This window comes from Ailuropoda melanoleuca, chromosome 8 (genome assembly GCF_002007445.2).
Source record: "Ailuropoda melanoleuca isolate Jingjing chromosome 8, ASM200744v2, whole genome shotgun sequence".
Taxonomy (NCBI): Eukaryota; Metazoa; Chordata; class Mammalia; order Carnivora; family Ursidae; genus Ailuropoda; species Ailuropoda melanoleuca.
Window position 1 is genome coordinate 102,676,432 of NC_048225.1, and position 139,195 is coordinate 102,815,626.

Sequence of the window (139,195 nt, forward strand, 5' to 3'; positions counted from 1 at the left end):
AGCCCAATGTGGGGCCCAAACTTACAGCCCTGAGATCAAGACCTGAGCCAAAATCAAGAGTTAGATGGTTAACCAACTGAGCCACCCAGGTGCCCTCTTAGAGATTTCAAAAATCCTTTCTCAGTAATTCACAGAACAAGTAGGTAAAATTAATATGGAAATAGAGGACTTCACTCATTCCATCAATTTACCAACTGACGTTTGTATCAATAAGTGGCACATGAAACACTGACCAAGGCAGGTCATATGCTGGGCCACTGAAAGTTGCAATAGTTTTAAAAATACTGATAACAAAGAGCATGTGCTCTGAGTGCAATGGAATTCAATTGGAAACCACTTCTAGAAATTTCTAGAAAATCCCCCAAATATTTGGAAATTAAACTTTTAAATAACCCACAGGTCATTCCTTATTGAGCCCTTTCTGCCAAGCCCTATGCTAAGTGCTAGATAAGCTGTGTCTCACTTAATCCGCACAATAATCCCCATAAGACAATCACTATTATCACCATTTTGCAGATCGAGGATCCAGAGCCCAGAGAGGGTAGGCAGCTGGTAAATTGTAAAGCCGGGACCACAAACTCAGATCCATCTCATGCCAAAGCCCAGCTCATGATCAGTTACGTTGTTCAACAGTCAACTAGTTCGAGCATTTAAGATGGGTGCCCCAAAGAGCGCCGGGCCGGGAGAGCCCCGTTGGGCCTGGGGTGGGGGAGTGCGGGGCTGAGCTGTTGACAGGCTGCTTGCCTCCTCTCCAACTCCCCATCCTCAGCCTTACCCCCAGGCTTGGTGCTCAAGAACCTTCCCTATGGACAGTCTCACACTGGATGTTTCCTGGTGCACTTCCCCACCCAGATTCCTCTCAGCTCCAGGGCTCCCCTGTCCCCAGCCAGCTCTCTCCATGGCAGCCTCACTGGCTTTCTGCAGGTGCTCCATGCAACTCTCTCCAAGTGCTCCTGCTCTTCCTCCTCCTGGGTTCCTACTTCTACTGCCCCCGACTTGGCTCCCCCATCCTGATCTCAGTGAGCCTGCTCTCTGCTTTAGGCCTTTCTGGAACCTTATCCCTGGGCCCTCAGTTCCAAGCAAGACCTGAGACTCTTATTCTCCTCAGACAGCCTTCTCAGACCACACCCACGGACGCCCATCTCCTGGAATCCACGGTAATCAAAGCATCCCCAGACTGTCCAGTGCTGCTCAGGGGCTTGCTTTTTCTTGGTCTTTTACTTGAGAGACCCTTGAGGCAGACAGCCTGGCTTGTAGTCCTGGCATTGTCACTTTTGAGCTTTGTGACCTTATATAAGTGACTTGACCTCTCTGTGCCTCTACTTTTTCATTTAATAAGGATAAATATAGGACCTGTCTCATGGAATTGTTGTATAGATGAAATGGGTTCGTATGTATAAAGCGCTTGGCACTCAGTGTCTACTCAATTAACTTAGCTCTGTTATTATTATTGAATCTGCTTTCTGTCCTTGTCCCCTCCATCAGACTGGGAGCTCCCTGAGAGCAGCAGTAGTGTTTTTTTCCATCACTATATCATCCTGGGAGCTCTCTGGGGAGAAGGGCTGCATCTTCCCTAATGAGGGGGGGGGCTCCCAGAGAGCACAAAATGTGTCTCTACCATTAGACAGGGACTGGGTCTGCGTTGTCAGGCTCTGAATTTCCTTCGTTGCCTGCCCCTCTGTTCTCAGGACAGGGACGAGAATGTGGCAGGCACCTCCCGGGAGGTGAGCATGTTGCAGGGAGGGGCCCTGTTGAGGGAGCCATGTAGATAGATTCCTACCCAGGGCAGGGTGGCCCCCAGAGAGAGTTGGGCGGCTCTTAGAATGACATCACAAGAGAGCCTCCAAGGGCTACTTCTGTCTTCAGGCAGGAGCCAGGCGGGAGTTGTCCCAAGACTCCCGTCCATGTCCACCACTGAGGTCATCAGCCCTCGGCACAATCTCATTCCTTTCTCTCCGTCAGAAGACAGGAGATGCAGATGGCATGGGGTGACATTGAATCTGGCTCTGCCACTTGCTAGTTGTGTGACCTCTTATTCATTTACTATCTTGAAAACTTTTTTTCGCAGACAAAACGCTAATTAGAAAACCTGTTTCTCCAGGCATATCATATATTCAATAAATGTTCATTGAATGAATGAATGAGTATTTATTTCCTTTTTTGGGGGGCAAGCGTTAGGGAGTGGTACAACCGGTCATGCTTCTGGTAAGTTGAATTCTAGCATCTGTGGGCTGAACAGGTCATTGAGATGACATTTGGTTCACTCCCAGTCTTTAATCCATTCCAGGCACACACTTAAATAAGCTTCCAAAATGGAACCCTTGGTAATGCATTCCCATGTTTTGGCCATGAGAAAATCCCTTCTAACATCACTTCACCCCTTCCCTACCCCACCCTAAAGGGCACATCATAGGCATGTCTTGTCTTTGACTCTTTTCTGTAGCTGGGATGAGGAATGTGGTGTAACTCATTGAGAGTCAGGACATCTGTATTCTACTCCTAGCTCTGCTGTGGACTCCTGCGCGGCCTTGAGAAATGGAAGCTAGTATTTGCAGAGTCTCTCCTGTATGCTGGCCACAGTGCTACGTGGTCCATGTACATGACCTCACTCATTTCTCACAAGTATGCGGAGTGGAGATGGAGTCCCTGTTTTACAAAGGGGAAACCTGAGGCTCAGAGAAGTTAAGGAACCTGAATCAATCACACAGCTTATAAATGATGAGTTCCTGTCCGTGACTCCATAGTTTCTTTCCATCGTGCTAGGCTGACTTCTCTAGGGGCCTCCCATTCCCTGACCTGTAAAACAAGGGGATTGGATTCAGTGTTCCGGAAGGTCCCTTCCAGCTTTGGCATTTTGTCACCCCCTGCTCAAGGCCTCTGGAGGGATCTTAGGAAATCGGTGCTTAGCTTCCTGGCTTGGCTTGCCTGCCCTTCCCTGCCCTTCTCTTTTGTTTGTCTTATCCCCAGGCCCTCCTCACAATCCTCTTCAGTGAGTTGGTGTGAGACAAGAAACCAAATGTTTCCCGGGAGTTGGGGCAGACCCATCTGCTGCGTTCCCCGAATAGCGGGCTGTGGGAACACTGCGTTCTGCCCTCCGGCCCTGGTGCCCGGAGTGTTTTCCCTGAGCCGTACTGCCTGTCTGCATTCCCCTCTCTGTGGGGGCTTGGGCCAGCCCAAGGCAGGACCCATTTGCTTTTCTGCGCCTGAAAGCAGATGGCCTCCTGGTGGTAGGGTGGGGTGGGGTGGACTTGCTTCCCAGGCCCAGGGATTTTTCCTCTGTAGGCTGTATTCATTCCTAAAGTGCCAAGCCTTGCACCCTCAGACTGTTGGTGGAGTTCACTAACTCGTGTGCTCCATGCCCTCACTCCATCTTGGCTCACCCACAGTAGACACAGAGCCCTGATTTCAGATTTCTAGCCATGGCTCCTCTCAGACTATGGTTTGCTCTCTGCATTTATAGATGGGGAACTTGAGGCCTTGGGAGGTGGGTCAGGGGCTCAGACTGGGACAGGAACTCATGCACCTGCCCTTCCCCAACTGGACTGGATCCCCCACCCCTGTCTTTCAATAAGGCCGCTTTCCCAACACTGTGTCTGGCTTCCCAAGTCTCCAGTTGCCTATTTCTCATCTTTCTTGGCGGTAACCAGACTTTTGAAAGAGACTGTTTCCTTTGTTGCCTAGGGAGCTCTCACACTTCCTGGTCCAGGGGTGAGGAGCAATGTTCTCTTAGTTTCCCGAACCCAGAGGCAGCTGCCTTCACCATCTCATGTCGCCTGGCAGGCATTGGCTGGTCAGGGGAAGTACCCTGGGTCCAGAGCAGGACTGACTCAGGGGGACAATGTGACTGTCATTACGAGGTCATCAACAACAACGACATCACCATTTAGGACTTTCCTGTCTACCAGGCACTGTGATGAATGCTTTATACACACAAACTATTTGGTCCCTACAATAATTCTATGAAGTAAGTATTCTTACCTCAATTTTCAGACTGGGAGTCATGGTTAAGAAATTTGAACAGTATTAATAGAAGGTAGAAGCAGGGTTAGAACCCAGGCTGGCCGACTCCAAAGTTGGTGGACGGTCTCCTCCATGAATGTCTGCCACCTCAGACTCAAGCCTTAGGCAACCTTGGTGAGCAGCTCTTCTTTACAGTGGGTATACAGTAGGTATTCAGCAAGCATACGTGTAGACGTCCACGACATACTTACTGATTAGCTGAGCTGAACGATGGAGCCCATGTCATTAAAGCAAGTCCCTTCTTTGGCACAAGATGAGAGTTCCGGCCATTTTTCCTTCTCTGGGCTGACCTGAACGTCACAGTCTTCACGCTCTGTGACCTGGGGTGAATTCCTGGCTCTTTGGGCGCTGGTGGTACCCACTGGGAAGAGTGAAGATGTCACGCAGAGGGGCATAGAATTGTCAACAGGTTGAGACAGGAGGCTGGACAGCTTGACCTTCAAAAGAGCAGTTGCAGAAAAGGTGAGCTGTACAGCTGCCTGGGGATTTGCTTATTCTGAAACACAGAGCCTGGCTCCTAGAGTCATGAATTTAGGAACATTCCATCCACCCGTTGGCGGGCATGCCTGGCGCCAGTGCCTGTAGTCCTGGGAGTGGGTGTTGGCATGATCAGTGGTGCTCACGGTGCCTTGTGCCCTGCCACATGGAGCCGATGGAGAAAAGCCTCCTGACTTGCTTCCTTTTGCTTTGTTCTTGCTGGCTGTCCTCACCAGAGCTTGGTTCTTGGCTGTGGAGGTTAGTAGCCAAAAGCTTGACTTCGGACCTCTGACCACCCCAACCCCCTCCCCACTCCCCAACACTTGCTAACTCCAGTGAAACCATTGCTGCAGAGATGATCAGAGCTGGGAAGAATCTTAGACCAACTGTCTCGTTTTAAAGAGGAAAAACTGAGAAGTAGAGAGGAGGAAGTGACTTGCCTAAAGTGACAGATGGCAGAGTTGGGTAAGCCATATTGGACTTCAGTAGCCTGCCTGCCTTGTCTTTGAGAGCCAGGAAGTATTCATTTAATATACATGTAATGTCTTCTATGTATAATCGCATTGCCTCCAGCTGAGTGACCACCTGGGTGTATACACACACCACGCACGCATGCCTGTCCACACACACGTACATGCCCTTGGCTCTGCCAGCTCCCTGTCCCCTTCATCAAAGTTCCTGGTCCAGGTTTCTACCCCTTGTGATCGTGCCTCTTTACGGTGGCTAAGGGCTGACATGACAGTGGAAGCTGTCTAGACCCTTGGCCTCTCCCCCTTCCCACACAAGCCAAGTCTCCAGGCAGAAAATTTCGTCGCTTAGAGTTACGAGGCCTTAGGTTCGTGAGCTTTCTCATTTGGAAAATGGGCATAACAATACACTTAGCTTGGTGCCTGGCTCCCAGCCGGCTAATTACGTGTTAGTTACCATGTATTATTGCTAGTGGGAACATTGTTATTCCTGAAAGTAGTGTTTCTCTGGGGGATCTCCCACCTAGCTGGGAGATGGGGCTGGGGTTCCACAAACTTTCCATGATGGTACCCTTCCCCCGCTCCCCGCCACACACACACACACACACACACACACACACACACACACACACACACACACGAGAATAGCATTCTAGGAGCCCTTGGGGAGGTTTCAGTCCCTACCCTGGCCCCATCCATTGTCAAACAAGCCCATGGCATTTCACGGATCTCAGCTCTGCCTGTTGCGAGTTATAAATAACCCCTGGCCATCTGTTCTATGAAACCCCAATACTGAGCCCAAAAGCAGAAGCTTCCTAGATCCCTGTCTCCATCCTTACCCATCTTCTGTTTCTGGCAGGATTTTTATTTTCTCTGCTTCAGAAGTTAAAGCTCTTCCCAAGCCTGTGTGTGGACTCTTCATCATTGCAGATGTCAAGGAAATCTCTGGGGAACGGTTCTTTTGGAAGGAAATGCCCATTTAAAGAAATTGCCCAGAAGAACTGTGCTCCCTCCCTTCACCCATGGCCAGGCAGGGTCAGAGGCTAACACGGCAGATGGAATGTGCACTGAAAACCTGCCAGGCCTGTGAGGTACGTGCCCCCCTACAGCAGAGGGGCTCAGAAGCAGTGGCTCTCGGAGTCTCCAGGGCTAAGCAAACCCCCAACCTTGTTGGGGAGATGAGGTGAGAATCCCTGGGCCCTTCCTTTGTTCTCATTCCTGCTCCCTAAAAACACATAGCAGTCCTGTGGGCCCCGGCCCCTCTCAGCCTGCAATAATTAGCTGGGTATAATATATATTAGCTAAATATAATGACTGGGTAATCAGGTGGCCATGTGCTATGGACTGAATATGTGCATTCCCCGCCCCCACCAAATTCAGATGTTGAAGCCCTAAGACCCAGTGTGATGGTATTTGGAGATGGAGTCTTTAGGAGGCAATTCGGGTTGGATGAGGTCATGAGGGTGAGGCCCTCATAATGGGATTAGTGCCCTTTTAAGAAGAGACAGCAGAGAGCTTGCCCTCTCTCCATATGTTCTCACTGAGGAAAGGCCATGGGAGAAGAGTGAGAAGGTGGCTTTCTGCCAGCCAGGAAGGAGGCCCTCACCAGACCCTGACCATGCCTGCACCCTGACCTTGGACTCCCAGCCTCCAGAACACTGAGAAGATAAATTTCTGTTGTTTAAGCCACCTTGTCTGTGGTATTTTATTATGGCAGCCCGAGCTGACTGACACTGTATGAAAAATTGGTCAGGACACTCCCTTCTTCTCAGGAAGAGCATTTCAACAGGGCCTTCTTGGAGACAACATCAATGGTTGTGGTCTTCTTCTTAGCTGAAACCTGGGGTAGGGGCAGCCATGTTTCTTCCACCATAAACCAACTGATCAGAAATCCATATGGATGTGAGATATATAAAGTGTTAAATGTATCAAATTTTACTAAATAGAAAGTAGTATTTGTAAGTTATAATGTATAACAATAAAAATTCAACAGACATTCACAGTCCCACTACGTATTTTAAGAAACAGGACGTGGCAGCAACGCCTTGGAATGCCTCCCTAATCTTACCCATTCCCTCCTTGAGCTGAGGTAACCCTCATCATTGATTCTGTGTTCATGATTTCCTTGCTTTTCTTCACCGTTTTATCACATTACTTTCTTTTCTTTTAAAGATTTTTATTTGTTTATTTGACAGAGAAAGAGACAGCCAGCAAGAGAGGGAACACAAGCAGGGAGAGTGGGAGAGGGAGAAGCAGGTTTCCGAGTGAAGCAGGGAGCCCAATGCAGGGCTTGATCCCAGGACTCCAGGATCATGCCCTGAGTCGAAGGCAGATGCTTAAGGACTGAGCCACCCAGGCGCCCCAAAGTTTTATCACATTTCTATCCCAAAATGAGATATGGCTTGATTTCATACGTTTTTGAGTATTTTATCAGTGGGATCAAAGTACATGTCTTCTCGAGACTGGTTTCTTTCATCTCTGTTGCTTTGCGTTGCTATTCACTTTAACTTTCATTATAGTGCAGGATTCCCTTGAGCGAATATACCACAACTTACTTCTCAATTCTGCTGATGGAAAGGATTCTCCCCCAGGCTGGGAGTACTGGATGCAACAAATGTTCTTCTTCTACGTGGAAGAGTGGCTCTAGGGTATATACAAAGCAGTGGAATTGTTGCCCCACAGAGTAAAGACATCTTAACTTTGTTAGATAATGTAAGACGTGCTTTCTAAGGTGATTGCCCCAATTAACACTTCCACTAACAGTGATATTGTCAAACTTAAAAATTTTGTTTGTTTATTGGGAGGGATTAAAATGGTATCTCTTGGGGCACGTGGTGGCTCAGTCGGTTAAGCATCTGCCTTTGGCTCAGGTTATGATCCCATCACAATGATCCCAGGGTCCTGAAATTGGCCCTGCTCAGCTGGGAGTCTGCTTATTCCTCTCCCTCTGTCCCTCCACCCACCCACCCCCACCCCGCTGTGCTCTCTCTTTCTCAAATAAATAAATAAAATCTTTAAAAAAATGGCATCTCTTATGGTTAAAATTTGCATATCCCTGATGACTAATAGAGTTGACTACTTTTTCAGATATTTATTGGCCATTCATATTTCTTCATTTGTGAAATTCCTGTTCAAGTGCTTGGCCCATTTTTCTATTAGATTGTTTATCATTTTCTTATTGATTGTAGAGTTCCTCATATTCTTTTTTTTTTTTTCAAGTAGGCTCCATGCCCAACACAGAGCCCAACATGGGGCTTGAACTCGAAACCCTGAGATCGAGATCTGAGCTGAGTTCAAGAGTCAGACACTGAACCGACGGAGCCACCCAGGCCCCCTCATATTCTTGATAGTAGTCATTTGTCAGAGAGAAGTATGACAGATATCTTCTCCCACTCTGGTTTCCTTTTCACTCTTGAGATGCGTTTTTGCTTCTTTTCCTTTAGAGTTAAGGATTTTTGTTCCTGTTTAAGAAATCTCTGTTTTGCAAGGTCATGAAGATACTTTTTTCTATTTTCTTCCAGAAGTGGTCTTTTTTGACCTTTCAAATTTAGTTCTCTGTGTCTGAACCGAGTTTTGTATGTGGTGTGAGGCTGTTGGTGTCCCCAGTGGCAAAAGCTGCTGGTGTCCCCACAGAGCAGGCCACTGGGGACCCTGATGGCACTGCCATGTGGCTGATACTGATAGCCCCCACCCTTCTTCTTTATTCCTAGCCATCTTCAGACATGTCAGGTAAGCCAATGTCCCTAACAATCTTTCTTTGTAGATATTTTCTATTTTTGCTCCATGGTGTTGCTATAGGTCCTTAAATAGACTACTGAGCCCTCCCAGGGCTATTTTTGTTTGTGGATAGCTCTCTGTTGTTTTTGTTGGGGAACAAACCTGCTGTCCCCTACTCTGCCATCTTGCTGATGTCACTCCAAAGTTGTGTTTGCTGTTTATAAATTCTAAATCTGAAGTTACTTGTTTTTAGCACTTTAGAGATGTTACTCCATTGTCTCCTGGCTTTCGTTGTTTCTGTTGAAGAGTTTGCTAACTAAATTAGCTCTTAGCTCCTTCGCAACAATGTGTCTTTTTACTCTGTTTGCTTTTAAGATTTTCTCTTTGTTTTTGTTTTCTCCAGTTTTACTATGATGTATTTTGTTTTGTTTTGTTTTGTTTTCAGGGGAGGGGTACAGATATTCTTGAGTCTATGGCTCCATTTTTGTTGTTGTTTTGTTTTTTTTCTTCATTTCTCTTTTTCCCCCGTGTGTGTGTGTGTGTGTGTGTGTGTGTGTGTGTTTTATTCAAGTATAGTTAACATACAGTGTTATATTAGTTTCAGGTGTATATGGTGATTTGACAATTCTATGTATTACACTGTGCTCCTCATGGTAAGTGTGCTCTTAACCCCCTTCACCTATTTCATGCATCCCCACCCACCTCCTCTACCATTTTGGAATGTTCTAGGATTTAGAATACTTACATTTGTTTTTGTTTTTTAAGATTTTTTAAAAACTTATTTGGTGGGGGGAGAGGAGAGAGAGAGCATGAGCAAGAGGGAGGAGCAGAGGGAGAGGGAGAAATAGACTCCCCACTGAGTGGAGAGCCTGATGTGGGGCTCAATCTCAGGACCTTGAGATCATAGCCTGAGCCGAAGGCAGATGCTTAACCGAGTGAGCCTCCCAGGTGTCCCAGAATGCTTATATTTCAAGTATCTCTTCAAATACCGCATCTGTCTTATCTTTCTTTTCTCTTCTTTTGGCACACCAATTACACATATGTTGGGATTTTAACTACATACTATGCGTCTTACACATTTTCTGCCTTTTTGGGAGAGTGATTTTAATTTTAATCTGATTTTTTTTCTATTGATTCATCTTCCAGTTTACCAATCCTTTCTTTGGCTTCATCTAATCTGCTGTTAGACCCATCAAATGAATTATTTGTTGTTAAATATGCTATTCTATTTTTCAGTCCTAGGATCTCTTCAAGAGAAGAGAATCTTTCAAGATTCTATTCCTCTGCCGAAATATATATCTTTTAATGTATTTTCTTGAATACATTAATCATAGTTATTTTAAAGTCTGTATATGGTAAATAACAAATCTGAATCAACTATGGGTCTGGGTTTTCTTCTTGGGGATAAAGGTCTTTCCACCCCCCCCCTTGGCTCTCAATCTCTTGTGTTGCCAATTTTTGATTGATTGCTAGATATTGTTTCTGATAAATTGTAGAAGCTCTAGATGATGTTAACTTCCTCCAGATAAGGATTTAATTTTCTTCTGGCAGGCAGATAGATTATGATCAAATTAACCTGATTCAATTGAGACTTGTCTGTTTCCATGTTACCCTTACTTCGAGGATGTAGTTCTTCCAGTGGCTTAATTGAAAGCCTGGGGCCCTGAACTCTAATTTGTCTCTCCTGAACCATAGCATTGCCAAAATTTCTACTTGGTTTCCTGAAGCATTGCCTTACATATGCACAATGTAGGCAAATTACTTGATGGAAAATTGTCTTCAGAATGTTGGGATCAGCTGAGTACATTTCCCTTTTCTTTGGACCTTGGCCCTTCATCCAAGATGGCTGCCATAGCTTCATGCCTTCAGCTGATTTTGACTAGATTTTAAAGTCCTCAGTGTGAGGGATAATCATTTTTTTTTAAAGATTTTATTTATTTGACAGAGAGAGACACAGTGAGACAGGGAACACAAGCAGGGAGAGTGGGAGAGGGAGAAGCAGGATTCCCGCTGAGCAGGGAGCCCGATGCGGGGCTCGATCTCAGGACTCTGGGATCATGTCCTAAGCTGAAGGCAGACGCTTAATAACTGAGCCACCCAGGCACCCCAGTGTGAGGGATAATCTGATACCAGTTACTTTTTTATAAGTAAAAGCAAAAGTCCCCCCAGATTAAAAACTGAGTAAAAGCAGGGACCAACTGTGTCTATCTCGTTCTTCACTGTATCCTAGTTTCTAGGGCAGTGACTAGAATACAGTAGGTGCTTAATAAATGGGGCATCCCAGTCTTGGCTTCTACATGGGTCACATTAATGATGTGATTTGCCTCAGGAATTGCAAGTGAACCTCAAAATCTGGGCAGATGCTGCACCTGAACCACTATGGTATCTCCTGTGATTTTAATTGGAATTGCATTGAAACTATCAATTTCACAGGGATTTGACATCTTTATAATTTTGTGTATTCCAAACTATACATAAGATGTCTCTCTCCATTTATTTAATTTACAAAGAAAGGCAACATAATAGATTAAGAGCATGGATTCTATGGCTAAACTGCCTGGGTTCAAGTCCCAGCTCTACCACTCAATAGATTTGTGACTTGGTGATAGTTTCTAGTTTCCTCACCTGTAAATGCAATGATTATAATAATAATGTCTTTCTCATAGGAATGGTTGTGAGGAATTAGTAAGTTAATAATTGAAAAACATTAGAAGCACTTGATGTGTAGTGGGTTTTGCAAAACTGTTATATGAAATAATAATTCCCCTTTAATGTTTTCCAATAAAGTTTTAAATATTTCTTCATAAAAAAACTTGCAATCTTCTGTTAGATATATTCCTGGTTACTTTATATTTAGATGTTATTTTGAATGACCATAGTTTTAAAACTTGTATTCTCTATCTGTTTTTGCTGGTTCATGGAAATAAAATTAAGTGAAATTGATTTTTGTATAGTGATATTTTTTGTCAGTAACCTTGCAAAATGCTTCAATTTGTTCTAATTACTTATCTGTGCATTCTTTAGGATTTGTCTTACAGATAATCTTATCATCTGTGAGAAATAACAATTTTGATGATCCCACATCAATTCTTTAAAATTTCCCCTCTCTTCCTTTTTTCCTTTCCCACCTTCTGTGTCTTGCTTTGACTTTCCAGATCAATGTGGGTGATAATGTATAGTTTCTTCTTGTTCCTGATATTGTAGGAAATATTTCAAAGGATCTGCCGTTATGTATAGTGTTTGCTGTGAGTTTTTAAAGGCTATTTTTTAAAATAAATTTCCTTCTGTTTCTAGTGTGCTAAGAGTTTTCATCATGAACAGATATTTAATCAAAATTTTTTAAAGGAGCAAATGAGATAATTTCTCTCCTTTAGTCTGTTAATGTGGTGAATTACATTAATTGTTTTTTTTAAAAAAATGATAGAACAACTTTCATTCCTTGAATAAACCCTTGGTCAAGATGTTGTATATGTTGCTATTATCTGGTTTGCTAATTTTTTGTTTAGATTTTGCATATATATATTCATGAGAAAAATGGCCTATAAAATTTTGTTCTCATACTTTTTTTGATCTGGTTTTGGTATCAAGGTTATGCTAGGTTTGTAAAATGATTTGGGCAGTTTCCCTTTTTTATATTTCTAGAAGAGTTTTTTAAGATAGCAATTATTTATTTCTTGAATTTTGGTAAAACTACTGACTCAATTTCCTTATTGGTTACAAGACCATTCAGATTTTTTTCCTTGGGTTAGTTTTGGTAAATTATATTTTCCTGGAGATATTTCCATTTCATCTAAAGCTCCAAAATTTTGCACATAAAAATTTTCATAATATCATCTTACTATCTTTTAAAAATCCTTGTAGCCTACATATTTCTGCCCCCTTTTCATTCTTCATTTTTTGTGTCATATCCTCTCTCTTTTACATGATCATTCTTGCCAGGGTTTTATCAATTTTATTAGGCTTTTCAAAAAAGCTAGCTTTTGGCATTATTGATTCTATTTTATTAATTCTGGTTCTTTATTGTTTTCTTCCTTTTACTTTCTTAGAGTTTAATCTATTGTTCTTTATTAAATTTCTGAAGTTGAATAGTTAACACATTAATTTTTAATCTTTTTCTTTAAAGATTTTTAAAGTTATTTTAGAAAGAGAGAATGAGAGCGCAGGGGGAGGGGCAGAGGGAGAGAGAAACTTAAGCAGACTCTGCACTGAGCACAGAGCCCAGTGCAGGGCTCCATCTCACGACCCTGAGATCACCACCTGAGCTGAAACAAAGTTGGATGCTTAACTGACTGTGCCACCCAGGTGCCCGTAATTTTCAATCTTTTTATTTTCTAATATAAGCATTTGAGATTATGATTTCCTTCTGAAGTACCAGTTTAATTGTATTTAACAAATTTGACATGTAGTGTTTTTGTTTTTAAGCTTTTCTAAATATTTAAATTTCCATTATAATTTACTCTTTAATCTATGAATTATTAAATTTTTATATCTCTTTCATGGATGATATTTTCACTAAGAATTATAATTCTATTTTTATATTTTATAAAGTATATTAATGATATAACTCTATTAATGATATGCTATCTTCTGACTTTCACTATTGATGAAAAGCAGTCTAATTGTCCTTTACTTGAAGGTTATAGATCTTTTCTCTCTGACTGGTTTTAATATCTTTTCATTCTTTTGAATTAAAAAAAATTGAGACATTCTGAAAATTTCACTGTGATGTGGTCTAGGTGTGGATTACCTTTTATTTATACTGTTTGTGATTAGCTGGGCTTCCCAATTTAGTGGACGGTTATCAGTTATCTATTTTTCAGTTCTAAGAAAATGTCAGTTATTAACTCTTCAAATATTAAGTCACTCGTTCTCTCTCTCATGTCTTCCAGAATTCCAACTTAATTTTTCTGTCATACTTTCCATCTCTTTGTGTCTCTGAACTGCATTCTGGATAATTTCTTCAGATCTGTCTTCCGGACAATAATTCTCACTTCAGCTTTGTCTAATTTGCTGTTAAGCCTGCCATTTCATTTTTAGAACATTTTTTTTTAATTGGGAAAATGCAACACAATTCAGAAAAATGTGAAAAAAAATAGACACACAGCTTAACAATTAATTATAAAACAAATGCCAAGTAATTGCCCTAGAAATAGAACATTACCAATAGTCCAGAAGCCCCTTGTATGTCCTTTCATGATCTCTAACCCCTTCCTCTGCCAGAGGTAACCACCACTCTAACTTCAATGTAATTAATGTCTTTGCTTCTCCTAACAGTTTTATCAGCTCTGTCCATTTTTGTTTGTCTGTTCTCTTTAATAATCTGTATACATTGGAGTCTTGCTTCTTTCATTCAACATGATATTTGAAAGTTAATCCATGTTCGTTCCAATGGCTCATTTACTTTCATTGCTGTGAGGTAGTCTGTTGTATGAATATATTATGCATTTTCATTCTGTCTTGTTGGGTTAGTTCATCCCCCCTTTTGAAGAGGAACCACTTTCAACAATGCTGCCATGAACATTGGTACATGTATTTGTGTATGTATACACCATTGTGTGTGTATGTTGGCGCACATGTGTAGGAGTTTCTCTAGGCTATATACTAGGAGTGAACTTGTCAGGTCACAGATTATGTATATCTTCAATTTTGCTAGATAATTCAAAGCCATTTTCTAAAATGGTTGTTCCACTAATTTTTAAATTTCAGTTGTTTTACTTAATTCATTTTGAGAATTTTTGGGGTTCGTCTTCAAATCTGCTTGATAATACACTCCCTTTCTCTTTACTCATATGTTAAATGTCTTCAAGTCTGCACCTTTACTTATTTCATATACTATTTTTGATAATTCCAAAACAGAAGCTTTGCAGATTTGATTCTGCTGTCTCAGAGCTTCCCGACCTTGACACTGTTGACATTATGGGCTAGACGAATCTTCATTGTGGGAAGCTGTCCTGGGCATTGTAGAACGTTTAACAGCATCCCTGATCTCTACACACTAGATCCAGTGGCACTCATTTCTCCCCCTTCAGTTGTGACAACCAAAAATATCCCCTGCAGGGCAAAATTGCCCTGGACTGTGAACCACTATGCTTTCTATTTTTTTTTCCCCTCCTGGGACCTCACTTATGGGGTCTTGTTTCCTTGTGTTTTGTGATTTGTCTTTACTGTAAGCTCATGTTTCTTAGAATTGTGCCCGTGGAAATTCTCCGATGCCTGGGTTGAAGGTGTTTTCTTTCAGGACTGTTTTTCATTTGCTACCGCCAGGCACCTGAGGGCATTGGCAGCTCAGGATTACAAAAAAGTAAATTTTTGGTTGTGATTATTTGGGCCACCTAGGTGGTGTGAATTTGGGCAGCAACACTGCACAATGGCTAGCTGGTAGTTACTAATTCTCAAGAAGAGATGTTTTTCTCCCTTCTGTTCATTGCAAGTAGGTAGAGCATGGATTTATTTTGAATTCACCCTTAAAATCAATTGCAGCCTTTGGGTTCCAGGTTTATAGGTTTATGCCGGGAGTGCAGCCTCCTCTAAGACTCCTCACCTTTGACAAGCCCTCCAATGCCTTGTGAGGTTTGTGAAAGTTGAAGCTCGTTGTAAATGCTGACATCAGTGTGAGGATTCTCTCTGAGTCCTGCTTTCATGACTTTAGGTTTCCAAATTCACCTTTCATTCTTCTCCAGTCAATTGCTACATTTAAAAAGAGGTGTTTTTGTTTGTTGGTTTGGTTTGGTTTGCTTGAAGAAAAAGCCCCAAATCAATATGGCTTTTCTTACATCTTTAAAATACCACAAATAACTCTGAAAAGTCATCTGGCCTTTTGCTGTTTCTGTAGCTGGACAACCTAGATCTTATTCATCAGCCTGCTCTGAAAGGTAGATGCCATCCCAGACCGTTCTGATATCCTTATTTTTAACTGTTGTGGCTTGCTGAATCAATATAGCCGAATTTGATACAAGTTCAATGCCATTTCCTTTAAGAATTAACTTATCTTTCTGGGTTTGAGATACTGAAAAAGCAACACCTGGCCTCATACAAACCCTGTGGATATATTTTTTTCATCCACAAAATTTCAGATTTCAACCAGGGAACCATTCTCCTGAATAACAATGTTGATGACAAAGTGAGCATACCCGGACCTCATCTTGTAATGGAAGCCCAGCATAACACCCTTGATCAACTTCTGTACATGACTATAGATAGTGTGAATGGAAGCCAGTTCTTTTCTAGGTCCAACCATTCATCAGCTCGGAGCCTCTTCTTTTTCTTTCCAAGGAGACTGAGTTCTACATCGATGTGATTTAAGTACTTTTGCAGAGTTCCTCTGGGACCCTTCAGAGTAACAGCGCATCAGAGTGATGTCAACATTTTCTGGAATGTCAGCGGTCTATTGCCAAGAATGGTGTTCATTCTCGCAGAAGAGGAGGCAGAGTGAAAAGAGGTTTTCATTTATTTTGTCCAGTATTTCTAGTTGTCTTTAGTGTGAGGATCAATCGGTACACTCCTCTGCTATATTTTAGAACCTGTAGCCCGCCACTTTCAAAAATGAATAACAATGGTGAAGCTAGCTGAACAAATGTATGGATTTTTAACAGCCGCACAAAAGCAGTACAAAACCAAATTAACATAGTTTATACAGAAGTGCACTCCTGTGCACCTATGCTAGACGTGGGTCAGTTTTGAGAGGATCAGTGAAGTACGTGAGGATAGGTGTTTAACAGAGGGAGCAGTGGAGTGTCCTCCGGTCAGGCATGTGTCAACACAGACCCCGGGTATACATCGCTATGACAGTTCTCAGTGTTAGTCTCAGCTGTTCTATGAAAAGAAGGAAATGGACCCAAACATTGCCTAAAGTTAGACCACACAATAGGTGCATTATCCAGTGAATTCTAAAATTCTAGGAAGAATGAGTCTTCTCGGTGAGTGTAATTCACTTTCATTGTAAGAATTCCCTGGAGATGAAGCCCCGTTGATAGTGCTGGTGCTCCATGATTCGGCTCTATCCTCAAGTTTATGAGAAGTGGCCAAGAGCAGAGGTCAGACAGCCAGGGTCAGAGTCCAGGCTCCCGCACTTAAAAGGTTTTGCTTCTGAACCTCTCTGCGTCTCTGTTTTATTATTGGGAAATGAGAATAATGCTAGAAACTACCCCACAGATTTGTTGCGCAGCGTGTATGAATAAGCACACACCAGACACCAAGAATTGTGCCTGGAACATATAAGCACTCAACAGAGGTTAACTTTAAAAATGTAAAAAATACAGAAACTTAAAGCAAAACTCATACTTATCAACATCCAAGGATTTCTCCTAAAATGTGATGTCATGCCCATCAGACAGCACTGCATTTCTTCACCATCGGTGGTTTCACGGTACGCAGAGTAGTCAAGCAGTACGAGAAGAAAGCAGATGCCAGTGGTCAGTCTCTTGGGCTGTGGGGCCAGCGTCAGTTCAGCGTGAGCACTTCCTCCATCAAATGCATCAGCAGTGTTTTACTTTCAAGATGAGAGTGTTTACAAGTCTTGTCACATCAGTAAGACGTGAGCCGCCTGAGCTCTGATGAGTTGGGTCCTTCAAAGCCTTTTAATTCCCTGTGGTGGGAAAGCAGTTCAGTAAATCTTTCCGACAAGTTTCCATGATGTCATCACCCAACAGCATCAACATAAACAATGTCTCCATACTCTGCTTCATCTTCTTCCAAACTTCCAATAAACCAACAAAAGCCCACAAAGAAAGAAAATTCACAGTTTTGGTGCCTTGCTCTGTGGAATCACGCAGTGAGTGTGATTTGCAAAGTGCGTGGTCCATATTCTTCAAACAAATGATGTCAGGCCAACTCCTTTCAGTAGGACGACACTACTGAGACCCTTCTGCCCCCCTCTTTGCCTTTGTTTGTGGGAGCCCCATCCATCTGCGGTGAGCTCGGGTTTTGCATGTTTATAGCCGCACTCTTTTTAACAACCTCTTCTTGGGAGGTGGAAGTCTGGTTTCATCAAAAGCTCTGGTGGACTGCCTTTCAGGACCAGGGGGCTGCAAGTCTCTCCCTGGTCTCATGGAGAAAGCCTAGCCTGGTAAGTGTGAATCTTGCTTTAAGTGTCTGCATTTTTTGCTTGTTTTCTTTAAGTTAGCATTTGTTGGGCACTTACTCTGTGCCAGGAACTATTCTAGGTGCTTTCCATGTGATTCATTCAACAGGGAAGGCAACAGGCAGCCTAAGCCACATTTGGCTCTTCTCAATAGGGTAGGAGCAAAGCAAAAGTGAGAGGTCCAAGTCACAACCATTATCTGCCTCACCCCCCTGCCCTGCACTTCTCGACACAGTTGATGGCTCCCCTATTCACCCTGCGTCTGAAGCAGGGACCTAAAAGGACCTCCCTCACTTCCCACATCCCATCTGCTCCTGGTCCCTCATGGTCTCTCCCTCACTGGCTTACCTCTATTGCAGCACTTTTCACACTGATCTGGAACCATCTGTCTCCCTGTCCATCTTGCCCTCTGAGGACAGGACTGTCTTCCATCTCTGAATGGTCAGTGCCATAGCAGACCCTCAAAAGATGTTCATTGCATAAATAAATAATGTCCTATCATTTCTATGTAAGAATTTCTTGAGTTAATCCCTCTGTCCCCATTCCATTAACTGCCCCAGTTGAGGGTCCTGGTCTTTCCCATCAGAACTCTTGAAGTAACCTCTTAACTGATGTTCCTTCTCTCCACTTTGGCTTACTTCCACTCACTTTCCTCATCCTCTCAAGGGTCATCTCTCCAAGGCACAACTTAGAGTGTGCTGTGGTTCTGATTAAACATTGCAATGCTTCTCTTTATAATTCAAGGTCTCATCACCTGTCTTTGTTTCTCCTGAGCCCTATGTTTAGCCATGCTAAATCGTAGTGTATATGCAGTGTGTGTGTGTGTGTGTGTGTGTAGGTTTCAGTGCCTCGCGCATGTGTCTTCTACTTGGGATGCTACCCCCTTTTCTCTGCCTGCCAATATCCTTCCCATCCCTTGAGACCCAATTTGTGGGGACTCCTGGGACTCTAGAGCCTCCAGCTTCAGGATTAGACCTCTGGGGCAGTGTTTGCTGATTGTCATTGCTTACATATCTATGCCCTCCCACCTGCTAGACTCTGAGTCCCTTAAAGTCCTGAGCTTGGTGTCCCTAACTCCTTGGTAAGCTTTAAAAAATCCTGGAGGGCAGTAGGAAGGAGCTGTACATCTTCTGTGCACAGTGAAAACTGTTTTCAGCCCAAAGACCCTGGAGGAAGAGCCCGGGTCAACACTGTGGCTGCCATGGCTGCTAACAATGGTCCAAACCCCAGAACATTGGCTTTTACTCCAGCCTCCCTGCCTCATCTCTCCGTCTATGCCCTCCTCCCTCCCGCTCGTCTTTCCTTTTATTCATTTTCCTTCCCTTCCTTCTTCCTGTTGCTATTTAGCATTAATCTTATGCTGCACAAAACAATATTACAGCAATGGTAATGGAAATAAGTGATAATAATAGTGTACCCACAATTCTGCTACCACAACAAATCTGATTGTTTTCATTTGTCTAGATTCCCTTCCCATCTTTGTATGCCCACATAATTTTGCAGAGTTGTAATCATAATGCAGTTTTAATTTCATAGTCTACTTTTTAACTTAATATCAGAAGCATTTTCCATGCTCCTACATAGTCTTCATAATTATCATTTTAATGGCTGCATAATATTCCGTAGAATAGATATGCCAAGTTTTACTTAACTGTTGCCTTTCTGCTGGACAGTTCCAGTTTTTCCCTGTTGCAGAGTGTGCTGTAATATACAGCACCGTTTACTTCTCTTTCTTCTTCCTCCCTGTTCACTCTTCCTCACTTTCTCCTCTCTTTGCTGTTTCTCGTGTCTCTTCTACCTCCTTGACCATAACTGTCTTTTAGAACAGTAATTTGCCCCCAAGTGGATGTGGAAATCATCTTAGTGGGGCCCAGGATTTTGGAAAGAAAAATTACTACTAATTGGTTATAAAATGCTCCTATGGTCACTTTTGCTATTTTTGTACACTTAAAACAGTATAAATGGTGAACCTTCTTGCCCACGGGGGGTAGGAACATAGGATTAGGCAGGACTATGAGAGAAGGCTCAAGCCTATGACAGGGACACAACGTTTGTAATGGAAGAAAAAGAGACACGACCTGAATGTCTAGCGATAGGGAAACAGCTAAGAAAACCATGTTATGTCCATGCTCAGAATATAACGTATCATTTCGAGAGATTGTTGTAGGGGCGCCTGGGTGGTTCAGTGGGTGAAGCATCTGCCTTCGGCTCAGGTCATGATCCCAGGGTCCTGGGATCAAGCCCCGCATCCGGCTCCCTGTTCAGTGGGGGTGTCTGCTTCTCCCTCTCCCTCTGCCTGCCACTTACCCTCCTTGCGCTCTCGAGTGCGCTCTCTCTCTCAATAAATAAATAACATCTTAAAAAAAAATAAAGATTTTGTTGTAGATCCGTACGTACCAGCTTAGGGAGATAAGACTTTTTTTTAGTGAATTTAGTTGCAGAATATTCGTAGTAACAATTTACATGAAAAATAACAGCAAAACCCAAGCTCACATGACAGTACCTTATACTTTCTGTGGATCTATACAGACAGGCTGATAACAGTGATCACCTCTCTGTTTGGGAGAAAAGACAAGGATTTGGGGGACCGATCAAAGGGAATCGTAGCCTAAACTGCAGTGGTTTCATTCTTGTTTTAATCAAGGAAAATGTACTCACATATTGCCTGTATAACCAAAAATTAATTAAATGAATGTTGCCGCTGTTGTGTCTTCCTGTTTGCATTGTACACTGACCAACCCGGATTCAGGTGCTGTCTGTGCAGAAATGAACTGTACGTAGTAAGAGAATGCGGCTAAATATGCAAATGTCCTGTTGGGAAGAGTGGGCTTTTGTCCCCCCCCTGCCCCGCTGGTATATAGGTTGTTTCAGACAGTACTGGTGGGCCCCCGGCTGGGGGGAAGCTCTTCCAGAAGATGAGGATGCCCTGCCTCTCAGCCAGTCCTCCCCACCCCCATCCCGGCAGGTGGAAGCTGAGGGTTTTGAAGTGCAGTCTCTTGCCCTGAATCCTGGATGGAGGACAACAGATGGGGCCACACAGCCTTGCTGCTCAGACCGAGGGGAACAGGTGGAGGCTCTGGGGCCAGAGTGTGAATGCTGGCGATTCATGAGTGGTGCAGGCAGGCGGAGTGCCCAGCTCAAAGCTGGGGACAGCTGAGCAGTGCGTGGGCGGGAGAGGGAGCAGGGGCACGGGGGTGGGCTGGGGTGGGTGGGTCCAGCCATGGAGAGGAGGCATGACAAGGCAGAGGATAAGGGAGGGAAAGAGGGAGAATTCCTCCCGCCCACTCCCGCCTGGCCCACACGGGAGACTGGGGCAGGAGGGAGGTCAGAGGTCCCAGGCTGACCTGACAGGCTTAGGGAGCAGGGGGATGAGTGGACACAGTGAGGGAGGACAGCGCGCCCTTTCTGCCCCTCCGCCCTCCTCCCCCATCCCCAGCTGTCCTCTACGTAGCCTTAAACCCGAGGCATTTGGGCCATTCCAGCAGCTGGGCCAGGCCTTTGGCTGGGTCAGGGCCCAGGCAGGGGAGGGAAGCAGCTGCCACCCCTCCCCTTGCAGACAGGGGGTAGGAGCACGAGGAGGTGACCAGGTTGGGAAGTCATGAACACATGACAGGACAGTCCACACTTTTCTGCCCCAAACTCTCACCTGCCTACTGCCCCCCTCACCCCATTTCTCTTTAGTTAAGTGAAAGGGTAGTAGGAAAGGTAAGAGAACTGTGAATATAGTGACGATTATTAGTAGCACTTATAGAACACTTACTGTATGCACAAGGCTACTGATGGTATAATTTATCACTGTATCCTTCCAACAGCCCACTATGAAAGTACTGGAACTTCCATTTTACAGGTGAGAAAACAGGCTTCTTGGTTAAGTAACGCGCTCAAAGTCAGACACTAAGAAGGGACAAAAGTAAGATTTGGTGTCGCATTTGTTTGACACAAGAGACCAAACTCATAACCTTTGAGGAGGACTGAATGAGCAAAACGCTCACCTGAGAGCCAGCCCTTCCCCATTCCCGGAAGGAGCAAGAGGTGGATGGGCCTAAATTAGCTTTTTGCACTGTCCGAATTCAGAGCAGTTAGATGACGTAGGGTGGAAAGTAAAGGAAGCTAGAAAATCCTTTTCTCTGGAGATATTTCCCAATAGGAGCGATCCTATCCCTTTGGGCTGGTTTAGGAGACTTGGCCTGGAGAAAAGGGAACCAAGCACTTTGAGCTGGGCGTCAGGACACCGGAGTCTCTCCATTCGCTCTGGGTGGGCAGGTTTGCTGGCATTCCTAGACCCGAGCCCCCTGGGTCTTACAGCTTTCCATAGGAGCAAGACAAAGCCTCGGGGGGTGGGGACAGGGGCTCCGTCTGTCTCCCTCTGGCCTGGTGCACTCTGCGGGTGGAACATCTCACCGGACGCCTGGCGCAATGCACCTGCGAGTCGCCCTACCCCTGAACCCAGATATGGCTCCTCCTCCCAGCCTCAGGAATCCGGCACAGAGCTGGCTGGGGACCGAGCCGCAGCTGAGGGAGTGGTGGTGGGGGTGGGGGCAGGCCCTGGGCAGAGCCTCACCCCACGCCCAGACTTCCGTCCGGCCAGCAGGGGGAGCCCGAGGCCCAGGCAACGGCCCTGAGCGGGGCGGCTTCTATCTCAGGTTGCTATGGGTCAATAGAGCCCCTGGCCACCCTGAGCCTCAGTGTCCTGGTCTGAGAAATGGGAAAATAATTATACTTAACTTTATCAGCGGTGCTGTGAGAGTTAAATGAGTTCTAGACAATAAAGCGTTGCTAGACGCTCTTCTTGTTCTTTTGTACTATGTTATTCTGAACATTCAGCATTCAGTAAATGTTTCTTCAACTCTACTAGGCACTAGAAACCCATTTTCAGTCCTGGATGAAGCCTGTCTAACTTGTGGGCCACAGACCGTGGTTAAAGTGGAAAAGCTTGGCAATTTGAGGCCTCCTCTGTGCCTCCCATGCCTCTGACCAGAGAGAGTGGGGGCCCTTGGGTGTGAGTGGACACTTCCAACAAACTCCTGTCTATTCCTCTGGCCAGGAATTTCGGACTTCTGGGTGGGCCCACAGAGGAGGCAGGGAGCCCAGGCCACAGCCCACCTCTCCACCCTGACTTTAAGAAAATGCTCTTAGTGCAAAGACCTTTCACACGCCAGGGCTCTCCGGTGATAGGGCCTTGGGCTCAGGGCAGAGGGCCGGGGAAGATGTGAACGGAATAATCCCCGACTAGCATTTAGAGTTCTACTTAAAATTAGGGTAAGACTGGAGCTGAGAGAATGGGCTGAAGCCAGAATCTGTGGCCAAGCCTGAGATTTTTCAAAGGTCTCTTGTCTGTTCCTTTCCCAAGAATGTGGACCCGTTTGGATGCTGCAGTGGGATGGAGTCTGTGCCTGGTGGTTGGACTCCTGGCTCCCATCCCTGCTGGGCGGGGCTTGCGTCAGGCCATCTCAGTGGAAGCTTGTGTGTGGTGGGCTTTCTGCCTCGCTCCTGCCAGCAAGCCCCAGCTTCAGTCTGCACCCCCCCAACCCAGGGCGCAGTCCCCAAAGCACCTGATGAGGAATTTAGCGTGACAAGGTGACTGTTTGCACTGGTGATGCTGCTTTTCAAATTCCAGACGCCTTGTTCCCTCGGGCAGACCTCAGAATATCCGAGAGGGGCTCATTGCGAACTGTTGCAAAGAACCCCAGACCAGGAATGGGAGGCCTGAGCTCCTGTTTCAGTGCCAGTCTTTGGTGGTCCCAGGCCTTCCTCTGAGCCTCTGTGTCGTAACCTGTTAAAGGGGATCATAAGAGCTTCTGCACCAGGCAGCAGGACGATACCTCGGATAGATGTGACAAAGTCCCAGGTGCGTGGTCCGGCCCCTCCTTCTGTCTGCATCTCTCCAAAACAAATGAGAAGACATGTTCACACAAAAACTCAGCCATGAATTTCACAGCTGCATCATTTACGATAGCCTCAAAGTGGACACCACCCAAATGAACATCAGCTGACGAGCGAATCAACACGGTGTGGTACAGACACTCGCCGGGCTATTCAGTCCTCAGAAGAAATGCAGGACTAACACTTGTACAGTACAGCTGAACCCCGAGGACGTTATGCCAAGTGAAAGAAGCCGGCCACAGAGGACGGCATGATGTATGGCTCCGCTCATATGAAGGGTCCAGAACAGGAAAACCCCCAGAGACAGCAGGCAGATCAGTAGTAACCGCCTGTGTCTGCAGAGGAGTGGATAGGGGTCAGGAAGTGACTGTTAATGGGTGCAAGGGTTTTTGGAGGGTGATGAAAATGTCCTTAAATTAAGCCATGGGGATGGCTGCGCAATTCCGTAATTATGCTGAAACATCCCTGAGTTGTTCCCTTTACATGGGTGAACTTTATGATAGGTAAATTAGGCATCAATAAAGCGGTTTAAAAAATGCACCTGGGTGTCCTAATTTAATCTAGAAACCCCTCTTCTGCCCCTCCTTCTCTCTCTCCCCCAACCTTCATGGCCCTCTTCTCCCTCTCAGAACATACAGAAGGTAACGGGCATACTTCTCTTTCTTGAGAGGCAAGGGCGCTGTTGGATGGGTGGGAAGGAATAGGGACGCATTAGGGAGTCCGGATGCCACCCTGCCTAACTATGACAGAAGCCGCAGGAGCTCCCCTGCCTTGATTTCCCCTTTTGCCCACTGTGGGGAGAGGAAGCAGGGGACCCGGGCCCTTGCATCCCTGGAGACAGTGTGGGGGGAGTCCAGGAAGGTGGGGAAAATGGCCAGGTTGGGGTGGGCCATGCAGGGAGCTCTCTCATGTGTGTGTTATGTGGTGGAGCTGCCGGGGATCTCCCCGGCGGTGGTGGGGTGCCAGGTGGACTGTACAGGTGTGCTTCTTTGGCTGCCGTCAGGGGCAGAGGAGCCAAGAAATCCACGGCTGGCGCCCCGTGGGCTGGGGTCAGGGGTGTGGGGAGTGGGGGAGAGACAGGCTGGGGCAGAAGGCCCGGGGGGCCTGCCCTCAAGACTCATTGGGGGTGGGGGGAGAGGGGCTGGGAGATGGTGGAAAGCTAGTACCCCCAGGTCTGTGAGCTTCCAGAGCTCTGTGCCCAGCCAGCTGTCAGCAGCCACTTAGGATACTTGACAAGGGGGGGGTCTGTTCTCAGTTTCTCTTCCCTCGGATTCATCTCTTCCTTATCCCTGCTTCACTCCCTCAGGCTGTGAGCATGCTCAGATCTCCCCACCTAAAACCAACCTCTTTTTGACCCCACTCTCCTGCAGCTAACCGTCCATCTTTTATTCTCTTCCCTGCCAGGCTCTTTCAAAGCCTTGTCTGCACCCGCAGCCCCTCCTTTCCCTACCTGCTCCAGCGTTAACTCTGGAGATGGTGTTTCTACCCCCACTCCTCCCCCTTCTTGTCACCAAATCCTACCACTTCCCCCTCAGATCCTTCACGGCTGCTCTCCAGGCCTGAACCACTCAGCACCCTTCTTCCTGAAACAGCTGCTAGCCTGCTCCCCACTCTGACTGTTCTTCCCGGTGCCGTGGGCACAGCCGGCTTCTTTCCAATTTCTCTCCTGCCTGCTCCCCCTGAGTGATCTCCTCTCTCCCAGGGCTTGGACCACCACCTCGATGGAGAGGACCCAGCTGGAGCTCTGACTGTCTCCTTGGCCATGTCCACAAGCCTGCTGGCCCTTGTGCCTGGATGTCCCCTTAGGCACATTCCCCCACAACCTGTGCTCCTGCCCCCAGCCCCTGAAAGCCGCCTCTCCTGCTTTATGCCCACCCCACCGTCACCAGCACTCCCCAGGAGCCCCAGCTAGAAATCTAAGTCATCGCCTCTCCATTCTCCCTGGCTGCTCTGTGTGACTGGCCAAGGAGCCTGGGAGTCCCATGTGACATCTCTCTTGGCCATTTTCTCTGTTCCCACAGCTTCCTCTTATGTTTGGCTTTTAATCTTCTTTGGCCAAGACAGGTCTTCCTGTTCTACCTCTCCCTCCACCAGTCCACTCTGCACAGGGTCACAGAATGGTCTTTCCAAAGCATCTTTCAAATCCATCCTCGTCCTGCTCAAAAATGCTCAGAGGCTTCTCATCACTAGCGTGGGTCATGATATCTGCCTTGTGATTCACAACCTGAAAAGCACTTTCAAACAAGTAAAACAGGTAACATCATCATTCCTCTTTTATAGAAAAGAGGACTGAAGCTCAGAGGGACGTGGTGAGTGACTGGGGTTCACCCAGTGCTACAAGGGGAGCCGGGACTGGGGCTGGGGTCTTCTGGATTCTCCTGGGTGCCTGGCCCATGCGAGTCTTCTCAGCCTCCCCCGGGAGGCCACCAGCAGCATGGTCCCCAGCTGTCACCCTGCTGCCCAGCCTGAGGTCAGTGCCCCAGCCGAGGCCCCGGTCTTGCTCAGAAACCCCTCCTCCATCCCATCAGAGCTTCTCCACAAGCAGAGCTTCTCCTCCATTCCAGCAGGAGCGTCTGCTTCTCCTCCAAGGCCCCCAGGCCGGGCCGGCCCAGTGAGCACTCTGCCTTCCCTGTGGCACCTGCAACATACCCTCTGGAGCTCTAGCTAATTCTAAGCAGGCTCGATGCTAGCCCTGTCCTCTGGGTGCACACTCTGAGCTCTTGGACAGCACCTTGGAACAGGGCCATCTCCATCGTAGGTCCCTCATTAATATTAGTTGAGCTAACCAATGAATGGATGAGGCTGCTGGGGATTCCTTTCTCCAGGAACCCCTTCCAGACCAATGGGTTCAGTAATCCCAATCACCCCCTGACCCTCACACATCCTGCCAGGAATAAAACACACCACAACTAGGACAGTCTCAGCTCCGCCAGGTGGCTTCCCTTTTAACCTCTCTTGGCTTCAGCTGACAATGGCTTTGCTACCTGCCAGGCATGTGGTGAGCATTGAACGGGCTGCTCTCTGTGGGGCATAGCTGCTGTGCACCTGACACTCCTCTGTTATCACGGGACTGGGCATCCACTCGACGCTGGCTCCATCTGGGGGTGCTGGCCTCCTCCCTCCCTCCCCTGCAAGCTGAGGAGGCCGTGAACTCTAGCGGGGGGTTAATTGGCTGGTGCTCAAGGGGTTCCCCGAGGGATCCATGGGGCCGGGGCCCAGGGCACGGCTCATTTCTGGATGTCTCCCCCTGGGCACCAGGCTCTTCCCCATCTCATGGGTGGGTTTGACCAAGTTAACTGCCTCTCTGGGTCTCGGTTTCCTTATCTACACGATGAACACATTGAGTTGAACTTCCAATTTTCAAGTTTTTTAAAGCCACAGAGCTAATAAAACCTTACATTCAAATAAAATCTCACACCAGGAACCCACACGTCTGACCAGTCAGAGCAGAGGTGCTCTAGAAAAAGCAGTGGGTGGCTCTGTGAGCCTCCAAGACCTGAGCCTCCTTCCCAGCCTTGGAGGCCCTGAGGCTTCTGCCCCAAGCCCTGAAGGGTCCTCAGCTCCCAGTACAAACCGCCCATCCCACCCCACTGGTGAGAAGGCTGCCAGCCACCCTCCCAGCCCTGGCATCAACTCTTTTTCATCCCTGCTGAAATTCAACAAGACTGGGGTTGGGGAGGGGTGGAGACTGAGGTTAGAAAGACATCCTATCCTCACAGGAGGGACGTGTATTGTTCAAGCCGATGTTCCCCACCTGATGGGAGCTCTTTCTGGAAACTATGGGGGAGACTTCGGTTTTCTTATCTCTCTATCCCCAGTGCTCAGCTCACTGTCTGATACGAAAAAAGGGGTGCAACAAATGTTTGTTGAATAGGATAAAAGAATGAATGAATGAACAAAGGAGCAATGAGGCTGAGAAGGAATGACAGTGACATCCTCCTTCAGGAACAGTTCCATGCTGTCTGGAGGAACTTGGACTAACTAGCCCCGACCGATCCCATGCCTCCCCCGCCCTCACAAGCACGCAGGCTCACAGGGGAATGCGCAGGCCACGTGGAAACTCCTTCCCCAGCGTCTCCCCCACAGGAGCCTCTGACCTGGGAGAGGGGAGAAGGGATGAGGACTCAGAGAGACCTAGATTCCAAATCTGAAGAGGGAGGCAACTCGGAGGAAGTCACTGCAGGGGCTTGGAGGTGGGCTCCCGGGCGGGGGGGGAGGGGGAGGCCAGGGGCTTCCCAGCCATCCAGAAATCCTTCCCCTCCAACCTGCCCGCCCTGGCGCAGCCCTCCTCCGCTTTCTCCTTGTACACATACTGCCCAGAACAATGCTGAAAAACACCACAGAGACCAAAATAACCTCCTCCCTGCTGGAAAGGGAAAGAGACAAATCTTAAAACCTCATTCACTCCCCCAGGCCTCTCTGGGGGCCTCGCTGGCCTCGCTACCCCACCCCTGCTGGTATCCTGAGAATGGGTGTCCAGGAATGGCTTCCCTCCTTGGACAGACCCTTCCCTGTCTAGTTTGGAGAATTCTACGAAGGAGGGCATGTAAGGTGGCCCCTCAGGGGGGCTACACTTCAGCCCTCCCTCTTCTCCCTACAGCCCTGCCCTCAGCACAGAGACTGCAGCGGTGAGGGGCCTGGAGAAGCCCAGGATGGGGCTCCGGAAGGAAAAAAATGGAACAAAGAGGTAAAGGGGCCAGGGGGTGAAGGGTAGGCCCTGGGAGTATTTAGACTCACTGTGATATTATCTTGTCCCTTGAGCCACAAAAAGATTTTCACTGGGTTCCTGTAAGGGCCCCCAAGTCTGGTACCTGTGGGATTTAGACGACTGGCTGCACAGAGCAAATTCGAGAATTTTGCATTCCCCTACTCTTTCCACTGCAGACACCACTCCAGCTGCCTGGTGCTGCCTACTTGTCTTGTGGATAAAATATCTATTCCAGCCACTCTCATAAGTCAGCGCATTAAGCCCTCGCAGCTATGCAGAAGGTGGTATTCCCATGCCCATTTTATGGGTGAAGAAGCCAAGACTCAGCTGTTCAAGGCAGGGGAAAGCATGGAGGGTCATGTGTTTGCAGAGCAGGAGTGGCCCCCGGTCTGGGGAGGGTCATCTAGTCAGGGGGTCCTGGACATACTTGGAAAGCCAGAGAGTTTTTGGCTCAATGTAAATCCTGGGTATCTTGTTTCACCTGTTCTGCCTACGCCTTCCCACATTGTCTTTTTCCCACTACAGACCTCTGATGTCCCCCTTCTCCGGCCACAAAACTCTCTTCCTCTCAGTCCTGGAATCTGCCCTAGATGGAGTAGTCAGGACTCACACGCTTTCTAGGTAGAAAGGCCCAGCACCCATGGTCTCCATCTTGGCCATGTCTCTCCCCTTGGAATGAACTTACCAGCTGTTGGAGCAGGAGAGGACGAAAGATGTCAATTGCCTGAGTTGACCGGTGGGTAAACAGAAGCCAAGGGAGGAAACGTGATTTGCCCGGACCACCCATTCAGTGAGTGGCAGAGTAAGGCCTAGAAGTTAGCCTTCAGCTCTTCAACTCTTAATCAAGTGCTCTTTTCATGGCACCAAATGGCTCTGCTGCCCAGGAGCACTGTGTTTACCACGGACACCCCCACTCCCTCCTGCCCAGAAGGCTCTGAGGAGATAGTGTGTTTTTTTTCCAGAACAGCTCTCTGGGATGGACCCTGACTGGGCCAGCTCTGTTCTTGAACAGGCCAGTGTAATCCCCCAGGAGGCCTGGCCCTGGGAACAGACAGAGGTTGAGGGAGAAAGGGAGGGAGAGAGAGAGGAAAGAAGGGAAGAGGGTTTTGGTTCATTTTACCCAGAACTGAAGAAAAACAAATCATCTACAGGCACCCCGCAAACGTGCCCACTGCACGTCAACCACCCACAGTAAGAAGAATTGGGGGAGGGCTCAGGTGCCCTCCAGAGCTGAAGATGCTGGAAGGTTAGATAGGGTGATGCAATCACTAACCCCCCCCCTCCTGCCCCCAGCCCCAGCTAGACCTGCCTGGGTCTTCCTGGGGTTTTTCTATCAGCTACATGAGTGAAAATCAGGGGGCTGAGTGAAAATCAAAAGAAAGCCTTGATCCCAAAAGAACCTGGGCCAAGGCAAGGGTTCAAGACAGGGGAATAGGTGCACAGGTCGGCGTGTTCACGTGCTGTGGGGACAAAGCAGAATGTCGGGATGCCATTGAGAGTGTTGAGGAAGTCTGCAGGGGAAGTGGAGGGAAAGGAGGGGGAAAGGAGAGTGGGCACATCCTAGCTTCTCCAGCTGGGCTCCAGGGAAGGACTGCAATTTGCTGTCTGAGGCACAGATTCCTTGCTCCCCAGAAGGCAGAAATGGAAGTGATCTTTCCCCAAGCCGGATTTCTTCCTCCTCCCCCAGAAGATTCAACCTGTCCTTACCCCCTCCTCCCAGCGGCTCAGCTTCCTGCCCCAGCCCATCCCCACTGGGGCTTTAGCACAGAACCCCCTCCCCAGAAGCTGTATGCTTACCCTCCTCTGGGCAGAACTTTTTTCTACCTATCTGGAGATCCAACAAGGGGGCAGTGCCCGCAGGAGCCGGGGTGTGGCCCGGTGGGCCTGATCTTTGCCTGACAGCCTGACTCTCTTTGCCCTCCCAGGCCCACTTCTAACATCCACGAACAAGGCTTTCTCAGATCAGGGTCTCTGCAAGGCATGGGGTTCTGGGTGAGAGTCTGCCCCCAGGAGGTCCTGGGTGAGTACCAGTGGGCCACCTAAACTGTAACTGCAGCAGGAGGCAGCCGCGAGGGATCAGGATGGGGCACAGCGTGGAGAGCACTGTGTCAGGAGTCAAGAGTCTGGTTTCTGACTCTGGGCCCCTTAGGATTTGCCATGTGATCTTGTGGAAGTCCCTCCTTCCCCAGGTCTGCTTCTTCATCTATAACCTGAGGGGATTGCACTGGATACTTTTTGGCTTAGGTGCCATGCTATGAAGAGGGAGGGGGAGGAAAGAAAAGGGGCACAAGAGGGGATGACAGTGGCCGAGATAATCTTAGGAAGGTAGATCACTTCTCTGAGTCCCAGTGCCCTCATTTGTAAAATGGACATTGCTAATAGACGAACAAGCAGTTCTGAAAGATAGAGAAGAAATGAATATAATGACTCAGGATAGTCTGCAAAGTAATGTGCTCTGGAAGGATGTTAGTTCCTGGGAATATGCAGGGGCTGGTTTCATGAGAGAGCAGGGTTTCAGCAGTGAGAGGTGGCAGCGTGTGCTGGGGCTTCTAGCTGACTGTTGGGGGCAGGGGTTCGGGTGGGGGGCACCCTGGAGCCCTGCAGGTGAGAGGCCATGCCTCTCATGCAGGTGAGAGGGTGCAGAGGTGGCCCGAAGCCAGACCGGGGCTCCCTCCCGGCATCACGCACTGAGAAGGGAGCCAGTGAACACAGGGAGGCTGCCCGTCTGTCCACTCCTGACGCTGGATTCACACACCAGACCCTGCGAAAAGCTCACGTTTTCCCAGCTTTTCTCACCCAGAGTCACTTCCTTTGTTTAGAGGAGGGGGTGGGGGAGGAGACGGAGGGCGAGGAGGGAGGGGCCCGCTGGTGCTGCCGCCGCCCCCGCCCCCTCCCGGTGTGCGGAGCCGGGTTGTCACTCAGCTCTCGAGCCGGGGGCGACGGAGGCGCCGGCGCCCGCGTCGAGTCCCAGCCAGCGACCGTCGCCCTGGACCCGACAGGCTGGCCCTGGCTCATCCAGCCATCCCCGGAGCGGGCTGCTGCTGAAGGCGTCGAGCTGGGAGGGCGCTGGGACACAACCGTTCAGGTGGCTAGGAGCTCTGCCAGCTCTGGTGACCTTGGGTAAGTCTATGCCTCGGTTCGCCCCCGGGGCTCCCCAGTGGGGATGCAGGAGAGGGCTGAGAGGGGAGGCCAGAATGCCCCTTGGGGCAGGAGCGGGCGAGAGTCCCTGGCCTGGGAGGGTCCCTGGAGCGGGATCAGGGAGCTGTGAGAGGCGGGCGCCAGCAGTGCCCGGGGTGGGTGGTGCCGGGCACGTGTGCGCTCCGGCCGGGCAAAGGGGAGCCGGCGCCCCGATCTGCGGCTGGGCTCCGTCCCCCAGCCCCACGCCTGCCAGCCCAGTCCCAGGTGCGACACCGGGGCGCTACCTCTTTAAAAGCGCCCGGGGCCGAGCCTCCGCTGCACCATGTGATTGCTTGAAAGGCCGGGCTGGGAGAGCTGCGGCGGGAGCCGGTGGACGATGAGCCGCTGCGCGGTGCCTGGAGCCCAGCCCTGCCCGGCGCGGCCCCGCAGCTCTGCGCGCCGCCAGGTGCCAAGAACTTTGGGCACCTCCTCCGGGACCCCCTGGTGGCCAGCGGGCAGGATGGTGAGCTCCCTGCAGCCTCTTCTGTGGGATGGGTGGGCAGAGCCAGGCACAGGGACCCCTGTGGGGTGTGTGCGTGCCCAGGGAGCTGCCTCACACCTGATAAAAAAGCCAGTGGAGGAGTGAGCACTGCTATTTTAAGTTGTTGAATGGAACCTCTAGGATTGATAAGGGGAGGGGACAAAGATTAGGCAGAGAAAGGGCCAGGGTTCTCCACCAGCCTGGGCAGGCACTAGGTGTGCCAAGTGGGGTACTGCTCCAAAAGGCAGCCAGAGTGTCTGAGCTGCCCGGGCTCCCCCTGCCCCTCCCAGGCATGCTTCCCCACCCCAGGCTTCCGTGACCACAGGTACCTGCCTCCTGACCCTTGGTGCCCGTCCGCTGATGTGCCTGGCCTGTGCCTGCCATGCCGCCCTCCATCTCGGCCTTCCAGGCCGCCTACATTGGCATCGAGGTGCTCATCGCCCTGGTCTCTGTGCCCGGGAATGTGCTGGTGATCTGGGCGGTGAAAGTGAACCAGGCACTGCGGGATGCCACCTTCTGCTTCATCGTCTCGCTGGCGGTGGCTGATGTGGCGGTGGGCGCTCTGGTCATCCCACTAGCCATCCTCATCAACATTGGGCCACGGACCTACTTCCACACCTGCCTCATGGTCGCCTGCCCTGTCCTCATCCTCACCCAGAGTTCCATTCTGGCCCTGCTGGCAATCGCCGTGGACCGCTACCTCCGCGTCAAGATCCCCCTCCGGTGAGTCCAGAGCCGCTGAAGGTACCCGCTGCGCCCCACCCTGCGCCCCATGCTGGGTGGCTCCAGGGCCATCTAGAGAGGACGAAAGGTAGAGCAGAAGACCCCACGGAAGCCAGATAGTCCCTGGGCCATTGTGCGCCAGCCCTCACTCTGCCTTCCTGTCCCCTCTACAGTGCCAGGCTGAGCTGCAGTGGAAGCAGTGGGGGGCTAGGTAGTTGGAGGAATGGGAACCTGGCAGTGCCCAGGACCCCAGAGCCGAAGCTGCTGCTGTTCCCCTAACGTGCCCGGGGAAGCCGAGGCTGCCCGTCCAGCCTGGGGGGGGGTTGGAGGGGGGCCACAAACACGGTCACAGTGAGTGATGGGTGGGAATAAACTGAGCTCCACCCAACCAGGGATGGGGAAGGGGCCAAGCAGATGGCTAGAGTGGGGTGTCCGGAGGGTGGCCTACCAGGGGCAGGAGAGCTGCTTCTCCAGCCAGCCCCGGGCAGGCTTCCCGAACACACTCTTCAGCTCTCCTGTTTTCTGGTGTGGGCGGCAGCCAGCTCCACCCTCCAGCACTGTCCAGTTGAACCCAAGCGTCTGATTACCTCTGCCCAACTTCCACTTACGGGATCTCTGTTGCAGGCAGGAGGGGGGAGAGATGCAGGTGCCCGCCCTTACAGTCCCTGTTCTGTTGCTAAGCTGTGTGTGGCTTTGTCACGCACCACAGGGGAGCTGATGCTGGGCCCAGGCAGCGCCAGGGTGGGTGGCCTGACAGTGGCGGTCCTCAGGCGGGTGTCCAGTCCACGCTGGGGCCTGCCAGGCCATAATCTCGTCACCAGGCACTGCCTGGGCCACCGAGTGCCAGTGAATGCCCGGGCGCGCTGCCAGTCTGTGCTGGTCCTGCTGGGACACTTGTGAGGCATGCTGGCCCCTTCTTTGAGTCTGGTCACCACCAGTAGATTCCCTTCCTACCGGGAGATCTGGCCATCTCTGGCACCTGCCATTCCCAGAGTAGTTTCCATATCTAGGACACGGGGCCTCTGGCCTCACTTGGCAGCTTGCCCGGGCAGGCCCAGGCGCCCACGTCTCTCCCGTGTGTGTTACATTTGTGCACATTTACCTTCTCGAAGCTTTTCTTCATGCACCACTGTTCTCCTGTCCTCTCTGTGATCCTCTAAGGGCGGTGGAGTAGGAACTGGTAAAGGAGAAACTTCGGAAAGACCCACAGGGTCTCCCGAAGCTGGTTGGGAGCACAGCCTGGATTTCCCACCTTCCTTCCTGACTCTCCCTGCCCGGGCGCCGACATGCCAGTCTCCGACATGCCCTGTGTACCTCCCTCACGACCTTGTTTCCCAGGGGAGGTGGGTGAAGACTGCAGCTCAGGGGACAGGGGGAGGCAGAGAAGGGAGCCCTGAAGTCCCCTGCAGGCCCCGCTGTGGAGGGGCCTCCTGCTGCCATTGGTCCCAGGTCGTGGCTGGGCCGTGCAGAGAAAGCCGGTCTCAGCGCATTAGAGCGGCCTGGGCCTCTGAGCCGGACCATTATAACAAGGTGTTGCCACATTAGGAAACTCACTCAGATATGCAGATGTAGGAGGGCCGCTCGAGAAACTGTCTGCTGAGCGGGTGCCAAGGTGAACCGAAGGCCCGATCCCGATGTGACAGAGGTCACAGGCCTGCAGAATGTGCCCTGCTCGCCCTGTGGGGGCACACTCGGTCTTCCAGGGGGTGGCTGTGGTTGCTTCTTGCTCCGGCCTCTGGGAGCTGGGGGTCTTGGGGAGCTGTCTTCTGAGGGCCAAGGCAGGGGGGTGCCTAGAGGTGGAGAATACAGGTCTGGGTTCGAATCTTAGCTATAAGTTCCTAGCTGTGTGACCTTGGGAAAGCCCCTTCTTCACCTTGTGAAGCTTCAATTTCCTCATGTATAAAAGGGGACATGAATAATAGTGCCTTCTTCCAGTGCCTGGGTGGCTCAGTTGTTGAAGCATCTGCCTTCGTCTCAGGTCATGATTCTGGGGTCCTGGGATCGAGTCCCACATCAGGCTCCCTGCTCGGCGGGAAGCCTCTTTCTCCCTCTCTCCCGCTTGTGCTTGCTCATTAATAAATAAAATCTTTTAAAAAATGAATAAGTATCATTTAAAAAAATAACAGTACCTTCTTCCTAAAATGACTGGAAGAATATAATAAACTATCTATAAAACACTTAGTACCATATAATGCACTTAGTGTTACCTGCAAGCCGTAAGCGGTATGTTCATGTGTGTAGTTTTATTGACATTATTAACATATGCCTCAAAGTGGGTGTGAATAAGCAAGCCCTGGCGCCCCACCCCACGCACACTCGTGCTCTTCTCCAGCAGCACATAGGCTCCCCCCATCCATGCATGCACGTGCGCGCACACACCGCATTTCCAGGCAGGTTTCAAAATACTGTTAAGTTCTATTTGTGCATGTTTCTTCCTCCTTGGTGGATTGTCAGTGTGTTCAGGGCAGTGACCTGAGCAGCAATTGCCTGTGGTCCCTTTCTGCAAGTTCTCCAGAATGCCTGGCTCCGTGTTTGGCACAAGGCAGACACTTAGTAAATGTCAGTTGAATTGGATGAGTTTTCAGAGCCTACAGGGTTGAGCCTCCGTCAGGCCTTCCAGATGTCTAACCTCTAACCTTCTTCCTGGGAACTAGACCTCCCCTGCATTCTCCTTCAGGGATCTGACCACAGCTGCCCCAACAGCTCAGGCCGTTCCTTTGGAACCACACCCCGGCAGTGCCTGGGAGTGTCCTGTCCTGTGGATAGGAGTCTTCTCAGGGGGAGAAAGGCGGCTGGGGTCTAGCTCCTAAAGCCAGGATCCTTGAGGCTGGGCTGACGGGCTGGGCCACTCCAGGCCCTGGCCCCTGGGTCCCCCTGCGGGAGGAACAGCATGGTCCTCCCTGGGCAGTCAGAATCAGCAGGCTGCTGGGCCTGGGAGAGCATCTCTCAGCCAGAGGTTCTCCACCCCCACCCCCCGCACTTGGCTTGCTGCCCTGACAAGCCAGGGAGAGACAGATGCTGTGGACACTGGGGAGGACTACTGACCGAGCGGTGGTGGGGCATCTGTGGGGTGGCCCGGTGATAGCAGTGAGCTTGGGCCCCTCACCAAGCAAAGCATGGTTTGGTCAGCCAACCACAAATTTTATTTCATTCCATTTGGCAAAAAGCCAAAGGAGAAAAAAGCTTCACATCACATAGTATGATCCAGTTACAAAAAAGAAAAAAAGAAAGAAAGAAAGAAAGAAAGAAAGAAAGAAAGAAAGAAAGAAAGAAAGAAAGCTTGAATTATTGATTTGTCAATAACCTGTGGTCATTTACATGTGTTTTGTATCTTATTTGCATAGCACCCGCTGGCCTGCTAATCAGACCCTATTCCCCTGAGCTCCTACTTCTAGGGAATCTCCAGCATTCTTCCACCGCCCCTCCCCTGAGTTTCTTTGGTGGGACTCTGTGGCCTACTCCAGGGGGCTGGTTAGGGGGTGGGGTGCCCTGAGCAAGGGCTACCTGTGGCCAGAGAGGTTGGGGTGGCGTGAAGGGGTGTTGGGTGTCTGGGAGTCAGAAAACCTTGAGTTTGAGCCTTGCTCCGTTTCTACCTAACTGTGCGTCCTTGGCTAAACTATTCAACCTCTCTGAGCCCCAACCCCCACCTCATCTGTTTGGTAAAGGGACTAGATCTGAGGCCTCCGAGCTTCCTTTCGGCGCTATGTGGTTCTTCCTTATCATGACTCCTGCTGATGCGGTGTTGAGACCCTGGGAAGGTTGTGTTGGGTTGTGTTTTCTAGCTCTTAGTGGTTCTGAGCCAGGCACAATGTTACGTGTTGTTGTTGTTGTTTACATGCTTCATTGCATTTAGGGTTCCTAGCCTCTCACTAGTAGACGGCATTGCTATCCCCATTCTATTGACGCTTCTGTAGAAAGACTGAAGTCTGAGGGCCAGGGCGGTTCAGTGATTTGCCCAGACAAACATCTTGTCAGGAGCAGAGACAGGATTTGAATCCGGGCCTGTCTAGCAGATGTCTGTAACCAGGGAGAACATATGTATCTTGAATCAGCCCCACGAAGCTGTGGGATTTATGAAGGAGTTTCCTCAAGGCTGTCAGTGGGGTGATTTTTCTCCTCTGATCTTTGCCAATGGCTTCTGCGCTCTGCACGGCCGTGCTGGGCGCCTCCCTCTCAGACCTCCTCACCTTCACTCCAGTGGGCAGGGGAGCTGCTGGCAGGCCGGCTTCTGTCCACAGCTGGAGGCCGGCCCAACTGGGCTGCTGACCCGGGGGAGCCCAGCAGAAAGCGTTGGAGGCCAGCATGCCGGGGCAGCGGAGAAATCTGGTAGATTAGGACATGTTTGCTGTTAGAAATCAAGTGAGCCTTTCCCACCCGGTGAGCCTGGGTCTTTTTTGATACCCCAAGTGTCTCCCGTGCTTGTACCCCGGCAGGAGACCAGCCGTGGCCCCAGGGCCCCAGAACAATTGTTCTCTATGGTGCCGTCTGCCTTCAGGGGTGGTAGGCTGTCTCCAGCTCCCCTACTGGGGGTGGGGGGGGTGAGTCACAGGCCTCGACTGGCTGGGGGGAGAGGAGCCCTGCAGCTTGACTTCCTCACACTTGCAGAAGGGGAACAGCAGGGACCCAGGGCTCCAGCTCAAGGTCACTCCGTCTCTAGCCCTTTCCTCCTCCCAATTCTGATTCTCCATCCCCAGCCTCTGATGGAGAAGGCTCGGGCAGGAGGAGCCCTTGACAATGGGCCCTCCTCAAGGAACAGAACAGAGCAGGCAGCCTCCCCAGGATAAGTCAGCAAATCAGTGGTGGGCTTTGAGGGAGAAAGTGAAGAGAGCCTGTCCCTTTGAGATGAAAAGGGAAATGTCTTTGTTTGAATGAGGGCTGACCTTCAGGTGCTAAAGAGCCTGCCGAGTGCAGGGGGGACGTGGATTTTAGTGGAGGCAAATCTGGACGAGTTTCAAGGATGAAAGAAAGCTTCCCCCAGCTGGCATTGGAACTCCTTCCAGGAGGCCTCTAAGGGCTTTAGGAACAAGTTGCCCAGGTGTTAGTGCTGCTTGGAAGCAGGGGAATGGCCACGATGCCGTCTAGAGAACCCCTCCACCAAGGCTCATGGGGTGGACCCTTAGAGGCCGTGCCCTGACATTTGATATTCATTTCTGAGCACGAAGGCAATCCATGCGCACGGTGAAAATGTTGAGAAATATGGGGAAGAATACAGATGATAAAGTCACCAGTAATTCCACCACCTACAGATAACTAGTGTTAACATTTTGGTGTTCCAGAAAATTTCTCCACATGTATCTATATATAGCTGTATCTCTATATATCTGTATCTTTCTCTATAGAGAGAAATATAAATATAATTTTTACATGGTAGAGAGCATGTGTGGCTCTATATCCCACTTTATTTACTTACTGTATTATAAGTATTTCCCTATGTCAATAAGAATGATTTTGTAAGAATTTTATGAGGGTAAAATATTGGATTGTCTTTTTGTTCATCCTTTAGGTCTCAGCTAACACAGCCCCTCCTCCGGGAGGACATCTCTGACCCCCTCTCACCTGGACAGGGCCAGGCTCCTCTGTTAGGGACTCAGGCTGTATCCACTTCTTCCCAGTTCCTTATGGTCTAGGTGGTTTTTCTGAGCCGGCGACACAGCAGGAGGGCCAGGACCCCATCTGTGTTCGTATCCCCTGTGCCCGGCCCAGAGTAGGCATGCTGGACACATTTTTTGAATAAATGAATTTCATGTCTTACTTCTTCCTTCTTACATTTTTAGCTGTTTGGATTGTGACTGATTTTGTATAATTACGATTAACGCTACAATGGTACCCACAATTCACCTTGTTTGTGCGGTCAGGGCCAAGCCCAGAGCCCTGGCTGTGCCTTCCGGTGCAGAGCACAGCTTCCAACTACCAGGATTTTTAAATGAAGTTAAATATTTTTCCTCTCTCTTTACTCCACTTCTCCCCACTCCTCCTGCCCAAGTTCATGGACACTGCTGATCCCCAGAGGTACGTCTGGTAACCCTCTGCCCATTTGCCCTTCTGGGCTAGACAGGGCGGGACTGGCTGGCCCGGCCTCCTTCTCATTACCTAGTCTCTAGTCCCTGAGGCCTGGACATCCTGTTTCTTTGCCTCTTGGTGAGGAGAGCAGCTCCCCGGGGAGAGGCTTGGAGCATGGCTCTTTCTAGTTGTCCGCATTTGGCAGGGTGGGCACAGAGCAGAGAGGAAGGAGGACGGAGGGCTCCTTGGGCTGTGTGAATGACCTCTTCATCTTCAGTCTCTTTAACTCAAGCCCAGAGGAGGCTGCCAGCTGCTGTAGGGCAAAGAAGAGGCTGGTGGGTCATGGTGGGATGGGAGAGGAAGAGGGGGCAGGTGGGTGGGTGGGCCTTGGCATTCCTGCCCCCTTGGAAATACCGGCTTGGGGGTGGGCAGGGAGGTGGAAGCAGTGGCAAGGGCCTTCCCTGACCCTGAAGAAGAGGAGATGAGGAAAGTTCTCCTGCATTGCTCCTCACCCTGGGAGTTTTATCCCTGGCAGGAGTGGAAGTATAAGGTCAAGGAGATGGTGGCTTCCACACAGCTATGTCATAAACTGACTTGGAGCCCCTGTCATGTCCCAGGCACTGTGCAGGCCTTGCACCTGTGGATACAAAGATGAGTGGGCTGGTCTGGTCTCTCCCTCCATCTGGAGGCTCTCAGCCACTGTTGAAATTGTGGATTCCTGCAGACCAAGGTGGTTGAGGACAAACCCCCAACCTGCCTGGGGTGGGAGTGGGGGTGTCAGGAGACTGGTGCCTGACACCTTGCAGTGCCTGGGGGGCGCAGCTGGACCCTACTCCACCCCCACCCTCTGCAGCCCCGGTCACGCGGGAGAGGCCCTTCGGGACTATCTCCCTGCCACCTGCCTCCAGAACTTCTCTGTCCTGGGGGAGTGGGGAAACTGGTTACCCTTTCTTGTTCTCATACAGAGCCCTGATATAGATAGATCTGTTCATTCATTCATTCACTCATTCATTCATTCAACAAACATTTACCTTATGCCTCCTCTGTGCCAGGCATTGTTACAGATACTCAGATACTCAGGATACGTGCGTTAACAAAACAAAGATTCCCCTAGAGTCTGCATTCTAGTGGGATGGAGGACAGATGCTAAGTATTAACCACAATATCTGATATGCAGAGTGTTAGAAGGTAGACCGAGCCAATGGGAAAAGGAAAAGAGCAGGCTAAATGGGATTGGGGTTGCCAGGGTGGGGGTGGGGAGAAAGGGTTGCAGTTTTTGTTTTGTTTTGTTTTAAGATTTTATTTATTTATTTGAGAGAGAGAGAGAGAGAGCATGAACAGCGTGTGGGGGGGGAGGAGAGGGAGAAGGAGCGGGGGTGGGGGGCAGGGAGAGGGAGAAGCAGGCTCCCCACTGAGCAGGGAGCCTGACACAGGCTCCATCCCAGGACCCTGAGATGTGACCTGAGACCCAGAGATCATGACCTGAGCCGAAGGCAGACGCTTAGCCTTAGCCGACTGAGCCCCCCAGGCACCCCGTAAAGGGTTGTAGTTTTAAATGGGGTGGCCATGGAGGCTCCCTTGAGAAGGTGCCTTTTGAGCAAAACTTTAGAGGGGAGGGACAAAGCTGGGCAGATATTAGGAGAACATTTCACGTGGAGGAAATGCTTAGAGCAAAGGTCCTAGGCAAGGAAGGTACCTGAAGGGTTGGTTTGGGGGGACTGGCAAGGAGGTCTGTGCCGCTGGGGTAGAGTGATAAAGGAAGAGAGAGGCCGAAGATACGACTGGAAAGGTCATGACCTACTGACTCGGAGGCTGCTGGAAGGACTTTGGCTTTTATTCTGAGGGAAATGGGAGCCATTGCAGGGTTTAGAGCAAAGAAGCCACATGATCTGACTTAGGTTTTAAAGGCTCACTCTGCTGCTATTGAGAAGGCACCGGAGGGGGAAGCAGGGGTCTGGGTAGTTCTGCAGTAGAGGTGGCCTGAGACAGAATGGCGCTGAGCTGGTGGTGAGAAGTGGTGAATTCGGGATGAGCATTTTCAAAGTTTACTTTTTATTGAGGTAAAATGTGTATATAGTGAAATGCTTAAGTCTTAAGCATGTAGCTTAATGAATTTTTGCATGTAGCTGTCTGTGTCTATGTGACCACCACCCCGATCAGTATTTGCAACTTCTCAGCACTCCAGATGGTTCCCTTTTGTCCCTCCTATACCCTCTGAAAGGTCATCACCATTCTGACCTTCATCCCCATAGACTGATTTTGCCTGTTCTTGAATTTCTATAAAGGGAATCAAGTAGTATGTTCTCTTTTGTGTCTGGCTTCTGAAGCTTAAAATGATGTCTGAGATTCATCCCTGTTATTGAGTGAAACAGTAGGATTTTTTTGTTTGCTTGTTCGATGGCTTGTGGTTCTTTTTTTTTTCTCATTGCTTGAATTCCATTGTATGAATGTACGATGATTTGTTAAAATTCTGGATGTATTTTGAAGAGCCAAGGAATTTGCTTATGGATTGGATGTGGGATGTGAGAGAAGGAAGAGTCAAGCATGACCAGACTTTCAGTCCTCAGCAACTGGCAGGGTGGAGTTGGCATTATAAGGCGGGAGAGGCTGCCGGGCGGTCCGGGTTTTGTGTGCAACGGAGTTCAGATTTGGACACATTGAGTTTGGGGTATCTGTCAAGTAGCTCTGGAATGTTGAGTGGGCGGGTGGATGGCTGTGCAAGGATGGAGTGCAGGAGAGAGATGTGGGCTGGGGATATAAACACGAGAGCCATTGCATGCCAATGGTGTATACATCCCCAGGCAGCCCTGATGAGATCTTCAGAACGAAAGTACAGACAGAGAAGAGACGAGGCCTGAGGCCTGAGCACTGAGAGGTCGGAGGGAAGAGAAGACGTGGATGTAGGAGGAAAACCGGAGCGAGTGTGGCGCCCGGGTAGCGGAGCTGGGAAAGTATGTCAAGGAGAAGCGAGGGATTGGCTGTTGAGGGTGGCTGGCCATGGATCCAGTGAGACGAGGACTGAGAATTACCACTGGGTTTAGCAAAAGCAGTGTCAGTGGAGTGGTGGGAGCAGAAAGCTTGGCTAGAGAAAGCTCCAGAGAGAAGAGGAAGGAATTGAAGGCAGTTGACGTAGATTACTCTTTTGAAGAATTTTGTTACGAAGGGAACAAAGCAATGGGGCAGAAGCCATCAGGAGACGCAGGAACAAGGCATTTTGTTTTGTGTTGTTTTCTGAGATTGGAGGGACGTTAGTACGTTTGGGTACCGATGACTAACCATCCAGCAGAGAGTGCAAAGCTGACGTTGGAGCCAAGGAGAGAATTTCGGGGGTGGTGGCTTTGGTTCAGCAGGGTCGGGACCCACGCAGACGGGCTGGCTCAGAGGCAAAGGAGGTCGTCATCAGGCAGGAAGTCGGAGTGTGTGGTACAGATGCAGGGAGGTGAAGCTCTCTTCTGATTGTTTCAGCTTTCTCTCGGAAGTGGGAAGCAAGGTCATCGGCTGGGAGGGAGGATGCGGGAGGAGGCGGTCGGGAGAGTAGCAAGTGTGAAATAATTCTCTGGAAGTGGGGGAGGGACTAGACTCGGGAAGAGGAGTATAACTGGGGGCAGCATGAAGGGCCCACCTGAAGTTCACGGTGCTGAATCTAAAGGGAGACCCCGGCGACGGGGTTGTGTGCTTATCGCCAGCCGTGTTCAGCGGCACTGATGCAGGCATGGGAGAAGGGGGAGAGTTCATCCCTGCATTCACCCAGAAGGGCCAGATTCTGGGCCAGGCGCTAGGTGTCTCATCACGGTCATGGAGTGGGCCCTGGTCCCTGGGGCTTAGGAACTGGTGGAGGGAGAGGGCCAGCCTACAGATAAGCGAGAAGGTGGCTACAATCATAACTGGAGGAGAATTCAAGGAAGGAAGCCATCCTGCTCGTCTCTGTGGCTGGCTCTGGCTTCTCCAAACCCTGAGTCAGTGTCCAAGGAGATCTACAGGTGCCCGAGGACTTAGGTAGGGTCTTGTAGGCCTTATGGTTCACGGTTAAGGGTTTGAATTTTATTCTAAGTGTGCTATGAAGCCTCTGAGTGCTTTAAGCAGGGAATGACATAATCTAAATTACATTTTGAAAAGGTCAGGATTTGTCAATGAAATATTAGCAAATCAATCTAGTGATAGATAAAAAGGTTAATACATTACAACCAAATAGGGTTTATTGCATGCATTTAAGGCTGGTTTAACATTGAAAAAACTCAATCAGTGTATTCAGCACATTAACATAAAAAGGTCACCCTGCCTGTTGTGTGGAGGATGGGTGGATGGAGCAAGAGAAGTCTGTAGGAGGTCATGGCTACCGGAGTGGGTGGGGGCGGGCAGGGAGCCCAGGAGGCAGTGGAGATGGAGGGAACCGCGAAGAGTTAGGGTGTGTTAGATTAGAGCCAACTGGCAATGGGCTGGGTGTGCAAAGAGGGAGAAGGGGTCAAGTGTGACTGCCACGTTTATGGTTGAAGCCATTGGGTAGATGGTGGTGCCGATTCTGGAGAGAGGGTGGGGAAGGAAGAAACTGGAGGGAGATTTGGACCCAAGTGGAGGCGATATGCTAGTGGGTTCTCTGGTGGTCTTCTCTCTCTTGCTAGTACACTCCAGCTTCTATCCCTTCGTGGGGTCCGGCAGGTGGGCCCTTTCTTCCCCCACACAGCCTTGAGGAAGGGGCCACTCAAATATCCAGCAAGCTTCCTGGGTGCCTCCTGTCACTTCATCTACTGTCCTCCCACTTCTTAGGAGGCCGTTGGCTTTCTTAGGCTGGAACCACAGTCAATAAGGACGTGTGGCTTTGGGCTCCCTAAAGCTTCCAGAAGGAGATAGCAGAGTTGGGGTTCTTCCTTCCTGCCAGGCTCCATTCAGAACGAGACACAGTGGCTTCTGGGATAGCTAAGGCCCCGGAGTCTCTGTCCATCCTCAGTGTCCCTCAGGTGACACTGTCCCCAGACTCTCTGTGTGCCTCAGAGCCCCCGTTCCCACCCGTATTGCTGCCACTCACCAGGCCTGGCACTGTGGGTTGTGCTGATCCCCTGTGTGGTAGCTGTCCCTCCCCCACCCTACAACAGGGTCCCCCCAGGACCATGGTGGGGCCTTGAGCAGTGCAGTTTCCGCTAAAGCAGCGGAGAGACGGTCAGTCACAAAGCAGCGAGCCAGTATCCGATCTGGCCCCGCCCTGATGGGCAGAGCAGGTGGGGCGGGGGAGCCCCATCCAGGTCTCTGGTGCCCGGGGCTGCTCGGAGAAGCCCTGTCTCTTCTTCCACGAAGAAGCGTCTCCTTTTGCCTCGTGCAGCAGAGAATGCCTTGCAGGGCAGTTGGCAGGGTTGGCCTGGGCACCGAAGGCTGGACCTCGCGGTGGGCAGCATGCAGTCTGATCTCAGAAGCCACTGGTTTCTGATTCTCCCCTCTCCACCCTGAGGAGGGGACCAGACTACAGCATGGCAAGAGCTGCTTCTCAGGGCTTTTGTTTGCCTATCCCAATAGAACCAGGAGCTCTGACGCACACCCACCCAGCTGGAACGGGAACTCACCAGGCAATGATTCTCTCGCGGGCACAAGAGGGGAAGGTCTGTTTGCAAAAAAGTCCCCCTACCCCAGATATTTTTAATGATCCCCTTTTCAGGGAGGCATCTCTCTTGCCCTGCTTTACGGAAATACATCAGCGGAATGAAGGGTAAGAGCAGTCTCCCCAGGCCGACGGTTCCGGCACTTAAAGCTCTGCCACTTTGGAGCGCTTACTTAACCTTTCTGAGCTTCCGTTTCCTCTTCTGCCAAAGAGGCTTCTTAATACTTCCTTCCAAGGGCTGTCAGGAGGCCTAGAGATGAGCTGCGTTAAGGGACTGGCACATGTAGGTACTCAGTGAGTGGGGGCTCTTGTCCAGTAATCCTAACTCCTTTTTCGTTTACTGCTCCGTGTTACGTGACCGCTGGGGTCCCACGGGGCTCGGGTCCATGGCAAATGGGTTGTGTGCCCCGTGAGGGCAGGGTGTGGTTCTCTCCATCTCTCTGGCTCGTTGTATCCCAGTACCTAACACGCGCCCGGCGGTCGCCTGCTAGGTGACCGAGTCAGTGTCTGTCCGGGGAAGGAATGAGAACGTGCTCGCATGGAGGAAAGAGGCCTCAGGGGGCAGATGGAGGGGCCGGCTTGGGAAGAAGTCAGTCTGATCTTCCGTATTCATCCACAGAGGCAGGTACCGGAGCGTGAAGGGTTATTTCATTAAAACATTCCCAAGAGATTGGAGGGCGGGGGGCCAGGGTGCAGAGGCGTAAAAGGTCTCACCAGAGCTTCCCTGGCAAGTTGCAGGGAGAGTCCTGGTCTCTGGACCCCAGCTTGTGTCCCTCTGGTCCCCATGCTCCTGTTTCTATGAAGGGAGGGTGTGAGCAGCCCCTCCCGAGCCCTCCTTGTCCTCCCGAGGGGCTGGCATCTGAGGGAGCTGAAGCAAGAGATCCCCTGGGGGGCCGGCGGCTCCGTAACTGCTCTCCGGGGGGGAAACATTCAGTGTGTTTGTGGACTCACAGTGCTCAGCGGACACCTCCAAGGTGGCTCGTGTTCTGCAGAGTAAACACAACCCCCACTCCCTGTGTCCTGGGCTCCGAGGGCTGCCTTGATGATAAGGGCTGGGGAGAGACACAGACACCATTCAGAGTGGCTGTGTCAGGCCCCAGGGGCTGACGGTCTGGGAGTGAGCAGCGAGCCAGCAAGGGGTGTGAAGGCGCGACGCCTCTGCCACCACCACCTGTAATGATGACAGGAGGCCACTGTGGCTTCGGGCTCTCAGTGGGGTGTGTGTGTGCATTCACGCGTGCATACCTGGGTGTGTGCTTGTGTGGGAGTGTGTGTGTGTGTGTGGAGGTGTTATAGCTTTTTATTTTTATCTTTACAAATAAAAAATAATACCCTGGGGTTCCAGACCTTTCATTTGACCCTGCTTGCTCCCCCCTGACCCCCATCCCAGCTCTCACTCTCTGAGGCCCAGACAAGAGTCCCAGCCCCGCTAGTCTCTTTCCTGTTTGTGGCCCGCCCCCAACCTCCAGTTCTCAAGCCCCATCCCCCACCATTAATCCTCCTTGACATAAGAACACAGTTTATGGGTTTAAGTCAACAAGTGTTTTCTGACAACACAGGTCTTGTCCTCAAGGGCACAGACACACATTCTGGTAGTGAGACACAGTTTACCAGCTGCCACGCAGCAAGAGGCCTGAGCAGGCCTGCCCTGCACCCAGGCACTCAAAGCCAAGGTCACTCCCCCAGCCAGGATGCTCAGCCCCAAACCTCCTTGTTCCTGTGCTCAAAACTCACTTTCCCTGCCTCCAAGCCAGTCACTTCTTACCCTGTGTGTCCTTGGTATGGAGAAGAAGATAAAAGAAGGGGATTTAACATGTAAGACCACATCTTAACCACAAACACACACAAACACACACGCACCCCCAAGAAAGCTATTTTCTTCTCTTCTCTTGTCTAATTCCTACTAATTCTTTAATACTCAGCTCAGATAAGACCTCCTCCAGGAAGCCTTCCTTGATCTGCCTTCATGTTCCCATATTCTCTTCTTCAAGGGCTTTAAACACAGCCCTTGTCAAATTGCATGGAGGTAATCTCCCTCATTTGCCTGTGAGCAGTTTGTGTGTGTGTGTGTGTTTTGGGGGGCGGGTCCAAGCCTATTCATCTGTCTCCATAGTGCCCAGCGTGCTTTCCACCCATTTTTGATATCTGATGTCTGGCCCAATGAATTAATGAATGAATGGTAATAGTAGCAAGTGATCCTTGAGCACCTAATATGTGGTAAGCCCTGCGCTAAATACTTTATATGGACTCTATTTATTTATTTAGAGTGCAAGTGGGAGGGAGGTGCAGAGGGAGAGGGAGTGGACTCTCTTATTTAAATCCATGCATAATTTTAGGGGCTCTAACAGTGTTTGACATTAGTTGTATAATATAGCCCTAATGTCCACAGTTTCTGAAAAGCTGAGGCCCAGCGAGGTTGAACAGCGTGCTATCGGGCACATAGCTGCTAAGTGTAACAAGAGTTGCTGAATGAACATCTGAATGGATGAATGAAAAGATCTGTATTTGAGCCTTGACTCCAACATTTATTCTGGGTGATTTGGGGTAAATCACTTCCCTCTTTGGTTCTCAGTTTTCCCATCTATAAAATGGGCCTAATTCCAATCCTTACCACAAAGAGTTATCTGTGAGGCAGTGTTCTTGGAATTCGAGGGGAGAATGGCTTCATTGTTCGGGGATACGGTGGCACTGGGATGTATGTCGGGGGAGGAAGGTGTTACCATGATCCCCATCCCCAGCCCAAGTCTGCTCTCTGGTCTGTAGTTCCAAGTGCTGCCCGAGGCTGGCCTGATAGCCTGGCACGGAGGTTGCAGAAGGAGCTGATGTTTTCTGCAGGGCTGCAGGTGCGCGAGGGGAGCAGAAACCCAGGAGCCAGACGGAGCTGCCACGAGAAGGCGGGGAGGGTCAGGAAGTGGGTGCTGCCGCACGCCTGGCACACGAGCCACTTTTGCCTTTGGAGCTGATGTTTAAAGAGAAAGCGTCTTCCCTCTCGGATGTCAGGCCATGCTGCCTGCCACCTGCTGCTCCCGGCTCCAGCGTGCTCCCCGGGCAGGGGCGTGCGGGTAGAGCAGAGGCTGCACACCGCCAAGCTCCCTGTGGCCACACCAGGCGGGGAGGCGTGCCTTGAGGTTGGCGGGGAAGGAACCAGCAACGACTTGAATGTGCAGGCTGGTGCTGGGCCTTCACCCCACGGGAGAGGGTGTCTCCTCCCACTGCTGGAGTCACTTGGGCGAGGAAGGGCCTTTTCCGGACCCCACTCTTCCTGTCGGAACGTGGCCCGCACCTGAGCTCAGTCTGCAGGCAAGACTTGAAGAAGAAAAATGTTCCAGCGAAACACCTGTGAGGAGAATCAAGGACAGGAAGGCTTCTCCCAAACCAGGGGAGGCTGGGGGAGACGTGATTTCCCCATCCGGCCAGTGCAGAGGGAGACTGGGGGCTGGGAACCAGGAGGCCAGATCTCAGGGCCCGGTCTGTCACCGGGACAAGCCGCCTCCCCTCACCCCACGGGACCTGCATCTCCAGTGGCAGAGAGGACTCACGGCCCCCACCTGCTTCCCCACCAGGCTGGCCACCCTGGTCTCCCAGTCTGGCTGCTGCTGCTTGTGTATTCTGACCTTAGCCAAACTCTCTCAGCCTCAATTGCTTTGAACCAAAATGGAAGTAATAGTACCTCCCGCGTGAGCTTGTCCATTGTTAGACATGAAAAGGAACACGTAATCCCAACATCTCCCTGCAGGATCATGGGGCTCGTTCTTCCCCTTTCCTGCTGTTAGGTGGGAGGGAGGATGATGGATGGTTGATGGGGTGTGTGTGTGCGTGTGTGTGTGTGTGTGTCTTCCGTCTCTGGTGCGGTGGGGGTGGACAGCTGACACCTTTACGTGCATGCCAAGGCCTGACGTTTGCGAGCTGGGTCTTGGGGAAGTGGCCGTGTGGCAGGGCTGGGAGGCGCACGAAGCCCTACACGCAGGTAAGGGTGTGTCCCATCCCTGTTCTGGGTCCAGCGCCTTGGGCACCTCCCTTCCTGTTCCAGGCTCCTCCCCAAGCCCAGGGCGAGACGGTCCCCAAGAAGGGGACATGCAGGCTGGTGGGGGCAAGGGGATAGTGCCTGCGTGTCGAGCATCTCCTCAGTGGCTGGAGCCCCGCTGGGAGCCTTCTTTGGCCGCATATTTAATTTTCTGTAGTTTGCAAGGCCGAGATCAGCATCATTTTACACATAAAGAAATAGGGGACCAGGGAGGTAAAGTCACTTGAAAATGGTTACCCAGCTCATAAATAACCAAACTTAGAATGGAACTTGGTGCCCGCCAGGTACCAAAGCGGATGCCATTGATGAGATAGCCCACTCCCGCTGCCGCCGTCCTCAGGGATTTCCAGGCTGGGCACCGCAGCCCCGACCGTCCTCAGGGAGCTTCTAGGCCGAGATGCACACACAACACAAGATTCTGCAGAGCAAGATAAGTCAGCACAGGCTGAGCTAAGATGGCTGCGGCTTCCGGGGCAGAGACTGCCAGTGGGCACGGGCCTGGCCTGCCGCCTGGTTTCCTCTAGGCCCTGCCTGCTTTCTCGCAAGCCCCAGGGCTTTTGTGCGCTCATTTGCACAACTGCTTCAATCACAAGGGCAGGGAAGCTAAATCCGGAGGTGTCGCCAGCATCACGGCAGCAGAAGTGATCCCATGGAGGTGAGAGTGGTGGAGATGGGCTAGAGAGGCAGCCATGGGATGGCTTCTCTGCCATCCACAGCTAGAGTGCATCCTGTGAAGGGCACTGGGCCAGGGTCAGAGGAGCCTGAGTTCAGTGTCAGCTCAGACACTAAGCTGCCAAGTGGTGGCCTTGGGCACTCACTGAACCTTCCTGGGCCTCAGTTTTCCAATCTGCAAAATGGCAACAATCCTCTCTTTGTGTACCCGGCAAGCTGATGTTTGCAACAAGTCGGATCGTGGCTGGGAAGCACTTTGCGAGCGGTGCTGGGCTGTGTCTTTATCAGGTTGCCGAGATGGGGAGCTTCTCTCCCCTCCTTTTTCTCCAGTGCTGGCCCCTGGTCTTTGCTCTCTCTGCGTGGTGAAGGTAGCCATTCATGAAGAGAAACAGGTCACACAAGTGGATTTCGATGGACCTGGCGGGGATCTGTGTTCCTCTTTCCTCTAGGATCGAAGACAATGCCTTTCCTTTTTCTGGGCTCCTCACTCGGCCTCCTCCCCAAACAAGGGCGAGGACGGTTACTTCTGTGCCAGATATCGTATTGAGTGCCATTGGATCCTGCCCGTCACGCATATTCTAGTCTGAGAAGCTCAGACAGTATGGGACACTGAGGACTGAAAGACGCTGGTCCCTGTCCTCTCTTCCCTCCCAGTCTTCTGGGAACACCAATGTGTGAAACACAAAACATTACCTTTGGAGGCAGCCCACCTGAGTTGCCATTCCAGTGCCAGCTGCTGGCTCTGGGACCTTGGGCAGATCACTCCGTCTCCTGGGATGACTGAGGAGAGACGGAAGGAGAGACTGTGGGCAGAACTCTGTGCCAGATGGCCACAGGGAGCACAGTGGGGGCTGGGCTGGGCAGATCTCAGCTCCATTTTACAGATGCGGAAATTTGGATTCTGCAGCGGTCATGCAATTTGCTAATGCAGCAGGTTTGAATCTGGTTCGAAGCCAGGCCCTCTAATGCCCCCGTCAAGTGCCTGCTAGTGCTGTGTCGCCAGGAGCTCCTGGCTCCCTGGCCAACTGGTGTGATAAGGGCAGAGACGTGAGGACCAGTGTGGAGGGCGGGGGAGGGAGAGGTGTGGGTGGTCAGGCCTCTGCAAGATTTCGATGTTGGGGGCCCTGAAGGAGGACCTTCCAAATGGCCCAGATGGTCGGCACTGGTATCAGGGAAACCACTTCGGCGGCCCCAGCCCCACCTCCCTCACCCCCGGGCTGCGGTGCGTGTCCGGCCTGATTCTTGCCTGGCTGAGTCCCCAGGGCCCAGTACCGCCAGCTCTCTGTTTTCTTTTTCCAGCTCTGAGCACGGCACTTTGAAGTTTTCGTGAATGGTAGATGGAAAAAAAAGGCTTTGATTTAATAAGCTTCCCCCTCCCCCCCCCACATCATGATGTGAGATTCCCCCATCCAGGGTCGTGGCGCACGTGAGTGATTTATAGGGCTTTGCAGAAGTGGGAGTGACGGAAAATGAGTGTATTGATCGGCCCTCCGAGAGACTGCCTCGCCAGACCCCTGCACTGGGACGCGGCCAGCGGTTCAGGCTGCTCTGATCTCCCGGTGCAGATGGCAGGGGTGCAGGCCAGCTCCCTGCAGAGCGAGAGAACAGGCTGTTCCCCACCTCCACCCAGGGCTGGCAGCGAGGAGAAGGGCTGCTCTTGCAGCAGGAGGAAGTGTGGTTAGACTCTTGCTGGAACTACCTCATTGAGCGGCTTAAACGCGCCAGGGCTGGGTGACGGAGGCGGGACCTGAGGACCCTGTAGGCCCTGTGGCAGGTGGCTGCTCTGTGGTACCATGCCGGAGCCTCTGGCCGACCTCTGACCCTCCCTCTGCCTTTAGCCACATTTAAAGTGATTATGGATACGATCAGATTAGTATCTACCATGTTAGTAACTGTTCTGTAGTCATTGGGTTTGTTCCTTATTCCTTCCTCCTGCCCCCTCTTTTTCTGCCTTCTCTGGTTTTCACTGAGCGTCTTATATGAATCTATTTTCCTTCCCCAAGTATTATTGGGGGGCTACTGTGTGCCAAGTACGTGGCAGCTGCTAGGAATATAACATTGAACCACACCTGAGTCCTGCTCTCGGGATACTTGCAGTCTTATGCTGGAGAGGAAAACAAAGAGTTCAGCTTATTGTCCCACGTGGGGAGGAGGAGGGCATCAGCCTCCAACCGGGACCCAGGAGATCCAACATCCTATCTCCTGCCCCCTGCTGTCCTGGGAAGGGGAATCTAGGCCCTCCTTGCAACCCCCCCCCAGGGTGAGCCTTCCACTGCATCGGGCCCCCACTGTCTCCCAGCTCCTTTCTGTGTCTAGGGCAGAATAAAGGGGGCAACCAGAGCCAATACAGGGGGGCCAGAGGGGCGCAGGACCAGGGCTCCCATGTACTGGTGTCTGGGTGGCTGCTGACCCCGAAGGACTGAGCCTGGGCTGGGCTGGGCCTGGCCTGGGACTTGGCCATGTGGGGCTGGGTGAATATGCATGCATGCAGTGAGACTGGAGGCAAATAAAACAGCAGGAGACACCGGGGAGCAACTGCTGGAAAGTGCCAGAATTCTCCCTGCTGTTATTGTTAGTGGGTTGGGGCTCCAAACTCCACTGACCTGGGTGTCGGTGGGGAGAAAGACCAGGACCTGGGAGAATATGCAGCTGCTTCCAGGTCCGAAGAGCTGAGTGCCGCCTTGGGCTGTGAGGCAGCAGAAGGGACTGAAGTTAGACCCAGGAAGGACTTTCTGATAGACAAGTAGACACTCTGAAGTGGAGGCCTGATGGTGGGAGTGGACTCTTTGGGAAGATTTCCAAGGTGGAGAACTCCCCATGTCCTCTCTGTCCTCCTACATCCTGCCATCTGTCACATCTTTTTCAGAGGAGAGAATATAACTTTAGGAAGCCCCAAAGGCCCAGGCAGCAGAAACAGAGAAAGAACCCACGCCCTGTGAGAACAATTGCCTCCCCAGGGTGAGCATCCCTGTCTCCTAGGCCGGGGAGGGTCCGGAAGGGGCACTGCCTGTGACTCCGTGACTCCAGGCTCGGCACCTGCGCAGAAGGCCTGCCTCCTGGGTCCCAGCCGGGCTACTGCCTTTGGGCTGCTCTGGAGTCTGCATGGGGTCTCCCTGCTAGGGGTTACATTATGGTCCCTTGATGGAAATAGGCTTTCACGCAGATGCTGAGTATCTTGTGGTTTCGGACAGGCCAGGAGATACCCAGAAGGAAGGAAGGAGAAAGGGCATGGGCTCCTCCCGAGTCAGGCCTGTCCCTGTCTCCAGCCTCCACACTGGCCACTTCCCCCAAGAGAGCTTCGCTGGCCCCAGCCAGGGAGTGCACCTTCTCCAGGGCCCTGTGTGGGGTGTAGCGCTGGGCTGAGTGAGCTCCCACACCCTACCCCTTCCCCGCCTCGGATGGATCAGGAACACATGCTAATTCTGTACCAAGGTTGGGTTGGGTGGGAGAGCTGGCTATAGAATAGAAACTAAAGCCTTGTGACCAGTCTTCCAAAGTGAAACAAGTCACTTTTTTTTTTTTAATCTGTGCCCTGCAACCTGTGTTGTATCTCTTTTGGAGCTGACTGTATTTTCCAGCAGAATCAGGGATGTCCTCCGTGTGGCGAGGTGATAAGGCTGGGCACCAGCTGCTATTACGTACCCAGGGCCCGGGCGAGTTAGCGCACCAGCCCCACGGTCACAGTGAGCCTGCCAAGCACGTCTTCGCAAGCCCTTGTGCTAAGGACAGAACTGAGGCTCGAGGGGTGGTGACTTGCTCAAGGCCACGAACTGTTAACCCCCAGAGCTGCAGTCTGAAGGCCGATGGGATCCACAGCACACTTCAGCCAGCAGTCGGTCCCTTACTCACGCATTCCACCGCCATCTACTTCTTTCTCTTTCCATCCTAGATTCCTGCCCGTCTTCCTTGCTGTGGGGCACGGAGCTGGAGTGTGAAACCTTAGGGGAGGGGCTCCCCTCTGGGGACTGGTGGGTGCCTCACAACCACAGCCCCGGGGCCCCTCGTCCCCAAACTCGGAGAGGAGTTTTGTCCTCAGCACCCCCCCTTTCTGTGAGTGCCATGCTCAGCTCATCCCTAGAGGATGGTCATTCCAGAAGAGGGGAACACGACCTGCAGAGCTTGGGAGACATCTGGTTTAGTCCCACATCATCTCGATGAGGACACGGATGCCCCAAAGGGGAGGGGTCTCCCCCAGACCAGTACCTGGGTCTCCTGACCCACATCGCCTTGGAGGAGAGCCCTCTCCCTCTTTGAGGGGTCCTGATGTTCCTGCGGTGCAGGTAGGCACCCCTCAACGGGCAGCACGGGCCCCTCTGTGCTCTTGGATCCCAGGAGGTGTGCATTCCCAGGACCCTCCTGCCCTCACCCTGCCGACGGGCCAGCCAGACTGGAGGATCCTTGGCCGCCTCTTGTCAGAGGCCACTGTCTGCAGAGACCATGGGGGCCTGTGGGAATGATCCAATTGGCTCCCTTTCCCCAGAGGCAGGTCTTTCCACCTCGCTGGAAAAGGAATTTGGCCCCTTTCCCGCCGTGGTCATCACGGTGAGGTCTCACTGGGCCAGCCACTCACAGGTCATTACATCTGCACGCAGACAGGAAGGGTTTTTCTGTCCCACCCACCCGATGACTCAGAAAGTCACCCACGGCAGGTGGGCCCATTTGGCCTTGGCCTTTTTGCCATCCTGGCCTTACCTGAGAGCCAGAGAGAATCAAGTCTCAGGACAGGAAATGGCCAGCAAGGCTGAGGTCTGGGCCCACCTTCCCCAGTTTCCCGATCAGGTCCTCCTTCTTAAGGACCACCCTGCCACTGGGATGTGGGGTTCCACCTGGCCTTGGGAGTCAGAGAGCTGCTTCCCATTGTGTGTGTGTGTGTGGGGGGCTGCCTCTCAAAATCCCTGAGGGCATTGTTTCAGATGCCGTCCCTGGGTCTCCGTCATCTCTATGGGGACCTGCTTCACCCTGGACGGTGTGGGGGACAGGACTGGGGATGGCAGGCAGATATAGTTGGAAACTGTGCCTCCCCCAAATCTGAGAACCCGCTCCCCACACACCACCCCCAGAAGCCTCCTTTGGAGCTCTGAGCCAATCCAAAGCCCTCCTCGTAAGGATGAGAGAACGCAGCCAGAGAGCAGAAAGCTCTGTTGCAAGGCACGCGGGCCTGTGGCCGAGCGGGCATTGCCGGGCATCGTGCAGCCTGTGAGTGTGGGGGTCGCGCCGGGACCTTTGTCCCTGTGTACTTCAGCCTGGGCTGCTCTTTCCTCGGACTGGCTGCTCCCTTTGGGCAGGCGCTGTACCCCTCTGGCGGACAGAACGTTCCCGAGGAAAGGAGCTAGGTTTTTTCTGCTCACTGCCAGCTGCAAGGAAGAGGCTCTGCGTCTGAAGCAGGGAGAGGGTAGGCGCGGTTGTTGGTCCCGGAGTCACATATGGGCCCTCAGTTGTCTTCCCACCAGGCTGTGGAGCTCTCTGTCCCCAGCCAGTGAGCAGGAGCTGTTTCCATTTACACTAATAACTGAATCAATTTATCCAGCTCTTCTCTTTCAAGGAGCTCGCTCTGCCCCGCCTCTCTGTAGCCTTCAGGCTGGCCCTGGAGGTGTGAGACAGATTTCCCTTTTGGGGACGGGTGACACTGATATTGGAGATGGTAGCTGATGCCACAGGGTCTGAGGGGAGTAAGACTCGAGGCAGGATGATTAGGACCCAGACATCCGGGCCCCCCCCCCCCCCCCCCCCCCCCCCACCCCGCCCCTGATCCAGACTCCCCCGGGGAACATTACTATTAAATCTTTGGCCCCTGGAGTGTGCCCAGCGCCTTTGATTGTATCTGGTTTCCTGTTCTCCTTGGGGAGGAAGAATTTCTCTGCAGGAAGTAGTTTAATAGTCTGAAAGCCTTACTTCCCTGGTCTGAAGACCCAGGTTTCCAGTTGCGGGTGGCCAAGCTCCTTGATAAAAAGGGAGGCAGGAGGGAGCACACCGAGCTCTGCAGCATTGCTCCTTCTCAGACACCAAGGACGAGGGAAGGAGAGGCGGAGGATTCGGTTCCTGACTCTCCGAACTGCAGGGGTGCAAAAACATGCTGCCCTCCCCGCTCCAGCTCTCGGCGGTGCTCTGGCCACGTGACTGGGGAACAGGGCCAGCCAGGCCTGATGACCCTGTCCTGGCCTCGGCAGTTGACAGGACACTTCATCACCCCTGTCGTCCAACAGAGCCACGTTTAGCCTTTTCCAAACCGACCATGTGGCTTCTCTCTCTCTCCCTCCCGAGTTCACACAGGTTTGTTAAGAGTCTGGTCAGTTCTCTGCTGCCCTTGACAGGGAGTTCTTCGTGATGACTATGCTTCGTTCTTCCCCGCTCTGGCTTCACTCCTGAGCCGCTGGGGTCTAACCTGGAACTCAGGGATCACTCAGGTGCTTACAGCAGAGGGATTGGTTATGCAGGTGGGATGAAGCATCTGAGAAGTCAAGGGGCCAGTGAGGAAACCCAGGGATTAGCAACAAGGGAAAGTTAGCCCTGGGAAGAGCTGGAACCGAGGTGGGCCTGCTGGCTGGGAGGTAAAGCGAGGAAGGACATCTAACAGCTGCCCGAAGCACAGAGACGGGGGGGGGGGGGAATATCCTGGCTTTCCTCTCCTCCCTCAGGGCTCCAGTGCCTCCCGGGGACCCCGCTGACATGGGAGCTCTGGGGATGCCGCTGGCAGGGCTCAGCCCCTGCGGAAACAGAGCAGGGCAGGGTGAGGAGCGAGACTGAGGAGAGCCGGCTTCAGGACCAGCATGCTCCAGTCTTCTTCGAGCAGGGGCAGAGCGGCTGCTCTGAGCTCCTTCCCCTGGGTGGCAATGCTCCGTCTACCAAAGAGAGGGCCTCTCTGCCCTCCCCTTCTCTTTTCTCTGTCCAATGCTTCTTTCCTGCCTAGGCCTCAGGGTCTGTTCATTGCTTGATGACTTTCTGAGCTTTTCCTGTTCTTAGGAGGCTTTTTGTTCACGTTCTCAGAGTCAGCCTGAAAGTCAGTCCCTGGTGGTGTCCCGGAAAGAGCCCCTCTCTGAGGCTGGATGCAGGGAGAGGTGACCCCTTGGTGCTCAGCCAGGGCCTACGACTGGAAGTGATCTTATCTGTGAAAGGGGCCTATTCATGAGGCCGAGGACCAACGAGGAGCCCAGGCACACTCATGGCTCCCACTAGGACTTAGCTTGAGATGGAGACACGGCTTCTCTGGTCCGCAGGCTGGAAGCCTCTGGGGAAGCTGGCTTTGGCCAGGGGAGTCTCTGCTGGTTTCACAGTGTGGGGTGGCAGCGCGGGGGCCTGGGCTCCGTGGGTGCGTTGGCAGCCGGTGGCACTGGCTCATGCCTCTCGTAAGAGGCCCTCGTCAGAGCGGCCTTCTGTCCCAGCACCTAAGCAAGGCGCCAGTAGTTACCCAGTTCAGCAGCGGACTCCCCACGGCTCCCAGCGCGGCGGGGAGAGACCCAGGGAATGATTCTTCTCATCCAGGGCACTGTGATTGCTTCCAGGGCGACGGCTACACCTTTCTCCTCTGACCTTCTCTAACCGAGCAGCTACCAGTTCGTCCTTATTTCAGGCCCCCGAGATGTTCTCACGGGGTAGGTCTTCAATCAATCGCAAGTGATTGAATAAATCCTTTTTATTTATCACTGAATTTTATTTATCATTGACTAGATCATAAGAGATGTGTAAGTAGGTGTATGGATTCACCTATCCATTTTCACACGTATATAGTCATTTATTCGGTGGATAGGGATTGAGCTGGGTTCTAGGTACTGTCCTAGGTCCTGGGGTTGCAGTGGTGAGCCTGCAAAAAAAGGCCCTGCCTTACATGGACCTCATATTCTGCTGGAGAGAAACAGATGATAAATGCATACATATATATGGAGAGGGAATGAGAGAGAGACAGGAAGTGATCAGCGTTATCAAGAAAATTCAACACGGCAAGAGCTACGGAGTGGTGGGGACCATTTTTGCAGGCTGCTCACGGAAGTTTCTCTGAGGAGGTGACATCTGAGGTGGGATCTGAATGAGGGGAACTGAGCAGGAAGTGGGTGGACACAGATGAGGGTCCAGCAGTGTGGTGTGGACCTCACGGGCAAGGGGGGTGGGGCTCAGACTAAGGGAGGGGCCCCTTGAGGAGACAGGGGTCCGGGAGACTCCGGAAATGGAGCCTCTCTCTGCTCAGTGGCCAGGATCAAAATCCGAGCATCATCTTAATTCTTTCAGTCAGCTGGGCACCCAGACTCGGCAGCAGATCCCGTTGGATCCGTTCCCAAGGGCACCTCAAAGCCCCCCCACCGCCCCAGCCGCTGGGCCCACTGGAGCGCACCCCGTCCTGTCTTGCCTGGATGGCTCAAATAGCTTCGCTGTGGCTGTCTTGCTCTCCCTGCTACAACAGCTTCTCCACGGGGCGCCCTGGGTTAGCTTTTAAAAACAGAAATTGGAGGATACTACTTGTCTGCTTGCAGTGGCTTTCCTGCCCTTAGAACGTCCCCGAGAACCTTCACTGTGGCCCTCCCAGCCCTCGGTGGCTGTTCCTGACCACAGCTGGCACTGACCCGCCCTACCCTTGCCCTCAGCGGCCTCACTAGCTGCTCTCTGCTCCCTGACCCCCACCCAGCCCCAGGGCCTCCACCGGCTGTATCTTCCGCGTGGAATGTGCTGCCTTCCCTCTACCCCCATCTCTGCCTGGGGGGCTCCTGGTGATCGTTCAGCCATCAGCTCAGCATATGCTCCCCAGAGAGGCCCCTGTGGCCCCCAGCTACTCGCTCTCTCGGGGTGTCCTATCGATTTCACTCTCCGAAATGATCCGTTTATTTGTGTATACATCTATTTCCTGCTCCCTTGCCTCTAGAAAGTCACTTTATGACAGCCTGTTCTTGTCAATATTTCTGAACCCTACCTTTACCACTTGGTGCCTGGCACCTAAAGGTGTTCAGTGGACGATGAACCCAAGGGAGGTGCCTTGTTTGCTTCGTCGCCCCCACACGCACCCCTCAACAGCTAGGCAGCTCGTCAACAGACCAGTCTGGGGTCTATGAGGAGGTTAGACCTGGAGGGAGGAGGGAGGCTCCCAGGCAGGTCTAATGGCATCTTTAGAGCTGCTCAATCCAGGGAGCTGGCCTCGAGCAGGCAAGGCTCGCCATGGCTCCCTAGCACTCTGAGGCCTCACCCTCCAAACCCCCTTCACCCCAGCCCACAGGAGTGCCAGAGCTGGGTCCAGTCGGGCTTTGGACCTGGAAAGTTCTGAATCTTAGCAATTCTGTCTCTACGTCTTCCTGGCTAAGGGACCTTGGGCAGGTCTCATAATCTGAATCTCAGTTACAGTAATTAGAAAATGAAAATAATAATCATAATAATAACTAACTCATGGGGCTATCTTTAGTCAATGCCGGGCCCGTGGAAAGTATCAATAAATGTTAGCTCTTATTAGCATTGTTGTTATTACTACTGATCGGTTAGCTGTTATTTTTATTTTTGTTTAAAGATTTACTTATTTGAGAGAGAGAGAGCATGCCCATGAGTGGGGGGAGGGGCAGAGGCAGAGGGAGAGAGAATCTCAAGCAGACTCCCTGCTGAGTGTGGAGCTGACCCGGGCCTTGATCTCACGACTCTGAGATCATGACCTGAGCCGAAACGAAGAGTCAGACTCTCAACCAACTGAGCCACCCAGGCGCCCCAGTTAGCTGTTATTTTTCAATGCCACCTCCCCACCCCCTGCCGCCCCTTAGCCTTCAGAACCTCCGTCTTCTGTGTGGCAGCCCGGCCAGAGAGCAGGAGTGTGGCAAAGGTGTCCTCTGCCTGCCCTGTTGGGTGTGGGATCGTAGCCCCACCCCCACGTCCACCTCTGAATCCCACTTACTCCACAGCCTGTGTGATAGGAGACACTTTCCCACTCGGCCGGGCCCGCTCCCTTCCAGTGGTCCGGGTACACAGTCTGTGTGTTATCACCATGGTCAGGAAGGTGCTGGCTGATAAACGAACTCATACTCTGGAGTTAGTACTGTCTTGGCTTTTGAAAACGACACACAGAGGGGCCAATTCCTAACCCAAAGGAACGTCTCACTCATGGTGGGATTGTAAGCCCTGTAAGGGGGGTACTGGAGGTGATGGGACTGGTTCCGTAAGGAGCTGCCCGCCCTGCTTGCCTGCGGACAACGCCCCACGGGTGTTTCAGTGTCTCCATTCTGTTCCTCCCCCTCCTGTGTCTATTGAAGACTGCACGCTCCCGAGGACAGCCATCTCTCTGGCTAGTTCCCAACACAGCCCCGGGGGTGGGGAGGCCTCGGACCCCAACTCAGGAGGGATAGCCCAAGCACTGGCAACGCGTTCAACACACCCTACCCCATGTGCACCCTAGGATTTGCAGCCTCTGCTTCTCTTTCCCACATGTGGGGAGAGGTGAGTTTCACCCTGGCCTTGGGACACAGCCCTTCCTGTGGGAGCCTGCCCCACCTCAGCTAAGGTCCTGGGTCCAACCCTTTCCCACCATGGAAAAAATAGCAAGAAAAACAGATGAGAACTGATACCCTAAGCTGCAGGTCTGCTGGGACCTGGCCCTGGAGGAGCCCCAGGAAAGCTTTAACCCTGGGGCTCCAGGCCATCAGGAAGGGCGAGGGGAGGAGGGGAGTGCGCGCCTCCCTAGTGCGAAGCTGCCTCCTTTCTCTCTCCCACCTGAGTCACTGCTGGGACTCACCTCCTCTCGGTGGGTCGTCATTGCTCAGATGTGAATCCTGGGCAGCCTCCCCCAACCCCCAGTCCTCATGCTGGATGGCAGCATGAGGTCACCTTGTCCACCCCCCCCCATCTCTGGGCATACCCTCTTTGAACAGGGTCCAGATGTTCCCATTTTAAAAGCTCTCAGGAAAGGGACATTCGCAGTCTGCCAATCATCCTGTATCTAAGTGACCCGCAGTGAGCCTGATGCCCGGGAGGAGAGCTGGTCTTGGAGTCAGGAGACCTAGGTGGGTTATTGGCCATTTCTGGGCCTGGGGGTCCTAATCTGTGAAATTGTAATCCCATTATGTGCTGCATCACAGGGTGATTACGGGGATGACCTGAGACATGACTGTAAACAATAAACGTGATACAAATCATACGTGCGAAGGGCCGGATTGGGGGGGCGGGACAGGTGCCTGACCTCCATCCTTCCTTCTGCAGCTGCAACCTGATTGGGTCCTTTGAGGCTCACCCTGGAAACCCGCCCCCCACCCCAACCTCATGACAGCGCGGCAGCGTCCCTCAGCCTTCTCTCTCGGCAGAAGGATCTCTGCTCCTTTGGTCTTGCCCCCTAGATTCACCTAGACCTTCTTTCACCATAGGGTGTGCGGGGAGCACTTTGAGACCGTCACCAACAAGCCCTGAGCCGGATGTTTGCAGAGCTCTTAGGCCGTGTTTGCTGAGTTTCTAGAGACTGGAGGTTTTCCGAGCGCGAGCGTCACCAGGGGCTTGGAGGGTAGGGGCGCGAGCAAAGGAGTGTTGGTGGGGTGTTTACAGACTATGGCACTCATGGTGTCTCATCGGGTCCTCTGAAGCAGGGTCCGCTGTCTCAGTTTACCGAGGAAGAGCTGATCTAGTAGGTTGCTGATTGACTTCCAGTGTGTGCACCTGGCTGGCCGCCCTGCTGGGGGTCCGAGAGGCGGGAATGGGCTTCAGTTACAAGATAGCGAGGACTATGTGTGAGAAAACTTAAGGAGGCACAAGTGAACTGGGTGCTTTCAAGGTGCCTTTGTGCTTTGGGACACAAGACCCTATGATCACAGAGTAGGGTCGGGGGGCAGCACACTGAGGTGCCGGAGTCATCTAGGTTCCTCCTTTCCCCCATTGGAACGATGAGGAGATTGGAAAAGAGGTTCCATGATCCCTTCTAGTGCTTGCTTCCTTCATGGGGTGGGAGGATCTGGTTCCTCCCACCCCCCAAGTCATTCCCCTTCCCGTCCTTGTAAAGCCTTCCTGGAGCAGTGGGCTTTGGTGCGTGGACAGGTGTCCAGGGCAAGAGGGGCCATAAGTATCATTACTGTGAAGAAAGCCATCGATCCTATGGCACGGAAGAAACCAGAGGCGGAGGGAGGCCTCCACCTTCACCCACATGGGTCTCGGTAGCTGCTTACAGGCTCAGGGGGGGCACTCCATCCATCTCAGAAGCTGCACTGGAAAATAACAACTGGGCAGCGTCCCGCGCTGAGCTGGCTCCTCGGCACAGAGCCGGGGGGGCCCCAGCCCCTGGCACTCGCTCCAGGGCGGTGTGTGGGCAGAGGGCGTGCTGGCTCCTGGCTGCACTGGTTTAAAGGGAAGTGAGGAGCTCCCAGAACATTGTGTTGTCTGCCTCTTCACCCAAAATGTGAGCTGCCGAGAGGCCAGGATCCTTTCTTATTCAAGGCACAGAGAGCAATGCCTGGTGCAGAAAGCACCCATGTTGGGCGCTTGGCCGAGCAGACGCAGCCGTGCACGCATGTACGCAAGTGCCTCGCTTGTGGCAAAGCTCTGTCAACCCTGGTTATCTTTCCCGAGAATCATTCCCCCACTAGCTTGGGGATGTGGAGCTGGTGCTTGAGCACAAGCCCTCAGGAGATAAGCACTGCGTGGCGATTGGAAGGGGGAAGGGGAGGTCAGCTGGAAGGGGAGATGGGGGCACCCGTGGGGGTACGGGGCAGAGCCCGAAGGAGGGAGGTGTGCAAGGCGTTTTTGGACAGTTGTGTCAGCCGGCCTAAGGGGAAGCGCGGTTCACTGATGATCGGGCTGGTTTTGGGTCAGTGTCACACAGGAAAGTGCTGTCACCTTCCATGCGGCCCTGGGCAGATCACATGATCACTTTGAACCTCGGTTTCCTCCCTGTCAAGGCTTTCCTACCTTACAAGGACCGCCACGCAGCAATGACGCGGTGACCAATGGCGATGTGCTGGGTGGGCACATGTGATGGAGTTTTACTTTGGTGATTGTATTAAAACTCCTCCAGGAGGTCTTTCATTATTTTCTGTTACAGTGTTTATCTTGATTTTTAATTCGTCATGATTTTTACATTAACCAGGTTTCCCACCCTCTGCAGACGAGATGAGCCCGTGCGTTGCAAGCTCTGGCCCAAATCTTAGATCCCGAAGACTCGGACCTCTAGCCAGAGACCCGCACCTCCCCGTTCTCGGGGCCCTGGCGGGGGAGGGGGCCTCCTCTTAGAGACCCCTGGGGGCTGGCGGAGCCTGGGGGGCACTCACACTCTGCCCTCCCCTCCCCCAGGTACAAGACGGTGGTGACTCCGCGGAGGGCGGCGGTGGCCATCGCCGGCTGCTGGATTCTCTCCTTCGTGGTGGGCCTGACGCCCCTGTTCGGCTGGAACAGGCTGGGGGAGGTGGAGCGGGCCTGGGCGGCCAACGGCAGCGAGGGCGAGCCCGTGATCGAGTGCGAGTTTGAGAAGGTCATCAGCATGGAGTACATGGTCTACTTCAACTTCTTCGTCTGGGTGCTGCCCCCGCTGCTGCTTGTGGCCCTCATCTACCTGGAGGTCTTCTACCTGATCCGCAGGCAGCTCAGCAAGAAGGTGTCCGCCTCGTCCGGCGACCCGCAGAAGTACTACGGGAAGGAGCTGAAGATCGCCAAGTCGCTGGCCCTCATCCTCTTCCTCTTCGCCCTCAGCTGGCTGCCCCTGCACATCCTGAACTGCGTCACGCTCTTCTGCCCTTCCTGCCAGAAGCCCAGCATCCTCATGTACATCGCCATCTTCCTCACACATGGCAACTCGGCCATGAACCCCATCGTCTATGCCTTCCGCATCCAGAAGTTCCGGGTCACCTTCCTTAAGATTTGGAATGACCATTTCCGCTGCCAGCCCGCACCCCCCGTGGACGAGGACCCCCCGGAAGAAGGGCCCCACGACTAGACTCCACCTTCCGCTCCTGCCTGCCCACGTCGGGGGCGTCTCAGCCCAGTCCCACCTCCCCACTGGTCCCACTCCTGAGCCTTCCTGGCTGGGCTGTGGGGTGTGGGTGCCCTGCACCTCGGGCCCTGGAGGAGGTTTGGGAGGGCGGTCCATGGGGGAGAAACCCGGTAACCTGAGGAGAGGAGGAAAGCGGCTTGAGCCTCCCCAGCTGTGTGACCATCCTACGGGCAGCCCAGTGCTTCAGGCTGGACGGACTGGGGAGACTGAGGCTGCAACGGGGCCACGTGGGCAAGCTTGGGCTCCCATGGTAGTCAGGGCAGCCTGCTTGTCTCTGGCGGTAGTGGTACAACCCTGGGACCAAGTCTAAGGAGAGGAGAGGATCCCCTCCAAGATGGGGGGGGTGAGAGAAACTGGACCTCATGGTCTTGCCTTCTCTCCTTGCTGTAGGAGAAGGTGGCAGAGCCACTGAGGGGCAGGAATCAAGGAGCCTCAGTCCCCGCCTCCCAGGACCCTGAGCTCCAGGCCATGCTGGGTACCAGGGTGCCTGCTGTCCCTGCCCTGGGGAGCCCAGGTTTAGACTTGGGAGAGGCAGAAAGAGCGGGTCCAGAAATCATTCCCAACCTGCTTTATTCTCCACCAGCCCTCGGACCTTGAATGGGGGCTCCAAGCCCCCTGGAGCTAATGTGGAGTGGAAGTGCAGGCCTCACACAACCACCAGGTGGCAGCACTGAGCCCTTGCTCTGGCCCAGAGCGTCCGGAGGAGGAGCCGGGGCTGTAACTACCTGTCATCTGGGCTACCAGCTCCACTGGCCCCTGATGATGGCCTGGACTCTCCGGAGTGACACCCATCTCTGCTGTTTCTGGGCCAGATGGAGAGGAGAGCCCCAGACATGCCAACACGAGGGAGCATTCTGCCTGCCTGAGGAGGGGTTGGACAACGGAAAGTGCCAACTGTCAGTACTCCCGGGATGACTTGTGACAGGGCTGGAACAGGCCAGGGGGACCACACTCCTGAGAGCGAGGCAGGAAGGTCTGGCTGGCATTTCAATGCCCCCAGTAGCCCTGGCACTTAGCATGGGTTTCAAGGGCTTTGGGGCTCTGAGGCACAGTGTAGGCTTTGGAACACCCAGGGAAGGGTCCACCCTCTGCCAAGCTCGGGAGACCCTTGTACAGAGGGGTGGGGGCGGGGTTCTGCGTATGGTTCCAGGCCCTTCCCTTTCTCGGAGGTAGGATGTTCCCTGGCTCCCCAGAAGGACCACCTGACCAATAAAGACTGTGAATCTTGATGGAGAGCCTGGCCCTGGCTGCCCACCCCCACGGGCATCTGAGGGAGCAGACAACCTCAGCAGAGGAGAGCAGGGGCAGGATGGGGGGGGCAGCAGGGAGGGTGGGTATGGAGGCGTTCAGAGCAAGGAGGGTTCCAGAAAAGAGTGTGTCTCTTCCTATAGTTGTGTTCTTGGCATAGCAAACCCTGAACAGGAAGCAAGATCTTAAAAAAATCTCATGTCTGGAAACCCACCATGACATCCTGAGGCCCCTCCTACTGCCACCTTCCTCCTGATGTCTTATGTGGAGACCCCCTCGTGGTGACGCATTCCACCCCCCTCGCTGTGACACAGCGCCTCCCCCATCATAGTGATGTTCACCGTCACAGAGGCCCCCGCACTGTTACACACCACACGCCTTTATTTGAGTGGTTCTCACCCAGAGTGCAACTCTCTTTAGGGGCGCTCCAATCTTTGCCCCTTCCAGGCCCCCTCGTGCCCAGGAAGCCTGGCCTGGGGCCTGCCAGCCCTACTCCTGGCTCCTGGGCTCCAGCCTCTGGGGGAGGGAGGCGAGGCAGGTACCAGAGAGCAAAGCCTTCAGCTATCACCATGGAAACGGGGCTCTGGGGCATCCGTGGAGCTGGATTCTGAGTCTGGTGGCCCCGACCCCCCAGGTCTGCAGCACCTGGCAGAGAACACTCTTCATGAACCCTGGGTTTAGGCAGAGCTGGGCTCTACCTGCCCTGCTGAAGAAGCGAGATGGGGCCCCTCTTGCCTTCCCAGGCCTCCCCCAAGGGCCCAATGCCCAGCCACTGCAGCTCTGGGACCCTTCCCTACTTGTCCAGAGCCTCAGAACCACCTGGAAGGGAAGGTGGGACCTAGGTTGTTGTCCCCTCTTTGCTGACCAGGAAACAGGCCCCAGGGAATGCCCTGGGCTGAGGGCACTCAGAGCCAGGACTTGACCCCTCTCCTATGTGCTCATTGCCCGGGACTGCAGGTTTGTCCTCAGAGCTGACTGCCACCCTCCCCTGTCCCCCCCACCCCCTGCTCTGGCCTCTGCCCCCAGAGGTCCAGCCATTTACCGTCCTCCTCATCATGGCATCCTGTCGTTCTTCAGTGTGTGGCTGACGCTGGAAGAGATGTCACAGTCAGAGTGGGGGAGGGGAGCTTCTGCAGGGGACCCAAGTTGGGGGTAGTGGGACGAGAGGGGCGCAAGGCTACATACCCTCCCCCCAGGCAATCCATCAGTCTGGGTGGCAGACTCTCGGCTACCTCCATTCCCTACGCTGGGCTGTCCTCCCACTCAGAAAATCTTTCCACTAACTGGACCTCTCCATCTTTACTACCCCGCTCTCTTGCCTTGAGTTCCAGCACCCAGCCTCATCTAGCCCAGCAGGAGAAGAGGTGGCCTCTATTAGGGGACGGTCCCTAGGGAAGGACATTCCTCGTACCTTTCCCTTTGACCTCCAGCCGGCAGTCCACAGATGCCTCCCCTAGCACATTGACAGCCTTGCAGGTGTAGACCCCGGAATCAAAGGGGCTGGGCTTCCGGATCTCCAGGGTGCAGACGCCTTGCTCAGAGAGGGCACGGTATTTGGGGTCACCCTGGATATTCATCTTGTTTTTCATCCAGATGATCTTGGGCTAGGGGAGCATGGTCAGAGGAGAGTTGAGGCTGTGGGCTGGGATGGGCTTTGAAGGAGCTGCCTGGGAAGATTCCTCAAGCCCACTGCCCCCACCCATCCAGGGCACAGGGCGGCGGGGGGTTCACCCCTTACCTTGGGCGATGCTCGGACACTGCAGAAGAGCTGAGTGCTGTAGCCGGGAGTGGAGGTGTGGTCAGCCAGGGGCTGAGTAAACGAGGGGGCTTCTGAGAAGTCTCGCTCCACAAACCCTTTAGGTTTGGCAACAATATCTGGGTTCAGGAGAGAAAGGGGGCAAATTTGAGGTTACAGGAGTAGACCTCTTAGAACCGGCTTCATCCATTTTCCTGAAATAATCACTAGAGCTTACACTTAGGTGTCTTATTTAATCTACATAGTATCCCTCTGCGAGAGTGGGTTTGTTATTACTATTTGAAAGATGGGAAACGAAGGCTCTTCGTGAAAGGGTGACTTGCCCAATATCACTTGATGAGTTTGGGGCTTTAAGGGTAGACAATCATGTGAGGACCACGGCTCTCCGGGCAGAGGGCTGGTGGTCTGGAGGAGGGTCTTAGCATCAATGAGGGTAGGAGACAAGCCATTTTGTTGCTGCTGTGGGATGAAGGAGCCTGTGGCAGGACCCCAGGCTCCTGGAATCTTCGGGAAGCCAGGCACGGCCAATGTGTGGGAACTTAGAGACAAAATGTCTCAGAGAGCCAGAAGAAAGCCGGGACCCTGCCTGGGTGGGCCAGGGAGGGGACAGAGAGGGCAATGGGCGGGAAAACTGGATAGATGAGACGCTCTTGGCCGAGGCTGGGCTGGGGACTTGCAACCCAGAGAGCCACATTTCATTTCTGTTTGTCTTTGGGAGACCTGACTGGTTTTCCTTTTTTAAACAAAAATGTCTTCCTAGTTCTGTGCAGCACAGGCTGGTGTTAAAAATTTGCGTGTGCCTTCCCGAGCCCACACAGACTCTGTGATGGTTGGGGGGGGGCGGGTGGAGATCGCAGGGTGACAGGGAGCAAGGGCTTGGCATTTCATATTTGACGCAAGCATGTCACGTGGCCGTGTGGAGACAGTAAATACCCGTATCACTCTTGTTCATCTGTGTGGTTTTATAGTAGGGTCAGGAGGCTTGTGTTTGAGCCAACTCATTGGACTCTAGCTACCCGTGCACCCTGCCCCACAGAGTAGTTCCCTTGGGACACGGCGCATGAGCCCAGTGACCGCTACGATGCCGGCAGCCACCAGCAACTTCAGCATACGCGCACAGCCTCCGAAGGGGCGCATTTCCTTTGCATGGGTTTGCTCTGATGTGTTCGTTAAAATCAATCAACCACATCCATTTCTTTACAGTCCCTCGTGTGAATGCGTGAGCGCGTGCAGAACTGCGGAGGGGGTGTAGAGAGGGCTGCGGACACTCTGGCGAACAGCACCCACGAGGACACCACAGGGAGGGGTGCTGACGTGCCAGGACAGACCGAGCCCGGTTGGGGGCGGGGTGCAGCAAGCAGGCCTGGCTTGGTTCTGGTCCCCGGCCCAGACCCACCTGCCTTCTGGATGCGGGCTAGCTCTTTGGTGGTCGCGGCCGAGGTGCTGAGCCCACACTGGTTCTCCGAGAAGACCCGAAAGGAGTAGGCGTTTCCCACGATGAGGTCAGAGATGGTGCAGGTGGTTGGGTGGTAGCGCTCCAGCACCGTGAACCATTGCTGTGGGGACCCCGGCCTGGTCATCCTCTCCTCTGACCCCCGCGCTTGCCCTCCTGGCTCGCCCTGTGGCCCCTTCCTCCGGGGGACTCATTCCATGCCTTATCCTGAGAGAGCTGAACCATCCAGCTTTGGGAGAAGGGATCCCTGGATTTCTCAGAGGACCTCACTGGGGTCCTCAGAGAAGTCGAGATTCCTACTGCTCAAAGTGTGGCCTGAGGACCTGCAAACTCAGAATCACCTGGGAACTTCTGGAAAGTGCAGGATCTCAGCCCCTGCCCCAGACCTAATGAGTGAAGATCGGCATGTTAGCAAGATTCCCAGGTGATTCATAGGCACATTACATTTCCAGAAGCTCTGCTCTAGACCTGGCCCCCCTCACAGTCTTCAGGAGGCACCGGAGGCCCAGAGAGGAAAAGGGTCTTGCTAAGAAGCCTCACGAGCAGTTAGGTTAGCAGTAGTTAGACTAGAACTTGGTCCCTGGACTCTCGGAGGGCTGGGCTTCCCGGCCACCTTGGCTACTTCCCCCAGCCCTGCTCTGCTCCAGCGGGCCTCACCCCTGTCTTTTTGTCTGCCTTCTGCACTGTGTAGCCCAGGAGCTCCGTGTTGCCCGTGTCCTGGGGCGGCGTCCACTCAAGGGCGGCGTTGCAGCCCCAGACGTCCAGGAGCCGGATGCTGCTGGGGGGTCCAGGTTTCTCTGCAGGACCAGAGTGCAAAGGGGCTGAGGGGAAAGGCTGGGCTTGCCGCAGAGCCCCCACAGCCAAGATCTGGCTCCTGTCGCACTCCCTGGCCTGATTCCGTCAGCTGTCGGCTCTGGGGCAGGAGGTGGGGTCTCTGGGTCCCCAGCAGGGCAGCCCTGCCTCCCCCGGCCCCGTACCAATCACCAGGATGTCGATGGCTGCCTTGGCCTCCAAGCCTTCCAGACACACAGTGAGCTCATAGCATCCTGAGTCGGAGCGCTGGGCCGAGCGGATGAAGAGGATGGAGTCCTGGTCTCCGGTGCGTACATTCACCCTCTGGCTGTCCAGGGCGCGGCCATTATGGGTCCAAGACGCCTGAGGCCTGGGACTCCCCTGGGAGGGGGGAGCTGTCAGGGTAGGTGCAGGAGGCGCCAGCACCCCCAAACCCACTCCGTTCCGGGGATCGCTAGAGCTGTGCTCAGGGGAGCTGGCCCCGTCAGCCCCTCCCGGAGACGCAGGTGCTGCTCACCGCCTCCTTCCCCAGGTGCCCAGCCAGCCCTGGGGCCACCCATCCTGTCCACAGCCTGGAGAGTCACAACTGAGTCATGCGTACAACAGAGGGAAGGTGAAGCTATCTTGGTGGGTCTCATGAGGGTCTCATGAGGATCCTGAGATTTCCGGGGTTCCTCCGACACACCTCAAGTAGGGGCCCTGGTTTCCATCCAGGCTATTATCCTGGGCAGGGGCCATACGTACCTGGAAGGGGATTTGCAGGTTGACTGGCTCTCCCACCTGGCGGATGTAGGTCTGACGAAGGTGGCGGGGGACTCGGATCTTGGGGGCCTCTGCATCAAAGGGAGAAGGGAGCCTTAGCACAGCGTGGGGTTGCTGGAGGCTACTGTGGGAGGCAGGCGTAGGAAACAAGCAGTGAGGGCTGCTGGCTGGGCAGGAGGGCCCCTAGGTGTGTTCTGGGGCTGCCTGCTTGTGGGAAAGGCAAAGCTCACTAGTGGAGATCCAGGGGCCCAAATCCCCAAAGGCCCTTGGGAAGTTGAGAGCTGGGAGGTTCTAGGAGGGCAGGCCCTCCATGGTGTGAACTGGTAAGCATCCTGGGCACTCCCTTGGCGCCCTGACCCTGCCAGGCTGGGATTTAGCCTGCAGCCCAGGCATTCCTGGGCCCCAGATGGGTCCTGGCGGGCTCCTTGGCTCCCCCTAGTGGGGAGCATGTGCTGCACCTGTCGGCCTGCATTCCCAGGAAAGGTGGCCATGGCTTCCTCCTAATTCAGCACCCTCCATTCCACAACAGCCCAGAACGTCCAGAGAAGCCCCTGTGAGATCCGTTTGCCCATTTCTCTGTCGGAGGCCATATGGGAGGATTAGGATCTTTCCCTTCTTAAATGAGGCCAGAGCAGACATACCCCTTCTTTCTCTGCCACCCCTCCCACTACCTTTCAGTCGCACAGCTGGGAAGTCCTTCCTGAAATCTCACTTCAGTCCCATGCTACAGCAGGGAGCCACCTTCCTGACCATCACCTAATCAGGGGCAACCACCAAAGCCACTGGGCATTCCGAGGGAGCCTGCAGCAGCCGCTGCCATCGTCCCCCTGGGCGGGGGCAGGAGGGGTGGTGGCAGAGGCTCCTCGGCAGAAAACAGGTGGCCGCAGTTGGGTGGTGGCACACAGGCCGGAGGGGAGGAGACGGTGAGAAGGAACACTGTGTCTCTGAGGATTAGCTGTGCAGGCACTTGGCTCTGGGAGCATAAGGAGTAGAATACTCTAGGGGCAGCTGCAGGGGGCCAGGAATGCTTGGCAGCTCCAGGTGGCTAAGAAGGGACAGCTGAGAAGCCGAGGATTCTGGACAAGGTCTCCACCCTGCCCTGCCCATGAGGAGGGCCTGGCTGGTTCCTGCTCATTCACGGCCTCCTCCCCCTCTTCTCTCCAGGAAATCCCCCTCTCTCCTGCCAGAGGAATTTTAATGGAGTCGTAGGTGCTGAGTCTGGCTGGCTCCTTCAGTTTTGGGCCTTGGAGTAGAGGGCCCTTGCTTCTGTACCCTCTCAGAGTCTGAGCTCCTGGGGCAGGTCCAGGACCCTTCCAACCAGGCAGGCTTCTTGGAACCTCCAGACTCGAGTCGACATGTCTACACTGTGGCTACCAGTTGGGGTCATGTCTCTCCCAGACTCAAAGGATAGGAGGGTTCCAGAGAAGACTCGTTGATGCTTGATGGCACAGGAATGGTCCTGTGTGGGAGGAAGGTTCTGGGATTGCTGCTAATAGGCTGAGTGACCTCAAGGGAATCCCTGGGCCCCTTGAGACCTGCTTGGCTTGGATGGACCAGCTATCACAGTCCCTGATTCTCAGCTCCCTAGCCCTGTGGTTCCCACATCTCTTGGGCCTGGAAGTTGAGAACTATTTCTTTGAATCCGAACTTGACTCCTCCTGTGGCCCTAAAGTCCGCTCTTTTTGAAGGCCTTGTCCAAAATTCTGGGGTCCTTATGTGGGTATGGGGGATCAAGAAGGAAGGTAGAGAAAGCCTCAAGCCACCTGCTGGCCTGTGTCTCTCTTCACCCTAGGCCCTGGGCTGTCCCCAAAGACCTCAGATCAGACCAAATGACTCACTGCCATTAACAGACTGAAACCTGATCGGCTCTGGGAAGGGAGCAAGGGCAGGCTTGAGGCTAATGCTCCCTGCAAATAGAACTCTTAGCAAAGGGAAAGCAGCTGGCCTCCAGGGTCCCCAGCACACCGCTGCTCTCTGGGGATGGAGAAAACTTCGCAGGCCTGCAGGCTCTCGTCTTTCTCCCACTAGGGACGTGGTGGGATAAGAGGCAAGCAAAGACTTCTCTCTGTTCCAAAACCTTCGGGAGGATCTGGAACCCAGGCCGTATGACACGAGCAGAGAATGGGCAGAAAATGAGTTTCCTGGCCGCTGGAGGGATTCAGATTAGACAGGAGGAAGAACAGAATGGCTCTTAGCATTGGGACGCTGAGGCAGGTGACCTGGGGGGCTTGATCTTTCATTTCTGGGGGTCAGGGAGCCCCTCCCCCAATGCCACTCAGGGACAGGCTTCTTTGACCTCCAGAGGCTTACTTCTGAGGAACCTGGAACTTTCTTAAGGCAAGATGGTGATAGCATGTGGCTTGTGCGCGTGAGGGTGGGATGGGGGAAGATGACCGTCCTGTCTCCTCTGCCCATTAGCCTCAAGTTTCCCTACCTATCACATCACGTGCCTGGGAAGAGCCGGGAGCAGGAAAGGAAAGGATGTGCTTTACCGATGATCTTCTGGATGTGGACAGGCTGTTCTAACACAGCTGGTGGGCCGGCTCCCACAGAGCTCACTGCAGCCACACGTAGGAAGAACTTGTCCCCCAGAGCCAGGTTCCGCACCGTCAGCTGGGTCACCATCAGGGGCCGGGCGTTCACAGGCACCCACTCCGAGGCTGGGGAAATGGACAGCATGCAAGGCCCCGGCTTCACGGCCATGGGCATCCTTCTCAATGGGGCTTTCCTCCTCCCTGGTGATCTGGGGCAGTTGACCTCCCTCCCTGGGCCTTATTTTCCCCCTTGATCTCCTTCCCTGACTTCTTTTCAAATGGCATCAAAGACACCCGGTGTTTGAGCCCTGGAATGGTGGTCAGAGGAGGTATCACTAAAGCCCGGAGAGGGTTGGACACATTTGCCAAGTCATGCAGCAAGGTAAGGGCAAAGGCAGGGGCCAGCCTGAACTTGGCCACCATGGAGGTGAACAGGAGAGTGGCAACAGCAGTTGGGCCATTGCCCAGGTCCCCTGTTTCTCCTCACTGTTTTCTACTCTTAAGGCTCCCCACCCCCAGCTTTTCCGTTCTTCCCTCCTGCTTGCTCTGCCCAAGCACGCTCCTCTGAGAGTCAGCATCTCCTTCCCTTATCCCAGCAGCATCCCCAGCGGCACTGACCCTTCTCTCCCTGTTACTCACTCAGAGGATCCCTGGAGCTGGAGGCCGGGGGCGGGGATGGGGGGGTCTCCTGGGGTCATTTGGACATCCCCCTGCCTCCGAGGTCCATCAGGGTGAGCAAGAAGTGGTAGGTGAGTGGGTTGAGGGGACCCCTTGCACTTTCTTCTTCTGTATCGCCCCCCCGACTGGCCCAGCTGCAGGGTCTGGGGGCTTGTTGCTATGACCCCCAAGCCTACCTCCCCTGGGGGTATGCAGGGCTTAGCCCAGAGCTCACCTCCCTCTCGGCAGAGCTCCAGCACATAGCCCTGGAGCCCCAGCCTCCCTAGCTTCTCCGGTGGCTCCCAGCTCACGGTCACCGAGCTGTCGCTCACATCCTCCAAGGCCAGCAGCAGCGGGGCACTGGGCACATCTGAGGGAGAAGCAGGGGGAGATGAAGAGGTCGGTGGAGAGCTGTCCCGGCTGCACTCCCTGCCACACCTGCTTCCCTCCTGCACCCGCCCCACTTCTCCTCACCTTCACTTGGAGGTGCAGGTTTGGTGGCGGTGGCTGGGGCTGCGGGGGCAGGTTCCTGGGAGGCAGGCTCCTGTGGCGTGGGAGCCCGCTCTTCCCCGGTGGACTCCAACACTGCTGCTTCTCCAGAAGGCTCTGCGGTGGGCGCCTCGGCTGACTCAGAAGCGGTCTCCTCCGGACCACAGGCGGGGACGTCCGAGATGGCTTTTTCTGTCATCGCCAGGCTGGCTGGAGGTGGTCAGGCTGCAGTGTGCAGGGGTCAGCACGGGAGGTTCTGGGCCTCCAGGGTGCCTGGGACACCTAGGTCCAGGCTTATATAGTCAGGGGCTGCCCCACCCCCCGCCGAATGATGATTCCCAGCTGTGGGGTCAGGTCAGGCAGGGGGACTGGGGGGCAGGGAGACGCCTCGGCCAGGAATAGCTCGGGGGAGGAACTGCAGGGTCCCTTGAGGAGCGTACTACCTCGTCCATCACTCCAATTGGATCTCAGCAGCCAGGGTGCTGGTGCCCGGAGGGGAGGGGGACCAGATGGGTGAGATGGGGCATTGCCGGGAGCTGGTGCCAGGGGTCAGGGCAATGGGAACAAGAGCTTCCGTCTGGAGAAGGAACCCGGATCGGGCTTTGCGTGTGGCCTTGTGGAGCTCTTTGTACCCAGGGCTTCCTGGCCTGAACAGCCTTCCCTGGGGAGCACTCCAGCTTTGCTTCTGGGATCCCACACTCCCCTCGGCCTCACGTTCCCTGGGCCTTCTCATGTGTGCTGTGTACTCTGTGGGGTTGAGGGTTCCAGAGGGGGAGGGGATTGGGATGCCCAAGGTGGGGTTGGCTGGAGGAAGGTCTTCCAGCAATGGGACCCCAGGAAGGGGGCCTAAGGCCCCCGGTTACTGCTTTTGCTGGAGAGGCTGGGGAGGACCCAGTCTCCCCAATCCTGTGACAATCCCCTAGTCCTTGGCAGTGAGATAAAGTCATGAGGCAGAGCTGGAAGAGACCCCGGAGGAGGACGGCTTCTGAAACTTCTAAACTCTCTGAAGCAGGAGTGCTAAACGAGGCAGGTACAACCAAATGTCTAGTCATGGATTCATTCAGCCAATAAAATGTTAAGACTGGCAATCATTTAACAAGCCTGAAAATACCATGTGTCAGGGAGGAGGGGAGGCCACGGGCACGGTCATGGCGGGTGGGAGCGGGGTCCTTTGGAAAAAGGGAGACAGCATCTGGTAAAAACGGGGAAATGGACATACCTGTGACCCAGCAGTGACAGCCCTAGAAACCGTCACGCGTGCCCAGGAGACAGGCACGCAAATGGGCACAGCAGTATTATTTGTAATAGCCCAAACCTGGGGAAAGCAGCTGTCCCTCCACAGCTCCCTGCAGAGCACGTGTGCACCTATGATCCAAAACATGGGATGGGAGGAGCCAATGGCAGCCGCGGGAGCGACCTCACAGATCAAACAGTTTCGTGGTGAACAAAAGGAAGAAGGCTCAAGAACGGTGGGATCCCGTCCATGTTAAATTCCAACGCAGGCAACCCCAGGCTCTCTTCTTGCAGGGGCTCCTGTAGGTGGTGAGACCCCAGTGGGAGGCAGGGGAGGTCAGGAGCGGATGTCTGGGCTGGTGGGGTTTCAGGGGGCACTACTGAGGTCTCATTTCCCTTCCTGGGGTGGGGGTAGGGTGGGGGGGTTACACAAGTTTTTGCCAGTTAGTAATTCTTTAAATGAAAGAAATCCATTTTATGCACTCTTTCGCATGTATGATATATCCCGACATTTAAAAGTAAATACACGTGTCATTTATTCACGGCCCTCAGCCGCACGCAGGCTCTCCCCTTTCCCCAGGACTGGCCACGCAGGAGTGTGGCTGCCTTTCCCTGCTGGTTGTCCTCATTGCGGAGTGGCAGTGGAGGGCCTGGGGAGCCTCAGGGTCCGGCCCTGCCTGGGTGCCCGTGCCCTCTGCCAGGTGACTCAGTGTCCTGCCAGGCAGGAGGCGGGCCCCGGAGACCCGATCCCCATCCCTGGCCTGTGACTCCGCAGCTATAAGTGAATGTGACTAACTCTGCAGGACCCTGAGTCAGCCCTGCGGAGCTTGTCCCAGGCTGGGGGAAGGGTGGTTCCAGGGAGGAGGAGGGGTGGGGGTTGGCTGCCTGGGAGGGCTCGAAGCCTCTGGGGTTTTGAAGACCCTTGTGTGGTGGGGTGGGCAAGGAGCAGGGATTAGGGAATCCCTGGCCCCACTGGCCCGAGATGAGATGCCAGTTTCCCTCCCGAGGCTCTGGCCAAGCTCTCACTTTCTTTGCCTTTAGCAGGGCTGTGACCTTGGGATCGGTCGCATCTGCTCAGCTCCAGCTGGTTCAGATTTCAGGGTGGCCAATAGGTACTTCCTTCCCTACACCTCAAACCAGTGTCACAAACCACTAGGCCAAGTCACGGATAATCGGAACATGAGGGAATCCACACATAAATTCTCTTTGATTTTGGAGTGTGTCTCTTGACTCTGGATACAAGGCATGCCTGGGGCCCTGGGAATTCTACAGAAACCTGATAAGAGCGTTTCTACCTCATAAAGGCTGGTCTTCTGAGCCCATCCCGTCTCATCTGTATTCCCATTCCACCTGCCTGCTACCTCATGTCCCCGGGCAGCCAGAGCAAAGCAGCCTTGTCTCTGCTTGGGTTGAGGGCCTAGTGTGTCCCAAGAGGAGAGACAAGGGAGACAGGGGGCTGAGCTGCAGCTCTAGGACATCTGGCGTATTTCAGAAGCCCCTAATGGAAGGGGCTTCTTAAGGTCATGGGCCACCCACTGATCTCTGGGAGTCTCAGAGGAGGCTGGATGGCCACGTCTCAAGCACCCTATGGAGACTCCAGGCCTGGGCTGAAGGGGGGATGCAGGAGGACATTGGGGTCTCCTTGGAGCCCTGAATGGCCAGGGCCAGGGCTCTCTAACCTGGCCCTGGGTTGGCTCCCTACCCCTGCCAGGGCCTCGGAAGAAATGAAGGTTTGGAATGTTGAATCTTTCCTAATACCTGCTAGCCTTCAGGAAACAGAAAAGTCTTCTTTCAACAAGGATCTATGTCAAGAGGTCTGGGCTACTTTACTATCTGGAAGGCCGTCAGCTCTCCTGGCTCAAGTCCACGGTGGATGGACCTGGGGAGGCTGGCCTCCTTTTGGGGCTCCCTGGGGCCCAACAGAGGCCAGGGTAGCCTCGCCTTCTGCACCTTCTACAAACTCCAAGCCCCCAAGGCAGAGAGAGGAAACCAGAAGAGACCAGGGAGGGGAGCCCAGGGGATCCCATAGGGCCACAAAGAGGCCGAAGCAAGCGCCAGCACACGTGAAGCCCTGGAGCTTTACTGAGCCGCAGCCGTGGAATTAGGAGAGGGAAGCGGGAGGGGAGACGTGCTAATGTTCCCGAGCACAGGTTTCAAGTTGGGCTTTGCAGAGGCTGTAATTAGCATGGCGGCTGCTCCATGAGAGATGCTTGGCTACTTGTGCTGGCCAAATGGTGTCCTTTGGCAAGAAGGCCTGGGGGTAAGGGAGTCCAAGAAATCTCCTTGGGTGGGTCTGGGATCATTGAGCATTTTCACAAATCAGCAGGGGTGTGCTGACCCCGTGTCTTACACTGTGCTGGCCCCCAGGCCTTAGCTGCCTACGGCTCCACCTCTACCTGCTGGTCCACTGGAGCTGAGCTCAGATGGCTCCTCTGTGGCCCTCCACATGGGGTCCAAGGGAGGGAGACTGAGGCTCAGTCGGGGACTCAGCAGGGCGGGCGATGAGGCTCCGGGCCGGCAGGGATGCTGCTCGCCCCACTGTGTGCAGGACAGGGGCTAAGCCTCGACGAGCGCGTCCTTGATGGCACTGGTGAGAGGGAAGCGCACACCCCCGCCACAGAAGGCACCCCGGAAGTCATCCAAGTCCAGAGCCCACACCATGGCACCGGCCAGCTGCCTGTTTCTCAGGTACTGCACCTGGCAGGGAAGACCCGGAGGGGGCAGAGCTGGGTCCCCCGGCTAGAGTGTGCCAGGGCCAACGTGCTGCCTGGGCCCCTGCCTAGGGAAGGGAACAGCAGGCACCCAAGACCTGAGCCATCCCACCGCCACGACCCAGCACCACCCTCAGTGCAGGGGACCTGAATCTGGCTGCTTGGAGCAGGGGCTCCCTCTCCCCTTTCATCCTGGGGGGTGGCCTGGAGAACCTACCTTGTTTTTGACGCTCTCCTTGTCGTCGTACCCCACCCACTGGTTGCCCTTGGTGGCATAGGGGACCTGCTGGACAGTGAGTCTATGGACTGTGGCTTGGTGGAGGAAGTCACAGATCTGAGCAGAGAACAGGGCAGGGTGGCGTGGAGAGCTGGGTGAGATGGTGCAGGTCACCAGGGAGATGCCAGTCCCCAAATCTCTTTCAGCCCCTCACGTCATTCTGCTCAGGACATCTGCCCCCAGCCCGCAGACTGCAGTCCTTATGCAAATGTATGTAAACTAGGCGCAAATGTCCCAGGGATCTGGGGGTGCTGTAGCCTGAGGGCATGTAGGGGACTCCAGTTTGCTTCTGGCATCTTAAACAGGGATGTGGGAAGTGATGGGCTGACATAAGGACTGGCCCAAGGCGATACAGAGCAGCAGGGGCAGGGTCCAAAAAGAACCCGCCTTTTGGCCACTGCTCTTTTCTGGGCTGGCAGGAAAACCTCAATGAGGGCCAGAGGGGTGTCTGGGAGCTTGGGGGTGCAGACCAGGTGTGCCTGCAGGAGATTTAGTAGCAAGAGGCCTGACCTCCCCCCTTCCTCCCCCTCAGGGTGCTAGGTTCACAGGAACATATGTTTTCATTCCCAAAGGAGCCAAAGGGGGGTGGGGTGGGAGGCTCACCTGCCTCAGGGCCTCTGGGTGTGCGGGGATTTTACCTTCTCCCTCGCTCATACCTCATAGTAGGCCAGGGTCCCCTTCTCCTTGGTGAAGCTGCCTGGTAATCCGGGCCCTGAGATCGGGGCTCCCACGCCAGTGTCGGAGGAGGCCAGAGTGAAGCTCCTCCCAAAGGTGGGGATGCCCATCACCAGCTTATTGGCCGGGGCCCCCAGCCTCAACACGTAGCTCACGGCATAGTCCTGGGAGGGGGTGGGGGAGAGGGGAGGAGCTGTTAGCGTTGCTGGGGCTGCAGGATGGGCAAGACTGTACAGTTCCCTCTGCAGCCTGGACCGGTGGAGTTCCAGGTGCACCCAGCGTCTGGGACTCACTTCCTCCTGAGAGCTGATAATGGCAGTCTAAAATGCATTTTGTAGTTGTGTTCTCGAAAAGATGGTCTTAGGTATAGGAAGGGATTATTACTATTGGCAGCCAATCAAGTAATCGGCTCCGGTTACACAGTAAGTGCAAGGCTGGTCTAGACCGGACTCCCGCCTCCTCCCTTCTGCAGGCATGGAGTACTCACAGACTTTGGGCCTCAGTTTCCTCATCTGTGGAGTGGGTGCCACAAGCCCTCCCTTGCAGGATTCCCCAGGGGCACGGGCTGGTGTGTGAGCACTGGCAGGTGGCAGGTCTCCGTGGCCCCTCCCGGCCAGCCACCCTCCTTCCAGGCACTCACAGCGTTGTTGAATCTGTCAGAACTCGCGTCTGCCTGGCCTCGGAACAGGGGGCTGTGATGTCCTGTGGTCTGATGCCAGGCTCCGTGGAAGTCATAGCTCAAGAGGTTGATGAAGTCCAGGTGTCTGGGGAAGAGAAGTCAGAGGGCGAGGCAGGAAATTAGAAAGGCTCTTGGCCTCACATCCATCACCCCAGCACAATGGGAGCCGGGCGGGCAGGCAACCCAGAGGCAGGCCCCGTAGAGCCCTGTGAGCCACTGTCTGGGCTGCCGGGCTGCTTCCCCTGCGCCGCACCCGGGAGTGGGCTTAGAGCCCCACACGTGCATTTAACGCAAGAGGAGAGTTCTTCTGTTACGCCCCCAGCACACAATCGGGAGCTGGCCTCTGTCTTGCTGTCCACTCTCCACGTCTGCCACCTGCCATGTTCATCTCAGTGAAAGCAGATTAAGAGTGACATCAATAGACAGCCCGGTGGGGAAAGAGCTGGATCAAAGGATGGCCTGAACCTATGATCCACTGGAGTGGGGAGGAAGGTTTACACACACACACACACACACACACACACACACACACACACACACAGAGCCGGGTGAGAGGGGCGGCACGTGCATTGCATGACTATGAGCTTCAGATGTTTGGGGCAAATGGCTGAGGGTCACCTAGTTCCCACCTCCTAAATGATCAATTTAAACACTGAGTCTACACCTCCCCAAGATCATAAAGAAGATTCTGGAAAGTCATAGTGAAGAGCCTTTGTTCTTTACTCCCGGGTTTCCTAAGATCCATGTCTTTGATTCCACTGAGACATCAGCCCGCGGGGCTGTGAACTGCTCATCCTCACACGCAGAAAGAGGCAGGGTAAGGAGGAGGAGGGGTGGACAAGGGAGGGGTCGCCTGTGTGTGTGTCTGCACCCTGAGGCATCTAGCAATGCAAAGTGTTACTGCTGCTGCGCTGTGTCTCCAGTGACTGGAGCTGGGGTTGGGGGGGGTGCCCGGAGAGGAGATAAGGCCCCGTGGCAGCTGGCCAGTTTGTATGTCATTTCCTACCTCCTTTTCCACAAATGCATTCATAGAAACTCTCTCTACTGGTTAGCACAATTTCCTGCATGAAAAACGGAAGCACAGGGATTACGGTGCCCCATTTGACAGATGGGGAGACTGAGGCATGGAGAACAGAAGTGACTTGCTCAAGGCGACACATGAAGTTTCTGGAAGAACGGGGACTAGAAATTCAGTCTTCTGATTCTGCGTGGAGTGCTGGGCCGGGGGTGGGGGGCGGCGGGAGACTCACTGGGCTATCTGGGCGACGTCGTAGCCACTGTCGATGGTCACCTTGCCCGCGGACACTGCCGCGCTGAGTAGCAGTTGCTGTCTCGTTCCCTCCTGGGCTTCCCTTGCAAACTCAGCCTTCATTTCCTTGGTTGGGAGAGAGGCAGGTGAGCGACAGGGGTTCTGGCAGCGTGAGAGGGAGCCTTGTGAGAGAGGTCAAGGTCTCTGAGCCTGTCATTGACCTTCCCCATCTGCGGGGACCCCCAACCTGACGGGGCTTCAGGGGAAATGCTAGAGTGGCCCATCGGTGGTCCCACCTTGGGCTCACCCGCCCACCTCCTAAAAAACATTTTGGACCCGTCACACCCCCACACTCCACACACATCTATCAACACTCAACTGCTCCCTGAACTAGAGGAACCACGAGGACAGACGGTGGTCCTCATTAGCCCACAGATTGGAAGAAATTTGTTTTTCAGTCTGTGTTTTGTTCCTGCTGGTACATGAGACCACAAAATTAAAGTGGTCTTTCAATTTATATTTAGTGGTCTCTCAGATTGGAAAGATATTGGTGCTGTGGGCAATTTGTCTAGACAATCACTCTGCCCCTGGGGTCACGGAGATGCTCATCAGATGTGACCAAGTGTCCCCAAGGCAGTGCAAGCTGGGGAGTGGCAGCATCGGTTTGGGACCAAACAGTGGATAACAATTCTCCCCCACTAGGTGGGTGCTCCGCTTAGTGACCTTCTGACGACCCCAGCACACCGCCACTGTGGTCACAAGATGTCTTCCTGATTGTGTCAGATCTCAGGACACAGGCCAGGTTGTCTTTCCCCGGTCTGGGTCCCTGGACCCTGCGGCCAGAAGGCCTCGGGCCCCTCTCTGCCTGCGCTCAGGGGGCCAGCCGCAGAAGACAGCTCCTGCCCACACCGCCCCCTGGTGACAGCCCTCCTTGGCCCTGCTCTTCCCGCCTGGACAGCACCTTGACCAGCCTGGTGAAGTGGCGCCTGTCTCTCCATCCAGGGTAAAGCCAGGCCAAGTCGAGCCCGTCGAAGCCATGGGTTCGCAGAAATGGTGGCACCGACTTGATGAAAGTCCTGCGGCTCCTGGTCTTAGAGGCGATTTTGGAAAATCTAGGGCCCGAATCACCGCAGTAGAGCGCTCAGTGCTGATATGCCAGCAGCCTCGGGCATCTCACGGGGCTTCTGAGGGCTGTGAAGCTGGGGCCTGAACCCCCGAGCTCCAGAAGGGCATGGCTGGGATGGGGCCCACCTCCAGTCATCTCACACAGAGCTCTGGAGCGGCCAGTCTGGGCTCCAGGCCCCGCTCTGATGCCTACTAGCCAAGCCGCCTTAGAAAGACCATAACCTGCATCTCCGTTTCCTTGTTGGTGAAGTGGGGATAATTACCGTGTCTCATGGTGCTGTTGTGGGGATCCCCTGTGATCGCGGATGCACGAGGTGCCTGATGCCGAGCGATCACTCAGTAAGAGGGAGCTGTTAGGGCCATGCCTTGCCCCCTTTTTTCAGCCCTGCTCCAACCCTACCCACTCCAGGGAGGCCCGCAAGCTCTCCATACTCCCCAATTTTCCATTCCTTCCACCTCTCTCCTTCCAGCCCTAAGGGCGGTATCTACCAGAAGTTCGGTGTTTTCAGGTCTAAGAGGCGGTAAATGGAGCACTGTCAGGGAGGCAGAAGATCACTGGCGATGTGCTGTGTGACCCTTGGCAAGGCCCTCATCCTGTCTGGGCTCTGGTTTTTTCTCTGTACACGGGATGGGCCCCTGACAACCATCTAGGCCCCCGGGCTCTCTGTAGTGGGTAAGGGAGACCTATGCCTCCTCCCCCCCCCCATTCCATCATCCTCTGGGGACCGGGTCCTACCTTTGAGAACCAAAGTTCCATCCTCCAACAGATAGGAGGGTCTTCAGGTTGGGGTTCCTGTGGGGCACAGGGAGGCAGGAGGGCGGGGGTGAAGTGAAGCGGCCCCATGGGCGGGAGGCTGCTGCACGCTTCCAGCGTTGGGCGGGAGGTCCTTCCAACCCCGAGATTCAGGGTTCTGGGAGGCATAGCCTTTGCGGAAGTTACTCTGAGGTCTGCTGCCCATTTTTATTTCCCCTGAGTGGGGAAGCCAGGATATGGCAAAATAGAGTCATGAGTACAGTCTGTGTTCCCTGGAGGGGTACCTCCAGTAGGGGAGAGGGCTCCCCTTCCCCAGGGGAGCTCAGCTCGCCTTGTTCTACAGCCTGTCTCTGCCATCACCAGGTAGGGCCCAGCACGTGCCCTCATCACCTGCTCCCACCAAAGCCCAGGCCCTCCAATTCCCCAGCAAGGGTCCCAGGGGCTGTCCCCCAGCCTCCCGAGCAGAGGGACCAGCCAGTCTAGCCCTGCATCTCCCTCCTGTCCGGGCAGCCTGGGACCCAACCTGTTCTTCAGCGTGTTCAGCGTTTTATAGAGGGTGACATCATTCCACTCCCAGGTGTTGATCTCGTTGCTGCTTATGTTGGCAAAGCTGTAGATGACGTGGGTGCAGAGGAAGGGGTCGATGGCGTCCGGGAAGCAGCTCCCAAAACCGTCCCGGTACTGGGACCAGTTGGTGTAGTAGCAGACCAGTTTGTACGCAGAGCCTGGAGAAGATGTCTGGGGTGGTGCCTGGGCCAGGATGGAGCCAGGGGGCCTCTGGCTGAGCCCTGCCCTGAGCACCGTTGGGATACTGGGGGCTGGTGCTGAGATGTGAGCCAAGTTAGAATTCTCAGCGCGAGGGGCTGGCTCGGTTTCCTCTGCCTCTGATGAAAATAAGGCCTATTCTGAAAATGCTTTGAACAAATTAAATGCAATGGATGAATATCCTGCAGACTAAGGACAGGGCACCGTGTGCGGTGAGCTTGGGGGCTGGTGAACAAAGGTAAAATGGGACTTGGTGCAAGTAAAGAAGGCTTCCTGGAGGCGGTGGCTTGGAAGGAGAGAAGGGACCCAGCCCCAAACAGCCAGTGTCAGAAGACCTTGGCCTTCAGAGGGGAGCCTTGGGGAACCTGCAGGGGGTCGTCGATCTGGGGTGCTCTGCTTCTCTGCCTCCCTGCGGCAGTGTCCCTAACTTGTAACCCACCCAGAGTGGTGGTCCCCAGTCCCCCTCAGCCCCTCCCCCAAGCTGGGGCACGATTCCAACGGACCAGGAAGCTCTTCCTCTCCTCATTCCAAGTCCTCTTCCTGCAGAGTGAGCCTCTTCCTCCCTCCTGGTTACGGAGGAAGAACAGCGGGCATCTCTTGCCCATGCTGCCCCTGGGCCCGTCCGCGGTGCCCACCAGGCCACGAGCTCAGGCCTCCAGCAGACCAGAGCCTTTGAATGGCTTTTATTTTGAAAAATATCAAATATACAGAAAAATAGAGGATAGTGTAATAAGCATCCCTACGCATATCACCTTGGTTTAACAAACGTTAGTATTTCTGAGCCATTTGAATCACAGAAGGAACTGTAAAGTGCTCCCCTCTGCCAAGACCTCCTCTCCATCACCCGCACCACGCCCCTGTCTCCTGTGACTTGAAAGAGGGGGTTACTTACAGCTTTGGAGGAACATGAGGACCACGAATCCTGAAGGGAAATCCAGAGTCAGACCCCCTGCGAGGACGTCCTGCCCTCCCTTCTGCTCCACCCCCCCCACCCAGGCAATCAAGGGGTTAACTCCTGTTGCCCTGCTCTGTCTCCTCCTCCTCCTCCCTCCGGTGCCTCTGTTTCCCCTCTCTCCCCAACTCTACCCACCCCACAGCAGGCAGGAGGCCAGCCTCTTTGTGCAGTGGCTCCCTGGGCTGTCTGGGCCTCTTAGCCTGAAAACCCACAACCGAGCCAGCCTTGACCAGCCCAGAGACCTGTCTGAGCCGCCCTCAGCGCCATCCGGGCTGCAGAAGAGCAGGCTGTGGTGTGGCCGGGTCCTGTGCCCTCAGCTCCCGTGTCCAGCCGCTTAGACAGGGCCTCTTCCCCGGGCCTCTCGCTTCTTCTTTATACCTGTCCCCTTCCACTCCCACGGGCCCCCAAACATTCCATTTATGGGAACTGAGCTGTGTTAAGGAAGGAACTACGGGCTGGGACGCAGCCGGGGAGGAGCACTGTGGGGCACCAGACGAAGATTGAGAAACCCTGGAGAGTTTTGAAAACTTGAGCCAGGTCTCTGGGAGACACCTGCCACCCACGGGGGTGACGATCTGGTGGCTCCGGGGTGAGTGACCCAGCCTTATTCCCAGACACCTTCCTCATTGCCTTTTGCACAACCTCCCCCTCATTTTCCAGCCTGCAGTTTCCGGGCTTTTCTGGCAGCCTCTCCGTTGGCATCACCAGCCCTCCGCCCAGGCTCTCGGCCAGGTGGAAACAGGGCACAGTTGAGTTCTGTAACCCGCAGAGCCCCAAACAAGGCTGTTATTTTCTTTCTCCCCAGGCCCGCAGCATCCTGCCTGACCTGCTCCCCCCTCAGACTTTCTTTCTCCAAGCCTGGTTCCCGTAGCCTGGCCCGAGAGTCAGGTGCAGGTCGGACAGCCTGTGAGCGGTAGCTGTGCTGATAATTAAAGGGAAATCTGGGGAGGAATGGAAAATCCCCCCTGGCTGCTCTGAGGCCCGAAGCTGTTTGGCTTCCTTTTTGAAATTCCGGTTCCAGGGAGCCAGACGGCTTCTGTCGCAAGCCTGGGGCTGCAGCGAAGGACCAAGGAGTCGATTCCCAGGAGCAGATAATCCCAGAAGATTGAGAACCTCCATAATCTCCCTCAAGGATGCTTCTGACACCCAGACCGCACGAGGTCGCCCCCCCCCCAAGTCCTTGAATGACTCCAGGGCAAGAATGAAACTTCTTAAGAAGGCCGTTCAGGCTTTGCCCTCTGTTTGGGGGTACTTTCTTTGGCCAAAGATCCATGACAACTCCATCCTTTGCAGGCTGCAAATTAATGAAGAGGCAGTGAGTGACAAGTTCCAAACTCCAAGAGCCAAGAGTGGGTCAGAGGGCTTCTTAACAAAGTCCTTTCATTTGTACCCTAATGTTAGGTAATAATCCGACATTAGCCACCGCGGTTTCACAGACCTCTCTTGGTGAGTGAGGTCTCTCCCCTTCTTCTTCTCGCCCTTCCTCTGCCTGTAAAACTGGGACAACTCCTCAAGGGGTGGATAAAGAGCGCTTTGTCCGGAGTCACTCTGTATGTACTAAAGGGTCACTTCTTTTCCCTTTTAAGGCCACTGCCTCCTTTTGGACCCTACCGGGTAGAGAGCAATGCCAGTCAGTGACCACTTTTCCTTGTTCATTGGGCTGAGAAGTGGACTTCCTCTAATCTTTAAAAGAAGTATTACAAAGGCATGTGCAATAAAAACATTTTCATTACAGGGTGAAGTATGTTAAGAACACACTTCCAATTTTCACTCTTTCTTTGTTAAAAACGATCTCGTAGACTCAGAGTGTACAAGCCTTGTTGTCCTGTTCCCCTCTCCAAACCAGTTCACTAACTCTGCACGTTCTGTAGGAAAGTGGCATTATCACAACAAATAGCCAAGATACCCCTGGGCCTGCCTCAACAGCAATGGCTAAGGGTCCCATGGCTCAGCCCCTTCCAGTCTCGTCTCATGTCCCCCTCTTCCCTACACTCCACCCATGCATGCTTTCTTTCATATCCTCATATTTGCTCTGCTCTTGCACACCACAGGGACTTTGCATATTCCATCTACTTGCCTATCAATAACTGAAGGGCCTGAAGTCTTATGCTGTTTGCAAACTATTGGGACGGCCACAGTTTCACGGATTCTGGCAGAAGACACGAGAATCCTAGGTCAGAGACAAAGGACTTGCTATTCATGGCACAGCAAGAAGCATGGATTTCATGTTTGTGTCATTTTCTGTGGTGAGAAAGTGAGAAAGCAGCTATTTTGAATTGCTGTCTGGACATTTTCTAGACCCTGCTCACACTCAGGGTCTGGACATTTAGATTAGGACGCGAGCTTAGGATTCCTGCGGCAAGTTCCTGCTTTGTTTTTCCTGATATAACTTTGAAAATAACCACTTAAGAGTTGAGCCCGTGAAAAGTCAGTGCCCTCCACCCCAACCACCTTATAAGTAAAAGGTGCTTGCTCTCTACTATTTACTGCCTGCTCGTGACCTGGGGCAGAGGACTCCCCTTCTCCCTGCTGATTGCCATTTATCCTTTTATTCTCGCTTCTGGGATTTGTAAGTAAAGAATCTTGTGACTTGACTTCCCTTGTGTAACTATATTCAAACCACGCCTTCAGTCAAAAGAACCCCAGGGTTTTCACTTCCCCCAAAAAGGGAGCTCTGATGTCAAAGGTGCCACCGGCCCACCTCATATGAGTGGCTCGTGCCTCTTCATTCAGCAGGCCATCATCTGCATTTTCTTCATTTAACACACCAGCTGTGGGCCCCCATCACACTTCCCTTGGCTCCATGTTCCGGTGGGGGGGGTGACTTGGAGCAGTCCAGGTGGACGCTGTGCCTGCAATGTCTCATACCACAGAAGAGGGGTTTAAGAACCCAAATCTTTTACAATGCACGGTAAGCCTGCCTCTCCTTGGACCTGCGGGGAAACGTTNCCTGCCTCTCCTTGTACCTGCGGGGAAACGTTATCTTTATTATACTGGACAGCCATCGAAGCTGCCTTTGGCTCCAGGGGAAAACACCGTTTCTATCGTCTAAGGCTGTTTGCTATACAAACATCATCAAAAAGGTAGCCTGGAACAAAGACAGCCTGTTCCTCTGCTCATAGGATGGACAGAAACGCAAGAGACCCATGGGGAGTTGTCTCCCAGGACTGTCCCTCTGTGGCCACTTTACTCCTATTCGTCCTTCAGATTGCAGCTCGGCAAGCACCTTCACAAAAGGCAGACTCCTTGGCAAGGGAAACCCTCCTAGTGGGGCTGTCAGAGGACCTTGTACCCTTTTTCCTACTACCCGATAGGGTTATAATTTTACATCTTGTGTGTGGATGTCTTATTAATGTCTGCCTCCCTCACTAGGCTATATGCTCAGTAAAAGCAAGGACTGCGTCAATTCTTTTGAAGTTTGTTTTTATAATTTTTTAAAGTTCAAGTACAATTAACATACAATGTTATATTAGTTTCAGATGTACAATATATGATTCGACCACTCTATGTGTTGCTCAGTGCTCATCATGGTAAAACGTACTCTTAATCCCCTTCACCTGTTTCATCCATCCCCCCGCCCACCTCCTCTCTGGTAACCACCAGTTTGTTCTCTGTATTTAAGAGTCTGTTTTTTTGTTTGTCTTTTATTTGTTTGTTTGTTTTCTTAAATTCCATATATTAGAGAAATCATATGGTATTTGTCNCTGTCAGAGAAGATGGACATTAAACAAAGAATCACATAATGAGTTATTAGAATCGTGAGAAGTTTACCAAAAGAATTCTGAGGGTTGGGAAACCTTATAAGTGGTGTGGGTGGTCAAGGAAAGANTTCGACCACTCTATGTGTTGCTCAGTGCTCATCATGGTAAACGTACTCTTAATCCCCTTCACCTGTTTCATCCATCCCCCCGCCCACCTCTTCTCTGGTAACCACCAGTTTGTTCTCTGTATTTAAGAGTCTGTTTTTTTGTTTGTCTTTTATTTGTTTGTTTGTTTTCTTAAATTCCATATATTAGAGAAATCATATGGTATTTGTCTTTCTCTGACTTATTTCACTTTGCATTATACCCTCTAGATCCATCACATCATTGTAAATGGCAAGATTTTCGTTTTATGGCTGAGTAATATTCCATTGCATATATATATATATATATGTATGTATGTATATATATATCTCACATCTTCTTCATCCATTCATCTGTGGGTGGACACTTGGGCTGCTTCCATATCTCGGCTATTGTAAATAATGCTGCAATAAATATAGGGGTGCATGTATCTTTTGGAATTAATGTTTTCATTTTCTTTAGGTAAATACCCAGTCGTGGAATTACTACATCATATAGTAATTCTATTTTTAAGTTTTTGAGGCTCCTCCATTCTGTTCCCCAGGGTGGCTGCACCAGTTTGCATTCCCACCAACAGTGCAAGAGGTTTCCCCTTTCTCCACATCCTTGCCGATACCTTTTGTTTTATTATGTTGTTGATGTTAGCCATCCTGACTGGTGTGAGGCCATGTCTCACTGTGGTTCTGATGTGCATTCCCTGATGATGAGTGATGCTGAGCATCTTTTCATATGTCTGTTGGCCGTCTGTACGTTTCCTTTGGGGAAATGTCTGTTTATGACTTCTGCCCATTTTTAGTTGGATTACTTGTTTTTTGGTGTTGAGTTGTACCAATTCTTTATATATTTTGAATATTAACCAGGATTGGGTCAATTTTATTCACTGTTGTATCCATCTCCAGTGACAGACATGGAGTAGATGCTTAGAAAGCACTCGCTGGATGACTGGCTAAATGAATGATGAGTGCTCTCAAGAGGGTCCCTAAATCCAAACTCTTCTATTTTGAGTTTGGAACCTGATGTTCATGAAATTCATCTCATTCAATAGTTTTTGTCACTCTGAATAAGCCCCCGTGCTACCCTGGTCCTCCATGCCCTCATTCAACCAATGCTTACTGAGCCCTCACAGGTGCCTTGCCTTATAGGAGAGGGAAGAGACAGAAAGAAGAGTGAAAACAGAGTTATCCCCTGTCCTCTTGAAGTATATGGTCTGTCAGAGAAGATGGACATTAAACAAAGAATCACATAATGAGTTATTAGAATCGTGAGAAGTTTACCAAAAGAATTCTGAGGGTTGGGAAACCTTATAAGTGGTGTGGGTGGTCAAGGAAAGATTCCATAGGAAATGATGTGTAAACTGAGGTGGGAGGGAAGGGAAGGAACTTGTCTGGCCAAAGAGCATGTGCGGCAGAAGAAACAGAAACAGCCTGGGGTAGGAAGAGGCTGCCATGTTCCAGGAACTGAAAGACCTCAAGAGTGGTTGAGGCAGGGAGGGGAATGTGGGAGGCACGGTTGAGTCTGGGTCAGGAGCAGGAAAGTGGACTGAACCACCTCTCCCTGGACAAGTTCCTGGACCCCTGGGGTGGTCTCTTGGGCATAACTGTTTCGAGGATCCCTTTCTTTGGCAACAGAGAGATATGGTGTTAACTTCCCATGAAATATTTAAAAGGGAAGTCCTCTTTTTATAGGCGAGTCTTTTCCTCCAGGTGTGAACTTCTGCCAGGCAGGCAGGAGTTCAAGTTCATTTCTAAATCCTCAGCTCCATAGTGTTGTCATTGGCACATAGTCTGGGCTATCAAAGATCCAGAGACAGAAACATTTAGACAAGAAAACAATTACTTGGGAAAAGGGAAAAGGAGTCAGACTTCAGGAAGAAAGATTAGCTGGTCAAATATGAAACCCAACAATTTAAAGGGGAAAACAAGATGACCAAGGCTACCATATCCATGGACATCAGACTCTTTCTTATACGTGCATCACATTTATGACCTATCTTCATTTTTTAGCCTGGTCAAAACCAGGGATAAAACTGTTCTTGTCAGAGAGTCCGTACGTGTGACAACTAGTCAGGGCGTATTCTTCTGGAACGGTCAGGAAACCCGTTGTTTTTGGTTTTTCTCCTGATGCACAGTGTCCGCCACCCCCTCCCCCCACCCCCTGTGCTGGCTGGTCATGAACGGAGCAGGGTCAGGTTTCGCTTCTACAGGTTTTCTTTCCTTGTGGGTAAGTTCTTGCCATTGAGAAAACTTTAAGTTGCTTAACAATTTTCTGACTCAACGTCATTAAATGAATATTTTGTTTTATTTGATGAAAATTTATTTCCATACCCATATTAAGAGGCATTGATTAATACATAGACACTTTGTTTTTAAAGATTTTATTTATTTATTTGACGGAGAGAGAGAGAGAGAGTGCAGGGGGGAGCAGCAGAGGGAGAGGGAGAAGCAGGCTCCCTCTGAGCAGGGAGCTGGACATGGATCTCAATCTCTGGAACCCGAGATCGTGACCTGAGCGGAAGGCAGACACCTAACCTACTGAGCCACCAGGCACCCTGACGCTTTGTTTTTGAATGACTAACAAAACCAGAGCCCTGTGATAATGATGGTGAACTTCTGTCTGGAGGCTTTGTAAAGCTCCTCGGGTTGTAAATTGCTTTTACATATCAGAAGAATTTTTACCATCTTTTTTTTTAAAGTTTTTATTTATTCGTTTGTTCATTTATTTATATATTTGAGAGAAAGCATGAGAGCGACAAGTTGGGGATGGGGGAGGGACAAGCAGACTCTGTGCTGAGCACAGAACCTGGCACAGGGCTCTATCTCACAACCCGGAGATCATGACCTGAGCCGAAATCAAGAGCCAGATGCTCAACTGACTGAGCCACCCAGGAGCCCCTTTACCATCTTTATCAGCACGATTTTCTCTAAGATTCCCATATTTGTTAATAGTTCTGGCCTGCCAGGAAGTGAAATTTTTTTACTACCAGTAATGCTGGAATTTCTTAAGTCATAAGCAGTGTCGCAGAGAAGTTTCTTCATCATAGATGTCGTTCCCACACGTGAATTGTAGTTTTTGTTTTTTAATAATGGGTTTGTCATACCTTATTCAGTAGAGTTTTTGGCATAGTCAATATCCAACTATATTCTGGCAAGAAAAAGGACAGATTCTTGTTGAGCCTATGTAAATAGCCTACACGATCGTAAGTATCCGCTCCCTCTAGAGGGAGATAAACCATAGCAATTTGGTTACTTATTTTCCCCCTCAAACTTGTGAAATAGGAAATTTGGTCACAAAAAGTAAAGTAACTCAGTAAACTCACTTTCCATATTATTTAACCTTTATTATTGGTTTGTGGAGAGGCCGATCAGTATACATCATTATTCTATAAAACTATTTTTTTCACTGTCCTGATGGTATATTAGCTTATAGTCTATATTAAGTCTCTCATGGAATTTTTTTTCTTTTATAATTTGAAAGTTCAATTGGGACAAAATGACATTGAGAGTGCTTGAATGGGCTGTGAGTATAAAACTAAACACTGGATTTGAAGATACAAAATTTTTAACATGTAAAATAGTTCATTGATATTTTTTAGATTGATTACATGTTGAAATGTTAATATTGTAGATATACGGGGTTAAATAAAATATATTATTACAATTTTTTAAAGTGCTTCATTCTAGTTGGTGTAGGTGTAATCTGTTGAGGGTAAGAAATCAATGGAACAGAAAGGTTTTTTTTTCTTATGTCGGTTAATGTAAATATTAATCATAATGAAATCAGTTCATTTAGTTCCAGGTAGCTAATTTTTATTTTGCTGCTCTTGGGTTAGTTAGCTTACTTCTTCAAAGTTGTATGGTTTTCAATTGTTTGCATATGCAAGCACTCACCTGTGCTGTTCCAGTGGGAAAGCAGCACAGATAACAGTAACCCAATGAGCATGACTGTGTTCTAATAAGACTTTACTTACAAAAAGAGACAGCTAGTTGGATTTGTCTCGAGGGCCACAGTTTGCTGAACTGTGCTCGAATTTAGACCAAAACCACTCCACAGATTCTGACTCGATCACGTAATTCAGTCTGCCAGGTCCATGGTAAAGATGTCAGCTTACACAGGGAAACCTGTACCCATAGGTGTATGTCCTGTGGTATCAAAAGCCAACAATTCAGTTCTTTATTGATGCCCTTTTGTTATTTCTTGCAGAGGACTCAATTCCTGACCTTGAGCTTGTAGCAGGGGCCTTTAGTAGACACAGGGAAAAAGGAAATATCATCTGTAATTATAAGATTAATTAATTATCATCTGTAATAATGAGATTAAATGGTTCTGGTTGATCAACAAGACCCGAGGAGCTTGGAGTCTTTTATAAAGGTATAATATGCAATCAATTTGTGAGACTGAGGACATTAGGGAATCTCCAGGGCCTTTATTTTATGCCATAAAATAAGAATGTTGCCAATTGACAAGGATAATTAAACCTAGCAACAAAATTTAAAGTCAATGACTGTGTTGATGATTACTGTGTCAGTCTCTGTCCATGAACATCAGAATGTTTCTTTTCAACGTGAAATGAGAGCATGATTGTTCTCAATAGAATCATTGAAATGTTGAAGTCAATACATTTTACTTATGAATACTTAACCTTAGTAAAGCTGAATGTTTCTTTTTGATAAGCAGGAATAAACAGGATGGCTCTGACGATTGTGTCAAGCTAATCAACCCTCTGGAGAATGGCAAATAGAACTCATTATTTTTCATATCTCCCGTTTCATACAGCGAAAAAATAAATCTCCGTGTTAGCCACGGCCATCTAAAAAAAATCTATAAATAGTTCAGTGTAAAAGACATCTTCACAGTTCTGCGTGTGGGGCCTGATTTTGGGCAAGGTCAAATTTGAAAGAGTTGTCTGAGGATACAAGGCATGAACTTACATAAGGATTTAGAGGCAAAAACCAATCATAACTGACACTTTTTCAAAACACACAACAATAGGTAGAAATAATTTAGGAACATGAACATGTTCCAAAGAAGGAATTTATGTTAAATGTAGAAATATGATAAAAAGAACAGAGAATTAACAGAATATGTTTATAAAAAGGGATTTGCGTCCTTTGGGAGTAGGTTACATTGGTTATAAAAACAGGTAGCAAATCTCAATTCTACATTTGCTGCTTGGATAGATCATTAGTGTAATAATTTACAGTAAAAAAAATACAATACTAATGAGTAATTTAATTAACATCAAGCCAACTGATTAAAAAATGATCACATCATTTCTCCTTTCAAACTCATTATTTATAGCTATTTTATACACAAGAGAATGAATTTTACTTCCCCTCAGACCATCTAAGCTTGTGACACAACCTCAAATTTGTCTCTTACTGTCTCCTTTTGTGTTTTGGCACAAAGCTCTTTTTAGTTTACGATAAAATTACTCTTTTTTTCCTTCTCGTAAGCGAAAACGGGTCCATCATCTTACATACGCGTCTTATTATAACAGACATTTTTTACCTTTCTTTAAAACATCTGTATGTACATTAACATAACCCAAAGGCATTTATTCAAGCTTGTAACCTGTTACTGCTGGCTATGCTATACTGTATTAAGTAACCACAGGGGTATTTTAAAATTATGTTGTTCAAGTATCCAAACACTGTTTATTATTAACTCAAATTAATATTAGTTTAAGTTATTAAGTTTAAGTTAAGTTTAAGTTATTAATTAAGTTATAATTAAGTTATTAATTAATTAAAGTTAACTAAGGCTCTGGAAGTTACTATTTGACACATTAACACTGTGTGTTCTTTTAGCATGATACAAAATAATCTCTTTCTATAAAGACGCTACTTTTTATTATTAATGTGGCTGAACTCTTTATTTTGCAATTTTATAATCTTAAGTAAATTAATGTGAGTTTATATGATCAGGGAAAACAGTAGAGGAAATTTAGGCAATTCAAAATAATTGCACTTTCTACAAGTAAATAAACTCATGAGATGTACAGACTAGAATATTGTCTTCACGTTGGCTTTATGATGGTGATAGAATCAGGGAGAAGGAATAGAGCTATTTATGAACCAAAATTATTAAATGGTTTAATTTTCCCAAAGAATCATCTTCGTTAGAATATTATACAAATATTTCTTCTTATACAATTACAGATTAGATTTTAAAACTTTCAGTTTGTTTTAACAGTAATGCTTATGCTTATCTTGTAACCTGGTAACCAAGGTCATTAATTAAACTCATGGTCAAAACCGTGGGATTTTCTCTCTTTTTTTCCCTAAGTTACAGTTTTAGCAAGAAAAAAATTCTCAAAAAGTCAACAGATTGAAAGCAGGAAAGTAGGGAAATATTTTAGAAATCTTTGGATTCTTCACATTTATGTGAGTGCTTGATATGGTAATATTTCTTTCAGAAAACAAGATGTTTGGCATAGGAACTTACTCCATTAGATTTTAAAAGATATGGGGCGCCTGGGTGGCTCAGTCGGTTAAGCATCTGCCTTCAGCCCAGGTTGTAATCCCAGGGTCCTGGGATGGAGCCCTGCATCAGGCTCCCTGCTCAGTGGGGAGTCTGCTTGGACCTCTCCCTCTGCCCTGCTTGTGCTCTCTCTCTCTCAAATAAATAAATAAAATCTTTAAAAAATAAAAATTTTAAAAGATCTTATACCATAATCTGATGTATTGACTCCTGCCAGAAGTGACTAAACTATCAATTGGTTTGCTCAGAATTTTTTCATATTTGTAAAACAGATAATTTCATCAACTCTTGTACAAGTTGAATAAAGGAAGAGAATCTAAGGTAGAAACAGGCACCCTCATATCTTCTAAGAAAGTTGATCAATTAAGTCATATCATTAAACACCAATAGGTCTTTGGGGCAGCTGCAGTGTAGAATATCTGAGTAATTTGGGGATTTCCTTCTGAATTTAGCAGAGCAAGCTCTCTCTCTTGTAATGCCCACATCCCTTACAAGGATAATACTCTCCTTTTTAACCTTATATATAAATTTCTGAAGAGACATTGATTTTGCATCATTAATTATTTAGAGAAAGAGAGCTCTTTTGTTTCCTTTCATCTCGGGTATGGGATTTTCACCTTTGTCCCTATGAACAGCTATTTTACAAGCCAGGACTTCGGACGGGGAAGAGGCTCTGAACTTAGAGTGAACAGAATCTCCATGGGCACCAACACAAAACACGTGAACAGAGAGAATTCGATCGATAGTTACAGAAACACACACACAAACCCTTTTCAACTCTGTATTCTCATATGCCAGGAAATAGCAGAATCCTCAGTCACATTGCCCCCACCAAAAAAAGATTACCAGGGGAATCCAATTCCGGAAACCCGACCTGCTGCCCTGGGACAGACATCACTCAGTGCTGGGGCCATATTCCACTCCTGCTGCCACTGGTGTGGGCACAATTGGCTCTGCTCCTTCAGAACTAGAAATGAACTTGGCCGAGAATCAGGTTTGGCTCCATCACTATGCAGAAGAGGAGCCAGGGGAGGGTGAGCTGAGGACTCCAGGGCTCCAGGTCTGGACAAGGTGCACGTGACCTTGACCCAGGTGGTGGGACCTCCAGGAATAAGCTGTCAAAGCAAGACCAGAGACCAGCGCTTTTACAAAAGGGAAGAAAACGGTCACTTGTGGAAAGTATGAGTGAGTTGGTCTTCCGACGGCCAAAGGAGCAAATACAAAGGGCAAGTATTTAAAGGGAAATGTGAAAAATGACCAAGATTACCATATTAACACCATTCTATTCATGGTGGAAAACAGCGGCTCTCTCACATGGCCATCATATTCATAACAGACCCTTGGATTTCAGCACAGCAAAACTCAGGGATCAAACATTGTTTTTGTTAGGAGTCCAAGTTTCTGAGAAGTATTCAAGGCTTGTTTTTTGGGGAATCAGAGCCAGTGAGGACAGCCCTGTTGGTTTGGTTTTTTCCTCTTTTTCCTGACTGTGGTCTAGGAAGCGCTCAGTCATATTGGAAACAGGGCACAAGGGGCGCCTGGCTGGCTCACTCGGTAGAGTGTACGACTCTTGATCTCGGGATTGTGAGCTCGAGCCCCATGTTGGGTGTAGAGATTACTTAAAAAAATAAAATCTTAAAAAAACCAAACAAACAAGCAACTGGGCACAGGTTCACCTCTTGCTCCTGTAGTGTTTGCACACATTTGGTAAATTAACCGAAGCCGACAGTTCCTCATAGGATTATAAAAATGGGTCCCTCTAGAGAAGCCACACAAAGATAATGGACGAGTGACTGTGCAGGTCCCCTCAGCTGACCTGTTATCGGTTTCTTGGTAAACAGACAGGATGGGAAGTGACCCAGGCACCACTTTTGCCTGGACAGGTAGGATGGCCTGGGGGTGGGGGTTGGCGCTCCTCTGTATGGGAGCCAGGGCCCCTGCAGGTCTGCACTGTCTGGGTGGTGGACAAGCAAGAGAAAGCTGGGTGAGGAAGGACTCAAGAACTTGGGGCCAGCAATCCTCACTCACCCAAGAGCCCTCAGATCAGTGACGTGTGTGTTGATTTTCTATAGGACCCTTGCCCTGGCCCATCTTGTTAAAGCAGGGATGACCACTCTGGCTCCTCCGGGCAGCTCCCTGCCGGTTATCTTGGCTGGCTCTCTCCCTCTCCCACCTCTCTCACCTCCACGGACCCCTCAGAGGGGTGAGAGCTCCTCTCCCTCCCCAGCCCTCGGCTGCCAACTCCCCACTTCAGTCTTCCTCCTTCTGCTTCCAGACTCACCTCCTCCTGGAGCCGTCCCCTGTTTCACCAAGCTCACTTCTAATGGCTCTTTCCTCTGGCTCTGGCTCTACAACCATTGAGCTGTGGGATTTGGGAACACCTGTTTCTGGGGTGGCGTGCTTGGTTCCTGTGTGATCTAACTCTCCTTCTAACCTGGGAACCCTCTTGTTTGTCTGCCACTCAGTGATCTCCCTGAAGTGAGGGGTACTTACCCTCCTTTTCTTCTCAGATCTGGTGCCTCCTGGGGGTGGCGGTTGTGTCTCCTTCCACTGAACTTCTCCACCGCCATGTTGGTGCAGGAGTCTGACTCTCAACAGATCTCTTCAGCCCAAAGACAGAGGTGTCTGGTAAATGTCTTGGGATAATGATGATGGTGATTCCAAGCCATTGTTTTAAGGGATGTCTTGAACACAGATGGTGTTTTCAGTAACCCCTCACTGGGCTTCCCTTCCTATCCAGGTGACAATTATATACCCCATCCACTAAGACATTCTCCCCCTTCCCCTCTCCATTCAGATATCCAGAAGTAAGTACGGGTTAATGAAACGCACACACATACCCTTTCTCTTCCCTAAGCTCTAAATCTCATATACTAGTGTGTGGCCCTGACCTGTCTAAATAGCCCTTGTCATCATAAGCCATGGTCCCCTCTCTAGGATTCTTTATAATGCCAGAGAGAGGAAAGGCTGGTAATATACAAACCCAGGGCCCCAGTGACCCCAACCCCATGCTACGCTGTGCTAGATTCAGAGAGGACCCTCTCACTCCCATTCAGCTCTGCCACCAGCTGACCTTGGGAACATTATTCCACCCGTTTGAGCCTCCATTTCTTCCCAGGACTGTTGTAAGGTTTGAGTGACACATTGTACATAAGGCCCTGACGCGTCAGCAGGTGCGCGGCAGGGGCTCATTCCCTTCCTTCTCCACTCCCCACCTCACCTTCTGGCTCTTCCATGGAATTTCCATCTTCTGCCATTGAGATGCTCCTGGGGCCCTCCGCTAGGCACTGAAGGTGAGGAACACGTGGGCAGAGCCGCACGGATCTCTTATGCCATAGCCAGGAGACGATTCAGAGAACGGTAAGAACTTCCTTTAAGGGTTTCAACATGAAAAGAAGCAACAAGAAGCTTCTACAGAGCCTCTGTCTTAGGGATCTTAAGCCCGGGGCCCTTTGGCTTGAGATGACATGAGAAGGTCCCTTTTGGAGCCTGGGAAATGCATGAGGTTTGAAGAGAACAGCTTACATGGTAAGAAGATTAGGGTCGGCAGCATAACGGCTCCCCGAAGGCACCCCTGTCCTACTCCCTAGCACCTGGAGAATGCATCGCCTTACATGGCAGAGGGGGCTTCAAGGATACGCCAAAGTTAAGGGGAACTGAGGAAGGAGACATTATTTTGGATTCCCTGGGTGGGCCAATGTAATCACCAGCGTCCTTCAGACACAGAAGAGGGGTGTGGTGATGGAGGGCGAGGAATGCAAGAGGCTTCTGGAAGGTGAAAGAGGGAAGAAAACGGATTCTGCCCTGGAGCCAGAAGGAGCCAGGCCAGCTGACACCCTGACTTGAGCCTCATGACCCGATTGGAGTTCTGATGGTCAGGTAACAAGTACACGCTGTTTTCAGCCATGAAGGGTGATGGTTATTTGTTACAGTGGACACAGGAGAACAATCCAGAAGTGGTGAGCTCCGTCTAACAAGGCAGCTGAGAGCAGGGGACTTGTTTCCAGGTCTCTCGGCCACCTGCCCCAGGGCCCGGCCTCCCGTTTTGTTCCAGCAGACCTGCGTGCAAGCAGGCACTGTGAGGACACGCCCGAAAGTGCCCTTTCTCCTGCTAAGTGGGGCGCTCCAGGAGCTGGAGCCTGCGTGGTCTGGAACTAGTGCACCTGAAGTGTGGAAAGGAAGGGCCAGCGCCCTTAATAAAAACAAAGTCCAGGCAGGACTGCCCGGGGTTGGCACTGGAAGAAGAATTCCTGTGTGGGGAAGGGCAGCAGCCTGCACGATCCCTCCTCTGTCTCCAGATGCGCTGAGATGCACCTTCCCCTTGGAAGGCTGTCACCAAGGGGGCCTTGGGGACACTGGTCATCTCTTACATGCTGGCCCAGGAGGAGATGGCACCCCCCTCCATCTGCAAAGCTGAGTCTGATCCAGGGCATTCAAATAAGCCTTTAGGAGAGGCTCCAGGGTCCCCAAGGGAAGCGAACACCGAGGGACGGGAGCCTGATAAACGGAGCTCCATCCTCTCCCTTGGTTCCACACAGAGAAGCCATCTTTCAGCCCCTGTCTGGGGGCGCACTGCGGCTCTCAAGCTGGGCCCTGGGAGAACTGGCCCCAACAGATGCAAAGCCCTCTCCCTTCTGCTTAAGGCCAGTCTTCTGAGCTCTGGTGTCCAATAAAGACTTGTCCTTTGCCTGTGACTGAAACCCGCCACGTTCCTCATCAGGAAGACTGAGCTCCCCACCTACAGACATGAGCTGGCTCCCGACTGGGGCCCCAGGAGGACTGGGAGAACGTAGTTGTCACTCAACACCATATCAGTTACCCACCCACGCTGTTTGGTGAAAGCACTAAATTGTTCACTAGAGCCTAGGAGTCTTTTGGCTGAAAATGTCACCATCCATCCATCCTAAGAGGGGAGGTGGGGGACTTCCTATGAGCATCAAATGCTCAGCATGTATTACGCCAGTCACCCCACTGCCAAAGCCTGGGAGGAAGGAACAGTTCCTTCTTCCTATTCTACAGATGAGCAAACTGAGTCTCAGGGAGGATAATTTGCCCAAAGTCACACAGACTTTAGTGCGGGGGAGCAAGGGCTTGAAACTTGAACCGATGGCCTTTCGACTGTTGCATGTAGGCATGGTTTAAGGAAGCCTGCCCGGGTGGGGAGGAGAGCAGGTGGAGAGGGGTAGAGTGACCATATTGTAAGAAAACTCATGATACATAGTCAGACAATAGAACAGAACAGTTGAAACGGGGACTGTCCTAGATAACCGGTAAGATCTTGCCAAGAAAGGAAGTCAGGAGCTAACTATAGAGCAAGACCATGACTGTCGGAGCTCAGCTGGTCTCCGGACTCGGAGGCTTCTCTCTGCTGGTGAATTTCCACTCTCCCACTGTCCCCCTGCAGGACTAGCTTTGAAACCCTGGAGCTGAAAGAGACAGCCAGGAAACCAGCCGCCAAGGAGTCTTTGTCCGTTTCTGCAGCTAATTTGGGAGGATAAAGAAACCCTACAATATGGTGTTCGTGTGGGCAGTTTTGAGAAATTGTAAAAAGAAAGGGAGCAGACGCTGGATCCCGGGTAGCAGAGAAGGAGGGAAGGAAGGAAAACAGGAGTTCTCAGGAGGCGGCCTGGGATCAAGGCCACACCTACCCTTTCAGGAACAGTTACTGAGCCCCTGTGAGGTGCCAATCCGGGGCTAAACTGGGTGGGTGCTAAGTGGGGTTTAGTTGGATGGTCAGGGAGGCCTCTCGGAGGAGGTATCCTGAAGCTGGAATCTGAGGGATAAGAGGGGAGTTAGCTATGTCAAGAAGCAGGGAGAGAGCGATCTAGGAAGAGAACACCCTATGCAATGTCCCAGGGGTGAGAAACAGAAAATTTAAAAAAAAAGAAAGAAAGAAAGAAAGAAAGAAAGAAAGAAAGAAAGAAAGAAAGAAAGAAAGGAAGAAAGAACAGTGAAAGAGGCCAGGATGGCTAGAGGGAGAGAGGCCAGAGGCATGGTGGGTCTGCGTCAGGGGCCCTCATAAACCACGAAGGGGGTTGGCCCTCGGTGTGGTTGGATGCCATTGAAAGTTTAAGCAGGGGGTATGCCATAGGACGGATATTTTGAAAAGCCACTCTTGCTGTCCGTAGAGACCAGATTTGGAGGGGGACTGGAGCGGAAGAGGCGAGAGCATGAATAGCTATCAAAGAGATTCCGGCAGGACAGGTGGTGGCCGGGGCTAGCTGGCAGGAAGGGAGACGGAGAGAAGCGGGCAGATGCTAGACATTTATTGGAGGGAAAATCAAACGTACTGATGAGTTGAATGCAAGAGCTGAGGGAGAGGGGGAAGCAGGAATCACCTTGGGGTTCCACCTCAGGCACGTGGAGAGGCTTATGGCAATTTTCTAAAGTGAGGCAGGCTGAGGGTGCAGACAGCTTTTATAATAAGGGCTTCTATTTCGAGCAGAGTAAAGATGAGCTGTTTACACCTCATCTGAGCGGAGAGAGCAAGTAGGCCAGCGGATATATGCATCTGGAGCTCGGAGGGGAGGTCTGGGCTGGAGATATACAGGTGGGGGAATCATTAGCATAACCGTGCTATTTCAAGTCTTGAAATGGATGAGATCATCTAAGGAGAGAAGTGCAGAAGGCCCCGGGCAAGCCCTGAGGCCTTCGGACGGCAGAGACCCAGCAGAGGCAGCGTAGACCCAGAAGGTGAAGGTAAACCACCTCATTCCTGCAGTTAATAAGCCGAGGGGCGGCGGGCTGGTGCAGGTGCTGGCCACGCTAAGGCAGTAGGACAAGGCTCTTGCCCTCCAGGGGCTGACAGTCCTATGCAGGTGCAGCCCTGTGAGCCGATATTTACATACAATGTGGTACAGTATAGAGATGGGCCCAGGAGAAGGTCCTGGAAGATGTGTCTGTAGCCTCAGGTCCCAGAAAGACATGTGGCCGAGCCTATGGAAGGCACCATGGACCTCAGGAAGATGCAGAGACAGAATGCAGGGGCTGGGAACTCTTTTGGATCCAGCATCCTTCCTTGAGACTCCCTGAATCCTCTAGAATCCAGCTTTACTCCCCGCCCCCCACCGCCGGCCCCCACCAGCCTCCTTCTACCAGAGCCCCCACCATCCATGAGCCACTCTAGGGAGCCCCGCTCATTCCACATTTCCACCCCACCTCTGGGCCTCTAGGTCTTCTGTCCTTTCCTGACAGGCTAGCACCCTTAGGAAGAGAACTGTTTTCTATAACAGGATTAACTTGACAGCAGAAGGGCTGGAGCCTGGAGGCTGGTCCTCCAGTAAGGCGGGATGTTGTCTTGAAAACGGTTGTTTCATTTCCTGCCGTTGAGAAATCATGCATGTTGACCAGTTTCTATTTCACACTACTTGAAGAAAAGAGAAATCTGTCTCACTGAGCTTTTCAGAGGGAAACGAGGTCAGCCCCCTCGTGACTGCAGGCAAGAGCCCTCCACCGACCAACCCCTGTTCCTGTCAGCTGCTGAGTGCGAGGGACCTGGCTGCTCTCGCTCACTTGGCTGCCTGGGTCACAGTGCCCTCATGGCTCACTCTCCCACACCTGTGTTGAGTCCACGAACTCGCACAGTCTGGCTCTAACCTCTCCCTCCATCCTGATCTTGTGATGCCTCCTTCCTGTGCCCCCTGCCTGGTCCAGTCTGGACAAGCCCTGGGGATCCTGGCTCTCGGTACTTGGCTGGGTTAACACTCTGCCTGGGAGACTGAGGGTCTGGACCTGCCTTCAGGCTCAGTCTCAGTGCTGGCGCCTCTGTTTGTTAAAGCCTCACTGCTCACTCATCCAGAGAGGATTTCTCCTTCCTGTGAACTTGTTTAGCATGTTTCTATGTCATTGCCTATGGCTCGTTTAATCTTGAGTCATGATGCTTCCTGGGCATACTTTATCAGCCCTTCTGGACTCTATAAACTCCAGAAGATCAGGTTTGTGTCTGGGGTCAAATCTCGTTTATCTCCATCCACAGCCTCAGCAAAGAGCTTGGACATGCTTGTGGAGTGGAGGAGGTTAGGTTCAAGTTGAAGGGACTTGTGCCGATGTGAGAAATGCAGCCTAGTGCTTGATGTCATTGGCTCCCCGGGAAAATGTTCCTCTGCTAAGGCAGTCTATGAAGGGATAGAAAGTAGTTTGTTCATCCTCCCATCGATCCATCCATCGATCCATCCATCCATCGATCCATCCATCTATCGATCCATCCATCCAGCGATCCATCCATCCAGCGATCCATCCATCCATCCATCTATCGATCCATCCATCCAGCGATCCATCCATCCATTGATCCATCCATCCAGCGATCCATCCATCCATCCATCCGACAAGTCTTTATTAAGCATCTACGCTAGAAATAGTGTTAGATACTGGAGATACAGTCATAAGGCTGGATCAGTTCTTGCTCACATGGAGATTCCATCCTAGCCCAGGGAGATAGATAATAAACAAAGAAAACATCACGTCTTGGTAAGTGCCATGATAAAGTCAGAGTGATATGCTCGTGTGACCGTGAAGGGGTTGGAAGGGCTCTCTGAAGAAGTGAAGCTAAGGAGAGACCTGAAGAGGAGCTGAGGTGGCGGAGGGAGTGAAGGAGGGAGGGTGGAGGACTGGGCAAGAGCAGTCCTGGAAGGCGGAACAGGTGGAACCAAGCTTTGAGGTCAGGGAAGGTGGGGACTGAGATGAGACCAGTTTAATGGGTACGAGGAATAGAAGGAAGGCGAGAGTGACCAGATCCTGGAGGATAGGAGATGAGGAACGCAGATGATCCACAGTTCAACAGGGGGATGGTGGTGAGATAGTGAGCACGAGGGGGCGGAGGGCATAGAGCATAAGCTTTGGACCAAGGTCTGGATTTGGTGCTGACTCTAATTATTATCGATGCGTGAACTTGGGCAACTTTTCTGAGTCTTAGCTTCTTTCTTTATAAAATGTCTAATTTGCAGAGTTCTTGTGAAATTAGATGATGTAATGGAAATAAACACCCACCATGTTGACTATGAGTGATAACCTGTGATCCAGGTGGTAACGTGAACACCAGCATTGCCAGGTCAGGGATGACCGGGAGCCCAGGGCTGAGAGGGGACGAGTTAGCAGTCATCCTGAGGAGGCTCCCGGGCCCTGTCCTCACTTCGTCTCACTCTCCCTCTTCCTCTCCACCACCTGACCTCTCTCCTTCCATCTCTTTTCTTACCTCTTTACGTTTCTTTTTATTCTCACCACAATTTCTGACTCTCACTTTCTTTCACATTATTTCAAATCACATCAGCTCAACTGCGCCAAATGTAGAATAAAGACATATTTTACAATATTGATTGTTGAGTTCGGTTTTGTTTTCCTTTAAAAATCAGGTGTTTAATGCTTCATAGAGCTCTGTGAATGCAAACCTAGCAGCAGCATCCACACCTGAACTAAGTAATTTTATATGACTGTATGGCCCCCGGATGATTATTTTTTTCCACTGAGATCACTGTCTCTTAATAGAAAATGGCTCCTACCGCTGGATTAAAGGATCAGAAAGAGATTGTCTCAAGGCATTTGGGGACTGGTGCGCCCAGAGAAGATCTCCACTGGCTGGAGCTCTGGATGCCCTCCCCAGGCCAGTGACCTCTGAGTCACTCCAGGGATGCTCTGGAACACAGCCTGGACATCATGCTCAGCCTCTGGTGGGCTCGGGGTCTGTGGCTGCCCCTGCAGGTGTGGAACAGGGCAGACGGGAGGGCGGGGGTGGCCTGGCTAGGGCCTGCTGGTGGAGATGGAGGCCCGGAGTGATGTGTAAAGGCAGGCTCTGGCATGAAGGGTAATGTGAGATGCTCTGTTGCCATTGTTGCAGCTGCCTGTAAACAAAGGCCAAGAAAGGATAAGTTTCGTGGATGTGAGTGTGTGTGTGTGTCAAGTGGGAAGAGGGAGCTACAGAGCACGCCCCCTACATTCTGTTCAAGGCTCATCTTGAAAGGGCCTTGTGGGTAGAAGAGCAGGGGGGCCAATACTTAAGCCAAATGGAGGCTCTGGCCCTCGTTTGCTTTCCTACTTCCTGGGAAAGGACATCCGGTAGCTGGTGGCGGCTGGCTATGGGGGTAGGTCATCTAGTCCAACCCCGCACTGTTCAGTAGGACACTGAGGACCCGAGATGAGAAGTGACTTGCCCAAGGCCGCACAAAGAGGCAGAGGTAAAGACCTAGTGTACTTTCCTCCGCACCAGGTCACCTTTGAGTCTGGATGATGGTGGTAGGAAGATGGCAGGGTGACAATCTTTCTGCACCCTGACTTTAGGGATCCCAGATGTTGAGCCTCAAGTCCTGCCCGGCTCGTGTTACAGAGTCTGAGCCCCTTATACTCAAAGTCTGCTTTCAGTGGGGCAGGGCTGAGGGGAGCCCTGGGTGGTGCGTTGGAAGGTGGCCCAAGATTATCCATGGACACAAATAAGCCACATGTGGTAAATTGAGAGCTAACTCTAAAAATGAATAAGGTAGAGATTTTCATCCCCACAGAGGCCGAAATGGTCACATGAACTATTGGTACGGATCAAGGATCTCAAATGAGATGTCAGGAAGGAGCTTAGGGAAAATAAGACCACTAGACAGTGGGTCTGGGCTGGTTTGGAGGGGTCTGGCTCCTTGGGGCCCTAGCTGTCCCACTTCAGAAGAAGGTCAAGGGCACGTTGTAGTGATGGCAGAAGTTATGGGCACTGGGTCCTCTTGCTATTTTCCTTTGATGCCTCCCCTTCTCAGGTGGCCCTTTCAGTGTCCCTTGGAATGAAGGGGCCAGGGGGTGGGGGGATAGGGAGGGTGTACTCCGCTAAGCCTGGCCTTCTGGCTGCCTGTCTTCATCAGTTTATTACTGGCCTGGGTGACAGCTGGGAATGGCAAGGGCATGCTGAGGAGGGAGAGGGTGGTGCTGGGGCCATCCTAAGCTCCCAAGATCTCACATGCCTTGTGGTAGGGACTGAGGCGGGGTGGGGGTGGGGTGGGGAATGGAAGGAATGTCTGTCCATTCTCTCCTCCCCACTCCCATGCTCAACAGAATGGCAAAGCCCAAAAGGAATTTAACAGTGGACCTTTGGAAGCCATCTTTCTCTCCTTGAGACAAGTTTAGAAAACACTGTTTTTGCCCAAATGACTGAATTAATGAAGAGGGATCTGGCTATTTTCTCTTTGCGCCAAATTCTGAACATGGGAAAATGCGCTTCATTATAACAACAGACGGTGCAATGGGCGTAATGAGTGCTCCATAGTGGGAATCCCACGGCGCAGCAGGGGCTGGTCTCCGAGCAGGTGCATGACCCGGCAAGGGGGGGGACCCCAGGGGTCCTTTAGCTGCTCCCCACTTCTGATAAAATACCCTCTGTGCCCTCTCAGAGACAGCTCCATCTAAAAGGCTTTGCCCTCCTTTTCCATTCTTTATCTCCGAGGACGCTGTTTTCCCAGCCAGGGTCCCTTCAATTTCTGCCAACACTCACGCAGCAGGCCCTGGCGTGAAGGCAGAGACAGGGCTCTCCCAGGTGTGGGTCTTACAGTGTAGGGAGAAAGGCATTCCTAGGCTCTCACCTTGTATGTGCGTGCGGGGTGGCAGGGGGTGGTCAGCACAGAGGAAGGAAGCTGAGAGCAAGGAGAAAGCTGGTTCACTGAACATGGATCCCCCCCAGGGGAAATCTGGGGACTCCCTCAATGGCTTCTTGGTGAACAGCCTTTCCAGGAGATGACTGTCCACAGACCTTCAACAATGTAGGTCCACTCCTGAGACCTCTGGGAAAACTGCAGCCTGACCCAACCCCCTCCAAGGCGACTTAGGAGAGACAGATGGAAGGGAGAGATGACCAGCAAACTCTCTGACTTTCTCTCAAATAAGGGCTCTTCTCTGGAGAGCACAGAGATACGAGTTCTGAGTAAAACAAAAGCAAGTTTCGTGCCACCAACTATCACCCTTAGGCCCCTTAGATCCTTAGTAAGTTGGTCTCTCAACCTATTCAAGGGAAAACTGGAAATGTGGTGGCTCTGTGACAACTAAAAGACATTGAATCAGCAGTTACAAATCATCTTGGAGAAAGCATGGAGCCAAGATGGTTTTCCTGGTGACAGCTACCAAACATTCAAGAACAGATAAGTCCTGTGACACAGCTCTTTCAAAGAGTGGAAAAAGGGAACCTCCCCAACACGTTTTATGAAGCTAGTAAAACATGGATACCCAGAATCAGTTTATTATTAGCCTGGACGGCAGTGGCGACCGCCAGGGCATCCTAGAGTGTAAGAAAGAAAACACGCAGGTCCATCTTACTCGTTAATATATCAACACAAAAAGGTGAAACACGAGATCAGCCAGGTCCAGCAATGTACAGAAAAGATAACCTATCGTGACCAAGTTGGATTAATCCTAGGAATGCAAGATGAACTTAACAGGGGAAAACTGATGAACATAATTCACTTTATTAACAGAATAAAAGCAAAAATCTATTATAAATAAAGCCACTTGACAAAATTCACAGTCTTTCTTATGGAAACTCTCAGGAAACCAGGAATAGAAGCAAACTTCCTTAGTCTTATAAAAGACATCTGTGAAAACCCTACAATAAACAGCATACTGAGCATTGAGATGTTGCAAACATCAACTTCCAGGCCAGGAACAAGATAAAATGCCCATTACCCCTGCTTTTATTCACCACTGTATTGGAGATCTTAACTACCACAGTCAACTAGAAAAATAAACAAAGGCATAAGGTTTGGAATGGAAGAAACAAAACTTACTTGTGTAGATCGTATTATCGTCTAAACAGAACACTCTGCAGAGTGGTCATTACAATGAATAAGACGGTTTGAAAAGTTTGCTGGACACAACACCAATATCCAAATGCCAACGATATTATTATCAGTTAACAACCATTAGCTAGAAAATTAAGTTTTAGAAAAGAGAAATTTATAAAGTAATCAAAAAATTCAAAAATATAGAATAAATATAATAAAAAATATATGAGACTTTTAAGAAGAAAGTCATAAACTTTTATTAAGATATATTTTAGAAGTATAAGTAAATACAGAGATATACTACATTTATAGATTGGGAGACTCCGTATCACAAAGGTATCAATTCTCCCCAAATTGACCTATAGAGTCAATGAGACTCTTTATCAAAACCTAAACAGAATTTTTTAATCGAACTTGGCAAGACAATTCTAATATGTACATGGAAAAGTAAGGGCCAGGAATAGCCAAAATGTTCCTACAACAGAGAGCATAGTACATAGAAGGATTGGCCCTACTGGATTTCAAGACTGATCATAAAGCTTTAGTAATTCAGTCAGTCAGTTCCTGGGGCAGGGATAGAAACATAGGTCAAAGAACAGAAAAATGCCCATGCATATTCAGAAATCTATTTGTTAATATGAAAAAAATAGATTACTGAGGAAATAATGCAGGGAATTTCCAAATGGAAAAAAAAAAAAAGCAAATAGGATCCCACCTCACCGCATACTCAAATGTCAATTTCAGAAAGATTAAAGACTTAATGATAAAGAACTATAAAACTTTTAGATGACAATTTAAGAAAAGATCTTTTGATCTTTTTAAGATCTTTTTGATCTCAGACTAGAAAAGGATTTTTTTTTTAAGTTTTTTTTTTTCACCTAGCGTGGGGCTCAAACTCACAACCCTGAGATCAAGAGTCACATGCTCTTCCGACTGAGCCAGCCAGGCACCCCTAGAAGATTTCTTAAATAAGATGCAGGAAGCACAAATCATAAAGGATAAGCTTAGTGAATTTAACTACATAGAATAATACTCAAGGAATGAAAAGCCAGACCTCAACCGGGAAAAGATGTAGCGAAACCTGTAACTATCAAGGGTCTGGGTTCAGAATATGTAAAGAACCCCTACATTTCAACAAGAGAAAGACAAACAACGCAGCAGAACCATGGGCAAGCGACACAATAGATAATTCACAAAAGAACAAACATAAACAGCTTGCAGACATAGAAAGATAATGAAATAATAAGTAATTAAGGCAATGGGGGTTTAAACCAAAGTGAGATGCCATTTTACACCTCTCAGATCTGCACAGAGGAGACGGTAGGAATGGTGAGCGTGGGCTGCACTAGGAACTCTGCAATGGTCTGGAACAGTTGTATGTCCACTTTGGGAAAACATCTGCCCGCACCTAGTAAAGCTGACCTTGCACGGTCCCCAAATTCTACACATATGTAGCAATCGACATGCTCAAAAGTGTTCATAGTAATGTTGTCCACGTGAGCCCCAAACTGGAAAGAACACCGATGCCTCTTGATGGCAGAATGTGTAAGTCGTGGTTTAGGCACATGGTGGGATACTCTCTCTCCAGCAGTGAAAAGGAGTGGGTTCCAGCTAAGTGAAGATGAGAAGCCGCAGCAAACACCACATAGTATGTTTCTACATATGTAAGGTCAAAGACAGTCTAGACTAAACAATATCTTGTTTAGGAATATACACACAGTAGGTAAAACTCTAAGAAAATGAGGGACTGAATAACCAAACTCTAGCTAGAGGGGTGTAGGATGAGGGAGGGGTGCATCAGGAGCTTGGAAAGTACTGGTAATGTTATGTTTCCTTACCCGGGTGATGGATTCATGGGAGATACGCAACATACCAACATACGTATCTTGAACACTCTTTTGTCTGCATGGTAAATTTCATAGCCAAAACAAAATAAGAACCATAGAGATTCAGCTCTCACTACCTAGGTATTCGGACATGGGTGCAGGTGGGGGCAGGGGGCTGTGGGCCTACCGGGAGAGCTGGTGTATCTGGCCCCCAGAAGGTAAAGGAAGGACAGAGAAGGGAGGAGGAAGGGGAGGCGTGAGTGCCGATCATGAAGAGGGGTTGACCCCACCTGACAGATGACTTGATGAGCTCTGTTCCTTTGCCTAAAGTCACATGCTAGTAGTGGAGCCAGAAGTCAGCTCTGCACTCCCCAAAAGGAAACTGCACGGATGTGGCGTATTTCCTTTGCGTTGAGACCCCGAAGGAAGGGAACGTGTGCGAGAGCGGACCTGTGCCCTGGGCTGAAGATGAACAGATTTGTGAAGGCCTGAGCACGGGCAGGGTGCAGAAGCGGAGAAGTCCCCCTAGACAGGGATCTGGGACTGGTTGTCCTTGGGTGAAGGGTCAGGTCCCATCCCCATCTCCAGCTGCCTGCCGGAGTGCCACCCCAAAACCCAGCTTGGGTGCGTGCAAGGCCAGATGGACCATTAGGTGATGCGCGGATTTTCTTCACAGGATGACCAAGCTTCAGCCCAAAGCTGCAAGGACCGTTTGGATGGCTCGGTCATCCAGGTCACTGCACGCTCATGCTCCTCTGGCCCATCTCGGCCCCTATAGGCCTCAGTTCTGTACTCAGAACTGGGTGAGAATCAGTCTTCGGCTTAAATTCCTGTATAATGAGGATACTATTGTCCCTGCCTTACCTGGCAAGTAGGAGCACTAGCTGACATAGGGCAAGGGAGGGGCCTGAAACCGGATTTCTCTCAAAGTGAGCCCTCAGTATCCACCTGGGGTCTGATTCGCATTTTCACGCTGAGCAGCCTGGCAGAGCCCCGAGGAGCAAGAAAAGCTCTTCTCTGCTGCCATCTAGTGTGAATCTTGGGAATGACACCTGAGCGGAGGCCCGTGGGAAAAGCTCTCTGGTGAGGTGAGGTCCCCTGGGACCCCCGAAAACTGCCCGCCGGAGTGTGGTGAGATGTGATGCAAGGCCTATCATGCCCCAAATGGGCCACCTTCTCACCTGGCTTGGACCTCTGCGTGCCTTATGTTACCATCTCCTCCTAGCTTCCCAACATCCCCAGTTTTGAACTAACAGTGTGCTTAGAAGACTCTGTAAGTCACCACACCCAGGGGCAGTGGGGTGTGAACCACAGATTTATTTTGCAAGTGAAAGAGGCAGCCCAGGAGGGCCCGAACAAAAGGAACCAAGGCTGAGAGCAGAATACTTGGCTATGGAAAGACCACAAAGAGGTCCGTGGACGGGAGCTGGGGAGGGAGGCCGTGGAGTGACCCCGGGCCCTGGCCTGGTGGCCGGGGATCCACGGGCCTCAGGCGCTCAGCTCCACGTGCAGCATTTGCAGGAGGAGCTGAACACCAGGCTCGGTGGGCAGCTCTGCCGGAACAACCTCCCCCCTGCACAGCTGTAGTAACCGCCCTGGTCCCGGGGGTTAGGGTAGAGCCCGTCAGCTTTGCCCTGGCAGAAAGTGTCCTGTTCAAGGCTGGGGCCATGCTCAGGTTCAGAAGGCTGGTCTGGTGTGGGGACTTCACTTTCTGGGGTGCCTAAAGGCATACAGGGAAACAGGGAAGATTCAGCCAAGTCTCCCCCAAGAGATCCTCACCCACCGGCCAGGCACACAGGTGATGCCTACAGCAGAGAACAGCCTGACAACAGCCACGCCCACGGCTGCTGTGCAGCTCAATGGGGACACGTGGAGCCACACGTGCAAGAGGCAGTCAACGGCCTTCTACCATCTGCACAGACCAGCCATATACTGGCGAGGGCCACGGGGAGTTGGGGGGGGGTTGCCCTGCAGGCTGAGTGTGCAAGCTTTCCCTTTGCAAAGAGAGGAGGGAGCTGCAGGCTGAAGGCCCCCAGAGGGAAGCCCCGGTTACCCCCACAGGCATTGCCACAGTCAGAAAGGGGAAGAAGAGCCTGGAAAGACAATAGTTTCAACAGTTTCCTTAGCCCCTGGGGGTGCATGAAATTTGGGAAATCGCAGTGTTGGGACAAGGTTATTTCCTCAGAAGGAGCCCGAACCTGCAGTTCAGGGAGGGGGTGTTCGTACCCTAGGCCCGAATTCTGCCTCTGGTCCCGGGCCCCTTACTCACTCAGCTGCAGCTGCAGTGCCTTGATGAGGGGGTAGTGGCCTTGGTTGCAGAAGAAGGCAGCGAAGTCGTCCATGTCCAGTGCCCAGACCATGGCCCCGCCCAGGCCCTTCTGCTTCAGGTAGCTGGCCTGCGAGGGGAGAGAAAGCAGGTGCAGGAGCCCAGGGCAGCCCGGGCAGGCCTCCCCAGAGCCCATCCTCTGGCTTCCTCATGGAGATGGGGCTCTTGTTTCCAGCACCCCCAGGCCATGAGTGGTCCAGGCTTCTGGACACAGCCTCAGGCTGGAAGCCCAGGTGACTGAGTCCTGATCCCTATGGGGCATAAGTCATTCTGGAATCTTCCTGTCTCAACAGGAGCATGGCCTGGGGTGGGAGGGAGGGTGGAGGTGTGAGGAGTGGATGAGTGTGAACTTCCCTAGGTTGGAAGCTTGAACATCTCTGTCTTTTCTGGGCTGAGCTGCTGCGTTTGGGGGCACTGCCAGTTGTGATGAATCCAGTTACCATAGGGACAACGAATCTTCCCCAGAGATCTGAACAATTTCCTGTCTTTAGATCTTTGTCCTCCCTTGAGGGCCTTCTCTCCTCCACTAGATCCCCAAGTTGTCCCCAGGAAAGGGTTGTGTGTTCCCTTACGAGGGCTTCTCTGTCCCCTAAGCCTGCCAGGGGGCCCTGGCGTGAGGCAGGGATTGGAGGGTAGGGCCTGTCTGGGGCCCCGCCCACCTTCTCTGCTTTCAGACTTTCTCAAAGACCTTTCCACGGTGACCCCCTCTGTCTCCCTTCTCCTCCAGCCAGGATCACACTCCCTGCTCAATTCTCCCGGAGCACTTGATCTGCCCCTCCAGGAAAACCTGCCACTGTCTGCCCTGCATCAGAAGGGGCGTGACCTGTCTAGATGAACAGGCGCCAGTGCCTCTGTAGGAGTTCACGATCTCATGGGGGAGAGAGGCATGGAAATACATAAACGCAGGGGAGGGGGTGGAGGGATGGGCTAACTGGGTGATAGACCTTGGGGAGGGTATGTGATATAGGGAGCACTGGGTGTTCTGTAAGACTGATGAATCACAGATCTGGACCTCTGAAACCAATAATACATTAGATGTTAATAAACTGAATTTAAATTTAAAAATTAAAAAAAAAAGAAATACATAAATGCACGAGTTTTGAGCCACCTAAATCGGGTAAGAGCCAGAGGGGGGGATGGTCACATAAGCAAATCAAAAGGTCTATAATTTGAACATGCACCAAATATGGTCAATGAGCTGAATAAAAGGATACGCCTCGCTGTATTTCTCCTCTTCATATGTCTGTAGAATTTGGATTTTGTTAAATACAAATACAAGTATGTAATCAAATACAAATTCTTCCAAGAGTGGTACTCAGTGTGGAACAACTTTTTGTGATTGTGTCTTTCCTTAATCAGTTAGTGGCAAAAATACCAAAGGTTATCACAAGAAGATCTGGGACGTGTTGAGATATTTTAAAGGAGACTCCTCTTTGAAGAGGTTCTAATGCTATCATTCAGTGTTATGGACAGGCTCCGGCCCACCCAGGACCACCCCCCTCCCAGCAGGGCTGGGCCTCACCTTGATTTTGAAGCTTTCCACATCATCGAAACCCACCCACTGGTTGCCCTGGAAGGCATAGGGCACCTTCTGGTCCTCGATTCTGTGCTCAGTGGCCCCCTTCCAGGAGCAGACCTGTAGGAGCAAAGGGCAGAGCAAGTGGAGACTAGAATTGGAAAACTCCTGTTTAAGGGAGCTTGCAGGACCTAGGAGCTTCTAGATTGAGTGACCCAGAATGCTGTATTCAATGAAGCACTGGGGCTTAATGATAATCCAGGATGACCGATATGGATGGAATTCACCAGGTCAGAATTCCCTATGCCTGGCATCCTCATTCTGAAACTATGGGAGAAGCAGCAACCCCCACCCCACTCCGTCCTACCTCATAGTAAGCCAGCAGCCCTCCCTCTCTGGTGAAGGGGCCAGGGGATCCAGGCCCCATGGCTGGGGCCCCCACTCCAGTGTCTGATGGGGAGGCCAGGGTGAAGGATCGTCCGTAGGTGGGCATGCCAAGGATCAGTTTGTTGGCAGGGGTCCCCTTCTGCAGCCACAGCTGCACGGAAAAGTCCTGGTGAAGGACAAGGAGGGGCAGGGTTAATTCACTTTGCCTTTGGCCTGGTTCTGGTCGTTCAGAGCTGGGGGCTTCAGAGGAACTTCACAGGCCTTAGTAGTGTTCCAACGCTGCCCTGTCTTCTTTATGTCTTGTCTTAGATCCTGGACCCCAGAGAGAGAGAAGCTGCATGGCACCCTAGCCAAGACCATGAGCTTTGGAGTCAGACAACCATTCATGGAGCCAGTATTTACTGATGGTCCATTGTGGGCCGGGCGAGATGCTTGGAATGCATCAGAGAGCAAAGCAGCCGAGATCCCTGCCTGGCTCAGCAACTTACTACTTAACCATGCTGAGCCTCGGGCTTCCTGTCTGTAACATAGAAACAACTAAAATTGCTAGAATTAAAGATATAATGCAGGTATAAGGTCCAGCAAAACACAGTAACGAGCTGCTGTGATCACACTCGCGCTCATTGTCGTTTGAAGTTTCACTGAGTATGGGAGCAGGGAATGCGGTCTGTTTCATTTATCTTTGTGTCCCCGTGCCTAGAACAATGTTTGACACTTAGAAAACAGAAAGAACAGATGAGCACACGGCATCCTCATGGGTCCCTGACCAGGGCCTTGCCCTCACATATGATGTGACGCGACACCCCCAGCCCGCGACACGCAGAGGTACCCAATCTAAGGATATGGACTAAATGGATAAGAAAGACTCCTCCCTCAAGCCAGGACTACAGGCTCGCTTCCCCCAGGAAGCCGCCCTGTTCAAGTCCAAGTGCTCCTGTTACTCCGCACCCTTTTAGCCCTTAAGTAAGGAACACTTCTCACTAAAAGCATCAGTGTTTATTTCCTTTTGTTGGTCTCCATGATTTACCTCTGATCAGACTGGAGCTTTCCGAGGATGGCAGAGGGCAGGGCCCCCTGCTGAGCTCAACCGCACTTCTGGACCAAGTTTGGAAAAGTCACCCTTGGCCAGAAGCAGTCCCGAGTACACAGAGCAGAGAGCAGAAGGCCTCTTTGTAAGAGGAGAAAGGCCTCCCTTCCCCCCACGGGGATCCAGGGCGCACAGCCTGGAGAACACAGTGCTGGTGGGACTTCAGGCCCCTCACCTCTCAGCTAAACATCTCTGGGTATTTCCCCTCTGGGCTGACTTCCCCCGGGACCCACCCAGCTTTCCAGATGGGAGTGCAGGGGCTGGGCTCAGTGTGAATGATGGATGCTGACTCAAGTGCCCAAAGATGTGTCCCTTATTTGTGAAAGAGCCCCAGAAATCTAAGATGTTCTGCCCCAGCCAGTACACTAAGATGCATACTCCCCAAAATTAAAAAGCATTTTTATTTAGGGTTTTTTTTGTTTGTTTATTTTATAAAGAAATAATAGGGTTGTTCTTAACTTTTAAAACTCAGTGTGGGCTTATAAAAAGCCTCTGGGCTGTTCCACCAGGGTGAGCCGGGCAGGAAACCCCCACCCAGACCAGCCTGAAACCAAACCTGCCCTTTCCAGGGGCTGGGGCGGGGGTGGAGGTGACCCTGCCCCGAGGGACATCCCCTGATGTGTTATCAGCTTGGGAAAACTTCCGCCTCCGAAAGCACCTTCCAAAAAGTCCATCAGAGTGACCAGGAGGGAAAGTTTACCCATTGTCGGAAGGAAATGGGGTGGGGGGTGTGAAGAAAGTCCTGTTAGCTGGACGTTCAAGCTCAAAGACAGCCTCCCAATGAGTCACTGCTTTGTTTGCTGTCGTCACACTGGTTCGCAGCGTCTAATATCAGCCAAAATGCTACACAGAAGTGAGGTTTCCCCTCAGTGCGGGCACAGCAGGAGAAAAGAAACTAGCAAAGAAACAAAAAGGCCTGGCTGCTCGGCCCTGTGCTTGGTGATTCTGCTTTTCATTTCCATTATTGCCTCAAGGCTCTAAAGAGGCCGCCTGGGGGCGCCTGGGGGCTCAGTCCGTGAAGCGTCTGCTCAGGTCATGATCTCAGGCTCCCAGGTCAGCAGAAGAGCCTACTTCTCCCTCTACTCCTCCCCCCCCCCCCCCCCCCACNTCACCACGTTCAATTCGGCTGCTGCCCCGCTCTCCCCCTGCCTCTTGTAGAGGGGGCTGTTGTGTCCTGTGGTCCTCTCATAAGAGCCATGGAGGTCGTAGGCCATGAGGCTGATGAAGTCCAGGCTCCTGCAGGAGGCGTGGAGAGAGGGGTGCCGGGCTCTTGAGCGGCCCATCCTCGCTCCTTCCTTCCCTCACTGTCGGGCCTAGGACAGGCCTGCACGGTAAGAGGCAGGGGTGCAGGGTCACCCCTGGTCTGTAAGAGGTGATTAGACAGCACTCCCTAGATCCCCCCAAGTCCCCAGTATTGAGGTCCTTGTCATTCAGCCTGTGGGGTTGGCAGCTCCCGCCTTTGGCACCCGTCCCATGGCAACCTCAGGATACCTCCTGCTCTTACCATTTTGGAGGGAAATCTAGCTCAGTGCTGCTCAAACTTTAGTGTGCACGTGAATCGGCGGGAACCTCATTCAAACACAGTCTCTAATTTAAGAAGCCTGTGGTAGGGCCTGAGCTCCCGCATCTCTAACAGGCACGCAGGGGCCAGTCCTCGGGTTCAGGACTCTAGACGACTCATCCTCTTGCCTTCACTCTTGCCCTCCCGGGGTACTTGATGTTAAGTCCGAGTTCCCAAGGAAAAGGACAAGGATGCCAAAAGGGAGGATCTGAACACTGGAGTAGCAGACAAAGTGAGCAGATCCCTCCTGGATCTGCTGCTGGAGGGGTCTGGCTTTCCCAAAACGGTACCTCGCTGGTGAGCACCTGCTCTCCTCCTGGGGCAGCTCAGCCTGCCGTGGCCTCTCCCACCTCGGAGAACACGGGTTCCATACCATCTGCCTGAGACTCACTGAGCAATTTTGTCCACCTCGTAGCCAGCATCTATGTGCTTTCTCCCGACCGGGACAGCTGCGCTCAAAAGGAGGCGTTCCTTCCCCGAAGTCTGGGCTTCCTGCTGGAAGGCGTTGGCCAGGTCCTGCAAGCGCAGCTCAGAGTGAGCACAGAGGCAGGGACCAGACAGACCCTTGGGGACCCCAAGCAGATGTTCACTCCCAGGAGTCTGAAAACCGACCGCAGGTCTGGTCTGTGCTATGCTAATACACAAAGCAGTGGCCCCTGGGACAGAGCAGCACCCACGTGTCCCGTAAGGCCACCGATCTGGGCCCCCCTGGCCAGCTGGGTGACCCCTGTCCCACGCAGCCATACCTGCACCAGGGCTGTGAAGCGCTGCTTGTCTGAAGGAGGGCTCCCCCGGCTTCCTGGGTACTCCCAGTCAAGGTCAAGGCCATCAAAACCATAATTGCGCAGAAACTTAAGGGCTGAGTTGACAAAGATCTGATGGTTGCTGGCTGTAGCCACCATATCTGTGAACCTGCGGGGTGATGAAGGGCAGTGGGGGTCCCTCTCTCCCTCAGACGCAAGCAAGAAAGTCCTCAGGATATTGGTGGCCGGCCGTTGAGGCCGGGAGGATGCTGGGAGGGCTGCTGCGATATTGGCCTTGGAGTTACCAGACTGGCCTAGGAAAAGAGACAGTCCAGAAGTGCGCCCTGTCCTCAGGGCACATTGACTTGCCTGGAGCTCTGCCTCCCAAAATTCCCTCCACCAGCCTACTGCCAAGTCCCTATTCTGGAAATGTACTACCCTGCATCAGAAATGGCTGTCACCCCAGCGTGGAGGTTTAGAAAAGAAGAAAAATCAGTTTCTAAAATGAACAGAGAGAATACAGCAAGGTTAGTGAGGATCCGGGTAACCCCGAGAGCCTGCTGCTCTCATTCCCTGGTGGGTTAACACGGTCATTTTCTTCAAACTCACATTCGTAAAATGCTTGCACTATGACACTAGTCCAGAGCTCCTCGAAATCCTGAGCTGCCCGAGGAACCCCCTCCCCACCTCCTCCTGATTCCCAGGATCCCTCTAAGAAGTGTCTCAAGGTGTTTATAGACTAATCCTATTTTAATTGGTTTTCAATTGATTTATTACTTTAATTAATAGCAGCAGTTCTTAAGTGGGACCCTTGTGGTGGGATCCCCAGGAGAAGAACCCCTGTATTCCAATAAAAAATCTGCATATAAACAGTACGTGGGGAAGGTGGGTCATCAACTTCATCAGGTTTTCAAAAGGGCTCGTGATCCAAAAGTTTTAGAAATGGGACGTCTGGGTGGCTTAGTTGGTTGTGTCTGCCTTCGGCTCAGGGCATGATCCCAGGATCCTGGGATCAAGTTCTGCATTGGGCTCTCTCTGTCTCTCTGACAAATAAATAAATAAAATCTTTAAAAAAAAAAATAGAAAGAGTAGTTTAGAACTTTGGGAACCTTACGTTCTGGACTTTCTAGGAAAAGTCTAGGTTCAAATATCTCATTCCATTATCTCCATAATTCCTCAAAAATGTCCTAGAAATGCCAATATTTTTGGCAGCCAAGCTCACTCTCACAGACTACCTTTGACACCCAGAAGTGGGACAAAAATTCTCAGATTAGATAGCCTGTCTCAGAGCTCTGGAAATATAGACACTGTATGTTGTCTGGGATTAATTGGGAGTCTCCCTCTACCCATTTCATGGAGGAAGAGACTGAGAACTGGAAAGAGGCCAGAATCTCTCCTGTGCTCCTGGCAAAACTGGATGTGTAACAGTCTGGAGCTAAGCCCCCTCCACGGTCCTCCCAAATAGCTACCAAAAGCCCAGGAGGAAGGTCAGCCCCCAGAGTCCAGGCCCCCTCCCGACCCCCTCACCCTGACTATGCTTCAGCTGGGCCTGATTTCCCCGACCAGGGCTCTCTCTTGCCAGTGAGTCAGGTCCCCACCCAGTGGCTCTCCATATGGGTGCCCATGGCCAACTCACTTCTGGGTGCCGAAGTTCCAGCCCCCGACGGCCAGCAGTGTCTTCAGCTTGGGATTCCTAGGAAAGACAACACAAATGCTGGAATTTACAGAATTTAACGCCCAGCTAGCTCCCGGGGCTCACCTCACTGCTGGAGAAAGCAAGGGGTGGTGGGTGCCCTGATGGGCGCTGCTGGGGTGGGGGTTGTGTAAGTCCCTGTGCTAACAAAGCCTGATTGGGGGCAGCTCCAGACTGGAAAAGAAAAGGCACACTCCTGCCTTCAAGGGCCTCCCCCCTGGCTGGGAAGATGTACACACAAAGAACTCAGGAAGTGAGAGATCAGGGTGAATCGCAGAGGGGCTTTGTCAAGGTGGTGATAACGCTAAAGGATGGATAGACTTTAGGAGGAAGAAGGGCGTGCATTCCCAGCAGAGGGAAACAGTTTCCCAACCCCGATCCCACTTAGACCTAAACTAGAAGGGACCTTGAGGACTCCCTATCTACCCCTACCTCCTCCATAGAAGCACGGGAAAGCCCAGAGAGGTGATGCGACTTGCCCAAAGCCACACAGCAGATCTGTAGCCGAATTCCCGTGCTGGGGAAGATTTCTGGCTGTGAGAAAAGGTACATGGCTTCTCTACCTCCCCTCCCCCTCCAGAGCAGCTCACATCTTCTTCAGGCCATTGAACTCCTGGTACAGCACGCTGTCATCCCACTCCACAGAGCTGAGCTGGTGATTGTTCATGCCCGCAAACGCATAGATGAGGTGCGTGCACAGATTCGGGGCCACATCCTTGGGCAAGAAGCGAGCGGCCCCCTGTCTGTACTGGGCCCAGTTGGTGAAGAAGCAGACGAGCTTTGCGGCAGAGCCTGACCGTGGGGACCAAGAAAAGAAATGGCGGTCATAAGCGTCTGCTGAAGAGTGGCATCGCCCGCCCGGGGCAGGACCTACATAACGCCAGAGGGTGTTAAATAGGACTCTTGACCTGCTGAGGCCAGGGAGGCAGGACTTTCAAAATGCAGCCTGGAATACCTCAGAAGGTTAATTGAAACGCAAATACATGAAGTAGGAGAGAAGAGGCCCCAGTTACATGCCTGCATTTATGTTTCGTCTTGCTTTAAAAAGTTTTATTCCTTGCAGAGAATCTACGTTTATTAATATCACTGATAAGTTTCTAATAAAGGGCTTGTTTAATCTGGGAAAAGGCAGCTTGTTTCTGGAATCCCCAGAAAGTTTGGGAACTTGGCGGGGGGGTGTCGTTTGTTCCTAGTGGGTTGGGTAGCAGTGAGAGCCCCCACAGAGGTCGGCCCTATGCTAAGTTGACCAGATAACTAGACAGCAAGAAGGCTGATTTTTATTCCTGCATCTGTCAGAAATGCACTTTGGGCTGATTGCCTCTTCAGCTCTGGCCCAGGGTCCCCACCTGAAATGACTGTGCGGTCTCTGAGGTCTCTTCCAGAACTTGCGATCTATGAGGGTGTGGTCTGCACGAGCCAACACTTTGTGCCAGGGATTTGGCAGAATCGTGAGTTTGTACTGGAGTGCATCTCTGACCCGTGTCTAGACCCTAGGACTTCCTTTAGCCCTGACAGGGTCTCTCTGCAGTCCCCTTTGGCTTCCGTGTGGCCAGTGAGAGGTCAGGGGAGGAGAAAGGGGTGCAAAGTGGCTACAGGAGGCTGTGTGGAAACCCAGAGCACGAGGGGGCTGTCTGGGACTCCCCTGGGCAGGCCGATGGCTCCCGAAGGAGCAGCTGGAGTCCTTGGGTGGTCGCTGGCTCTAGCCAGAGGCCATTCGGGAGTAGAACTTGCTACAGGAGGCTGGGGTGTAGCCTGCAGTGATGTAAGAGGATTGGCGAACTCCCCAAAGCAAAGAGTTAACCTGGGGCACAACACATCCTAGGACCATCTAGGAGGAAGCATGGAAGCTCTTCTCACATCATATCCCCTTATATCAAATATCATGCATGGACTTTTGTCCTATAGAGACAGTGAAGTGTGAGGGTCTCTGGAATTTTAATGCCTGGGTTGAAATCCCAACTCTGCCACTTTCCAGTCAGGTAACTCAGCTTCCTGCTCCACACCGATGATCATCGTTCCTACCTCGAAGGACCGTGTATGGATAAAGGGTTAATATGCTAAGTACTCAGAACGTGGCTAGCAGAGAGCAAACTCTATGCTAAGTGCTTTACAGACATTAACCCTTCATTCACATGAGACTGTTAATATATCTACCACACCATATACCCAGGAGGACCTTGGACTTAAGCTTTTGGGGAAATCTTCAACCTTTCTTCCCCATGTTTGTTATTCCTGTGGCCCCTGGCTGTTGCCTCCTGTGAGACCAAGAGGAGAACAATTTGTCTAACGTCACAGCCCAGCCTCAAGGTGCGGGTCTGAGGAGCCAGCATTCCTGGGGCCACTGATTCACAGGGAGTGTGGCGTGGTGGGAAGGGACCCCAGAATCCAAGTTGCTGAGCATCCCCCAGAGAACTCTCTCCTGCCTGACACGGTAAGTCGCCCCTCTCGGCTCCCCCGAGCCCTACCTGCCATCAGTCCAACAGAAACGGGAGTGAGTATGTTGCCCAGGCTGAGCTAAGGGGCTGGGACACGGAGCTGGGTAAGAGTTGGGCTCCTTCCCCCCAGTAGCTCTCCGCCTGGTCGGAGAGACCAGTAATTATGCCCAGAACTACGCCAGTGATGAGCATCACTGACGTACAGACTGGGAAGCGTGCTCAGCTCTGAGAGAACAGAGAGGTTGGAGCCAGTGACCTCAGGGAAGCTCTGAGAGAACTTGACAGTGAAGCCGGCCCCACGGACATGCAGTTCGGCTAGCGGGTAAGGCGGCAAGAACCTTCCCTGAAGGGGCGGCAGGGCTGTTTGTGGCACAAGGACACGTGCAGGGGGCTGAGCTTTGGAGGAGAGGCCCCACAGAAATCTGCCAAGAGCTCCTGGTATGGGGGTGGGGTAAGGTTGGGGCGTGAGCTGGGAGGGGAGCAGAGCCCAGGGAAGGGGCTGAGGGACTCCAGGGCTAACCTCAAAAAGGTGCCCCTCACCCTCCCCCTTCCCAAGAAAGGGCGCATCCAATTCTTGATCTCAGCTCAGGTCTTGATCTCAGGGTCATGAGTTCAAGCCCCCCGTTGGGCTCCGTGCTGGATGTGGAGCCTACTTCAAACAAACAATAAAACAACAAAACAAAAAAGAAAGGCTCCACCTACCCCACTGGATCGTCAGCAGCACTATCAGACCTAAAGTGGCACAAGAGAGAAGGCAGAGCTTGAGAGGTCATTCGTGTTTTCCCCGGACCCCATCTGCCTCTTGAAGCCTGGGAGGTAAAGGTCGTCAGAGAAGGGTAGGCCCAGGATGGTGTCCTCCAGACCGAACTTCTTCTGTCCAAAAGGGACCCAGCAGGACACTGCACCCATCCCTTCACCCCGGCCAGATGGCAGGGGCCCCTCTTTGGCCTGGACTAGTCCCAGAGCTGATGGAAGTTTCTGTGAGGCGAGGCTGCCCCTGTCCAGGGCGTCAGTGGAGGGCGGTGTGTATTTAGGAAGTTTCTAGGAAAACCCGCCCGACTCCTGAGGTTTCAGAGAGAACATTTCTCTTTTGGAACAAGCAGAAAACCTGTCCTGGGGCTGGAAAGAGCCAGTGTGGAAGGGCGAGGCCACAGACGCCATCTCTCGGTGAGGCCTCTGCGCCTCTCCTCACCCCCCCCAGTTCCCTACTTCCTGCTGCTCTCCCGCCACACCTCACGGGAGCTTGGTTGCGTTACCAGCATCTTGGAGACCTAGGGCCCAGCAGGACTCCATTAGAAAGGTCTATTTCACCTTTCTGGTGGCCTTGGATTTTCCTGTTAACCTAATAGAACCTGTGTGAACACTTGCAAGGACACCCAAGGTCATGGCCCCCAGGCTGCCCTCTTTCTTGCGGGACAACTCACACAGGGTTGGGGAAGAATCTGTTGGCATTGGGCATCCCTTGGAAAAGGCCAAAGGCAGAAGCCTAAGAACCTGGGGAAGATAAAACCACCCGCCCCAGCAGCATTCCCTGACTCTGGGCTTGCGGGACAGGAGGAGGAAACGTCTATTTCAGCCTGTAGTGAAAAGCCTTTCCTTGCAACACAAAGGCTCTTGGATTGAAAGAGCCCAGGGGGGCCCCACTGGAATGGAATGACCCTCTGAAGTTCTCCCGAATGTTCCTGCTTCTTTGCAGACAGCACCAAGGAGCCACCTCATAACCACATTCTCACCTCTTCACAACTCCCAGGGCCCAGCCCACTCTCCTAGATGGTGCCCACTCACCTGCCCAAGCCACGGACCGTGCCATGGTGCTGGCTCAGCCTGTGCCACGGGCTCTCCAGACCTGCTCTCCTTTTATCAGGCTGCCCTGTTCCACCGTAGCCTGGAGTGTTGAAATCAGGGGGTGGTGGCCGGGGGGGTGGAGGGGCTGGGGTGTGGCGTGATGGGCTAGGGTGTCACCCAGCATGCATTGGGCAAACCTAACACAATGGCCTTTAGCAATTCTTGGTTTTTTGGAACAATCACAGAGTGTAAACCGGGCCCTTGCCACGACCAAACTGGGAGGCAGAGAGAGGGAAGCAGGAAGGGTTCCTAAGCCTCCTACTGGAAGAGCAGGGTTCTGATTTCCTTGGTGGGGGGTGGTGAAGACCCTGAGTGACCTATAACTTAATGGGCTTGGGAAGGAGAGGAATGACTTACAAGTCAGGGGAGCTGGGCTCCTGACCAGCCTGCTTGCTTGCTTGCTTCTCCACTGCCCCTTCTGGAATTCACTTGCCCTTTCTGTAAGATGATGGCGTTGCAAATAGAATATGTATTTCATGAAAGTCCTATTTTATTACTCTGCACATGATAGTACATTTATACCCATTGATTGAGAAAATAATCTGATGACAAATAGCAACTATGAGCTTAGTAGCAGTTTTAAATGCTTTGGTTTTCTCTGCCTCTTTTTTTTTTTTTTTTAAGTAAGCTCTTTGCCCAACTTGGTGCTTGAACACAAGACCCCGAGATCAAGAGTCGCACGCTCCACTGACTGAGCCAGCCAGGTGCCCCTTAAATGCCTTATTTCCTATGAATTTTATATATATGTTTCCTATGACTGCTGTAACATAATCCCACAAACTGGGGGCTCAAAACAACAGAAATTCATTCTCTCTCAGTTCCAGAGGCCGGAAGTCTGAAACCAAGGTGTTGGCAGGGCCATCTGTCCTCTGAAGTTTCTAAGGAAGAGTCTTTCCTTGTGCCTTCCAGCTTCTGACGGCTTCTGGAATTCCTTGGCTGGTGGTGGCATCACTTTGACCTCTGTCTCATGACCTTTCCTCAGTGTCTCTGTGTGTCTTCTCTTGACTCCTATTAAGACACTTGTCATTGGTTTTGGGGCCCACCCTAATCCAGGATGATCTCATCTTAAGATTCTTGCCTTAAGTACATCTGCAAAGACCCTTAGGCCAATTAAGGTCACATTCTGAGGTTCTTCTTTTGGGGGGGGTGGCATGGGAGGAGTACCATTCCACCCACTATAGGACCTAACCATGTTCGTTTTACTTATTCTGTCTGCAGACGATGTCTTTTTTTTTTTAAGGTTTTATCTATTTATTTGACAGAGAGAGAGACAGCCAGCGAGAGAGGGAACACAAGCAGGAGGAGTGGGAGAGGAAGAAGCAGGCTCCAAGCGGGGGAGCCCAATGCGGGGCTCGATCCCAGAATGCCGGGATCATGCCCTGAGCTGAAGGCAGACGCTTAACGACTGAGCCACCCAGGCACCCCTGCAGACAATGTCTCGTGCTTGCACGAACTCCAATGTCCCAGGCGAAACTTGGAAGCTTTCAGGTGATCCGATCTTTGGTCCTTGACCTTAACATGAGTGGCCTGGTTGGCTGAGTGGGGATGTCTGGTGGCAGCAGGCTCTGGGGTCAGGCTGCCTAGATTTTAATCCTGGCTCTGCCATTTACTATCGGCACAACCTCGAGCCAGTTCCTTAACTTCTCTGAGCTCCAGTCTCTTCATCTATAAAGTGAGATCCTCAGAGGATTGGTGGGAAGGCACTCCATGCTGGCAGGCTTGCTCCTGGTTCTGCCCCGTCTCTGTGTGTATCAGAGCTCAGGGCCCTGGTAAGCTCTTCGAGGCTCCTGAGAGGGTGGGACCTCAGGTCCCAGATGGGCAGGCCGTCTGTCCTTGCTTTCCCTGTGGCAGCCATGGCCTCTTTTTTGGTCATCTCTCTTCCCTTCACTAGGGGATCCTGCAAAGAAGTCTGCTCAGGGTCCCCTGAGATCTGCGGAGGTGCCTCAGTTCCTGGGGTGCGAGCGAGAAGGGGAGGGTGAATGTGGGAGTGAAGATGCTTCTCTAGAGAAGCCAGTGGCCTCCTTCACTTGCCTCCCACCCCACAAACACAACTGACCTGTCACCTTGGAGCTTTTCTGACTCAGCTTCCTGTCCCCAAGAGGACGCTGCACTGCAGGGGCCCAGGGTTCTGAGTTGCTCCAAATACCCACTTGCCCCAACTCAGGTGGGGTCTCCGCCATACCCAGTAGCCCACCATTAGCATCGCTACCTTGGTTAATGCAGCTGATTCTCCTTCTTCTTATTCTTATTATTTTGTTTTCTTTTCATTTTTGTCCCAGACCATTTCTTCAAAGAAAAATAAGTAGGAATCTGATAGACGAAACAAGCTCCTCTCAATTCCTCTGGTAAAAATCTGGTGAGGGTCAGGGGCTCTGATTTTTGTCCCCTGAAACTAAGATCAACACCTCCCCCACATCAGCTCCCACGGCGCCCCTGTGGGGGAAGGACTTGCCTTCAGTCGGGGACACTGACAAATGCAGCTACGTGCCCCATTTCCTAAAAACCAACAACGCACATCATAAACTTTGAAATGCTAAAGGCATTTCCATTAAAATAAGTAATAAAGAAAGCTTGAAGCCTATCACCACTGTTGCTCAGCATTGTTTTAAAAATGTGGCTTATTGGGGCGCCTGGGTGGCACAGCGGTTAAGCGTCTGCCTTCGGCTCAGGGCGTGATCCCGGCGTTATGGGATCGAGCCCCACATCAGGCTCTTCTGCTGTGAGCCTGCTTCTTCCTCTCCCACTCCCCCTGCTTGTGTTCCCTCTCTCGCTGGCTGTCTCTATCTCTGTCAAATAAATAAATAAAATCTTTAAAAAAAAATGTGGCTTATTGTACGGGCACCTGGGTGGCTCAGTCAGTGGAGTGTCTGACTCTTGATTTCGGCTCAGGTCATGATCTCAGGGTGGTGGGATCGAGCCCCGTGTTGGGCTCCACACTTGGTGGGGAGTCTGCTTTGGATTCCCTCTCTCCCTCTGCCCCTACCCCTCTTCCTGCTCATGTTCTCTCTCTCTCAAATAAAGAAAAATAAATAAATATTTTTTTAAAATTTTGGCTGTTATATTAAGAAAAGGGGAAAATACATATAGTATATGAATGATAAAATTGCCAATAGTTGTAGATATGTTTGGATATCTACAAAACACTTCAATTTTCTAGACTCTAAAAAAAATAGACCAGGAGTAAAACAGAACTTGCTGGACTTCAGGTAAATGTACATAGCTTTTCTCTATATTAGCAGAAACCAATTAGAAATGGGGGTAAATGTCTAATCTACAGAAGTGTCAAAAGCTATAAAATACTTAGGACTAAATTTAATAACAATAAATTTGATAGTAAAATCTACAAAATTTAATGCAGGACATAAACAAGATCCAAACACGTGCCTGCACAGGGAAACAATACCATTTCTCCAATACCAGTTCTCCTTAGGGCACCCGGATGGCTCAGTCAGTTAAAGCGTCTGCCTTCGGCTCAGGTCATGATCCCGGGGTCCTGGGATTGAGCCCCACATTGGGGGGGCGGTCCCTGCTCAGTGGGGAGTCTGCTCCTTCCTCTTCTTCTACCCCTCGCCCCCACTCGTGTTCTCTCTCTCAAATAAATAAATAAATAAATAAATAAATAAATAAATAAAATCTTTTAAAAATGTCATTTCTCCTCAAGTTAAAACAAAATAGATAGCAACGATGTAATGATGAGGGACATACTATACAGCACTTACTACAAATCCATTGGGATCAAAGCATGAAATTGGCACCAGAAATAACAGAGGTAGACCTGAGCATCTCTGGAAAACATATGTCCAACAAAGGCAATGTTTCAATTGAGCAGGAAAAGGATGTTTCATAAAGGTCAATGACTTACTTGTCTACCAAACTGGAAAGAATCAAGGTTGGGTCCAGCACACTGTATGTAGTAGTGAAGATGGGGGTAGGAGGAAGGGGTGCCCTGGAAGTAAAAGGGGGTGGCCAGAACCCAGCCAGAGAGGGCAAGGGGAGGCTCGGGGAGTGGTGCTTGAGCGGCACTTTGGGAACTAGCAGTGTGGCAGGTGAAGAGAGAAAGGCAGGATGGTTCTGGCAAACAAACCGGGTAGTCACTGATAGGTCGTCGCAGACAAAACTGTCCATCCTGCTGCAGGGACAGCAGGGACAGCGAAGCACTGACTGAGGAGAGCAGGCTGGGGTGACCTCTGCTAAGGGGCTCTGGGTGGGAGGCCCTGGACATGCTGGCAGGGGAGGAAGGGATGCATTGCTTTCCCAACCTAGACTTCTTTTGCAATTATGTCTCAGGCTAGGTAGGGGACATTTGAGGCTGACCTGATAGGCCTGACCTAGACTGCAAAATATCGAAGAACAGAAAGCCGCAGGCTGGAGGTCGAGGCCTGGGAAACAGAAGGCAGGCCCATGTCCTGTGAAGCTGGGGAGGGACCTTCCCGAAGGACCGACCCAGAACACCCAAGCTTGAATTTCTCACTCAAGTAACCAGGTCTCGACCTCCAGTGCAGGTGGCCCATGTCTAAGCTGAAAGATCCCTGGTACCTTCAGCAAGTTCAAATCAACAGCACGCCGTGCCTCTGCTCCTTGACCTTCTCCCTCCTGGGGCAGCCTTCCTGGCCCCTCATGTCTTACAGGGATCCGTCTGAGTCAAGCCTTGCCTCCTCCCCAGTCAGGCTGGTCCACACCAGCTCCTGCCATCTGGGAGCCATTCCTTCCAGTGGGGGCGGGAACACACCCTGCTTGGAGACCAACGGTCCAGGTTGTGCCTCAGTGATCTCCCAAGAGATGACCTCAGGGGCCTTTAAACTTTCCTTCCATCCCCATTGGCTCCTCTCACCCTCTCTTAGCCACACACACCCCCCCGAAAAACCAAATTCATGTAAGACCAGTGTGCTTGATACACAATAAAACTTCAAGGTAAACCCCCACCCCGCCCCGCCCTGGAGCAGACTCCTGTAGAGAAATTCTGCTGCCAGCTCTGGTTCCCATGCCCAGGGTGTCCGAACCCGGCCAAGTTACAACTTCTCCCCGCCTCTGTTTCCTCATCTGCAGAATGGACATAACACTACCTATCTTCCTTGGGAAGTGAATCGAGTAGAGAATGTGTGGAAGGGCTTGTAAGTGACAGGGCACCAACCAGATCTCATCATGACACCACGATCACAAGGGCTGGAGTCACGCTGCTCTGCCCTTGCCGCCTGCGGGCATCCCATCTCGGTAGCCGCACGGTCCCCAGCCAGGCGGGCCTGGGCCTCTGCCCCCACACCCTGGGCCTCTCCGTGCTGAGCCTGTGAGGAGCCTTCACATAAGTCTGTTAACTGCTTCTTCCCACATTCCAGCCAGTTCTTCCCCACCACCCAGCCAGTTCCTCCAGTCACCCAGGAAGTGTCCCCGATCTCCCCCCTTTCCCCCACCCTCACATGATCGCGTGCTACGAGGAGTCCTCCCTCCTGTTCCATGTCCTCCGCCACCCCCAACCCCCGTCAGCTCTCGCCTTGTCCCCTGGAAGCGTCCTCCCTCCTTCCTTCTCTTGTCCCCTGCCCTCCATTCTCCACACAGCAGCCAGGGCGGGCTTGGAGAAACTTCAATGCGATCCTGTCACTCTCCTGCTAAGACCCCTCCATGGTTTCCACTGAACTCAGAATAAACTACAACCTCCTTAACTTGGTCTCTTGAAAATTCCAAGCCTGTTCTTTCATTAAGGCCTTTCCTCCTGCCATTGCTTCTGCCTGGAATGTTCTTCCCTGTGATCTTCACAAGGCCGGCTCCCTATCCCCATTTAGGTGTCTCCTAAACACCAATAGAAAGTACTGCCTGACTCTCAAGTCACTCTTCGTTCTGTCCTGCTGATCTGTTTTCTCCCACGTACTTCCACAAGCTGAATCTGTCCATCCGTCTTCTATCCAGCCACGTGTATGGTGTTTCCTACCGCTCGAGTTCGGGCTTTGTGACAGGAGGGACTTCATCCTGTTTATTCCTTTAACTCTAGTGCCTAGAACATTTCATAGCACGTAGTAGGTGCCTAATTCTTGTCTATTGAAAAAAAGAAAGCGGGGCGCCTGGGTGGCTCAGTCGGTTAAACATCAGACTCTTGGTAAGCATCAGACTCATGGTTTCGGTTCAGGTCTTGATCTCGGGGTCATGAGATGGAGCCCCACGTGGTCAGGCTCTGTGCTGAGCGTGGAGCCCGCTTAAGATTCTCTTTCCTGCCTTTCCTCCCTCCCCAGCTTGTGCTCTCTCTCTCTCACAAAAGAAAAGAAAATTAGAGAAAAGAAAGAAAGAAAGAGAGGGAGGGAAAAGGAAGAGAGAGAAAGAAAGAAAGAAATTGAGAGCGAGAGACTGGCTTCCAAGGCGCTGCGTGATCTGGCCCCACCTTTCAGCCTCCACACGGGCCACCACACCCCAAGCGTCTGGTCCTACTTCATGAACATGAACATCATCAGCTGTCTCCCACCTCAGGGCCTTGGCACATCCTGTTCCCTCTGCCCGGAACGTGCTTTCTTCCCTCTTCTCGTCCTTCAGGTGTTGTCTCAACTGTCACCTGTTTAAGAGGCCTCCCCTGACTACCTGATTCCCGATACTCTATCCTGAAGCAGCCTGCTCTTTCCCTTCCAAGCCCTTAGCCTAATTCACAATTATATACTTATTTTGTGAGTTTGTGTATTTAATGTATGTGTCTCTCACTAGACCAGAGGCTCCAAGAGAAGGGACAATGTCTGTTTGTCCACTACTGTGCACCAACAGCCCCAGGGGCGGGCATAGAGAACAGGAGGCCTCAATAAATGTCTGATGAGTGAGCTCATTACTGAATGTTATTTCTTGGTACCCTTTATTTTTTTATTTTTATTTTTTAAAGATTTTATTTATTTATTTGACAGAGACTGCCAGCGAGAGAGGTAACACAAGCAGGGGGAGTGGGAGAGGAAGAAACAGGCTCCCAGCAGAGAAGCCCGATGTGGGGCTTGATCCCAGAATGCTGGGATCACGCCCTGAGCCGAAGGCAGACGCTTAACGACTGCGCCACCCAGGCGCCCCTGCAGTACCCTTTAACACTCATCAATGTCAAGTGCTCAGTGAGTGGCTGCCTGACGTGAGAAACGCAAGCTTCCCCCTGAATATACAAATATACATATACAGTCTAAATATATAAATTGAAACCTCTTAATGTATTAGCAGAAGCCGTTCTCCCCAAAGTGTGGGTGAGGAAGGAGAGAGAAGTTGCAGACTTGTCCAAAGCTGGATAAAAGCGGAGCCAGAGCAGAGACTCCTGAGCTCTTCCCTTTCCTGTCTGGGCACCTTGGGATGAGCCTGAGTCCCGGACGCGCAGCTCATGGCTGCTGGCTGACATGGCCTTCAGTCACGCTGAAACTCACGTCTGGAAGTCAGGGAACCCTCTGCGGACAAAGGACACATTGAGTCCACTCTGGCCAGGCTGACTGTGGCCTTGCCCGTCTAAATGTCAGCTTGTTTTTGGATCCTGGTGGACCACATCCCAGGGGAAGCTACTTCTCTCACCAATAACAGGTTTGAGCCTGAGGCAGTTGGCATGCAGTGGGTACCAGAACTGAGAGAGAAGGATCAGGTCCAGCTAGAGTGGGTCAACATGGGAAATACAGCCTGTTCACACCCCAGGGCTCTCCCCCACCTGTCTGCTTCAGACACCAGACAGGGACACCGGCTCCTGTCCTTCTCTTTCCTTTTCTCTTTCTTTCTCTCTCTCTCCCTCTCTTCTTCCCTCCCTTGTATATTTCTACACATAATTATGGATATACAATAAGGTCCACTGCATTCTTGCAATATTCATTAAAGTTTGGAATTCTATGTCCCATTAAAAAGAGATAAAGGGGGCACCCGGCTGGCTTAGTCGGTGGAGCCTGAGACTCTTAATCTTGGGGTTGTAAGTTCAGGTCCCACATTGGGGGTAGAGATTTCTTAAAAATATAATCAAGAAAGAAAGAAATGAAAGATGGGAGGAAGGAAGGAAGGAAGGAAGGAAGGAAGGAAGGAAGAAGAAAGAAAAAGAAAGAAAGAAAGAAAGAAAGAAAGAAAGAAAGAAAGAAAGAATTCCTCGATACATTGTTAAAGAGAAAAGGCAAGGCGTACCCATAGCACACAGCAGGTTGAACAAAGGTGTTTATTTCCACTCTCCTGAAAACCCCCAAAATAGAGTTAAAGGAATAAAATGGTATAAATCAACTAAAACAAAGCAAATGGGAGAGGGGACCAAAATTGATGGGATATATCAACAAATGTTTTGAACACATGTTCAAGTGTTCACACTTGATAATGGAAAACGAGTGAACAAGTGGAACCAGCCTGGCAGACCTGAAGAAGCCGAGACCTCATGCTGCAGGTGGGGAGCCCTGGGGAAGCAAGGGACTCACGCCAAGGCACCCTGCAAAGCCACAGGAGTTGGCAGAATTTGCGAAGTGAGGCTGATAATAAGTGCAGGTGAACTGTTAGACCCCCAGATCCTCTTCTTTTTGTAGTCTTGCCTGTCCAAATGGGTTCTGCCCAGCTTCTGGAGAGCCAGGCAGAAAATATGGATGGACCAGAGTGACTGTACACTTGGGAACACCTTGCCCAGCACAGGGGGTGAGGGTGGGGATGGGGGTATGGGTGCCAGACTGAAGACAGAGACTGATGATTGGGGGATTACGTGCAAGTCTGCATGTGGGATGCTTGGACTCCAGCCCTTCCTTCCACAAGAGCCCTAAGCAGGGCATTGAAAAGTTCCTCTCAGGGAAAACTGGCCAGACTGAAAAAAAGTTACTGAAGCTCAGACTGCCAAAAATTCAAATGACGTCTGGGGGTCCCCAGTGGAATAGCCATGTCCTTGTCCCATCACCCCAAGGTGGGGCCCTGAGATAAGAAACCACCCAAGCCCCCAGAGCTTCCAGTAGTGATGACTCAGTATTGCACATGGAAGAAAAGCCAGGATCACCGGACACCTGATGAAAGAGTCCCCACATGAAAGATAGAGCAAAACCAACAGAAAAAAGGAACTTAAAGAAACCAGAGTGGGTGGCAGGAACGGCTTCTGATTTTCTAACCTCAAACAGTTACGTTCTGCCTACTAGCAATGAGCATACATTACTCTTCCTACTTCAAAAAAATTTCTCTAATGCACCTGTTTGCCGTATACTCTGTAGATACAAGTCCTGAGCCAGGCACTGGGGACCCTGAGATGAATTCACAGCCCCTGTCTCTGTGGAGCTTACAGCCCGCGGGGTTCAGCACTGCTTTTTGAAGAGGTCATGTCTCAAAATACAAATCCCCCTGTGAGGTATAACCCTCCGAGTAATTCACACTTCTGCCTCTTGTAGGGAGCATCTTTGGTCCCAATCGCAGGCTCTGAAGCTTTTCTTATCTTCCCCCAAACTTGAAGTCGAGACTCCTTATCATTCAAGATTTTTAAAAAAGATTTTATTTATTTATTTGTCAGAGGGAGAGAGAGAGTACAAGCAGGAGGAGCGGCAGGCAGAAGGAGAAGCAGGCTCCCTGCTGAGCAAGGAGCCCGATGTGGGACTCCATCCCGGGACCCTGGGATCATGACCTGAGCTGAAGGCGGATGCTTAACTGACTGAGCCGCCCAGGTGTTCCTATCATTCAAGATTCTAAACATGTGTGCAATGGTGGTGGCCTTTAGCTTGGGACCTTGGACCAGAACTTGCTGGTCCCCCTGAGATGGGTTCCACCCAGCCTCTGGGGAGCCAGGCAGGGATGATTGGCCAAAAAAGTCTCCTTGTGGGAGCATCTCAGCCCCAGAAGGGTTTCCTCAGCTCCCACTCAGGGGCTGTGCTCAGCCTTCTATTTTGGGGACTTTCACCCACTCCCTGCCCACTAAGTGACTCTAAGTATCAGCTTCCTCTCCCGTGAGCTCCCCCAAGATCATCATGGGATGCTTTATCACATGTCCTGACCTGGGCTGGGCAGAGCCTGGCAGGATGCCCTTATAGACTTGTTTATAATTCTCACTGTCAATTCTGGGCATCTGAGTTTTTCTTTTTTAAAAAAACACTAGCAAACCGAAGCTTTGTGTATTTCATTCATCTTTTAAAGGACACAATCTCATATGTTTATTAACTGAAACTGGTAGAAACACTTAAAGAGCAATTGTACTGAATTGTTGGAGGCTGAGCTTGGGCTAGCTTGAGAATGAAATGCTGCCGGGGGCCCAGTCTCTATAGTGGTGTCACGCTTTATAGACCTTACCTCCAGAAGCCCCATATGCTTCTCACATTAAAATTCAGAAAACAAATCTCTTCCCATTCCCTTCTTGGGGAGGGGGAAAGTAGATATTTGGAAATATGCCTTGAGCATTATCCATAACAAAGGCTTGTCCTCTAAGGGAAGTTACTCTGCCAGAGCCTTATCCGAGCTTGAGAGAATCCCCTAGCAGCACCTCAGCCCCTCTAGCCTTGTCTCAAGGGGAGAAAACACAAAGGCTAAGAATTTCTTTGGAAGAACAGAGCCCAGAAACTCAGGTCCACCAAAAACTGAGATTTAATCATAAAATTATAGAATGCTTCACCTCCCCAACAATTTACCCCCATATCAACAAAGCTCCAGTGTAATAACAGCGAGAGAGACTTGATGTGGCATAGACATTGTGGAACAAGAAGTTCTAAGGGAAAACCAAAGACAACGGGGGCGGGGGGCAGGAACAGCAATAAGGAAACTGAAGCCACTTGTACTTACAGTCACATCAAACACGAAGCCCGGGCCAGCTCCTTGCTTGATATTTTGTTAAAATCCTTATTATTTCAGTTTTTATGACCTCATATATCATCTCTAGCTTCCAACAAAAAAATTATAAGACATACTACAAAGCAAATAAAAACAGAGTTTGGGAAGGACCAAACTCAGATGGGACACAGATTTTGGAATGATCAGATATGGAAGTTCAAATTAATATGATTAATATGTGAAACACTAATGAAAAAGCAGACAACATGCAAGGTATGTTACCTACCTATGTAATGTAAGCAGGAGGGGGAAACTCTAAGAAGCAAAAGTAAATGCTAGAAATCAAAAACACTGTAACAGAAATGAAGAATGCTTTTGATAAGGCTCAGAAGACTAGACACAGCCAAGAAAAGAATCAGTGAACTTGAAGATATGTCAATGGAAACTCCCCAAATGGACAAACTAAGAGAAAAAAAGAATTCTAAGAAATGGAATAGAATACCCAAGAAATGTGTAACAATGACAAAAAATATAACACACATGGAATGGGAATATCGGAAAGAGAAGAAAGACAGGAGCAGAAGAAATAGAAGTAACAGCGGCTGATAAATTCCAAAAGTAAAGTAAATGTGAATGGTCTAATTAATACAAATCAAAAGATAAAGACTGTTAGCATGGATTAAAAAACAAGGCCCACCTAAGTTATTTATAAGAAATCCACTTTAAATATAAAGACATAGATTAAAAGTAAAAGGATGGAGAAAGATATTCTATGCTGATACTAATCAAAAGAAATCTGAAGTAGATGTTAATTTCAGAAAGCAGACTTCAGAATACAAAAAATGATCAGAGATGAAGAGAGACATTATATAATGATAAAAGTGTCAATTCTCCTAGAAGACAAGCAATCTCTAATGTGTGTACACTGAACAACAGGGCATCAAAATATGTGAGGCAACAACTGAAAACTTCAAGCAGAAACAGAGAAATTCACTAGTAGAGCTGGAGACCTCAACGTCCCATCAGGTTCTAATCCCATTCATGGGGGCTCCATCCTCCTTCCCAAAGTCTTCATTAAGTAACCCCCCAAAGCCTCCATCGAACTGGAGGTTAGGATTTCAACACATGAACTGGGGGAAGAAGGGACACAAACATTCAGTCTGTAACATCGGGATAAACACATAGCTGTGGAATTATAGGATCATTGAGTAGATATGTGTTTAACTTTATAAGAAACCTCGAAACAGCTTTTCAAAGTAGTTGTACCATGTTACACATCTAAGAGCAATGTGTGAGAATTCCAATTATGCCAAATACTTGCCAACATGTGTTGCTGCCAGTTTAATAATTTTAAATATTCTGGTGGGCGTGCAGTGAGAGCTCACTGTGGTTTTTGTTTTTTCCTGCTGACTAACGATGTTGAGCACTTTCTCATGTGTTTACTGTCCATTTGTATGTCTTCCTCGGTAAAGTGTCAGTCTGTCATTCACATTTTTATTGAGTTGTTTGGTTTTGCTAGTTAGTTATGGGAGTTTTTAATGTATTTTGGATAGAAGTCCATGTTCAGATATGTGTATTGTGACTGTTTTCTACCAGTTTGTGGTTTTGTCTATTTCTTTTCTTAGTTGAGTCTTTTGATGAACAGTGGTCTTTAATTTTGAGTAAGTCATATTTAATTCCAAGACTTCATAAAAGAAGCCTGGTTTCTGGTTAATGATTTTTATATCTTATAGAGCACATCACTTGACCATATGTGTGTGGGTCTGTTTCAGAACCCTATTCTGCTCTGCTGGGTAACTTCTTCTGACCTTCTTCAAATCCATATACTTCCATAGCTATTGACGTCTCCAACCCTCGATGAAAAATTTAACTTTCCTACTTCCCAGTTTTTGCCAAAGTAAATTGTTATGTAAAACCCCAGTTCATAATAATGAAATCTTTATTATATATAATTGTAAGAATTAACTTTATCTCATTTTCCTGGAGTTTTGCATCCTGCAAATTACTTAAGTTTATGTAGTTTTATTTAGTTCTCCTGATTTAATCGTTCTTTGCCTTTTCTTTTATAACTTCGTTTTTTGAGTTCTTCATTATGATTCATTTCTTCGCCGGCAGGGATGTTTCCTAAAGTAAGATTTTTCCAAAAGGTTTTATGGAAGAGCCCTCTCCCCGCCCCGCCATGGAACGCGCTAACATCCGTATCAGTCATCACTGTACCGCCTTTCAGCTCCAAATCCGCCCTTCGTGAATGCCTGCAACAGCTCTCCCTTGCCCGCTGGTACAGGTTAAGCTTCGTCAGTAGAGGGCGCAAGAAGGGAGGGGGTGAGGAGAGGAAACTTCTCCCGGTTCCATCGCACTTCCCTTCCTACGTGCTCCCGGGACTGCGGACTCTGGGGGAGTTCACTCCCAGCAAGTTTCTGCATCACTCCTGCTGGCATCCTCATGGCTACTGCTGTGGGCGTCCCACCTGTTTCCCAATTCCACCGCACCCTCGTGGGTGCCTCCCGAAGAAGAGCAGGGGTGACTGAGCCAGTTTCCTGGGAAGTGCAGCACCAAGTGCTTTCCTGGGGCAGCTTGCCAAGGAGTTCTGCGTGAGCCCCAGGTGGCTTCGCCATGAGTTCATCAGCATCCCCCAAAAGCAGCTTCCCGAGGAATTCTATGGGCACCCAACAGGAGGCTTCCAGGCAGCAGCCCCAGCCTGCCCTTCACTGCCCACCAGCTGAGTGTGGACCAGTTTTGTCCAGAAACAACCCAGACAATTATCAGGAAGCTGCAACCACACTTTCACCAACAAAAACGGGGTGCTCCCTCCCCGTTCAAGTGTGCTTCTTTTTTGCATACTTTTCATCAGCCTTAGGAGACTCTAACTGTCCCTTCTATTCTCACTGTGTAGTTAATTCCCTGAAAGTAGTTACTCTTTCTTCTATCAAACCTCCCCTGTTCAAATTACTGCGTGATTCCTCTCTTTTAGAGCAGAGGCTAGAAAGAGCTGTGGGTCATTTCCAGCCTTCTCTACTCAGAATGGAAGGAACCAGTGGAATCTTAATGCCATGAACGTGTCTGAATATTGCACTGGTTTCTGGAATCTACACAGAGCAGGAACCCTGTAAAATTATGGCTTGTTGGGAAGGTGCTATGTAGGGCAAGGTCACTGAGACACCGTAACAGGGCAGTCAAGCCAGTTGGAGAAAGTGCTGTCGGTGTGCCACAAAAATTACATCCTTTCTGACTTCTCCCTGGGTCGGTGGGTGCATTGTTCTCTTATAACCTGTTGGCTGGAATCACAGTCCTGTTTCCCTCGTTGAGGTCCTTTGCACACTCCCGTAGCCATCCTCACTGCCATGGCCCTGCCCAGGCCCTGATCTCCTAGCCTAGGCTGGTGGCTTCCCCTGGGGACGTTATTTCCCATCACTCCATTTGCTCCTGAGTGTCCAGCTTAAGCTTCGCCTCCCAGGAAGCTTCCCCACCAGCTCGACTCAGTGTTTTTCCCTAATCTGTCCCCTCCTATTATCTGTGCTGGTCTTAAGGCATTTTCCTAAGTCTCCTCTGCCATGTGACTGATCACCCTTACCAACCTGCGCTGCTTTGATGAAACCTGGTCCAGATTAGTGGAGGAAACGCACTTATTTGTGTGGAAATGGCGCCCTCTGTTGGTAAATGTGTACAACGACTGAAATTTTTTTTCATTGGCTGCATAAGGACCCTCACTCAGGGCCCAAAGCAGAGACAATCAGTGATAGCCAAGAAAATTGAGCTGCCTCTCTCTGTTCATCCCATTCCCTTAGCAGGTGAAATTCAATCCACTGACCAACCCATCAGATCTCCACGCCTCACTATCACACTAGAAGATTTCTGATACTCCGTTCTCCCAGATAACAGTCTCTAACATTTATGGAACATTTGCTGTATACCAAGCATGGGACTAACTTCTTTCTCTGTGTTATATCATTTTATCTTCATAGAAATTTTATGAGGTAGACACTTGGCCCCAAGGTGCCTCTGGATTCATCAAAGTTCCCTGGGCTGTCCTCGAATAAATGAGTGTGGAGGGTTACGTTAGACAAGCTTCCCCCTTCTCCAACTCCCACACCATCGCAGTTCCAAGTAATGCTTCACTCTAAGAGCTTATGGCAGTACAGTGAGAGCACGTATAGAGGCCCCAGAAACGTCACATTGTAGTGGGAAAGCGTGGGTTTAAGATCTCATTGAGGGGCGCCCAGTCATGATCTCCGAGCTCCACACTGAGCATGGAGCCTGCTTGGGATTTTCTCTCTCCCTCTCCCTCTGTTCCCCACCCCTGCTTTCTCTCTCTAATTAAAAAAAAAAAAAATCTCATTGACTCAGGTTCAAATTCCCCACTCCATCACTTACATCTCAGTTAGGATGAGGTACAAATGAAGGTAACAGAAAACCCACAACAACGTGGCTTTAACAAGGTAGATGTTTCTTTCTCTCCCACATAAAAGCCTAGAGGTACCATGTCCCTGTCTTCTTCCAGCTCACTGTCCTGCGGTTCCTAGTGCGTGGCTCTCATCTCCGTAGTTCTAGGTGGCACCCACCTACCAAACAGCAAAATAGAAGAAGGGACAAAGAGGAGAAGGCAGAAAGCATAAATACAAGCAGTGCCTTAAGGAAGGTTCCTTGAAACTGCCACAAGACACTCCATTTGCTTCTCATTGAGCAGAACTCAGTCACGTGACCACACCTAGCCGCACAGGAGGCTGGGAAATGTAGTCTTCTTTCTAGGCAGCTCTGTTTCCATAACTGAGATGAAGTAATAGACAATTATGGGGGAACTACTAATAGCTTCTACCATAGTAGGTGTGTGACCTCGGGCAAGTCTCATGACCTCCCTGGGCATGGAGATAATGCTCTCTTACCCTGTACACATTGTTGTAGTACTTGAAACCTCACATGCAAATCGTCTAGCCCAGAGCCTGGAACAAACCTCCCATGCACAACCTACGTTTTTATTCCTTTCTGACTCCAGGATTCTGGAATGTGCACTGATAGCTCTCACCCTCTCAAAGGTGGCCAGAGCCACTCTAGCTAGTTTCTGAGAGCTGTCCCCAACCAAGTTCCCCGAGCTGGCCTGAAATTTCCCAGGGCTTCAACGTCGGGCCTCACAGTACTAGAGTAAGCCATAGTGACTTGCTTTATCCCCACGCCTGCCGCTCTGGACGCTGTGAAAACAGATTCTCCCCACCCACCTTTCTTAATCAGCTAGTCATTTTGCACAAGAGAACACCTGCCCCCGACTCTCACGGAGCCTCAGACTCTTGTCCTGGTGCTGGTGGCTGAAGCCCAAGAAAGATCTCAGGTGTGCAAAACCCTGTACGAAGGCTCGGACGGCTCTGCTGAAGAGGTCTTGCTGTGTGTGAGCAGGGACCTCACACACACGTCAGACTCTTCTACCACAAGACCCCCGAAGGCTGAGAGAGTGACTGTTAACCACCAACCCCTGACCCCCAAGTTTAGAGCGTAACCCAAAGCAAGTGACCACAAGTAATAGCTCTTCAAATGCATTCAGGGGCGCCTGGGAGGCTCAGTTGGTTGAGTATCTGCCTTCGGTTCGGGTCATGATCCCAGGGTCCTGGGGTTGAGTCCCCCGTCGGCTCTCTGCTCAGCAGGCAGCCTGCTTCTCCCTCTGCCTCTCTCTCTGTCTCTCATGGATAAATAAATAAAATCTTAAAAAAAAAATAAAATGCATTCGGACTTTACATTTTGCTGGTTTACTTCGAGATATATTTCCTTAAATTTTTCTAGTAAAATTAACACTCCAGCAAGATATTCCATGTTTATCTTTTAGCTTCCCCTGTACTTGGCCCAGCGTACATGCTCCTTTGAGCCACTGCATTACCCTCTTCCATTCCTGCACAACCTCATGTCATACAAGCCATGGCTTGTTGGCCTTTGAAAACACAGGTTTAGAGAATTGCAAGGGTCCACTTATATGCAGATTTCTTTTGATAAATACAGTCTGGGACTGTAAATGTATTTTCTTTACCTTATCACTTTTGTGATAACATTTGCTTCTCTCTAGCTTGCTCTAGTGTAAGAATATAGTATATAATACATACCACAAACAGAATCATTGCGAATTGATCGTTTAGGTTATCGGTAAGACTGCCGGACAACAGTAGTAGGCTCTTAGTAGGTAAGTTTGGGGCAGTCAAACATTGTACTTGAATTTCTGATTGTGTAGGGGTGTTGACACCCCAGCCCCCAAGTTGTTCAAAGGTCAACTGTATTATCCTCGCTGACAGATTTGTAAACAGGTTATTCTGAGAGGATATGCAGATTGCCCAAGGTAACACAGAGTAACAGGTTGAACTGGGATTTGGATCCCAGTCTATCTGGTTCCACATCCTCGTCCTGTCGTTACCTCGCTACAGTAAGTAGGGGTTACCCATGGCCCAGTAATGGAACCTGTTGCTAAGGGATCTTGGCCACACAGGGGAACGGGTGAGGAGGGAGGGCCATGAAGGAAGCTTCTCCCAGGTGAGGGGACTGAGCTTTGGGGACAGTGGGTCATTGACCCCAGTAGTCACCACCAAATCAACCTAGCAAGATGCCCAGAGCTGGAGAGGTTCTCTGACTAATAGCATGGGGCCAGCTTGGGGCTTCCCCACACGCTCCTCATATTGTCCTGGCCTCAAGGGCAGAAAGCCAGGACCTGGTAGGAGTGAGAGCCCCTTGGGTCCCTAGCCAGCAACTCTGAACAGAAAAAGCTCAGTCATGAGCACTTATTTCAGCCTGAAGTCCAGGGGAGTTCAGGAGAACTGACCCCAAGATGTCCTGGGCCCAAGAAAAGCAGGACATGGACACTGTCTCAACCTGTATGTTCTCTAGAAGACAGACGAGGGGCCTCTTGCTGGAAGGACAAGTGAGTGCCTGAGTGTCTGAGTGCTGAGCTTGGAGGAGAGGATGAATCCGGAGACTCCTGACATGGCAGGAACTATCTAGGCCTGACTCCCTACCAGA

The 139,195-nt window shown here is 51.3% G+C and overlaps 4 protein-coding genes across 13 annotated transcripts; 1 reads left to right on the plus strand and 3 right to left on the minus strand.

Annotated features, from left to right (window-relative positions):
* Nucleotides 1-28,085: 28,085 nt before the first annotated feature.
* Nucleotides 28,086-63,271, plus strand: ADORA1 (adenosine A1 receptor). Of its 5 annotated transcripts, XM_019806171.2 has the most exons (6): nt 28,086-28,330; nt 28,877-29,087; nt 31,351-31,471; nt 31,785-31,991; nt 32,300-32,732; nt 62,240-63,271. In XM_019806171.2, the coding sequence occupies exons 5-6, from the start codon at nt 32,392-32,394 to the stop codon at nt 62,877-62,879; spliced, it is 981 nt and encodes a 326-aa protein (XP_019661730.1). In that variant the 5' UTR covers nt 28,086-28,330; nt 28,877-29,087; nt 31,351-31,471; nt 31,785-31,991; nt 32,300-32,391; the 3' UTR covers nt 62,880-63,271. The 5 variants fall into 5 exon arrangements, with proteins under 5 accessions (XP_019661730.1, XP_002925480.1, XP_019661731.1 ...); XM_002925434.4 differs by lacking the exons at nt 28,086-28,330; nt 28,877-29,087 and having other exon boundaries at nt 30,995-31,471; nt 32,335-32,732; XM_019806172.2 differs by lacking the exons at nt 28,086-28,330; nt 28,877-29,087 and having other exon boundaries at nt 30,995-31,471; nt 31,829-31,991.
* Nucleotides 63,272-64,543: 1,272 nt separating this feature from the next.
* MYBPH (myosin binding protein H) lies at nt 64,544-76,903 on the minus strand. 4 transcript variants are annotated; one of them, XM_019806169.2, is made up of 11 exons: nt 72,613-73,060; nt 72,374-72,508; nt 71,440-71,607; nt 68,930-69,018; nt 68,371-68,566; nt 68,051-68,190; nt 67,337-67,496; nt 65,923-66,059; nt 65,596-65,788; nt 65,227-65,274; nt 64,544-64,829 (listed from the first exon to the last, which is right to left on the minus strand). In XM_019806169.2, exons 1-10 carry the CDS (start codon nt 72,824-72,826, stop codon nt 65,258-65,260), a joined length of 1,449 nt encoding a protein of 482 aa, XP_019661728.2. In that variant the 5' UTR covers nt 72,827-73,060; the 3' UTR covers nt 64,544-64,829; nt 65,227-65,257. The 4 variants fall into 4 exon arrangements, with proteins under 4 accessions (XP_019661728.2, XP_034522956.1, XP_034522957.1 ...); XM_034667065.1 differs by lacking the exon at nt 64,544-64,829 and adding an exon at nt 76,789-76,903 and having other exon boundaries at nt 65,227-65,788; nt 72,613-72,852; XM_034667066.1 differs by lacking the exon at nt 64,544-64,829 and adding an exon at nt 73,071-73,636 and having other exon boundaries at nt 65,227-65,788; nt 72,613-72,852.
* CHI3L1 (chitinase 3 like 1) lies at nt 74,380-83,475 on the minus strand. The gene is made up of 10 exons (XM_011232612.3): nt 83,293-83,475; nt 82,988-83,017; nt 81,854-82,055; nt 81,313-81,369; nt 80,413-80,563; nt 79,453-79,577; nt 78,164-78,287; nt 77,505-77,687; nt 76,789-76,905; nt 74,380-76,557 (listed from the first exon to the last, which is right to left on the minus strand). Exons 1-10 carry the CDS (start codon nt 83,315-83,317, stop codon nt 76,417-76,419), a joined length of 1,155 nt encoding a protein of 384 aa, XP_011230914.2. The 5' UTR covers nt 83,318-83,475; the 3' UTR covers nt 74,380-76,416.
* Nucleotides 83,476-95,877: 12,402 nt separating this feature from the next.
* On the minus strand, nt 95,878-121,615 carry CHIT1 (chitinase 1). Of its 3 annotated transcripts, none has more exons than XM_034667070.1 (11): nt 121,469-121,615; nt 120,386-120,415; nt 117,839-118,040; nt 117,192-117,248; nt 115,559-115,724; nt 115,204-115,328; nt 114,364-114,487; nt 112,145-112,330; nt 111,784-111,897; nt 110,205-110,331; nt 95,878-95,977 (listed from the first exon to the last, which is right to left on the minus strand). In XM_034667070.1, exons 1-11 carry the CDS (start codon nt 121,491-121,493, stop codon nt 95,967-95,969), a joined length of 1,167 nt encoding a protein of 388 aa, XP_034522961.1. In that variant the 5' UTR covers nt 121,494-121,615; the 3' UTR covers nt 95,878-95,966. The 3 variants fall into 3 exon arrangements, with proteins under 3 accessions (XP_034522961.1, XP_034522960.1, XP_034522959.1); XM_034667069.1 differs by lacking the exon at nt 95,878-95,977 and adding an exon at nt 100,466-101,795; XM_034667068.1 differs by lacking the exon at nt 95,878-95,977 and adding an exon at nt 106,411-109,655 and having other exon boundaries at nt 121,469-121,613.
* Between the last annotated feature and the right edge of the window lie 17,580 nt (nt 121,616-139,195).

Coding starts and splice junctions, on each gene's coding strand:
- ADORA1 (XM_019806171.2), top strand. CDS start 32,392: ATGCCGCCCTCCATCTCGGCCTTCCAGGCCGCCTACATTGGCATCGAG. Junction 32,733..62,239: donor CGCGTCAAGATCCCCCTCCG/GTGAGTCCAGAG, acceptor CCCCTCCCCCAG/GTACAAGACGGTGGTGACTC.
- MYBPH (XM_034667065.1), bottom strand. CDS start 72,826: ATGACAGAAAAAGCCATCTCGGACGTCCCCGCCTGTGGTCCGGAGGAG. Junction 67,497..68,050: donor AGGCAGACAAAAAGACAGGG/GTGAGGCCCGCT, acceptor GGGTCCCCACAG/CAATGGTTCACGGTGCTGGA. Junction 65,789..65,922: donor GTGTCCGAGCATCGCCCAAG/GTAAGGGGTGAA, acceptor ATGCTCCCCTAG/CCCAAGATCATCTGGATGAA.
- CHI3L1 (XM_011232612.3), bottom strand. CDS start 83,317: ATGGCGCTGAGGGCGGCTCAGACAG. Junction 83,018..83,292: donor GCTGAGGGCGGCTCAGACAG/GTCTCTGGGCTG, acceptor ATTTCCCTTCAG/GATTCGTGGTCCTCATGTTC. Junction 76,906..77,504: donor GGACCCTGGCCTACTATGAG/GTATGAGCGAGG, acceptor TTCTCTGCTCAG/ATCTGTGACTTCCTCCACCA.
- CHIT1 (XM_034667068.1), bottom strand. CDS start 121,493: ATGGCACGGTCCGTGGCTTGGGCAG. Junction 118,041..120,385: donor GCTGCTGACGATCCAGTGGG/GTAGGTGGAGCC, acceptor CCCCACGGTCAG/GCTCTGCCGCAAAGCTCGTC. Junction 114,488..115,203: donor GAGGTGGACAAAATTGCTCA/GTGAGTCTCAGG, acceptor CGCCTCCTGCAG/GAGCCTGGACTTCATCAGCC.